The sequence below is a fragment of the Cimex lectularius genome, unplaced genomic scaffold (genome assembly GCF_000648675.2).
Source record: "Cimex lectularius strain Harlan isolate CLEC.00 unplaced genomic scaffold, Clec_2.1 scaffold14, whole genome shotgun sequence".
Classification (NCBI taxonomy): domain Eukaryota; kingdom Metazoa; phylum Arthropoda; class Insecta; order Hemiptera; family Cimicidae; genus Cimex; species Cimex lectularius.
In genome coordinates this window covers 1905117-2043374 of record NW_019392637.1, presented here as the reverse complement: position 1 = coordinate 2043374, position 138258 = coordinate 1905117, and the positions used below count along the sequence as shown (strand labels likewise).

General features: G+C 37.8%; 16 protein-coding genes across 43 annotated transcripts; 9 read left to right on the top strand and 7 right to left on the bottom strand.

The window, feature by feature from the left end:
* Positions 1–2909: 2909 nt before the first annotated feature.
* LOC106673279 (voltage-gated potassium channel subunit beta-2) lies at positions 2910–21229 on the top strand. Of its 2 annotated transcripts, XM_024227373.1 has the most exons (9): positions 2910–3256; positions 8523–8699; positions 17076–17215; positions 17656–17863; positions 19077–19204; positions 19268–19572; positions 19670–19738; positions 19801–20242; positions 21139–21229. In XM_024227373.1, exons 3-8 carry the CDS (start codon positions 17107–17109, stop codon positions 20101–20103), a joined length of 1122 nt encoding a protein of 373 aa, XP_024083141.1. In that variant the 5' UTR covers positions 2910–3256; positions 8523–8699; positions 17076–17106; the 3' UTR covers positions 20104–20242; positions 21139–21229. The 2 variants fall into 2 exon arrangements, with proteins under 2 accessions (XP_024083141.1, XP_024083139.1); XM_024227371.1 differs by lacking the exons at positions 2910–3256; positions 8523–8699 and adding an exon at positions 10684–11050.
* A 4877-nt stretch (positions 21230–26106) lies between these two features.
* Positions 26107–27503, top strand: LOC106673272 (coiled-coil domain-containing protein 34-like). The gene is made up of 6 exons (XM_014405346.2): positions 26107–26326; positions 26427–26658; positions 26742–26864; positions 26923–27061; positions 27114–27254; positions 27322–27503. Exons 2-6 carry the CDS (start codon positions 26575–26577, stop codon positions 27384–27386), a joined length of 552 nt encoding a protein of 183 aa, XP_014260832.1. The 5' UTR covers positions 26107–26326; positions 26427–26574; the 3' UTR covers positions 27387–27503.
* An 89-nt stretch (positions 27504–27592) lies between these two features.
* Positions 27593–31419, top strand: LOC112127062. The gene is made up of 2 exons (XM_024227365.1): positions 27593–28637; positions 29150–31419. The coding sequence occupies exon 2, from the start codon at positions 29152–29154 to the stop codon at positions 29473–29475; it is 324 nt and encodes a 107-aa protein (XP_024083133.1). The 5' UTR covers positions 27593–28637; positions 29150–29151; the 3' UTR covers positions 29476–31419.
* Positions 31420–31561: 142 nt separating this feature from the next.
* On the bottom strand, positions 31562–41367 carry LOC106673271 (elongation of very long chain fatty acids protein AAEL008004-like). 3 transcript variants are annotated; one of them, XM_014405344.2, is made up of 7 exons: positions 41142–41367; positions 37897–37967; positions 34057–34331; positions 33930–33986; positions 32102–32207; positions 31909–32045; positions 31562–31851 (listed from the first exon to the last, which is right to left on the bottom strand). In XM_014405344.2, exons 2-7 carry the CDS (start codon positions 37964–37966, stop codon positions 31684–31686), a joined length of 813 nt encoding a protein of 270 aa, XP_014260830.1. In that variant the 5' UTR covers position 37967; positions 41142–41367; the 3' UTR covers positions 31562–31683. The 3 variants fall into 3 exon arrangements, with proteins under 3 accessions (XP_014260830.1, XP_014260829.1, XP_014260831.1); XM_014405343.2 differs by lacking the exon at positions 41142–41367 and having other exon boundaries at positions 37897–38067; XM_014405345.2 differs by lacking the exons at positions 37897–37967; positions 41142–41367 and adding an exon at positions 34456–36315.
* A 4771-nt stretch (positions 41368–46138) lies between these two features.
* LOC106673273 lies at positions 46139–51975 on the bottom strand. 3 transcript variants are annotated; one of them, XM_014405349.2, is made up of 8 exons: positions 51756–51975; positions 49326–50002; positions 48866–49267; positions 48546–48781; positions 48344–48479; positions 47281–47545; positions 46661–47208; positions 46139–46530 (listed from the first exon to the last, which is right to left on the bottom strand). In XM_014405349.2, exons 2-7 carry the CDS (start codon positions 49985–49987, stop codon positions 46663–46665), a joined length of 2247 nt encoding a protein of 748 aa, XP_014260835.1. In that variant the 5' UTR covers positions 49988–50002; positions 51756–51975; the 3' UTR covers positions 46139–46530; positions 46661–46662. The 3 variants fall into 3 exon arrangements, with proteins under 3 accessions (XP_014260835.1, XP_014260833.1, XP_014260834.1); XM_014405347.2 differs by having other exon boundaries at positions 46284–46530; positions 46667–47208; XM_014405348.2 differs by lacking the exon at positions 51756–51975 and adding an exon at positions 50222–50244 and having other exon boundaries at positions 46284–46530; positions 46667–47208.
* Positions 51976–53055: 1080 nt separating this feature from the next.
* LOC106673274 (60S ribosomal protein L37) lies at positions 53056–57734 on the top strand. Its single transcript, XM_014405350.1, has 4 exons — positions 53056–53130; positions 53403–53538; positions 57467–57551; positions 57626–57734. The coding sequence occupies exons 1-4, from the start codon at positions 53128–53130 to the stop codon at positions 57672–57674; spliced, it is 273 nt and encodes a 90-aa protein (XP_014260836.1). The 5' UTR covers positions 53056–53127; the 3' UTR covers positions 57675–57734.
* Positions 57735–60962: 3228 nt separating this feature from the next.
* On the top strand, positions 60963–76107 carry LOC106673265 (elongation of very long chain fatty acids protein AAEL008004-like). Of its 4 annotated transcripts, none has more exons than XM_014405322.2 (8): positions 60963–61044; positions 73056–73108; positions 73173–73360; positions 73954–74043; positions 74326–74382; positions 75409–75514; positions 75591–75727; positions 75800–76107. In XM_014405322.2, exons 2-8 carry the CDS (start codon positions 73057–73059, stop codon positions 75968–75970), a joined length of 801 nt encoding a protein of 266 aa, XP_014260808.1. In that variant the 5' UTR covers positions 60963–61044; position 73056; the 3' UTR covers positions 75971–76107. The 4 variants fall into 4 exon arrangements, with proteins under 4 accessions (XP_014260808.1, XP_014260806.1, XP_014260809.1 ...); XM_014405320.2 differs by lacking the exon at positions 60963–61044 and adding an exon at positions 63090–63409; XM_014405323.2 differs by lacking the exon at positions 60963–61044 and adding an exon at positions 66965–67078.
* Positions 76108–76669: 562 nt separating this feature from the next.
* LOC106673262 (glycine--tRNA ligase) lies at positions 76670–81418 on the bottom strand. The gene is made up of 14 exons (XM_014405309.2): positions 81353–81418; positions 80779–81033; positions 79134–79477; positions 78916–79081; positions 78714–78859; positions 78499–78648; positions 78279–78441; positions 78054–78218; positions 77857–77983; positions 77656–77782; positions 77398–77593; positions 77244–77337; positions 76988–77172; positions 76670–76913 (listed from the first exon to the last, which is right to left on the bottom strand). Exons 1-14 carry the CDS (start codon positions 81401–81403, stop codon positions 76800–76802), a joined length of 2283 nt encoding a protein of 760 aa, XP_014260795.1. The 5' UTR covers positions 81404–81418; the 3' UTR covers positions 76670–76799.
* An 86-nt stretch (positions 81419–81504) lies between these two features.
* LOC106673263 (calcium homeostasis endoplasmic reticulum protein) lies at positions 81505–88674 on the top strand. Of its 6 annotated transcripts, none has more exons than XM_014405314.2 (16): positions 81505–81601; positions 83480–83650; positions 83726–83785; positions 84194–84369; positions 84436–84671; positions 85223–85297; positions 85356–85467; positions 85533–85748; positions 86141–86396; positions 86446–86594; positions 86652–86785; positions 86983–87027; positions 87157–87229; positions 87296–87396; positions 87993–88142; positions 88206–88674. In XM_014405314.2, exons 2-16 carry the CDS (start codon positions 83551–83553, stop codon positions 88480–88482), a joined length of 2160 nt encoding a protein of 719 aa, XP_014260800.1. In that variant the 5' UTR covers positions 81505–81601; positions 83480–83550; the 3' UTR covers positions 88483–88674. The 6 variants fall into 6 exon arrangements, with proteins under 6 accessions (XP_014260800.1, XP_014260797.1, XP_024083067.1 ...); XM_014405311.2 differs by lacking the exon at positions 81505–81601 and adding an exon at positions 82451–82660 and having other exon boundaries at positions 87999–88142; XM_014405312.2 differs by lacking the exon at positions 81505–81601 and adding an exon at positions 82452–82660 and having other exon boundaries at positions 86458–86594.
* Positions 88675–88921: 247 nt separating this feature from the next.
* On the bottom strand, positions 88922–96240 carry LOC106673264 (spermatogenesis-associated protein 6). 9 transcript variants are annotated; one of them, XM_024227309.1, is made up of 13 exons: positions 93392–93853; positions 93175–93312; positions 92877–93101; positions 92688–92801; positions 92552–92634; positions 92354–92497; positions 92155–92264; positions 91963–92090; positions 91246–91300; positions 91162–91186; positions 90002–90058; positions 89682–89894; positions 89452–89534 (listed from the first exon to the last, which is right to left on the bottom strand). In XM_024227309.1, coding segments are annotated over exons 1-13 (1341 nt in total). In that variant the 5' UTR covers positions 93440–93853; the 3' UTR covers positions 89452–89533. The 9 variants fall into 9 exon arrangements, with proteins under 9 accessions (XP_024083084.1, XP_024083077.1, XP_014260803.1 ...); XM_014405317.2 differs by lacking the exon at positions 89452–89534 and adding an exon at positions 95996–96240 and having other exon boundaries at positions 89634–89894; positions 92688–92791; positions 93392–93480; XM_024227305.1 differs by lacking the exon at positions 89452–89534 and adding an exon at positions 95996–96235 and having other exon boundaries at positions 89634–89894; positions 93392–93480.
* Positions 95595–97168, top strand: LOC106673281 (eukaryotic translation initiation factor 3 subunit G-like). The gene is made up of 4 exons (XM_014405361.2): positions 95595–95705; positions 95795–95935; positions 96298–96508; positions 96568–97168. The coding sequence occupies exons 2-4, from the start codon at positions 95795–95797 to the stop codon at positions 97065–97067; spliced, it is 852 nt and encodes a 283-aa protein (XP_014260847.1). The 5' UTR covers positions 95595–95705; the 3' UTR covers positions 97068–97168.
* Positions 97169–97184: 16 nt separating this feature from the next.
* On the bottom strand, positions 97185–99925 carry LOC106673282 (ATP synthase-coupling factor 6, mitochondrial-like). Its single transcript, XM_014405362.2, has 5 exons — positions 98608–99925; positions 98412–98536; positions 98094–98214; positions 97907–98040; positions 97185–97349 (listed from the first exon to the last, which is right to left on the bottom strand). Exons 3-5 carry the CDS (start codon positions 98204–98206, stop codon positions 97303–97305), a joined length of 294 nt encoding a protein of 97 aa, XP_014260848.1. The 5' UTR covers positions 98207–98214; positions 98412–98536; positions 98608–99925; the 3' UTR covers positions 97185–97302.
* A 498-nt stretch (positions 99926–100423) lies between these two features.
* Positions 100424–118034, bottom strand: LOC106673275 (Y-box factor homolog). 3 transcript variants are annotated; one of them, XM_024227323.1, is made up of 8 exons: positions 117779–118034; positions 114788–114851; positions 106009–106042; positions 105424–105765; positions 105138–105302; positions 104549–104692; positions 101722–101766; positions 100526–100958 (listed from the first exon to the last, which is right to left on the bottom strand). In XM_024227323.1, exons 1-8 carry the CDS (start codon positions 117876–117878, stop codon positions 100911–100913), a joined length of 942 nt encoding a protein of 313 aa, XP_024083091.1. In that variant the 5' UTR covers positions 117879–118034; the 3' UTR covers positions 100526–100910. The 3 variants fall into 3 exon arrangements, with proteins under 3 accessions (XP_014260839.1, XP_024083091.1, XP_014260838.1); XM_014405352.2 differs by having other exon boundaries at positions 101722–101769; positions 117779–118033; XM_014405353.2 differs by lacking the exon at positions 101722–101766 and having other exon boundaries at positions 100424–100958.
* Positions 118035–121591: 3557 nt separating this feature from the next.
* LOC106673277 (nuclear pore complex protein DDB_G0274915-like) lies at positions 121592–127141 on the top strand. Of its 3 annotated transcripts, none has more exons than XM_014405356.1 (8): positions 121592–121860; positions 123875–124264; positions 124320–124516; positions 124578–124778; positions 124837–126447; positions 126577–126612; positions 126829–126913; positions 126972–127141. In XM_014405356.1, exons 1-8 carry the CDS (start codon positions 121769–121771, stop codon positions 126973–126975), a joined length of 2616 nt encoding a protein of 871 aa, XP_014260842.1. In that variant the 5' UTR covers positions 121592–121768; the 3' UTR covers positions 126976–127141. The 3 variants fall into 3 exon arrangements, with proteins under 3 accessions (XP_014260842.1, XP_014260841.1, XP_014260843.1); XM_014405355.1 differs by having other exon boundaries at positions 124317–124516; XM_014405357.1 differs by lacking the exon at positions 126577–126612 and having other exon boundaries at positions 121593–121860; positions 124317–124516.
* A 634-nt stretch (positions 127142–127775) lies between these two features.
* LOC106673283 (NADH dehydrogenase [ubiquinone] 1 alpha subcomplex subunit 10, mitochondrial) lies at positions 127776–130702 on the bottom strand. The gene is made up of 6 exons (XM_014405364.2): positions 130604–130702; positions 130343–130528; positions 129969–130282; positions 129824–129910; positions 127952–128442; positions 127776–127893 (listed from the first exon to the last, which is right to left on the bottom strand). The coding sequence occupies exons 2-6, from the start codon at positions 130516–130518 to the stop codon at positions 127801–127803; spliced, it is 1161 nt and encodes a 386-aa protein (XP_014260850.1). The 5' UTR covers positions 130519–130528; positions 130604–130702; the 3' UTR covers positions 127776–127800.
* A 2424-nt stretch (positions 130703–133126) lies between these two features.
* On the top strand, positions 133127–135588 carry LOC106673286. 3 transcript variants are annotated; one of them, XM_014405369.1, is made up of 2 exons: positions 133127–133660; positions 134801–135055. In XM_014405369.1, the coding sequence occupies exons 1-2, from the start codon at positions 133532–133534 to the stop codon at positions 135026–135028; spliced, it is 357 nt and encodes a 118-aa protein (XP_014260855.1). In that variant the 5' UTR covers positions 133127–133531; the 3' UTR covers positions 135029–135055. The 3 variants fall into 3 exon arrangements, with proteins under 3 accessions (XP_014260855.1, XP_014260856.1, XP_014260854.1); XM_014405370.1 differs by having other exon boundaries at positions 133266–133660; positions 134810–135059; XM_014405368.2 differs by lacking the exon at positions 134801–135055 and adding an exon at positions 135195–135588 and having other exon boundaries at positions 133294–133660.
* Positions 135589–138258: the final 2670 nt, after the last annotated feature.

The window sequence follows — 138258 nt, the reverse complement described above, 5'->3', positions numbered from 1 at the left end:
TTTTTTTATGGGCTTCCAACATCTAGGCCATTTCAGCCCCCAACTAAGTTTATATTCTATTTACGCTTTCAAACACTACATTCAGAAATTTTGATCTGTATTTAGATCATCTTCAGGGCCTGGGATTTATATACATTGTGTAAATTATACAAATACATGTAAGATGTGAAAAAATGAATTTATACAATAAAATTTTAAACTCAAAGTATTTGTACTCACTCAAAGTGTTTGTTTTCTGTGTAGATGTGTCATTACTGTTTGTATTTAATTAATAAAAGGGAAGTACCAACCCTTAACCAATTTATTTCCTTTCTACAAAACAAAAATGAAAGTGTACCATAATAAAATATGATTTCAAACAGAATAAATCAAAAAATCTACATTTATTTAATCAAGTGGAAGATAAATTGTATTATAAAGAAATCTCATAAAATCTGTCTGTAGATTCTTTAGAGTATTATCTACATCTATAGGTTACAGGGGCGTCTAATTTAGAACTGCCTTAGAAAGCGCAAAAGCTCTATTTATAAATGCCGCAAATGGTCAATTGCATAAAGAAGAAGAAACTAAATTCAGTTTGCAAAAAGAATACCAAGGGAATTACTTTCCACAGCTGACATTCATATTGAGGATCAGAAAGGAAAAAAAATACTAGAATGTCGTGCTCTGTTGGATAGTTGTTCCCAATCCAATTTTATTACTTGTGCTGCAGCTGAAGGACTGTGCCTGTTATTATCAGCAGTTATTAATAATTAAATAAATTATGTGGACACTCTCCATGGAAACATAATTTTGTCATCTATAAATATTTGTTTCAACCAGAAGCAACAATTTGCTAATAAAGACTTTTCTTTTTTTTTTGAGAGGGAGGTCGGTAACATTGGATCACTATCTCAAAGGTAAGGCGAAACACATTCAATTTGTTAATGCATTTTTTTTTTAAAGTGATTGTCTTATAAAAAAATTTCTTCAATTTTTTTGTTTTTAAAACACTTAATGATCCTTGGAGGCCACCTTTTGTAATAGGAACCACCTCATCCATTAATTGAAATCCATTTGATTTAAATTTAAATTTGTTCCTTGGGTAAAGTACCTTTGAGATACAGGAAGGATGTTGTGATTGATCAACAGTCCTATTGGACCACTTCCCTGAACCACTCATACAATTAACTGTTGATATATTGACTCTGTATTAATGGAAGACAAAAGCTTGCAATATGTGGCCTTCCATAACTGGGATTCACTGATTCATTATATTATTTACTGGAATCCTTTTTCTATCCTTCCTTGACTCTCCTGCTTCTTTTCAAAATTGTATTTTCTGCCGTCCTNGGTTAGTGAGCATGTTAGTATTAATATTTTATTATTGCCCCAGCAGCTAATATAAGTATGATCTTATAAATAACATTTGCATGTAAGCAACATTTTGTTTATTCTCTGCACCTTGATTTATAGGCTACCTAGATTGTAAAATAAGATCATGATCTATGAATTGTACTTATGAATATTATTAGAAATAAAATAAAATATGTTTATTAATTTACACAATTGAAAAATTCTGGAGGTGCGCATCTTTTTCCTTCTAGTCCCATTTCTTTGTTTTTTTGATACATTATTCTGGGAATCATTTGTAATAAAATTATTGATTAATTCGAATAAAGCAGATTCTTTTACTTTTTTTATTATTTTCTGTTATAATATATTTTATTATATATTCTATTCTATTCATCTCTTTGATCGATCGCTCTTTACTAGCACTATTAAAGAGGCATAGATGACTAAAACTTGTCAAAGAGTTCTATCACGCTTAGAATAGGGAAGACTGGGACGGTTCAGACTCACCTTGGTCCCGTTTCCTGCAGAACAATTCGCAATCGGCCACATGCTGTAGGCCTTCTGCAAATAGAAGCAGCATCAGCATCAGTCCCCAGGTGACGGTTGCCATTTCGACGACTCCGGGCAAACGACTGATGACTGAACGCATGGAAAACCAATAAAAAAAGGCGGCTGGTTCTGAAACGCGCAACCAACTGTCAAAATGGTGCCAGCCCGATCGGCAGAGAAATTGACTAGCCGACCGGAAAAATGCCCCTTTTTCATCGAGATCCAGACGTAAAACATGGTGGAAGAAGAACGCTGTTATGATGACTCATGATCTCACGATTCACGTACGTCATGATCAGGAAAGTGCAAATCTCGGTATTTTTGGACGGCTGAACATGTGATATTATTCAGATCTGTATCTCATGATTCTAAATATTCTGATTCTTTCAATGATCTATAATCAATCAACTATCATTTTTGAGACCCCCTTCCATTTTTACGGGAAAAAATCATTCACTTAACGGCAAATTTATCGCTTGTTATGTCAATAATGACCTGGACAGTACTGTTTCCACATCTTATCATTTATATGAGTTTTTGATCATAATTTCATCTATGATGGCGAAAAGATTATGACAAATCATGGCTTGTTCAAATGGGAAAGCCACTGATAGTGTTTGGGTTGAAACCTAAACTTTATGTATACCAGATATAAGCCTTAATGTTGTTGTCTCATGATTTCCCCCATGATTACGATCATTGTATGATTTCGGAACTACACGGGCTACTTCATGATTCTAAGTGATCTGAATCTGTGCACGAACATATATGACGGTAATCTTTCTTGGATCATGATCTTTCTTACTAATATGTAAAAATCATGGCATGATCAAATGGCAGAACCGCTAGATCACTTTTGACCAGAGATGATCTGCGCTTTATCACACGTGACAGTGATTTGGGGTTTTGATCATGATTTCGTCCACTATGAATATAAATCATGGCATAATCAATCCCGGCGGGAAATGCCGCCCCCGGCCATGGTGTCAAGTTGGCACACCTGTCTGCCCTCCCCCCTACGCAACATGCGACCGGCGCGGATCAGTCCCGAGACGTCCACCCCCCGAACTGGTGAGGCGCGCCCTCGATTCGATCAACAACAACAACAACAACGCTGAGAGAAACTTTATATTCAACAAAAGAAAGAAAATCTACGCTTTTATTTTTGAATTTTTTTACGAACGCGCGCCGATTTCAGGAGAAAATTTTCTCGGGGGTGGAAAAAACTTTCGCCCTCCAAAAAGATAATAATAATTTTTTGTGAAAAATACTTTTTTTAAAAAGATTTTTGTTAGTTTTTCTAAATTAATTAATTTTTCTAACACAACTCACAAACACCTGAAATTCAATGGATTCAAAACAAAGCACTTAGGTGAGCACTTTTTTTTTTATTTTAAAACTTTTTATTTCTTAATTACTCCATTATTCCAATTAGAAATCCGTTGACAAAAAAAAGCTTGAAAAATAATAAACATCCTGCATTTTGAATCTGAAAAATTCTAAAATTCTTTTAGCATTTATAACCTTTTTGGCCCTCTCAGTTTTTTATATTTTTAATTGCCTTAATTTAAATTAAAAACAGATTACGTTTTATTAATAATCTTTTTAAAGATTTTTTCGTTAGTATAGTGTCTTGAGATATTGCTTTGATACATATTTTATTTTATTTTTATAAAGGGATAAAATTTTATAACAGGAAGGAAAACGTCCAACTTCTTGGAGGAGGGGAAACAGTTCTGCTATACCCTATATAATTGGTTTTTTAACTGTTATTTTTCTTATAAATATCATCTCTTACTTTCCAATTTTTGAAGTTTATAAAAAAATTTCGAAATTTTGCGCCCTCTCCAAAAATTGTAACAGGTGGTCCACGGCACAATCTTTTATATCGGGGACGTTGAGTAAATATGTCCATTTTATTCTGTTTATTATTTACTTGTATTTTTCATGTTGGTTTTTAAAGTGTACGAGGTTTATTTTAAAGATTTTAGAGGTGAAGATGTTTATCGACTAATTTCATTATCATTTGTGTATCGTTAACTTGTTTTTTGCTTAATTTTTGTAAAACGAATTTTAACATTTAACGTGTTTTTTTAGTAATATCTAGAAAGATTGAAATGATGTACAGTAGCCTTCCTAAAATTTTGCGTCCCTTCCTAAAATTCAATCGAAATTTCATCCAATATTAGTCGATTAACTCCGGGTCCATGCGAAAATTTATTCATTTGTTCTTTAAATTATTATTATTATTAAGAATTCGTAATCTTATCGTGTCCAAATCTTATTTATTGTTTAATTGATTTTTGCACTGAATTTTTGCATATTGTAAATTTTGCGCCCCTTCCCAAAATTGAAATGGCATTTTTTCATGGGATAACGTTAAACTCAGGTATGTTGCAGAAGTTTTAAGTTTATCGACTAGTTTCTGTCATTACCTTTTTCCGTTTAATGATGTTTTTTGTATGGTACTATAACGTTTACGATGTTTTTTTTGAATATTTAGAAAAAATTCGCTCCCCCCCCCAAAAAAAAAAAAATTGAAACAGGAGATTTGTCACCTTGGGTTTGTCTAATTATGTTTATTTTATTCAGTTTAATATCTATCAAACTGTTTATTTTTTCAAGTGTTTTTTAATTTTGCATTTCAATGTTTTTTGTATTTAGAAATATTTTAAAGGTGTATGTACCTTATTCACCCTCAATTTTTGCCCCCGCCCCCGTATTTAACGTAATTTTTCTATTTGGACGTTTGCGATGTTTTCTTTTAATATTTAGAAAAGAAACTGGAGGTGATAACAGTCTCCGAAATTTGCCCCTCTCAAATTTTACACCCCAAATCATACAAAAATTACCCCAAAATTTAAGTTCCTACATTTTTAAATCTTATTTTCTTTCACACAAAATTGTTATAAAATGTAATGTTAATTGTGTTTTTCGAACTCCGGTTTCCCTTGCATTTGTCATATTTCGTACAATTTTTTAGAAAAAAATCGAGAAAAGTTTTCTACAATTCGAGTTGATTTTTTTTTTTTTTTTTTTTTAATTGTATTGTCATATGAGTTTATATTGAAGTTCACTGGGTCAAAAGTTTGTCCCTATCCCCAAATTGAGCGCTCCCTCCCAAAATCGTGTACACATTTTTTTCTTTTTCAAGTCTTTTCAATTACCTCGGAGATCATTGGGCACAAAAATATACCCCAAAATTTAAACGTCCACATTTTGTTTATAAATCCTATTTCCTTTCACCCAAAATTATTGTAAGATGTAATGTTTCTTGTGATTCTCGAACCCCAAATGGTTTCCCTGACGCTTAACATATTTGGAAAGATAGCTTTTTTCTGATTTTTACTTTTTTTTTGTTTTGTGGTTATGTGTTTGTATTGAAGTTCAAAAGGTTCTCCCTAACCCCAAATTGAGCGCGCCCTCCCAAAATCAGATCCACATTTTTTTTCCTTTTCAAGTCTTTTTTCCTCTAGACCAAATGATATAAGAGATAATAGATATTATATAAGAGATAATTGGTCAAGCGGACCACGAAACTAGTGAATTGAATAAGATATAATGTTTACCAGTTTCTCGAACGGTTTTCTAGGTATCTGACTTCTAAAAATCGTATTCAGAATTATAAGCCCCTTCCAGAATTTGAGTCAATTTATTTCTTTATTCACGTTAGGTATGTTTTTGTTGGCTCTTATGCATTATCTTGCATATTTATGCATTCTTAGGTTTCATGTCTTCATTATCCCGTGCCTATTTTTAATTTAAGCTAATTTTTACTAGCCCCGGCCACAATTTATTTATTAATTTTCTCTTTTTAAACCTTTTCTGTTGTTTCTTGCGGGCCTTTTTTTAGCGTCTCAGTCGCACGCAGCGTAAATAAATAAATGGAATCAAAATAGGAGGCCCCCAGTGTCACTGGGCTGTTTTTAAACGTGGGGGCCACTGGCAGCCGTCCCGGCCAGTCGCAGCGATGCCACACGGACCCCCGGTCCCTCTTCCCTCCTGCTTTCCCTGGCCCAGGTCCAGGATCGATGTGAGCGTAGAGTACCGCGGTGCGGGTACTTCGCCCGTCTCGGGGACGTCCTATTTTCGACCCGGGTTCACCGGCATCAGCTGCCAAAGTGTCACTCAACGATGACAGTCAGGCTAAAATTAACTCCTCAGACGATCTATTGCAGGTTTTTTGTGCCTCACCCTTTCTCGCCCTTGAATTTTTGTATTATCATATATCAGCGTGAAAGTATGTAAAAAGGAAAATGCCTTTTCTTCCGTTTGTTCGAAAACCGCCTGGAAATCAATCAAACTTGGCTCTCCTATAAAATATTCAAAGGGGAATCGATCACCCACCAAACCGTACACACACAACCGACTACCTTTGGAATTCATGATTAGATCATGAAAATCATAGCTCATGATCAAAGAATTTGAATTTTCGGTTCGACGAATCCAGTCCCCCTCGGAAAAAATTGATTTCTGTAATGATGATTTTTTTAAAAGCTAGATTAAAATTATTGTAGTGTATAGTTACTGTGTATTAATTCAAAATTGTATATACATATTTATTAGTTTATGTTGTATTTTCAAGCGGTTGTTATTTATTCAGTTTTCTGTTATTTCTGGGCGGATTCGGTCGAAATTTTTTGTAATTGTTTAATATGTAGATTTTTTAAAAATCGTTATCGCGCGATCTTGTTCATCCTCCAGGCCTGCATCCCGAGAGATGCGTCGGAGGTGGAGGCTCCCTGGGTTGCCAATATTGATCCTGGATGAGGGGGGGCCCGTTTCCGAGGCGGGCCATGGGCTGCGCCACAGCACCGCCCGGCCACCCCCACGTCTCGGTCAACCATCAAATTTTCAAAAACCGGCCTATGGCGAAATGCCAAAGAACCCCGGAAGAATCCCAGAACACCGGAGGTGAAGGTCGAGGGCAATGTGATAAACAAGGGCGAAGAGGGAAATGGCTGGGTCGACAGGATACCCTGCGCGCTGAGTACTCCATTACCTGCCTCCCTACCTTATCCGGTTGGAGCGAGGCGAGAGAGGAAGAGAGAGAGAGAGAGAGAGAGAGAGAGAGAGAATGATAGAAAGAAGGAGGGAGAGAGTGAGTGAGCGAGTGAATGAGAGAAAGAAGACGAGAGAGGGTGAGTGAGTGAATGAGAAAAAGAAGGAGGGTGAGTGAGTGAGTAAGTGAGCGAGTGAATAAGAGGAAAAAAAAGGAGGGAGAGTGAATNAATGATAGAAAGAAGGGGGGAGAGAGTGAGTGAGCGAGTGAATGAGAGAAAGAAGAAGAGAGAGGGTGAGTGAGTGAGTGAGTGAATGAGATTGAGTGAATGAGTGAGTTAGAGAGTTAGTAAAAGGGTCGGAGAAAGAGATTTGAGAGGGAGAGAAACTGTGAGAGAACGAGAATGATAGTGGGTGGGAGGGAGATAATGAAAATACCGTTCTCTCAAAAAATATACATCTCTTCAATATTTTACTGTACATAAAAATATGTGTTATAAAAAATATTATATAAAATCATATATAAAATAATACATAAACTTTTTTAATGCCCTTATGTGCTTCCAATTAAACCAGAGTACATTTCGTTGATTATTTCATCATATATAGTTTGGTGCGATAGGGAGGTTGCGTAAAAAAAAAGGGCCAGCGGAGAAGGTGGGAATCGAACCCACGTCCATTCATATAATATAAATGTAACGTATATGTTTATGCAGTAGATTCATGAGGTTGCAATACTGTTGCAGTCCTAGGCAATGTTGGGACTGATTCGGTCTTCAAAGAAATTTGAAATCGTCTATTAAAATTTAAATTATATCAATTTGTAGACATATTTAAGATAGTTCTGTAAGATCTAGATAGTTATATTGATTCTTCAGTCAACTATAAAAATGTGTATTTATAATGTGTAATTAATGTAGGCTCTGATGATGACCTTAAAACAGGAAACAATTGAATTTGCTTTTTCATAAGGACATACCGTCATCTAGATTGTACGTGCGTAAAAAAGTGGTCGGTGCTTTATTTAAATTTATTTATTTAATTTCTTAAATAAATAACGGAAATTAAGAATTCCGTTAAAAATTTAATAATAAATAATTAATTATCTGAATTATTTATTTATCTGGGTTGAAATGATTGAGTCAATTGTCGGCCTGGTCGTCAGCGCTAGCGGGCTCAACCGGTTAGTGAGCCGCCTCCACCGAGAGGTGGCAGCAATCGGACCGTTCAGGCCCTTTGATTTTAAATTAAACAAATAGCCAAATGAAGAAAGAAGAAAAAAACCCTGGAAGAAGATAAAAACAAATCTAAAAAAGGAGCCCAAGAGCCGGTTTTTTTAAATTTAGACCTATCAGCCACGAAGGGAGGGGGGGCAAGGTTGTGTTTTTCTTTTTTAAACATATTTCTCCCACGGCCGTTCAAAAAAGTAAATAAACAAACCCCCCTTGGAAGTGCGAGATCGTGAAACACTCCAAAAGTGTAGAGAACGCGCTGGAATATTTTCCAGGCGGGTAAAGTGAAAGGTAAAAGTAGAAAAAACGTCAGGTAAACAGCGAGACGATTTGGCGGCACACGACCTATTATTTTTTTAAATTTGACTTTTATATAATATATTCCCTGACGTTTTTTGTTCGCAGTGCCGGCAAGCTGGCCCACCAATTCTGGTTCTCGTACCCGCCCGGGGGCGGCTCGGGGAGAGGCCAGACGGACGAGGAGAAGAAGGAGAAGGCGGCCGCGCAGGCTGTGGCTGCACAGCACGCGGCAGACCACCATGCTGCCGAAGCAAGGAGACTCCTCCTCGCCTCACAGTCCAGGTCAGGAGAAAACATACATTTATACATATTTCCATGTCATATTTTAGACCATCCAAGTATCGCGACGTATGGTGTAACTCGGCAGGTTTTAAACATCTAATACACAGATTTAACCTACGAGATAACAGTTACGTAGTTGTAAACATATCGATTTGACTTAGACTGATGTACCCTTTAAAGTTTCATTAGGTTATAAACATAAAGAAATAAAATAATGAATGCACTGATGTAACCCGTAAGGTAACAGTAAAGTAGGTTGGTTATACGCATGTGGTTATGTGTGAAAGTTTACGCAGTGGTTAATATCCGTGTTAAGATTTTTTTAACTTTGTCAGTAGTCATAACGAACGTAATAACTCATGATAAAACCACCTCCTACAAAAGTTAACTAGGTTATAAACATCTAGGTATGAGATACAATGATATAACCTCTAAGGTAACAGTTAAGTGAGTTATATGCATAGATGTGTAAAAGCTATTGAAGCGTTCAACTGGTGTGTTAAGATTTTTTAAAAATTATTTGTCTTGATATCTCGTGCTAACATAGCATAACCAAATTTTTCACCGAAGATGGCACAATGCCGAAACGCGTTGGAAAAACTCAAAACCCGCTTATGGAAACAGACCCAATAAGTGCGCCGGTTCAACATGAGCTCTCCGACTCGCAGACCCATCATCAACTATACCCTATAACGTTAAAGTTAAGTAGGTTATAAACACCTAGGGGGTGACATAAACCAATGTAGCTTGTAAGGTAACAGTCGAGTAGGTTACAAATATCTGGAAATTAGATACACTGATGTAACTTCTAGGTGACAGTTAAGTAGGTTATTTCATGGTTTGGGAGGATTCAACTTCTTCAGATTTACTTCTGCCACAATAAACTTAGCTACAATCGTAATTGTAAAACCTGTAAGGTAACCGTCAAGTAGATTATAACCATGTCCAGATGACTTAGAGTGATGTAACCTCTAACGTGAATGAAATCATACTAGGTCACGACATGTTTATAACCTATTTAACTGTTACCTGACAGGTTAAATTTGAGTATGTCATCCCAACATGTTTATAACCTACTTAATGTTGCCTTACATTTTATATCACGGTATATAACCCCTAGAAGTTTATAACCTGTTTAACATATAACCTGGTTATAAAGACATGATGGTCGTATTGCTATATTATGTCCACTATGAAAACGGATAAGTCAAAAAATGTCACCAAATATCTATAACCTACTGACAACTGTTATCTGACAATTTAAATTTGTTTATCGAAACTAGATGTCTATAACCTGCTTATCGGTTATTTTAAAAGTTACGTCAGTGCATTTATTGCTTACATGTTTATAACCTAGTTTACTGTGACCTAGAGGTTATCACGTGTCCGTGGTGATTTTAGCACGGTCTATCGTTTCAATTATGAAAACGGATAAATATTCAGATATCGTGAGATGCGGTCGGGTGTGATGTAGGTTTCAGAAAAACATTTTCTTTATCGTGCCAACGTTTCGATCTTTTATTGAGATCATCTTCAGGGCTCAAAGTGTTTGTCTTCTGTGTAATTGTGCCATCCTTGCGTGTCCTGTTGAGAGTGCCAGCATTGTGTTTAATTTATGTCTCAAGGATTTCTGGTAGTATGAATGACAATCGACCTTAATTTCGGGTTTGATGTTGTTATTTGGCCCATTTGTTTATTTTGTGTTGTTGCTTTTAAATGTCCTTTGTAAACAAGAACGGGATAGATCAAAAAGGCCGTCGTTAATTGTATTTAATTCGGGTTAATTCGAAATGGACCAGCCGGTTCGAACCGGGTTGAACAGCGGCTGAAAGGCGTATAAACTATAAAGCCAAAAACGTGGTGGGGGCAGCGGTCGGGGGCGAGTTAAAAGTATGTCGTGCCGTTCGGGGCCGCAATGGTTATCACGGACCGGCCCGGGTGGTGTTGGGGCGGGGGCGGGGACGGCGTGGGAACGGGTGCAAGAGAGGGGATCCGCATCGGGGGCGGCAGTCGCTCGGGGTTGCTCGCCGGTTGAGGACCGACCCGGCCCGCTCTCTCGTTCTCTCTCTTTTTTCTCTCTCTCACTCTCTCTCTCTTTCTGTCCTTTCTCTCTCACCCTCTCTCTCACTCGCACACACTCGCTCTCCCTCCCTCCCTCTCCCCCCGCGCCTTTGTTTTGCCCGTCCCCCGTCCCCGCCCCTCCCGACGCCGAACCCGGACATGTCTCAGATCGTGCTCTGCTCCCTAGGCGAGTCGGTTGCCCTCTACAACGCAAACAACAACAACAATAACAACTCAAATGACAGCAACAACAACCGGCCTGGATCCCCTGCACAACCCACCATCTACCGGTAAGGCGAAAAAAAAGAACTACCTGTCTGCTCGTAGTTCAAAACAAGAAAACCTAGTGTACGTGCCGTCTGTTTTAATAATTAAAATGACTCAAGCTGCCGTATCACAGGACGGTATCCATGACAAAATTGCATCGCGTGAATTTAAGGTATATTGACTTTCTCAAGAGACCACCTCTTTGTTTTTAGGCCGTGCACACAAATAAGTGGTTTTTTTTTTTTACGACCGAGCTCCTATGCAGACATGTATGTTTTCCATTGGGAGTCGCAATGTCATTAGACAATGAGGTTCTTTAGAGTGCACACTTGGTACATAGGCTTTATGACACGTTTAAATTCTCAAATTAGGAGCGACTCACCGCAGAACACATTCTATGTTTCTGTGAAGGTGTAGGTACGGGTTCTTGCAACTAGGAGAAGAAAAACGCAAGCAAGATCCTATACTAAGAAGCCTCTGGCAAAGCTATAGAGGCTTATTAACAGACCTGAAGCTAGCCAGTTAGTTATAAAAAAACAGGGGAGCACAATAGATCGATTCAGGTCGAGGTGCAGTAGGCCTTATGGCCGCTTCTTTTATCTCTAGGAGCGACTAACCTCCGCTCGTGGTAGATAGTGTGAACACCGTGAAGTTCGGTGTAGAAGCCACCACATCCCAGACTAATCATGCCGACTTCTCTCGCTTGCCTCTTCCGAAAGGTCAATATTGTGCACTTAACAGTGTGCCGCATGTAAAGGAATACCCGAAAGGGCTGAAATGCATCAATGCGCTCCGTAGAAAGAGGCAACTCTACCTTTCTGAGGGGCCTCGCCAGCGTCGAAAACTACTAAAGTGGAATTTCTAGCCACCCCCTAGAGGAACCTGCCTTCGGTAAAGGAAGCCCATAAGGGTACCAGCGAAAAACAGGCTCTTCTCTAAGGAGCCTCGCCACTAAGCCACTGGACACCATACAGTTGGACTGGACTTGGACCTTTCGCTGCCCCGTAGTTCAGATGGTTATGCACCCTCCCCCGTCTATGCAGACATGATCTGGTACTCTAACCCCGTGTGACTCTGATTCAGCAAGCCAACAACTCCCTTGCTGCATTTCGACGGACTTGGTAGGCGTAATCTTTGCATCCACGTGTGCTATACGCTTCCTTCGTCTTATCTTCCAAATGCACGCGGAGAGTCCAGGAAACACGAATACAGCTTGTATTTGTGTTTATGTTGTTATCCTATGCAGACAAGGATGTCATGCTGTACTTGCAACCTGAAGCAACTCTTTTTCCAAGCTCCTCAGGTATTAGGTCTTGTACGCCGCTGCACGATACAGTTCACCTCCGCTGCATAACTGTAAGCAGTTAAGCCATGTGGCTCTCATATATCTAAGATTCACCATGTCTAAATGGATTAATTGAGGAATCCCAATCGAATTGGTTCGATCTATCGGGGGTATGGGGGTCAATGAATCAATAACAGAGAGATTGATGCGATTCCTGCACTCTTGAGGCGATTACCGATTGAACTGGATCTATATGGATTGTAGCGATTTCCAATTGTATTGTTTCCCAATTAAATATTTGTATTCTTAGTTTAAAGCGATTCCAAATGGAAAATAGTTTCTACTCGCCGAAAGGAAAAAAAGGGAGTAAAGGAAAGATTCAATGAATTAAGAATCGTTTCAATCCCCAAGTTGGAATCGCTCCAACGAACAGAATGGCTCCATTGGTGAATCGCGTCAATGAGTTAAGAATCGATTCAATTTGGAATATCTTCCAGATTGAATCTTTTTTTAACATATTGAACCCCAAGCGATTCTCGATTGGATCGACTTGAGAGAACATCATAATCTAGACATACGCACATAACCTATACATTAATAACTTCCATGGGTTATACATCCATTTCTATTAACATAACCTAAACACTTTCAGCATATACATATACATATATATATATATATACAAACATTAGAAATAGTTCCATTAGCTTTCATGGTCCGATTGACCAAATTACATCTTTCAAGTAATTAATATTTTAGTAACGTATTGGTTGAGATAAAAAAGTCAGGGTCACGTGCGGGATTCAAACCCATGACCTTCGGTTAAATACGCCGCTGCTCTACCACTTGAGCTATCGTGACTTCGATCCACTTGGACACTAACTTCCCACCTCAACCCAATTATAAGTAGTATATATGTTATAAATAGTATAACTCAAACATAACCTCGTATGTAACCTATAAACTTTCGACCTTCTTTTCGTATAGAATGGCACCAAGTCAAACCTAACCTAAACTTGTAGAACCTCCATGCCATATCCATTAAGCCTTAACGGATTAGTTAGTACATAACCTATACATTTATAATCTTCATGGGTAATACATCTATTGTTTTAATTTGAACATAACCTAAAAACATTCAGCCTTCTTGGTGTATGGTCACATATATGCATGGTGCCAACTCAAACCTCCTTGCCATAGTTTGTACAGTATCAACTGGCACATAACCTATACAGTTAAAACAGTTTTGGCATGGATTTTGTATGAAGGAATTACAACACCTCGACATAACCCACTCTTCTATAATCTCATTGCCTTGTTAGGAAGGCATCAACCTACACTGCCTTAACCTCCTTGCCATATCTATCAAGTTTAAATGGCATCAAATCCTACCAAACCTACACACTTATAATCATGTAATATCATCCGTACATCATGTATTAACGATTATAACTCTGAAATAACTTACACACTTTCAACCTTTTCATACAGGCAACTTGTGTAAATAGTACCTCCTTGCCATATCGACCATGTTAGAAAGGCATCAACTCGTATATCACCTACACACTTTCAACCTTCTTTACATATATGATTAGCATCAACTCGAACTTAACGTACACTCCCTTAACCTACTACCCATATCAATCACGTTTAAATGGCATCAAATCCTACAAAACGTATCCACTTATAACTTCCATGGGTTATGCATCCATTATGTATTAACAGTTGTAACTCAAAAATAACTTTCAACCTTCTTTTATAAATCCAAGATATCTGAATGGTACCAACTCAATTACAGAAAACGATCAAACTTCGTTTACATGAAATTCAACAATTATTATCAAAAACTTATTTTTTTAAAAAGAGTAAAATATGTATGTTTGATCTTTTTTTTAAATAATAACTTGCGGTGATATGATAATTCAAGATCGCGTAAGAATGATAATGCGGAATCCGAGCAGTGCGTCGATACGGTTCTGGCTATGTTCCTAGGCAGAAAAAACGTGTCACGCCTAAAGGGAAAATCGATGCTAATCGTTTTTTAACGGGTTTTCTAAAAGGTTTGACGTTAAGTTCGCGGGGTTACTGTGTTGTGGGATGGTTTGAGTCCGGGCTTTATCGGGATAAAAAAAACCAACCCGCAGAGGGGAAGAATAATTAGTATGCGTTTTTGACGTGATTTCCGTGATTTAAATTAATATACGGTCGGTTTTCTTTTTGACTTTTTTCAAGTCAAAGCCGTTCTGCTCGCATACGGCGGCGATGGAGTCGATCTGTCTGTTGTGCTTGTCCAGCTCGTCACCCATGCTGACAGCCATCGCCTTGAGTCCAGAGACGATCCCGTTGACGAGGTCAATGTTGTCGTCCGTCTCTGTCCTCCTCGTTTTAAGCCTGTCCGGGGTGTCGCAGTGTGCCTGGGGTGCCGGTGGACGCTGAACGACGGGTAAAGGCTTCCCGGATTCGTCTTTTTCTTCTTTGGCTGGCTTCTTCCCCCACACCTTGCACGGTATGAACATGCAACACCACGCCATCTTCTGGAGCGACTCCTTCGCCTCTTCCAGGTCCTCCTTCATCTTCGCAGCACCGGCAGATATCCGCTGTATCTGCTCGCCCTGGGCGGCGAGGGCGTCCACCGTCTCAGCCCCTGCGCGCTCGCTCTCCTCGCACAAGGAGAGCATCCGCCTGCTGCTCTCAAGGCACTCATCCTCAGTGAGGTCGCACTTAAGCTTCAACTCCTCCAAATCCATGAAAGTCGAAACACTTTTACACAACAAAATCGTTTATAAGCAGCGACAAAAATAACACATGTTCAATCTCCCCCACATAGCCAGATATTACAAAATTCAAACAAGCATACATTTACAAGCATATAAACTGTACCGATAATATACTAGTAAGGGAGTATAGGTTATTTTCGAGTTTTAACCGTTAATACATGATGCATGGATAACCCATGGAGTTTGCAAGTGTGTGGGTTATGTACGAAAGGATGTGATTCAAACATCATGGATATATAAAAAGAAGTTATAAGTGAATAGGTTATGTAGGAATAGATGCCGTTCAAACTGGGTGGGTTTAACAGGGAGATTATAAAGGTGTAGGTTATATATGAGCCGATACCGTTCATAAATGTTAGATATATGTTGTTAAACTTGCATACAGTATTTTTGAGTTACAACCGTTAATACACGATGCGTTGATAACTCATGGAGTTTACAAGTGTAAGGTGATGTAGGCATTGATGTCGTGCAAACTTGACGGGTTTGGCAATGAGGTTATAAAGGTGTAGGTTATGTTTGAGTCGGTATCATTCATAAATATTAGATATATGATCTTGAACTTGTATAAATTATTTTTGAGTTGTAACCGATAATACATGATACGTGGATAACCCATGGAGTTTCCAAGTGTATAGGTTATGTAGGTTATAAAGGCATAGGTTATGTTTGAGTCGGTACTATTAATAAATGTTAGATATATGATGTTGAACTTGTATAGGTTATTTTTGAGGTAGGCTTTGAGATATATTAATACACGATTCGTAGATCACCCATGGAGTCTACAAGTGTACAGGTTATGTATGAACTGATGTCATTCATACTTGATGGAAAATGCAAGGAGATTATGGAGGTGTAGAGGTCATGCTCGAGTTGGTATTATTTATTAATCGAGCGAACGATTCCGTTAATGAGTCGATCTTTAAACGAACGAACCGTCAACAATATGGTTAATCTGTAAACGAAAGATCCTTTTACTAGGCGACTGGACCATTAACAAACGGCCGGTAAGAAATTTAGTGAATTACGGAGTGAATCATAGAATGAACGAGTGGGTCAGAGATTGAATATAATTGTATAGATTATGTTGGTACCTTCCGTATATGTTAGCTGTACGCTATGAAAGTTGACACTGTATCCTAATTTAACCGTTAATATATGATAGATGGATAACAGACGGTGTGGTTTGATAATGAGGATACTAGGAAGCGGCGTTTGTGCTCCCCAGGCACTGCACCCTTCTGGCTTATTGTACCATCCTAGTTCCTTAGTTCAGTTCAATAGACCCAATCCTTCTTCTTAGAAGTATCAGGTCTTTGACTGTTGCTACAGTTTCATTCCCTAGATTTTTTTCGTATTTTAGGATAAATCTCCATTGAGCTGTTGTTTTGCATTCGAAGATGATATGGGTGTCTGTTTCCTTCTCCTCATTACATAATCTGCAGTTGGGAAAATCGTTGTACATGCCAATGTTCTGTAGATGTTTTCTCAGATGCCACTAAGCGGTTAGTGGTCCTACCATTCCTCAGAGTCTAGCCTTTTCCAATTGGAGGATGAAGGTTAAAAGTGTATAGGTTATGTACGAATTGATGCAGTTCAAACTTGATGGATCTAGCAAGGAGGTTTTAGAACTGTAGGTCGTATTCTAGTAGGTTACATGGGAGTAGTTTATGTTCTCACCTTGTTATGTTCAGGTTTTTTATCTGTCTCAACTCACTGGACGTTGAAAGTGTTATACTCATTATCTTGTCTGATTTTAATTTGATATGTTGTGAATATTCAACTGCCACGCTATTTTGCGTTTGAGAAGTTATAAATTTGCAGGTTATATTTTTGACACTCGATCGGTATAGCCGGCTGATTTTTTGTTTACGGGTTATGTACTAGTTGTTGCTATCTTGTCCACGATAGTTTACGTATAAATAGGTTATGTCAACTACATTTTAGTTATGCTTTAACTAATCCAGGGTCTTTTTTGTTTTCCAGTTGCAGGGCACCGATAGCCAGCATCGAGTTTATGGAAGAGCTGTCTGAGAATATGGGCTCGAACTCGAGGCAGCTGACGCCTGGCCTCAGGTACAGGAACCTGGGGAAAAGCGGACTCCGGGTCTCGAACATCGGTCTCGGTTAGTCTTGGAGCTCTTTTTTTTCTTTTTTTGTTCCTGTGGTGCCCCAGGTGACGGGGGCGGCGGATCGATTGGGGGACGGGGGAGGCTCGGCGTTGTTCCGGTGTGCCGCGGCGGCAGGGAGGATCGATCCGCCTGCCCCGACCTCGGCACATTGACCTTCATCCGCCGGCTGACTCCCCCTTCTAAAAAGAAATTTTAAAAACCGTGGGATGTGTCAATTTTGTTCGTTTTTGTAACCCTTTCCACAGCCGCCTTCTTTACCCTTTTCACAATGCCCTGCCATATATGCGAAATCCGGCGAATCGCCAAAATTGGTGCATTATGCTTTCCGGCCCCCACCTCTTGCTGCTTCACCACCCCGTCATACAAAATCCAAGTGTGTTTTATGTCTGTCGTTACATCATTTGAGTTTATGGGTCATCGTCTTGTTCTTCCAGGGGCCTGGGTGACGTTCGGCGGCGGCGTGTCGGAGCTGGAGGCGGAGGCCGTCGTGGAGGCGGCCTACCTCGCGGGCATCAACCTGTTCGACCTGAGCGAGGCGCACACGGGACCGAGGGCGGAGCTTTTCCTCGGCCAGATCCTCAAGAGGAAGCCGTGGCCGAGGTCTTCCTACATAGTCACGACCAAGATCTACTTCAACTCGAAGTGAGTAGCAGGTGGAGTAATACTGTTTTTTTTTTTTTTTTTCAAAACACTTCTAAAAATCTATTAGGCCAGAATCGATATTCAAATGAGTCCAAATGGTAACGTAGGAATTACAAATGGCCGATCAAACCGCTAAAAATCGAATGGACTCGATTATCGTTTCTTGGACTGATCGATTATGATATCAACCCCATATTTAACTGAATTCAAAATTCACTAATTTCGTGGTCTGCTTGACCGATTAATACATTACAATTAATTAAGGTTTTTAGTTGAGATGAAAAAAAGCTAATGGCACGAGAGGGATCCGAACCCACGATCTTCGGCTAGATACGCCGCTGCTCTACCACCTGAGCTATCGTGACCTCGATCCACTTGGACATCAACTCCCCATCTCAACCCCACCTTATGAGTTTTCCCTCCTTTTGCCATTTTTCAAATGTCGTGTAATCGGTTTGGATTCTCGACGACAATTGAAATGGCGACGGAGAGCTTTAGTGAAGTGTACTTCATTTTAATTCATTAAATTCACTAACTTCGTGGTCCGCTTGACCAATTAATACATTACAATTAATTAAGGTTTTTAGTTGAGATGAAAAACCTTAATTAATTGTAATGAATTCAAAATTTGGAATGACCGATCAAACTGTCAAAAATCTATTAGGCCAAAATCGGTTCTTGAACTGATCGATACTCGAATGAAACATATCAAATATATCAAACAGCTAAAAATCTAATAGACAACAATTGATTCTTTAAATGATTGATTATCATGGATCAAATTTTGAATGAAAACCAAAATGGCGTCGTAGGAATTTGCAAATGGCGATCAAACTGATAGAAATCTAATTGAATCTAAAATCAGTTCTTGGTCTGATCGATTATCATATGTATCGATACTCTAATGAAATTCAAAATCCCCATTACGAATTAAGATTGGCTAATCAAAGTTCTAAAATTCTATTAGGCCAGAATCGATTCTAAAACTGATCGATTATCATATGAATCGATACTCGAATGAAACCCACAATGGCGTCGTAGGAATTGCAAATGGCCGACTAAACGATTAAAAATCGATTAGATTAGGATCGATTCTTCATATTGATAGATTATCATATGAATCTTTATTCAAAATGGAGACGTAGTAATCGATTTATCATTGTAAATAGAATCGATTCTAGGAGTATTATTTTTATGTGTTTTTTTAATTCAGATCCGATGAGAGAGGGTTGAGCAGAAAGCACATAATCGAAAGCGTGAAGGCTTCTCTCGTCCGCCTGAAGCTTGACTACATAGACGTCGTCATACTCCACAAGTGCGATCCGATGTGCCCGACCGAAGGTGAGACCTGACGCTGAAGTCTTCCGCCGCCTCGTTGTAATTTTTTGTTATTTAAATTTCAAGAAACGGTCCGGGCGATGAACCACGTTATATCCCAGGGCTGGGTTATGTACTGGGGCACTGCGAAGTGGTCACCAGTCGAGATCATGGAGGCGTACTCAAACTGCAGGCAGTTCAACTGCATCACGCCCATCATCGAACAGGCCGAGTACCACATGTTCTGCCGGGAGAAGACAGAGCTGTACATGGCCGAACTGTACAACAAGATCGGGGTCGGTCTCATGGCCTGGTCGCCAATCGGAATGGGGCTCGTCTCGCCCAAAGTCGACGACGCCAACGCACAAGTCCTGACGCGATCCGCGCTCAAGGTAAGGTTACACAAAGGTTCTACAGTTTGTCAAGTGATGGTCAAGGATTACATTGAAATGTACAACCATCGCGTATCTCACAACCGGTCTATTTCAGCACAACAAGTACACATCGTTTAGTTGGAGCGAAGATGAAACGTTGCCAAGCAGCAAGGAGTCCAAGGAAGTAAGGCCAAAAAAGAAGGAGTCGAGTTTTCTTAAACTTCCGCTTCTTTCTATTTTTTAAAGGGGTGTTGGGGGAAAGAGAAGTCAGAGAAGGTGGTTGGCCAGTCAGAGAAGCTGAAGCAGGTGGAACAGATCGCTGAACGTCTCGGCTGCTCCTTGACGCAGCTGAGCATCGCCTGGTGTTCGAAGAACGACTCTGTCCAATGCCTCCTCCTCGGGGCGACGACCGTCCAGCACCTCTACCACTGCATCCACAGCCTCCAGCTCGTGCCGAAGCTCAACTCGACCATTATGTCCGAGCTGGACAAAGTGCTCGGGAACAAGCCGGCGAGGGCGCCCATGGTCTCGACCCTTGCCCTCAGATGACAAACAATGCTGCCGCCCCCTGGGACGGCAGCGCCCGAATCCCCCAAGACGGACGAGTCGCCGACCGAATCGAAACAGCAGAAGATGCCGTTCTGCACGATACAGTGACAGTATGCCTCGTCACCTCCATAGCTCCACTGTAAGCATTCAATTTTCTGCCTCTTATATCTAAACAAAACCAATTAATTCTACTCTCATTGAAACGATTCTCTTTGAATAGTTCTAATTTAATCGATTTTGCACTCGTATCGATTATCATATGAATCGATGTTTAATTGAATCCAAAATGGCGACGTACAAATTGCAAAATGGCCGACCAAATTGCTAAAAATCGCATCCGCTTTAGATTCGATTCTTTAAACTGATCGATCAGCATATAAATCGACATTAATTGAATTCAAAATGGCGACGTAGCAATTGCAAATGACCGACCGATCGCTAAAATTCGATTCGGCTGGTATCGATTCTCGATGAGCACGATTATCGATATAATGAATTGATTATCGATATGCAGGAATTGTAAATGGTTGAGCGAAATATTGAGTATGCTAGAATCGATTTTTCAAACTGATCGATTATCATATGAATTAATACGTAATTAAGTCCAAAATAGCTACGAAGGAATTGCAAAATGGCCGACCAAATCGCTAAAAATAGAATTGGATCAAAATCGATTCTTGAACTGGTCAATGATGATGTAAATTGACACTCAATTGGATCGGAAATGTCGATCTAGGAATTCAAATGGCCAACAGAAAAAATTCTAGCATATTGACGATTCTTCAAACTGATCGATCATCATTGGAACGATTCTAAATGGAATCCAAGATGGCGACTTAGGAATCGCAAATGGCCGATCGAATTGGCTATCGGTCCAAGAACGGATCGATTATTGCTTCGATACTCAACTGAATCCAGAATTGGGACGTAGGAATTGGAAATGGCGGCAGGAGCCGAGAAAAATTTATATCTGCCTCATCTGTTTTTTCCTAATACCTAACGTGTTTACCTGTTTTGTTTATTTATTTTTTTCAGTCTGGTTGGTGTCTATATTCAAGGAGGTACGTTTCAAATGCCTCGTATCCTGCTTTGCAAACTGCCACAGCAAGCTGACAGACCACGGCTACAAGCGAAATATTTAGACATGTGAGACGAGTGCGGCCAATCCTCCACCAACACTCTAATGATTTCTTTTTTACAGGCGATTTTTTACTACTTCTTCATCACCGTCGATGGACGTGGCACAGTTGTTTTTCGCCAGAGCGATTTCATCACAATAAAAAGCAATCGTTTTTACTTATTAAAAAATATATATATAAAAATAATGTATAAAAAAAATATGCAACGTCTTCTTCCTCAGCGACGCGCACATTTTTTTCTCCCGATATGTATAATGTATATGTTTTTTTGTATTTTTTTACGCATAAAAATATATCATTTCTGATATAATTAAAAAAATACAGGAAATGTATAAATTGAAAACAAAAACATACGAAAAACATTAATAATACATTATTTATACATTAATAATATAATAAATTAATGAATTGTTACTAATTTTGGGGTGGGGGTTAAAGAATTAGTCTCGGTATTGAACCCCCCACCCTGGATCGTCCAAACGTTTTGGGTTGCGGTGGAAGGGGTTAGTTTTCTACCCAGCCCGTCCACACACCCGGGCACAAGGTCAATATTGATCAAAAAATTGACTATTGACTCGATAGTAATTTTTATTCTTCTTCTTATTTTTTTCTTCTCGAATCGATCTAGCCTCGACACGCTTATATTTAGTGAACCTCAAAAGTACGGACGCGGCCGTGGGTCCGCCAGGCCTCGCCTTGTCTCACCCGCCCGCGATTTAAAAAAAAAATTAATAATACAATAGAATGTAAAAAAAGGTTGTTAATTTACATATTTCACACGCAGAATATATTGATATTAAAATTAACAATAATATTAGATTGTAAATATTTCTACCGTACTATTTAATTGATTGATTGATTGATTATTAATATTGTAAAAAACATTTTTGACTAATAATTAATTAATTAAAATATAAAATTAACCATTGGGGCGATACCGTCCTTTTATTTTTCTCCCTCCTTCGATTTTATTGTAATCAATTAATTTTTTCTTCAAATAATTACAATAAATAAATAAATACCAATAATTGTAGCGCTAACTAATTAATTTTTTTAGGGGGTATTATAATTTAACAAAAAAATATTTAAATCTTTCAGACAGCATTAAGAGTAAGTGCTTTCGTAGTAGGGGTATGTTCAAACGGAATTTATAGCATTAAAAACATTAATTAAAAATAATTAATTTTTTCGGGTTTTCAAATATGACTTGGGGTAAGGAATGGTTATGTATAAAATGGAGAGAGGTTGTAAAACTGTTGTCGAAAAATTGGCTTTTTCCTATTCGGGGGGGGGGGCAAAAATTGAAAACAACTAAATAAATAATTAGACAAGAACTTACACAACAGCGAAATTAATTAATTATTGTTATTCAATATTGTACAATTGTAATTGAAGGCAAAGGAGTAATAAAAAAAGACAAATATTTAAAGATTTGGGTTTTCTTTTCACCCCGTCATCAATATCACTCGATCAATCGCACCTTTTCACTAGCCCTCGTTCATAAAAGCTCAATCCATCCTAGTCGTTCATCGCTCTCTTACACCCGCATAAATTATTGCCCATTAGTTCACACTCACTCGCACACGTTTCTCATTCATTCACACATACTCGCCGTTTTAACTTTGTCTAATACCTCTCCTTCACCCTTAAACATTAATTCCTCATTCACATTATTATTATTCCTGGTCGGATTATAACAAGTCTTATAGCCCGGCATTACAGTGAGCATTGTTATAACAGTAGTACAACCCGTCCTTAAAAAAGTGCCTTGTTATAACATTAATGTAACCTGTCATAACAGTTGGCTTTGTTATAACAGTTGTATAACTTGTGCTTTCTTATAACAGTAATTTAACCTGACAACGGTGGACCTTGTTATAACAATAGTATAACCTGTCATATCAAAGTGTCTTGTTATAACAGTGAAATAACGTAACCTTGTGCTTATTATCACAGTAATATAACCTGATATTGCAGTAAGATGGAGGTCACGATAGCTCAAGTGGTCGAGCAGCGGCGTATCTAGCCGAAAATCGTGGGTTCGAATCCCGCTCGTGACACTGACTTTTTTATCTCAACTAAAACCCTCAATTAATTGAAAGATATTAATTGGTCAAGCGGACCACGAAAACTAGTTAAGTTATATAAAGAAAGAAGACGGTAGAGGAATTCCCAAGGAGCATATTTAAAAAATGCATATGGGATTCTGTCTGGACCAGCCGCCTTATGATCTTTTAGTTTGTTTACAACTGTGAGCAGTTCTTTGAAAGAAATTGGACTATCTAGAGAAGAAACACCAGACTTAGGTTCCGCATAAAAATAATAAGATTGGGTTATGCTTATGGGATTCAGAAGCGCCTGAAAATGTTGGGCCCAAGAAGAAGCAGAAATCTGGTTACTAAAAATGAAATTCTTGCCCTTAAGTCTATGTATCAACGTCCAAAACTCTTTAGAGTCCTTTATGAGTGCAGTTTGAGAAAAATAATCCTTTTTCTTATTTTTACAAAGATTTTTATAGCAGACATTTGCTCTTACATAGGCTTTCCACACAATTTCTGAGTCTGTCACACGGATGAGTTTTAAAAGAGAAAACGATTTCCTCATTGAACTGAGACAATGATAATCAAACCATGCATTTCTATAGAACATTTAATAGGCTTAACAGTGCCATTTCCCGCTGCAGATTTAATTACTTGGTTATTCAGATATCGATTAACGGTCACTAATCTCTACACACTTTAATTACTTGCTTGAATAAATTTAATTGAGCATGAGGATCTTTTGGGAGAGGGTAAGGCAGATCATGTAGTGAGTTTAGTGTTTTCCGTTTGTATTCATCCTGGAAAACAGCATTCCACTTCATTTGGGGAACTACAGGAAGTAGGGACTCCACTTCATGGTTTCTTAAAGAGAATTGCAAAGAAATAGGAAGATGGTCTGAGAATATTTGAGATAGAACTTTGAAATCCTCAATCATAGTAGATAGAAGAACTCGAAGCACATCATAAATTCCCATTGAGACAATAAACGTAAAATCGCCATTTAAATCCCCAGGAGACCAACCATTCAATATTAATAAATCGTTTTCACCACAAAACTCCAAGAAGAGTCTGCCAGCGTATTTACTTCCTTATCTTTTGAAGATCGAGTCAACCTGAAGTTCGACGAAAATGGACCCTAATTCCTCAGGAAGGGACTGTGCAGTGCCCACTCTTTCATTAAGGTCACCTATGATTATTAAATTAAACAGAGGTTCTCTATAAACACGAGGGTAGACAGTAAAGTATCTCTGTTTTAAATCTATCGAGAGAACATCCTTGTAAAAAAGTCAGTGCCACGAGCGGGATTCGAACCCACGACCTTCGGCTTGATACGCCGCTACTCTACCACTTGAGCTATGACTTCGATCCCCTCGGGCACTAACTTCCCATCTCAACCGCACCTTTTGAATTTTCCCTCCTTTTTACCATTTTACAAATGTGTAATCTATTTGATTCTCGGCGACAAGTGAAATGGCCACGGAGAGCTTTAGTGAAGTGTACTTCATTTTAATTAATTAAATTCACCATTTTTCGTGGTACATTCCCATTCTCACCGGCGCAATTCTTATCACGATAGTGATCTAAAGTTGCATGGATCCTTCGACAAAACGAGAAAAAAAACGCACTTTTAAATTTACTCTCTCAGCTCTGAAAATAAATCACAAAATGACACGGAGAAACACAACAAATATTCTTTAGATCTTTGAAAAATCAACGAAGTAAGTTTTGAACCATAAAGAAAACAAATGACCAGTCAAAAAATTAAAAATTGTAGAGCCGATCTTCACTCTGTAGCAGCACGCAACCAACCAATTGTTAAAACAATATTATAACCTGCCATAACAAAATGTTTTGTTGTAACAGTAGTATAACCTGACATAACCGTGGGCCTTGTTATAACAGTAATATAACTTGGCATAACTTTGTGCCTAGTTATAACAGTAGTACAACCTATCATAACTTTGTAGCGTTTTATAACAGTATTAAAACCTGACACAAAATTTGCCCAGTTATAACAGTAGTATAACCTATCATAACAACGTGTTTTGTTATAACAGTGATATAAGCTAGATTAGCTGTGGGATTGTGATAACAGTAATATAACTTGGCATAAGCTTATGACTTGTTATAACACTAATATAACTTGACCTAAAAGTGGGCCTTGTTATAAACAGTACCTATCATAACAAATTGCCTTGTTATAACAGTACTATGACCTTACCTTGTGCCACGTTATAACAGTAATAATACCTGATATAACATTGCGCCTTGTTGTAACAGTAGTAGCGCCCTGTTATAACAGTCGTATACCGTGACAACATTGGCCCAGTTATAACAGTTTTATAACCTCATGCCTTGTTATGAAATAGTGTAACCTGTCATAACCATATGCCCTTCTTTCCTTTATCCCTTCCACGGAGTAAATGTACCACTGCTAATATCAAGGTCAGTTAATGGGTTCCTGTAATTATTATTTATTATAACAGTAGTATAACCTGACGACCTTATTCACTTTATTCTTCATTCCTACCAGTAAAATGGCCAGTTACGACTTTTATATATTGAATAAATCTTGTAATTGTTGTATTTATTATAACAGTGTTATAATCTGACTTGGCCTTATTCACCCCTCGTTTCTTTATTCCCTAGAGTAAAATCGCCAGTTCTGTCCGGTATTGCCCATATCTTCTTGTATTTATTTTTTTGTTTTATTTATTATAATAAAATAAATGTAAACTGACAAAACATTTTATGTATGTTGGATAAAATTTTGATAAAATAACGTGGACATTTTTTCCATTGGGGAAATGCAAATAAAACATTTTTTAACAAAACCGTCTCATGTGTGAACAATCTCTAAATTCTTGATCCATCATATGTTTTCGGGCCAGTAGCATTTTTTTAATACAGTAGTTGTCATATTTATATTTTTTCTTTACTTCATCGTCAGATTTAGTGGCAGCATAGAATTTAAGTTGTTGTTGTTGTTTCTTTAGAGAAGAATTTAGCAAGAGGCAAAGGATATGCTATCGTTATTGAAGGGTGAGTTGGTTTTGGTTTTTGGATTTTTTTTTTTTGGTTAAGTATTTTAATTGAAATTCGAATAGACGTTTTTTGACCCATGATTTTTTTTTCCGGCCAGGCGAGATTCGTAGCCGCTGCGAGAGAAGCACGAAAAGCTAATTTTGGAAATAAAGCGCGGGGTTTTTCTTTTTTTCTTTGGTGGTTGGTTTTTCGTTTTTCCCCTCCATTTTTTTTTCGTTTTTTTTTACCCCCTCCCCCAAGTTCAAATGTGCTCCGTCCAAAGATGCTTCGTCCAGGAGAACTTCACGGACGCGAGGGCAAACGGGCGGAAAAAGGAGCTCGACTCTTATGTAAAAAGAAAAATAATCGAATCATTTTTGCAAAAATAAATTGAAAATTTAATTAATTTTTATTTTGGGGGGTGGAAAAAAAGGCGAAAGACGATGGACCCACCAGGTGCAACAAGACGAACGGCCACGCTGATCCTGACGAGAAAGAGAGGAAGAAAAAGAACGAAGAGGCATTCGCCAGATGGGTCAAAAGCAAAGAGAAAAGGGTAAAAAAAAAATTTAGTTTTTTTAATGAATAAAAACTTTAAACTTTTTTCTACTTAGGAGTTGGAGAAGAAAAAAGAGAAGAAGCGCGAAGAGGAGAGGAGGAAGATGCAGAAGACGCAGAAGGAGGAGCAGGACAAGAGGATAATCGCCGCCAACAGGGAGATGTGGCTGCAGAAAAAGAAAGCTGCCATCGAAGGTAAAAAAAATATATTTAATCCTCAAAATAATAATAATTATAAAAAAAACAGCGGAAAAACAGAAGAAGAAAGATGAAGAGAAGAAACTCGAAGAGAAGGAGACACTCAAGAAGAACCTGTCGAAAGAGGTCGTCAAGGTCTGGATGGGTATCAGCCAGAGGAGGCCTAAGCCGACCCCGAGCAGCATATTCTGTAAGAAAAAAGACCACCCCCCCAAAAAAAACAAAAAACAACTAAACATTTCTTTGTTCTCCAACAGCCAATTCTCAGGTGAACGTCTCCTACAAGAACCCGGAACCGTGGAGGGGCGTCCTTGACGACTGAGGCCTCCGTGTACCATCTCCCAGTTAACACCCGGAGGGCGAGAGTAGTGTGTTAGAATCGAAAAACAAGAAGGACTCGTTAATAAAACGTGTTAAAATGATTAAAAGACAACAAAAACCGAAATTATTTAATTTTAAAAAAAATTAAAAAATTAATTTATTTGATCCTTGGGCAAGAAGGGGGTGCGCAGAAAGGAAATTGTACTGTTTTTTTCTATTGTAAAGGATGACAGGAAGGAGATCATGTAAAAAAGAGAATATTAAGTAGATTAATTTCGCGAACGATTCGGCTACTGAGTCGGTTCATTGATTCAACTCAGTGATTGTTCACCCCATGAAGAGTTCAGCTACTGAATCTAAACTTTGCCTCATCATATCTGTGCTTACTCTACTCCTGAACGATTCTACTGAGTCAGATCTCTGATTCAACTTAGTGATTGTTCAACTCGTGAACAGTTCATCATCTGACTCTAATCTTTGATTCAACTCTTTTTTCTTACTCAACTCGTGAACAATTCGATTAATTGAATCGGATCATTGATTCAACTCACTGATTGTTCAACTCATGAAGAGTTCAGCTACTGAATCTAATCCTTAAATCACCTCTTGGTTCTTACTGAACTCGTGACCGATTACTTAATCGAATCGGTGATTCAACTCAGTGATTGTTCAACTCGTGAACAGTTCATCATATGAATATAATCTTAGATTCATCTCTCGACTCTCGGTGCTTATTCAAGTCGTGAACGATTCTACTGAGTCAGATCATTGATTCATATGTCGATGCTTATTCAGCTCATCGACGGTCCGTCTACTGAATCTAACTTTGACTCATCATTTCGGTACTTACTCTACTCGTGAACGATTCTTCTGAGTCAGATGATTGTTTCATCTCAGTGATTGTTCAACTCGTGAACAGTTCAGCTTCTGAATCTAATCTTTGATGCATCTCTCGGTTCGTATTCAGCTCATCAACGATCCGACTGCTGAATCGAATCCATTGATTCATCTCTCGATTCCTTTTGTATAAGTCCTCTTTTCTATGATTCTCATGGATGGCCATAGGGTCAGAATCTCTTCAGGAAATCTCTTCAAATTCTCTTCTTCTCCTTCCCCACCAGGGGCTCCTCCGTCTCCCTGGCCGGAGTGGGGGCCAGTCCGACGCCAGACCCGGACCGCGAGGCCACGTCCGCGATGGGCCCCTCCGACACCACCAGGTGACAACAACAACCGCAACAACGTCCAAAAACAGGTAAGAAGTTTTCTTTCTTTTTGTCAATACTAAAGTAAATTTTCTCATTTTCTTTTTTTCCCCGTCCGTTCTATTCCATTTTTTCACGGAGGACGGTGAGAGGCTGTGTGAGAAAAATCTGGACCAAGGACATCCCACCGGATCACCTTTCTAATCCTCGTGAAAGTCTCTTGACATGCGGTCAGAGGGAAAATTAATCGAGAGAAAAAGAAAAATCTTTTGAATACAATTTAAACAAATAAAAGGACACAGCATCACGATCCTTCCTTCTCGCATCAATTTCTTTTTTCAAGTTCAAAAACGAAAACGAAAACAAAAACCTGGAGGCGGATCCCCCTCCACGCTCGATAGAATTTCCTACCTAAATCTGTTTGTCTCAATATATAAATTTTTTCTGGACTGGTCGAAAGGTTTTGACGGGTTGTTCAGTATAAAAAGAGTGTGATTGATTGATGTATCGATTGATTTGTAAATAACTTTTTTTTTAAATCTTTTTCACCCTTTTCCGCCAGGGATGTCGGAAAGGAGCATCCCCCACATCCGTGACATATTCGGATCCGAGCGGCACGAGACGACCGCGGGCGAAGAGGAGACTTCGGAAAAGGCGTGGCGGCGGAGGTGCAAGAAGAAGTCGGAAGAGGAGGCCAAACACCTCGAGAGACACCTCTCGATGAAGAAGACGATAAGGAAGAAGATGATGAGGGACCTGCAGCAGGCGCTCGCCGCCGAACAGGAGGAGGCCAAGGAGGCGGTGGAGTGCGAACAGCCGAAACAGGAGAAGGAAGAGGAGAAGAAAGGCTTCTGGAGGAGGTTCACCATGCGCAAGAACAAAAGCTGAAACCGTTTCTTTTATTTAAAAAAAATTGTTAAAGATCTTTCAAAATTAACTTGTTTTGCCGAAAATAGCCGAAGACTATTCACTAAAACCTTCAGTTGGCTCACTAATCGCTAACCAAATCTCTGACATTTCGATGCTATCTCTAATTCTATTTGCCACCTCCGAACCGATCAACCGTTCACAGACATAGAACGACTCAACCGTTCGTAGGTCCGCTCACTACTCAACAATTTGAATGTTCGTTGGACGACACAATCTTTCACTGATCCTCTCACTGTTTGGCTCGTTCCTTAATAGATCCGCTCACCGACTGGTCTATTGTAAGGTTCGTAGATCATTTCGCTGATCGACTCGTTCGTTCATAGATCTTCTCACTGATTAAACAATGTGAACTTTCATTGAAAGACACAATCATTCATATATCCTGTCACTGTTTGACTCGTTCGGTCCTAGGTCCTCTCATTGATTTAAGAATTTCAACATTCATGAGAGGGCTCGATCTCTCACAGATTGACTGACTGGTCCTTGTTAGGTTCATAGATTCAATCACTGGATTTATCTTTTTGAACTTACATCCTACGACTCGTTCGTTCATAGTTCCGCTCACTGACTTGTCGATTTGAGCTTTCATGGGATGATACAATCTTTCACAGATACTCTCACTGATTGACTCGTTCGTTCATAGATCCTCCCATTGATTTAACAATTTCAACATTCTCATAGATTCACTCACTGAATTTCACTGAACGACCCTTCGTTCAAAGATTTACTCGCTGGTTGACTCGTTCGGTCATAGATCTTACTCTGACTGGTCGATTCATTCATAGTTCATAGAACCGCTCATTGGATTTATCCATTTGAACTTTCATGCAACGGGTCAATCTTCCATAGACGCATTTGTTCATAGAGCAGCTCACTGACTGGTCAAATTTAAGGTTCATAGATCCGCTCACTGATCGAATCGTTCGTTCATATATCCTCTCATTGATTTAACAATTTGAAAATTCATGGGACGACTCAATCTTTCATAGATCCACTCACCGATTTATCCACTTGAACTTTCACTGAACGACTCGTTTGCAATCAACTCACCCAACTTAACTGACGTTCCGATCCAATCATTCACCTACTCACCGAATCGACTCACTGATCCAATCGCTTCTTTATAACCTTCTCACTGAATCGACTCACTGATCTCATCTCTATTTCAATAACCTTCCCACTGAATAGACTCATTGATCTAATTTCTATTTCAATAACCTTCCCACTGAATCGACTCACTGATCTAATCTCTATCTCAAAAACCTACCCACTGAATCGACTCAGCAAATTTATCGCTGTTTAATCAACTACATAACCTCTCACATTTTTAACCGACTTGACACTGCAATCATGATTATTATTTTTTGAAAGATCTTTTTGTATATAAGTTCCTACCCCTGGGGGGAAAAAACGAATCAATCGATTTTTTTTAATCGACAGCACCATGCTTCCTAATTAGCGTTAGTCCTAACCAAAGACGACTGTTTTTTTTTAATGATTATTATATAGATTCGTTGGAGGTGCGGTACCTATTATTTTTGTAATTGTTCTAGCCCCCCTCCCTAATTTTAATTTTTTAACCAATTGTGCCTTCTGATTAACAATTAGACATAAATATATTTAAAATGTAACAAACACAACGGCCCCTTGTAGATTTTTATTATCCCTGAATATATTATATAATATAAATATATATTTTTTATCGACTAATTGTAAAAAAAAGATAGATAATGTATTTCCGTGTATCCCCATCTTTTTTGTTTTCTTCCGTCCTCCAAAGCATCAAAAGCTTGACTTTGTGATAATATTAGATTTTTAAGGCTTCTAATAAAAAGAGGAGGGGAGACAGAAAAATGATATGTAATCCTATGTGTATTTTGTAAATATATGTTTTTAAATTGATTTATTTTTTATTTTTAATGTTTGTTTTTTCTAGAATTTTGGTGGAGGTGATTCTAAATTACAAAAAAAAGAAAAACTGATGAGGTGCTCACCATCAGACTGACCAAACGAACCAATGAGTCAATTAAAAAAAAAAAAAAAGTATAAAAAACTATATATTTACAACCAAATACAAAGACACTGTTTTAACATAAATAATCACAAGTAAATATTAAATATAATTTTTTTGTGTTAATTAAAATTTTTCTTATTCTAAGACATGTGCTAGTCGACCTTCTTCGCCTGCCCGGCGTAGCTCTTCTGGTAGAAGTTGAGGAAGAGGATGAGGAATGTGACTGTCGTCGCGCTCATGTAGATGGTCAGGCCTCGCGGCAGGTTGCAGTCGAACGCCAAGAGACTGCTGAGGTAGATCAGTATTACAACGAACTGGCCCTGTTCAAATTAATTAATTAGAACAACAAGAATCCAACGGTGAAATTCGGAACGTACGAGTTGCAGTTTCGTGATGTACTTCTTCCACCAGAGGTACTTCTGAACCGAAGGGCCCAAAGCGGCCAGGAGGTAGTAGCTGTACATAACCACATGCACGAAACTATTTATCAAGCCCGGAATAATCGCCTGCTCGCCTGAAAAAGTAAAAATAAATAAATAAAACTAAAAACTATTAAAATAAATAAAATACCTCGTATGAACTTGAGGTACGCCCAGGTGGAGACGAGCATGTTGGAATGGTGGTAGACGTGAAGGACGCTCACTTGGTTCTGCTTCTTCCTCAAGACGAAAAACACCTGGAAATCGGACGGAAACAATATATAACGATCGTATCGACTAAACGGGGGGCCAGTTGATTAGCCAGTCGCTCGAAGTGTCATTCGTCCACTCGTTCATTAAATGACCGAACGATGCTATCATGAAATCACGGAATTGTTCTCTCTCATCGTCAAAAGTTCATTAAGTGAACGAACAGTTCATTGATAGAACGATTATATCATGAAATCACGGAATTGTTCACTCTCACCGATCTGTTCAATTTTTGAACGATTCGTTCTTCGACTGACAGATTAGTTAAATCTCTTTTTGAATCATTAATTAAATGGCGAAAACAATCATTGATGAAACATTACATTAACTGACCAAACTGGAGTCGACCCATTCGTTGAATGAACGATTCTATCATGAAATCACTGAAATATTCACTCCAGCAATCAATAGTTCATTAAGTGAACGAACAGTCCATTGATAGAACGATTCTATCATGAAATCATAGATTTGTTCACTCTCAGGGGCGAATAGTTCATTAAGTGAACGAACAGTTCATTGATAGAACGATTCTATCACAAAATTACCGAAATGTTCACTCTCAGGGACGAATAGTTCATTAAGTGAACGTACAGTCCATTGATAGAACGATTCTATCATGAAATCACAGATTTGTTCACTCTCAGGGGCGAATAGTTCATTAAATGAACGTCCAGTCCATTGATAGAACGATTCTATCATGAAATCACTGAATTGTTCACTCTCAACGAACTGTTCAATTTTTGAACGATTCTTTCTTCGACTGACCAATCAATTCATTCTTTCTTTGAATCATTAATTGAATGGCCAAAATAATCAATGATTAAACATTACATTAACTGACCAAACTCTTATCGACCCGTTCGTTGAATGAACGATTCTTTTATCAACTGAACTCAATGAGCGAATCGTTCAGAGATTTATTCACCCATTAACAGAATCTTTCACCAAGCGATTCATCCATTTTTCTGCTCTCTCACTGAGAGATTCGTTAATTTTTTCTGCTCACTTACTGAGAAGCTTAATCATTCCACTGTCTCAGTGAGCGATTCACAACTCGTCCATCGTTTTGTTCACTCATTGAGCGACTCGTTCACCGGATCACTTATTGTGCAACACGTCCATTCTTTCGTTCACTCAGTTAGTAGTTCATTCGTTCATTCTTCTGCTCACTCCCCAAAACACGCGTTCATTCCTCTGCTCATTTACTAGAGACTCATACATTCTTCCGCACTCTCGCTGAGCGATTCACTACTAGCCCGTCCATTTCACTCATTGAGTGATCCGTTCATTCACCTGATCACTCGCTGAACAACTTGGCCAATCTTTTGTTCAGTCATTGAACGACTCGTTCATTCACTTGGTTATTCTCAGGATCACTCACTGAACAGCTTGTCCATTCTTTTGTTCACTCACTGAGTGACTCGTTCATTCACCGGATCACCGCCTCACACAACATTACTATTTCCACCCTACACTTCCACCTTCATGGGGGCTGACGACGAACCCACCTCCGCCTCCGCCTTTCCCCACCAACAACTTACACCTTTTCATCTTAACCCGCCTACACCACATCACCTTACCTCAGCCTACCTTTAACATCATTCATTAAATGGCCGAACAATCTGTACAGAGTGACCGTATCGTTCACCGATGTCTCTTTCGCTCTTTCGCACTCTCACTCCATCTTGCCCAGTTTTTAAGTCACTTACCGTGTCCAAAAGCTCGATCACCTTGGAGAAGAAGTACCACCACGACATGACGTTCATCTATAGGAGAACGGAAAAAAATGAATAAATTTTTTTATTTGCGTGTATTGTGGTAGCTCGTTTCCCTAACCAGTTCGATGTACTTGTTCAAGTGCCTCTCTTGTGGCACGCAAGCGAATTTGTACAGGTGTCGTATCGTGTCTAGGTCGAAAACCTGGCTCACGACCCAGGACGAGAAGACGACTTGGTAGAGGTTGTACCCGACGAGGACCATCTTCAGCTCGAACGGTTTCCGTTTCTCCATTATCTTGGGGCCGAGCTTAAGGACGAAGTACAAGTAGGCGCTGAGGATGACGACGATCGGGATCGGCGAACCCATCAGAAACCAATTGTCCACCTCTTTATCTGCAAAAATAGTAAATTTTTGATGAAGCCGGGGTGGTTAATTTGCAAAAAATAAAGTATATGCAGGGTACCGCCTCGACACGCAAGATAATAAATGAGGCATAAGAAGAAAAAATACACTTACACTGCATCGTATGCTCCTGTTATCCAGTCCGGGGTGCGATATGATGAGCAAGAGCTTTTGGGGGCGACTTTCACCCCTGCCCAGATGAATTTATTTCACCCTCTCCCCCCAAAGCACAACGTTCTCCGAAACTCGTCCGTGTTACCGTTATTGTTTTCCAAAATTGGGGAAAATCGTTCGAAAGGGGTTGCGATATTGAAACGAGGAGGGAATATGGAAAATAGAAAATACGCCGGGAGGAGGGGGATCGACTTTCATTTGAGCGGAAAAATGTTGTAACACGACCTGGACGGATTTAGAATAAGCTAGGGGAATGTTTATATTTCGATGGGAATATGTACTGAATAATTTTGGAGCTCAATCACACGACGGTTCGTTCAACTAGCGAGTCGTTCATTAACCGGCTCACTGATGCGCGGAATATTCGAAGAATAGTTGACGCACTCTTCGATTTGAACGTTTATAGATCCGCTCACTGATTGATCGACTCGTTCATTCATAGCTCACGGTTAGGTCGACTCTTCCGTTTGGAGGTACGCGAGCTGGTTGGTCGACTCGTTCATTCACAGATCCGCTCACTGATTGGACGACTCGTTAATTCATTGAACGGATCACGGTTTGGTAGAATCCTCTGTTTATTGGTTCGCGAGCTGGTTGGTCGACTCGTTCATTCATAGATCTGCAAAATGATTGTTCCAACCGTTCGTTCATAGATCTACGAACTGGTTGTTCTAATTGTTCGCACATAGATCCGCTCACTGATTGGACGACTCGTTCGTTCATAGAACGGCTCACGGTTTGGTCGACTCCTCCGTTTATAGATACGCCAGCTGGTGGGTCGACTCGTTCATTCATAAATCTGCAAAATGATTGTTCTAATCGTTCGCACATAGATCCGCTCACTAATTGATCGACTCGTACATTCATAAATCCGCTCTCTGATTGGACGACTCGTTCATTCATAGAACGGCTCACGGTTTGGTCGACTCGTTCGTTCATAGATCTGCTCATAGTTTGGTCGACTCTTCAGTTTATTGGTACGCGAGCTGGTTTGGCGAATCGTTCGTTCATAGATGCGCTCACTGAATGGTTGATTCGTTTATTCGCAGATCCTAGAACTGGTTAGTTGACTCGTATGTTGTTATCTTTTATAGATCCGCTCACTGACTTATCGATGCGAACTTTCAGTGATCGCCTCACTGGCGGATCGAATCAGGCGGTCATAGATTCGCTCACTGACACGACTGAGTCGACCAATCACTGAGATGATCAATGAATGAACTTGTGCACTTCCAAACCGGTCATCTTGAGTGTAAAAACTAAAAGGGAAATTCGAATCGATAAGTCAGTGAGAGAATCTATGTCCGATTGATACGATGTCAGTGAGGCGATCACTGAAAGTTCGAACAGATCAGTGAGTGAGTGAATCTATAAAAGAACGAGTCGATCAATCGAAGAAGGTATGAATCAATCTGCCGGTGAGTCGTCCTATGAACGATTCGATCTGCCTTTCAGTTTGAGTCAGTTAGGAGATCACTGACAGTTCGAATCGATATCACTGAGCGGTTCTATGAACGAACGAGTGGAGACCACGGTCAGATAAACAGACACGCTTTGCCCTTTTATCCACAAAGAGGAAAATTTCACCGACGTGGACCCCTTTAATCCGTCACGTGGACTTTCACTCCCTCGAGCTATTCTACCCATCTTCGGGTCGGGCGTTGGCGGAAATCTGGACAGGAGGAATTTTTCTCTTACTATCCAAGGACGAGAATAAAACATAAACACGTTCCACGGCCGGTCAAACTACAGCCTCTCCCCCCCACAACAGACGTCAAATTCCTGCAATTATTGGATTAAAAAAAAAAAAAAATCACCAAGTCCATTTCCATCCGGGTTCGGAATTTTCCCAACGTCACCCTCTGCTCAGCCACACCTTCCTTTTTAAGAACAAGCACATTTCTCGACCTATTTTATTATTTATTTTAATTTTTACCGTTGAGATTTGGTCAATAGGCTAGACCATAGGGCCAAAAAAAAACTTTTACCACAAGGTCATTTTGTTTTTATATATCTGGCAATCGAATTTCCTCGCCTTACTGTGCCGTACCGTTTCATTCCCCCATTTGACGCGCCTTACGACAGTTTGCCACCCCCCGCCAGTGGATCCATGGGAAGTGGACGATTTTCCCATAAGTGTGGGAAAAACGAAAAATCCATCCCCAAAGCAGTTTATCGTAATCGTTTATTTTTTCCTACACGGGTATCAATTATCGACTTAAAAAGACAATGGGTCGCGCGCTTCGCCGCTTAGTACACATGTTGTATGCACGCACAGGATTAACCGGGACAATTCGAAAAAATCCTCTCTATGATCTACTCGTTCATTATTTGAACCATTCATTGACAAATAGATTCATTTGTTAATATAACTGAACCCGCGGTATATTCATCTGATCATACATTCTCACGCTGTCTGGTCGGCCCGTTCGACACATTTCTTCACAAGTCCGATCACTGACTTATCGACTCGTTCTTACATCGGATCAGCTCGCTGATTAGTTGTTACGTTTATTCGTAGACCCGCTCACTGACTGATCGACTCGTTCTTTCGTAGATCCGCTCACTGACTGATCGACTCGTTCTTTCGTAGATTCGCTCATTGACTGATCTATTCGTTCATTTATAGATCCGCTCACTAACTTATCGATTCAGACTTTCAGTGAGCCCCTAACTGACGTGATCGTATCAGTCGGCATAGATTCGCTCACTGACTTATCGATTCGAACATTCAGCGAACCTCTCACTGAGAGATCGAATCCTTCGGTCAAACATCCGCTCACTGACATCGATTCAGGCTTTCAGTGAGCCCCTGACTGACGGTATCGAATCAGTCGGCTTAAATTCGCTCACTGACTGATCGACTCGTTCCTTTACAGATCCGCGCACTGAATGATTCGTTCGTTCATAGATCCACTCATCGTCTGATCTATTTTAACGTTCATTGATCCTTTCACTATTCATCGGGTGGCCGATCGATTCAATCGTTCATAGAGCTCCGAGCAGACCGACTCTTCCGCTCGATCCGTAAAGAAGAGAAAACGGAAGAAAGCCTTTTACTTTTTACCGTTCTCTCAACCGGGTCCCCGGAGTTTTTTTTTCAGCCTCTGTCCACCCTCCTCTCCACCGTTTGGTCCCATTCTTTAGGATCCGTAGCGGGCCGCCCCTTTGTCCCAATCGGCCGCGGCCCAGAAAAATATCACACCCAGTCTGGCCAACGGAACAACAGATAAAGATCCACACGAGAATTGGGATTATTGAACTTTATAGGAAAAAGAAACTCAAACAGATAAAAAGTCGGGATAAACTCGTTTTGAAATGTATACATGGTGCACCGGTCAAACGTGTCGTTTCTTTTTGATCACCACCACATTGACTTACCAGGTTCGTAGTATCCACTTTTGACGTCCTTGTCCAGCTCCTGGTACTTGAGCACTTCCAAACCGGCCATCCTGCGGGTTAAAAAAACAAAACAATTCGTTGAAACGACGGACAAGAAATGAAAAGTCACCGGGGAGCGCTCGTGGCACCGCCCGGTATCGGTCTTTTCCCCTTCACCGCACCATCCTATCCCCCGCGGCTTGGAACTGGTTTTTCTATGCAAAAAACAACTCGCGGCCGGTTTGTATACAAAAAAACACATTCGCGAGAACGATGAAAAAAAAAAAAAATAAATCGCCGCAAAATATAAATGAACCTGCACGACTGGCTCAAGAAGAGGCGTAAAATATCGAAAGACGAGTTTGGACACGGGAACGGCCAAGACCTCGGGAGGGTCATGGCCTTTGGGATGCTTTTCTAAACACGATCTCTGATTTAAAAGGCTAAAAGATCGACTCGATTAACGATTCAAATATTTAACAACACTGAACAATTAAAACTGACCGGGCGAACCAACAATTTAATGAACGATAAAAACTAATCGGTCTTGCCACCGAACATACCCAACAACCAAAGTGTCGCCTCATATCTCACCTGTCGATCAATGTTGCTATATAATACACCCAATGTATCGATCATTGTCGCCACATAACACTTTACGCAAATCAATCAGTCTGCCTCACAATACATTCAAAATACCAACCCGTGTTGCTACTCATCGTATTCGATCAGTGCTGCCACACAATACACCTACCTATCAATCAGGGTCGCTACATAACACTTTGGGCGTATCAATCAGTCTGGCCTCACAATACATTCAAAATACCAATCAGTGTTGCCACTCATCGTATTATATCTGTCAATCAGTGTTGCCACACAATACACCGAACGTATCAATCAGTTTCACCACATAGCCCATTGAGCACATCAATCAGTCTAGCCTCACAATACATTCTAAATACCTATCACTGTGGCCACTCAACACATCTAACCTATCGATCAGTTGCTACACAACACGTCCAATATATCAGTGTTGCCACATAGACATAACTGAATGTATCAATCAGTGACGCCACGTAACACGTCCTACTTTACGCATGTCAATGTTGCCACACAACACATTCTACACACGATCTAGTGTTGTGACCCAACACATCCCACTTATCAATCAGTGTAGCTACAACAAATTTGAACGCACCAATCTACTCAATGAACGAACAACCCAACCATTTCACTGATTATTAGAACCGATTCAATGCACGAATGAACAATTGACGAACTACCTGAACCATGGACCCGGACATTTAATAAAAAACTGAACCGATCAACTTAATGAACGAACAACCGAGTCACCGAGTATCTGTACCTATGGCCCCGGGCCGTCTTTTTTTTTTTTAAATAAATTAATTTATTTTTTTAAAGGTGGTGCGCTTAACTACGCAAAACGATGCCCTATCTTTCCCAAAGAAAAAAATTTACAAACCATTCACATTTCCCCTTTCACTTCCAGGGACACTTTAAACATTGTAATTATCACATTACCGTGTGTGAAACGGAGTTTGGCAACAAAGGTGTCCCTGCGACTGACCTCTGGCGCTGGACTTTTGTCGGGGGCGTTCCTGCGGTCCCGAGCCGACGGACGTGGTCGGGACAGCGAGACCGGGCGGGCCCCGCCTGGGACAATTACGACAAGTGTCGACTTTCGCCCCGTTTGGCAAAGTCATCTCGCCATATGAAGGAAGAGCCATAGAAAGCGCATCGTCGGTGACGAAATTTTACCGTTTATCTATTTATCCGTGTTGGGCAAGTGTTCGAGACGAGTGGCCTACGTACGCGCCCGATCGGGTCCGATTTATGATTAGGACACAAATTAACATAGAATAAGGGGCGCGACGGCCGGCTATAATCCAAACACTTGTCATCCGTGTATTGTACATGCCGACAATTTCGTGAAATCTCGATCAATTTTCATATTGGGTTGTTAAATAACGAAACCGTTTACCAATGAACGTATTTTAATTGGCCTTCACTGAATAAACAAATAGCATTAGGATTGAACGGTTCACTGGCAGAACGACCGGCTCATTGACATCTCAATCAGTCTGACAACACAACACATCCAACGTATCAATCAGTGTTGCCACATAGACATAACACACTCCATATATCAATCAGACTGGCCACACAACACGGCCAAGGTATCAATGATTGTTGCCACATAGACGTAACACACCGAATATATCAATCAGTCTGACAACACAACATATGTAACGTATCAATCAGTGATGACTCATAACACACCAAATTTGTCTATCTGCCTTATGTACACAACACAACTAACAGATCTAACAGTGTTGCCACACAACACATTCTACACAATTATCGGGGTTCCACACATCACGTCCAAGGTACCAATTAGTGTAGTGCCACTAACACTCTAAACATATCAATCTGTCTGGCCACACAACACAACCAACGAATTAATCAATGTTGCCACACAACACACCAAACATATCAATCTGCTGGCCACACAACCAACATATCAATCAGTGTTGCCACATACCACACCAAACATATCAATCTGCTGGCCACACAACCAACGTATCAATCAGTGTTGCCACATACCACACCAAACATATCAATCTGTCTGGCCACACAAACTAACGACTCAATTAGTGCTTCCACTCAACACATTACACTTGCGATCAGTGACACACTAAATACTCCAAGTATCAATCAGTGTTGCCATTTGACACCAAATTCTGCAAGTATCAATCAGTGTTGCCACATAACACACAAAATACTCTAAGTATCAATGCAGTCCAACTTATCAATCTGTCTTACGTACACAATACATCAAAAATGGTATAGTGTTCCCGTATAACACGTCCAACATATCAATATTAGAACGAACGACCGATAATCAAAATGCTGATCACTGAATCGCCGACTGGGTTCCTTAAACGATCCCCTCGGTCGATTTACACGATAACCAAATGAAAATAGTACCGAAAGGAAAATAATACAAAAACACTAAGGCAAAACTTTTGATTTTTTAAAATTCTGTTTGAATTTTGACAAAATATGGACGGCTGACGATGACGAAGGGTTTTGATTGAGCGAGGGAGGCTGGTGATATTTTCCCTTTGGCCATATTAAATTCCGATTTTCATGAATGATAACCATTTTCGCAAAATCGTTTAAAAAAAATTTTTTTAATGTTTAATATTGTTAAATAAGCTTACCTGTTTTTTTTCTTTTCTTGACTTGGTCTTGGGTTTTCCTTCTGTTTTCCAACTTCACCGGTCAAATGCCATAAGCTTAATTATTTAAACTTTTTTTTTAATTATATAATTTTTTAAAGAGATTTTTTGGGCCCAATTTTGACGACTTGCGTGTCGTCTCTTCCTCACTCTCTTCGGTCCTTTCTCCTGTTTCCCTTTTCTGGTCGGAGTTACGGTGAAGACTGGACCTTGGGGGCGGACGCCGGCTATGCCCTCCCACCTTCCTCTCCCACCATTCCCGAAGACCGCCACCGCCCGTACGTTTGTTGTAAATTTTTATTTATTTATTACTATTAATTTTTTGTAAGTTTTACGACGAGGTTAGAAGGCCAAATAAATTATTAGAGTCAGCCTTATTGGGCCTGACATACTAATAAGCAAATACGATTCTGATAGATTGAATGAAAAAAAGAACGATTGAAGGACCGAACTAATCAATTAAACATGGAATGCTGGAGTGAACTAATCAACAATTTAATGAACGATCAAGGAAAGGACAAAACGACACTCTGAACCAAGGAACTAGAAAGTGAACTAATCAACAATTCAATGAACTATCGAGTGAATTAATGAACGATCAAGGGATTAAACGAACTATTCACTGAACCAATGAACTATCGAGTGAACTAAAGAACGTTTAAGGGATTAAATGAACTACTCACTGAGCCAATAACCTGTCGAGTGAACTAAAGAACAATTCAATGAACTATCGAGTGAACTAAAGAACAATTCAATGATCTATCGAGTGAACTAACGAACGATCGAGAGATTAATCGAAATACTCACTGAACTAATGAACTATCGAGTGAACTAAAGAACAACTCAATGAACTATCAAATGAACTAAAGAACAATTTAATGAACTATCGAGTAAACTAAAGAACATCTCAATAAACTATTTAGTGAACTAAAGAACAATTAAATGAACTATCGAGTGAACTAATGAACGATCAAGTGATTAAAAGATGCGGACGTCTTTAAAACCATTAGCAAATTTCTAAACGAGTCGCAAAAACAAATCTAGTAAAAAAATAATAATAATAATAATAATAATAAAATAATACGAAATGTAAATGAAAATTTAATTATTACATTTAAAAATCATTAAAAACTGGCTGTGGCTAAATAGCTGATGAAAAAAAAAAGTGATTAAACGAACTACTCACTGAATCAAGGAACTATCGTGTGAACAAAGAACAATTCAATGAACAATCGAGTGAACTCATGAACGATCAAAGGGATTAAACGACCTGCTCATTGAACCACGGAACTGTTGAGTGAACGAAATGAACGATTCGTGGTTGATTATTTCGAATGTATTCCCGTAACGAGTTTTCCGGTTAAAAAAAGGAGCGTTCAGCAGCCTTTAACCTGGGCACAATTCAATGATTTATTAAGTGAGAAATCCTTCGGACAATTTTGATCGTTTATATGATACGTGTTGGAAGAAAAACAATCCGATGGACCTCGCCTGCGTACATTTTTAGATAATAGGTTGGTTGAAAAAAAGAGAAATTTTTTTTTACAAAGGACTGTAATTCTTAATCCCAAGGTTTTTCGAGCCAGCCCCCCCCCCCACGACGGCCGCGTACTTATCGTATATGTCTGTATCCATTTTGTCAGAAATTCAATTTTGCAATTTGTACATATCGATTTTTAAAAGCTTCTCGAGGCCGTATTGAAAAATTATTTTAAAACGGAGTTGGTTTTTTGTTTGTTTCTTGTAAGAAACGGCGAAAAACTTTAAAAGGCTAAGGGAGGGGGGCAAAACAACATCTTTCGCCTTGTGAGGACACACGCGGAGGTTGCATCGCCTAATGGCACCCGGAGGGGCTTAATTAAGCATTATGCTAAGACAATCCACGGTTTCCGACACGGGGTTTGCGACACATAATAATAAATTATTAAATTGTTAGCCCCACCTTGGACTAATACGAGTGGGAAACAGAAATAAATGAATTAACGCAAGAAACTCGTTGCAAAACAAGGATTAGCCACATAGCACTCAAATCTGGGTAATTATGAGTATAAGTTACCTATCCACAAGTGTTACAAATAATACATTTCTTACATATCAACTAGATTGGCCAAGCAACATAGGGATCATTGTTGCAGGATAAAACAATCAGTTTTGCCATAAACGCGTCAAATATATTAATCAGGGTTACAACAAAACTCATCCGACATAACAATCAGTGTTACTACAAAACGCATCCGATATATAGTCAGTATTGCCACACTACAGATCTGACACCATATCAATCAGTGTTATCACAAAACACATCCGACGTATCAATCATTGTTGTCACAAAACACATTCGACTTATCAATCAGGGTTATCACAAAACACATCCGACATAACAATCAGTGTTACCACAAAACACATCCGACATTATAAATCATAGTTGTCACAACAAATCCTGCGTATCAATTAGGGTTATGTTGGAGGGCAATCGGGGCCAATTAATCAGTGTTACAACAAAACACATCCGATATGCAGTCAGTATTGCCACACTACACATCCGACACCATATCAATCAGTGTTATCACAAAACACATCCAACATAACAATCAGTGTTGCAACACAACTCATTCGACTTATCAATCAGGGTTATCACAAAACACATCCGACATAAGTGTTACTACAAAACACATCCGACATAACAATCAGTGTTACCACAAAACACATTATAAATCATAGTTGTCACACAACAAATCCTGCGTATCGATCAGGGTTATGATACAACACGACAAGCATGTCAATCATGCTGTCATTCGACAAATCTCGTACTTCAGCAAAACAGACCAATTCGTTTAAAGGCAAATACAGAAATGCATCGTCCTTAATCCCCTGGATTATATCAGTGTGTTCAGGCACTGTTGTCAAAGTGGTTTCTTTTTTCTTGATTATTTGCAGTTTTCATTGCCGTTTGAAAATTAACGCGACTTTCTAGTCCGGCCGGCTGGTTTTCTAGTCGTTTTGACGCTTTTCCAATTTTTGTAAATTCCTCGAATTCCGCCTTTCCGAGGGGGGGGTCCGTCGATTCTCGCTGTGCCCCGAGGCCCGAATGCCCAACGGCGTGTGTACCCGGGAGGCGAGAAATTTTACGTGAACAAACGAAAATTAAAATTATAATTTTATGTTTTATGAAATCTGTTGAATGGAAAGGCGGTGACGACCTCCGCGTCTTTCTCACAAGGTGGGGGAGGGGAAGGCGGTTTATCGAAAATTGCTTTATTTATTTTTCTTTTCCTTCTCCAATTCAATGAGAGGAAATTGTTTAACCCGAGCCGGGCACGCAATTCGGGCTAATTTGTGCAAATTTTATTAAACAATGGGACAAGGAGAATAAGAAGACAATGTCGTGTGGGACCCCGAAAATTAAAAGGAGAAAAAACCTCCAATCATGTAAAATCGACAAAAGTAAGAAATATTTCAAAAAAATAATTAAATCGGATAAATTAAAAGGGAAGATATTTTTAAAAAGTACTTTAATTTTGCAGTGTATGCACTTCATGTTTATTTGATCACTCACTCAATCGTACAATGGTTCAGCAAATCGTTCGTTCAGTCAAAAGTACAATGGCCAAGTGAATCGTTCATTAAGTATTAATTTATCGTTTCGAGTCTTTAGTTCACTACATCAATCTTTAGTTCGGTGAATTGTTCGTTCACTATACCGTGTGTTATTTCTTTGAGTTCATCGTCAATCGGTTCTTCGAGTCGTCCTTTAATTTGTTTTCATTGTTTATTATTTCAGCGAGTCGTTCATTTCATAAGAAATTTGTTCAATAAATCGTGCGTTGGCGTGTTTTTCGTTCGTGCATCTATGATTCGTTCGTTCGTTAAAACAATCTTTAGGTTCAGTGAGTAGTCCGTTTGTTCATTATACCGTTCAGTGTTTCGTTAATCGTTGATGAATTAGAGAATCGTTCATTGGTTCAGTTCACTAAATCGTCCATTTTTTCTGTGAGTAGTTTGTCCGTTCAATCGATCATTGATTAGTTCTTGGAGTGGTCCGTTTTTTTTAGAAAGTTTTTGTTCGTTGTTTCTTTGAGTCATTCGTTCGTTCACTAATAAATCTTTAGTAGAGTCGATCGATCACTATATCAATTCTTTAGTAGAGTCGTTCGTTCATCAATCAATCTTTAATTCTGCAAGTCGTTTGTTCACTATACCAATCTTTAGTTGAGTCGTTCGATCACTATATCAATATTCAGTTCAGTGAGACGTTCGTTAATTATACCAACCTTTAGTTGAGTTGTTCGATCACTATTTCAATTTTTAATTCAGTGAGAATTCATCTAATAATCATCAGTCCAGTGAGTCGTTCGTTCACTATACTGTTCATCGGTTCAGTCTTTAATCAATTAAATTCTTGGATTCAGTTAATCGTTCATTCATCGTATCAATCTTAGTTCACTGAGTCGTTCGTTCACTATATCACATCATAAATCTGAGTCGTTCATCTAATAATCCATCGTCCAGAGAGTCGTTCGTTCGTTCACTATAAAGTTCATTGGTTCAGTGAGTTTTTAATTGAATAATTCTTTGATACAGACAATCGTTCGTTCATTGCATAAATCTTTGGTTCAGCGAGTCGTTTGTTCACGACGTCAATCTTTGATTCAACGAATCGTTCATTCAAATATGTTTTAGTTCGTTCCTGCGAGTCGTTCGTTCATTCGTATTTGTTAAATATACTGTTCATTGATCTAGTGAATCGTTCATTACTTAAAATTGTAGGTTACTATTTCTGCTAGTCATTCGTTCAAGCACTGTGTCGTACATGGGTGCAGTGAGTCGTTCGTTCATTCTTTTGTTTTAGTTCTTCCATCCATTTGTGCTACTTTAATGTGTACATTTGCATTTTTCAGCTTATTTCTTGTGTTTGTGAGTGCTTTGATGTTCTAATTTGCAAATAAGTAAACAAAAATTGTACACTAACATTATTTTTAAATGTTTTATTGTTTTTTAAAAATAAAATATACCTTCTTTCTTGTGCTTTTTTTCCTAAACAACAATTTACAAAATTTACACTTCATGAAAATAAAATATTTTTTAAACTTTGGAGGGGGGCAAGCAAGGCTGTTCCCTCAAGAGTCAAAACTTTTTTTTCCTTTAATCGTTCTATTTACACTTGATTGGGAAAAAATACGATGTAAAATAGAGGAAAAGACCTGTGCCTCACGCTTTTCCTTCAACGTCCGGTTCAAGTACGCACATGAAACTCTCCTTGCGCGCCAGGTCGAGTGTCTTTTTGAGTACGTGTAGACGGCGCTCGAGCCTCCTCTTTGACTGCTGGAGCACTTTGATCTTGGCTCCCTGTTTCTGTGCGCTGTTCTTGTACCTGCAAAATAAGTTTACATACTTTTATAAAATATAAAATTAAAGGTAATAATTGATAAATAATATTGTTTTATTGATTGTATTGAGAAGAGTAGTTATAAATGTATAAAATGAAATAAAAATCAAATTACCTTTACCTTTGAAGTTCGAAGGCCAGTTTGCACTTGGCCATCTCATCCTCCATTTTGGCAAGCTCTTCGGCACTGTTGAGGGCTCGTTTTTCTTTCTCCTCGTCTTGTTTGACAGCAGCATTAGACTTGGGCAGGATAGGCTTGTCGGCCGAGGCAGTCGTAGTCGTAGCAGTCGTCGTTGCCAGGGAGGATGTTGACGGACTCTTGTCCTGCGTCTTGACTAGTGGTGGCGCCTTGAGCAGCACCTGCTTCTGGAGGCCTTGGCCCTGGAGGAGGAGGAGCGGCTGCTGCTGCTGGCCCTGGACAATGAACGACTGCGGCAGCGAGATCTGGACCTGCTGGCCGCTTGGGTTCGGAACGCGGACGAATGCCTGGCCGTCTTGTGTCTTGACGACGGGCACTTTGAGAGTTGTGACCGGTGACATCGACCCCTGGTTTAAAGACGTGAGCACCGGCAACGACCCTTGGGGCTTCGGACCGCCGCCTGTCCCTGTCAAAACCACTCGAGATTCTTCGACATCTCCAGGCTTAAATTTAATTTCCTGCATCTTTACATTTATTAAAAAAAAAAATTAAATTAATACAAAAATTGATCAAAATTGGTCGCATCGAAGACTTACCCGAGTGATGTCGAGCCCTTCAATTATCTTCTTGACAAGTATCAGGCTGTTTTTGCAGTCCATGAGTAGGCCACGTTTTCTCTCGCCCTCCGGCCCTTTACGTTTGATCTTCTTGATAACAACTTTGTACGATTTCTTTATCGAACCGTCGTTCTCCTCGTCGAACTCGGCGATTATCTCAATTTTCTTACCAAGCTTCTTCGTCTTCTCTTCTTTCTGTTCGAGCCCTTTCCTTATTTCAGGCGGCAACTGGTCGAGATACGAACTAAAAATAAATTTTAAAAATTACAGAAGAGAACGTCGATTGAACATGGCAAGTCTGTGGGAGGAGTAAGTGAAACGATAAATCGACAGTTCAATTGATTTAACAAGACAATCTTCGGTCAGTGAGCTAGTGAGTGAACAGTTCAGTAAGCGAAGTGATCCTGTCAACAGTGCAGTAATTGACGGTAAAGGTCGATTGATGGTTCAGGGAGTGGGCAGGTAGGTTAAGTGATTGAGCTACGGGGAACTCAACAGGGACTAGTTAAGAGGTAGAAAGAGTTAACAAGTTAGTGAACAGTTCGGTGAGTGAAAAACAAAAATAAGTGAGTGAACGGATCAGTGAGAAATTTTAATGGTATATGGATCTAAGAAAAGTTAGTAGTAAACATTTAACAAAAAAAAAGTATAGCCAAACATTTAACAATTCAGTGAGTAGAAGGATCAGTGAGTGGAAAGATTAAAGAAAAGTTCAGTAAGTGAGAGGGTCAAAGTTCAGTGAGCAAACAGGTCATTTAACAGTTCAATGAGTGAAACAATTAAAGAAAAGTACAGTGAATGAACATATCAGTGAATAGTTCAGTGAGTAAATGTGTCAAGGTAAAGTTCAATGAGTGAACGGGTCATTTAACAGTTCAGTTGGTGAGCATCCATGTAAATAGTTTCAGTCAGTCAAAAAGTGAACAGTTAAAAAAAGGAATCATTGTCGGTAAATGAGGTCAATGAGTCGTTCAATTTGTCCATGATTTAGCCAAAGAGGGAATGAGTAAATAGTCGAAAAAATTTAAACAATGATACTTACTCAGGACCTTCGTCTTCAGAGGACGATTCTTTGAGTATTTTCCGTTTCCGAGTCGCTTTGAACTTCTTTGATTTGTCAGGTAGAAACTTAGAAGGTATCGTACCCCTTCGTAACCTAGTCGATGGAAGTACGGATCCTGGAGTTTCAATAAAAAATTACTATTATTATTACTTATTTAATATTTTAATAAGTGTTAACTGACCAGGCGTTGGGACAAAGTCTTTGGCCAAGAAGTGCCTCGAGCACACAGCCGTCGTTTCTGTCATCGGGCCTGAATACTTGGAAGCGACGAGCCAAGCAGCCCGTACGGGTTTTTCATTCGGGAACGGATAGAAATGAAGTCCGTCGCCCTGTTTCGTCAAACAGCCCTCAACGCAGCATTTAATGCCACTCAGCTTGGACGACTTTCTTGCTTTCTTTTCTTCCTCTGCAGTCTTTCTGAAATTAGATTAAGAATTTCTATTTAGGGTTCTGAGTCGAAAAAGGTTTTTATTGTTACTTCTATTTTAAAAAAAAAATTACTTTGGTGAAAATTTTGCCTTTTTGGCTTTTTTGGCTTCTTCGTCTTCTTCGGGCTCGGACTCCAACTCATGCCGTACGACATGAGTCGACTTAAGACGCGACCGGCCCTGCTTCTCGGGCGGCGCCTCTTCACGCATTCTCTCCTCACGTCGTGGCTTCTTGCTTGGCACGGCGTACGATTTCAGCTCAGTCTCGTTCTTTTCGTCAAAGTCGGCGAGCGTGAAGTGATCTGAGCATATGTAAATCGGGTCCATCCTCTTTGGGTGGACCTTCGTCCATTCGATCCACTTACGCCTAGCCTTTGAGTCCTTTGGGAACTCGTAGAACATGAGCGGCTTGCCTCGTATCCTAGTCGACTCCGTGTTCGGGCAATCCCCTACGCAACATTCCTTCTCCTCCTGTCTAAAATATCAATAAATATATTGTACATTTAACACACAAAAAGTTAAATAATAATTACAGTTTGTTTTCATTTTCTAAATACACAGTTGTCGTGTTCTCAGGGAGATCGCATTTAGATAGGAGAACGTAGGCTTCTGGCAGTGATGGATCGACCTCTTCGGTTTTCTCCTCCTCCCTGTGGCTCGGGGACGACAGGCATTCGAGCAACTCCTCTTCGGTTATTTTCTCGACTGACTCACTTTTCTCCACCGGCTCTACTTCGCTTTCCATCATCCTGCTGAACTCTTCCAGGTCGTCGTCGTCCTTCTTTCGCATCGGCTTTTTGAGTATGGGAGGGACAGTTGACTTCCGGGCGATAGGCTTTGTGCCCCTGGCCGGCATCGAGACAGGTTCCATGAGCATGACCTGCTCGACAACCACGTCTTCGGCGGTCTCGTTCTTCGGCAGGTTGAGAGTCGGTATCGAACCAGGCTGGAGTGATACACTCCTGTTCTCATGGTCGCGTACGAGCTGCTCCTCTTCAAAATGGAGCGAGCACACGTACTGGACTTGCGCCCGCCCACAGGCCTCAATCCATTTCATTTTCACAGCTTCGTCGCGGGGACATCGGAAATAATTGATGGCCTCATCACCGCTCAAGTGTCTCGTTATATGGTAACTGCTGTTGCAGTTCTTCACTGCACAAAACGTGCCTTTTTCTACATAAACCTTTCCCTCCATCTCTCAATACCATAACTGCAACAAAGCAAAAATAATACCTAATTGATAAATATTTCAGAAGTAATATAAAGTGACAAGCCTCCAACTGATTAAAAACTGGGACATCTCAATTGAGGCTGAAGGGACCAACAAACCTATAAAATATCCAACTTTAAAAAAAAAAAATTAATTGGCCAAATGAACACTTAATATTCCATTATTTTATATATAAACATAAATATTTGGGCTTGTTACCTTTCATTGCTAGATACGACCGTGACAGTCGACTGGTTATCAAACCAGCCCGACAAAAGCCACTCAAAATTAAAAAATACACGAAAAATTACTATTAAAGATTTATTTAGCAAATTGAAAGTTAATTATGAGTAAATTTAGCATAAATAATCGTATTGATTGAAACAAGCTGTCCGATCTAGACAGAAAGGTGGAAGGTTTCATCCGTGACTGGAGCAGCAACAGAAAAGAGATCTAAAATATTAACTATTCAACAAAAGGCTCATTTTAATCTTTAATCGAACAGTTTACCATTTGATAGTTGTTAATTTTACACAAATAATTGGATTTGTAGACAATGGTGAGCTGATACAAGTCATGGGGTCGACCGGTTATCTATCAGACCAGCGAAACTAATAAAAAAAACACAGGTATTATCAAATATTTAACAAAATACATTTTTTAATATTTAATACATCAAACTAGGAGTGTTTATGAGTAAATATAGCATAAATAATGGTAGTGGATGACATAGGCTGTCTGATCTGGTCAGAAAAGCTGAAGGTTTCATCCGAGACTGAATATTGACAGAAAAGAGACCTAAAATATTTTAAAAATTTAACAAAAGTGATTTTAATCGTTAATCAGCCAGTTTACTGTTTGAAAGTTATTAATTTACATTGGATTTGTAGACAATGGTGGGCCGACATAAGCCATGAGGTCGACCAGTTACCTGTCAGACCAACGAAAATAATAAAAAAACAGGTATTATAAAATATTCAACAAAATGCAGGTTTTAATATGTAATATATCAAACTACGAGCTATTTATGAGTAATTATAGCATAATGACACGAGCTCTCCAATGTAGAGGTACCGCAGCTAATTGGTCAAGAGCTTTCTGATAAAATAGGACGACCGATCTGTCCAGTAACAGCTCGAAATCTGCTAAATCTTCGATTTGCAATTTTTAATGGGTCAGTTAAGTAGTTGTGGCCAATATTAATGTTAAATGCAAGACAGGGATCATTCCGAAACATGGCCATTGCGGAGAGCAATGTTTCTTGCTGCTCGGATAAGACCCGGGGAAAAGGAAAAACAAAAGCGAGTCCATTACGTTCCCAATGGATAGGACATAAGAAAGAAAAACAGAAACTTGTTTCTTTTCTTTAGGAAAAACTGCATCAAAATAGAAATTTATTTGTTTTCCCGCCATTTTTTGTCACAATGCTACGGCGTGTCCGGCCGGTTCGTCGGAACGGGTCCCGATTGGAAAAGAAACAAACAAATTTACTTATTTTATTCTATTTTAAATATTTTTGATTATCATTTAAGTATTTTGAACGAGTTATGGATGAAATCGAAGGGGGAGGAGAAACAAATGACTGACGCCGGTATTTTTGTGGTTTTGAGATCTTTGACTGATATGTCGATTGGATTTTGAACAAAAGCCAAAAAAAAAAGTAATATTGATTTTTTTTCTCAGAACAAAAACCTTCGTCTGCATCTTACACAGAGTAATCGAGTTCGGTTAAAACGTATTAAAAATCGCTAACCTCGCCGTCGGGCTGGTGTCTGGGAAGGTCGCGGCGTGGCTCCGGCTCGTCCGGCCTCCGCTGGCCGTTCTTCGACGCTTTTCTGGGTCGGCGGACGCTCGAATCGGCGGCGTCGGCGGCAAGAGGCTTCGTTCGGAGGCTCGCTGGCGGACGGCGTCTCATGAAACACAGTCACCCCGAGGTGTGTGAAATCCAATATGGTGATTCGGTGAACCGGGCCGGCGGCGCGGAGGTGGCGCCACCACAGATCAAAAAGCTACCGACATATCAGAACGACAGATTATATTTATTGAAAAATAAAAAATCACCCCGAAAAATATTATTGTAATCGTTTTACGAATTTATGATTGAATAGTTAAGCAAGCGAGAAGGTCAATAAGTTGGTTCAGAGAGCGGATAAGTGAATATTTCATTGAGCTAAGGGGATTGAGTGAAAGTGATCACATTACACTAAGTTAATTACTCAGTGTTTGATTGATTTAATGAATTTGTCGGTGAATAGTTAAGTGAGTTGGGTGGGTCAGTTGATATTTAAGAAAGTCAGTGAATAATGTAGCTATTGATTAGATAATCAACTGGTCAGTCATTATTTCAGTTAGCGAGTTGATCATTGAATAGTTCATTGAATGAAGGAGATCAGTTGAAATTGATCATATTTCGGTAAGCGAATTACTCAGTGTTTGATTGAATTAATGAACTTGCCTGTGAATGGTTCATTCAGTCGAGTGGGTCAGTTGATATTTAAGACAGCCAATGATTAATATTACTATTGATTAGATAATAAACTGGTCAGTCATTTTATCAGTGAGCGAGCTGATCAGTGAATAGTTATTCAACAAAGGGGATAGGTTGAAATTGAGTGAATAGTTCAGTGAGTGAGTGGGTTAGATAATATTTCAATCAGCCAGTTAATCATTCCAAGTTTATTCCATATTCCAGTCATTAATTGAATCAATGATTCATTGAGTTATTGAATTGGTGGGTGAACGGTTCGGTAAGGATTTAAAAATTTCAGTTTCAATTAAAAATAAACTTTTTTTTAGTTTACCCCTTAAAAAATAAATATTTAAAAAAACTGGGAGAATCACATCGACACTGAAATAAAAAAGTCGTTAAAAGTCCTCTAGCTAAAAACAAATTAGGATTGGGCGCCCCTTCCACAATTTTTGTTTAATTTGTTAAATAAAATAAGTATGATAAAATATTGTAATTATTTTTATATCGTTTATTATTTTAGTTTTCATGTCGATTTACTTTCATTTTGTTTTTTGTGTATTTATTTATTTTTTTGTTGTTTTAGTGATAGAGTTAAGTTGGTCACATTGCACCATCCTACTTCGTCTCGTGTGTGCGTGCCTTTCTCGTTGGAGACATGGTAAGTTCATGTTTATTTTTTATCCATTTTAATCTCAATTTCCCTCGACGATCTTGTTAAATAAAAATTAATTAAACGTAAAAGTTTGCATTTTGAATGGAATTCAAAATTTGACGGGGTTTTTAAATTGTTTTTTTGAGAAAGACCGTCACGTCGGTCCGACTCTAACCCTTCGTCGTGGTCGTCCACTCTGCAGATTTTCTTTTCACTCCCCGTATTTTTCGTGTGTTTTTTAACCCAAAAACCTAACTTTTTGTTTTGAAATTTTACAGACGAAGGGTACATCGAGTTTTGGTAAGAGGCGTAACAAGACCCACACCCTATGCAGGAGGTGCGGGCGGTCTTCCTACCACATCCAAAAGTCGAAATGCTCCCAGTGTGGATACCCGAGCAAAAAACTGCGACACTGTAAGTTGATTTTATTTTTTTAAATTGGTATAATAATTATTTACTGATCCAAATTGTCTCGTCAATTTTATCCCTGATTTAAATACATTATCTCATTACACATTTGCGTTGTAAACTTGTCAGTACATTCGTCATTCACTTTGACGTTCGTGTTCGAGGCTTAATAACTATTGTTTACCTTCGTTGTGTTATTAAACGTTTTATATTCTTTAGATTAAAAATAAAGAAAAAAAACAGTTGCAGTCTGAACAGCCCAGGTCCTAGATTTGCCATGCTCTACTACCGTCCAGGGTAGTATCTCGCCACTGAAAGTCTTGATCAAAGAGAAGTTAGTGGTCGACAGCGATGTACATGGTAGAGACAATAGTTTTATTGCTTTTACCACGTTAAGGAACCGTCATTTAATGGCTTTCTTGATAGTAAAACCCAAATGGTCCGTAATGCGTAAAACAATCGTCAGAAAAGAACAGCCTAATCTCTAGACATCCTGCATCAGGTTCTCGCTTCTCTCCTACTTACTTTCTCTCTCTCTCTCTCTCTCTCTCTCTCTCTCTCTCTCTCTCTCTCATCACAAACTTCCATGGTGGCTCCAGACGTGTGGGATTCACCAAATGCCAAGTGAAGATTTGCCAAATCCCAACTACTGGGGCCAGGTGCTCGGTTATTCGCTGACCAACAATATTCAGTGCTCTCCTCGCTCAGATAATTGTCGGTTTTCTCATCCACTTCAAAGTGCACAAATATTCATGAAGTTGGTATCATCATCGTTTCGAGGTACACCTGTAGTGGAAGCTAACGTTATATTTGTATAGAAATAATAAAGAGGGTAAATAAACAGAAAGTTTAACTGAACACTATGGTTTCTAATTAATAAAAATAAAATCAGGGTAAAGAAAAAATAAAATGAAATTTGGGATTTAATAAATCAATATAATTAAAATAAAATGAAAATGTGCCTTTGAAAGAAATACCTGAATTACTCTTGCAATAATTGGCCAAATTAGAACAGTCCTTTCTCTATTCTCGGGTTCAGGTCGACACCTGAACACCAAGGCCCTTGATTGCCTGGACTCTACCATTTTACCCTCTCGAGGAGGCGGTGATTAGACCTAATTTCCCCACACTCCTCTATATTGCCTTGACAAAGTAGCCGAACTCAAAAGTAGCCAAACATTACTTATTAATCGAATCCCGCTCGTGCCATTAACTTTTTTTCATTTCAACTAAAAACCTTAATTAATTGTAATATATTAATTGGTCAAGCGGACCACGAAATTAGTGAATTACTTATTAAGTAACTATTAAGTACATTACTTAGTTACTTCTATTTATTTTTTAATAATAAACGATTCCTAACTAGTATAGATGTATTAATGAAAGAAAAATGTAGCTTTATTTCGGTTGGCCCAACTTAAGTCTTTGAGTTCCTCCACAGTTTGATCCAAAAATTGGTTGGAGGTTTTCGATGCATGGAAACTGATCGAAAGGTTCTCTCTCTCTATCTATCTATCTCTTCTTTTTTGTTTATTTTCTCCCAATTGATGATACCAGGGGAACTTGAGGAGTTCCCCCTGAGCACTGCAGCTTTAGTTTAGAGCTTATTGTACTTCCTTCCTGGCTCCATTTTTGGTGGCACATAACAGGTGTGGGATTTTGAGCCCCGGTGTTCTTCAATCGAAGAAACTAATTTTTGAAGGGGGTTTAAACCAAATTCAGGGTCGCTGGGATCCAATCCTGCCCCAGACCTTCTATTGATGAGTGCCGTGGGAATTTTTTCAGTTGCGGCCACCCTTACGCATCAAAAGTCTGGAGACAACGGTGGAACTCGATCGGACTAGCCGAGAATCTATCGCCCTAACCACTTGGCTACTGCGGCCCCCATACTTCTTTACTGCTATATATTTTTCAGTAATAAACTTTTCCTAAGTAGTATAGATGTATAAATGAGTGAACGACATAGCATTGTTTCTGTTTGTTAAGAATGGTTGGCCCGACATAACAGTCTTGGAAATCCAATAACCAATAATTTCAAAAAGTATAAATATCCATGTAATAAGCTTAACTAAGATCATTTTTGACCCAAATGTGCTTTCCTCCTGGAGTTGTCAGTGCTAATTAGTTATTTAAAATACAAAATTAAAAACTAAAACAATTCAGGAACAGTCTAGATCAAAGTATAGTCTTGAAGAAAAAAGCAAATTCATTTCTTACTGCCAAGTTTTCAACCACCTATTTTAAGGTCATAATCAGGGCCTACATTAATTTTACAATAAACTCTAAATCATGAATGTATCAATGCTCCAAATTGCGTTTATTGATCTCTTGACAAGCAGGAATATATTGAAAAGATGTGTCAGTTATTACAACAACAGTAATTTATAAATTACAGTAAACTTCCATTTGAATCTCTTGCAAAATTTTCTTTTGCTTGGTTGTCACTTATCGGTGTCATGTGATAAGCCGTCGGCTATTTAACCCGGCCACTTGATTTCACATGTCTTCTAAATTAAAATAATAATAATCCACTTATATGTATAATATTTAGTCTATATGTAAACAAAAGCCAAATTTAGTAAAAAAAAAACATTTGTGCAGCATACAGCATGTCTGGAGGTAATTCCTGTCATACAAGAGGACGGCTTTATGTCCCATCTAATCAATGGGTGTCACGGCCAAAACCATGAGTGTGTAAATGATTTAAAACAGACAATTTACCTCTGTACGATTTTAGTTCCTTAACATTTGTGAATATAGTCTGGCGAATAGGGATGGATATCGAACCCAAAAACATCAATGTTTGGTTTGGCTATCTCCCCCCACCCCATTAATTGTATTTATTATTATCCTAAAAGCCAGAGAATACTTTTTATTTCCTATGAGACTATAGGAATTGAAAAATAAATAATAAACTTAAAACAAAAGATAAACAATGAAAATTATGAATTAACACACTAGTATTAACCATCGAAAGGAGGAGCAACAACGAAACATTAAAATGAAAAACCTCCCTTTTTCATACTCGCTAGACAGTATTTCTTCCGTGGGCTTTCTTCTATTAATTTTAATGGTGGCATTGACTATCGATGAAGATTTGGATACATTTGTCTTGTTTTTCTGAGCGATATAAATTAGAAGTGGTCATAAAGTGCAATTATATTTAATATGATAAAACCACAGAATTTTTTTAAAGTCGTAATGATAATGTTTGATCGGGTCATCGATGGTTTGAGTTAAAATATAGATGTTATACAAAAATCGGATGGTTGGCCATCGATGTTTTATAAACATTGAGTACTCAATATCCATCCCTTGTGGCAATCCACCGCCAGCCATATTTAACCTAATTGCTTGATCTCATACATCATATTAAAGTTTTAAAAAACCTCATAATAATTTTTGGTATATAAACACTAGCTAATATTGGTTATCTAGATGAATAGTAATCTCTTATTTTTCTTCTTCTTCAATTTCCAAAACTTGTATCATTTGGATGGGATATCAACCTCTTTATTATCTGTTTAAATGTACAATTAAGTGACCCTAGGGGTTTAAACTTCAAAATCAGAACATTTTGTAATGTTCATCCGCTAAACCTGTACCTGTTTAGATACCTAAACCTACCTAACCTTTAAGGTTATTCTCTAGGTTTTCTATTCAGTTGTGAAGTTTTATAGTTTTTTCTATTTTTTTCCTGTTTTATACACTCTCCTGGGGTAAATACACTTGAATATTAGTCATTTATCTAATTATGGCAAAATTTAACTAACCCCTAAGGGTGCACAAATTTTATGTTTATCGTTTGTTTCATTAATTTGGCACTGAACCATGTTAATCCGTCCTAAATCTGAATATACTTGTTAAGCACATTTTAATAAAATTCACCTTGTAAACTGTTATATTTACAATCGTTTCATTTTGCACCTGACAGATAACTGGAGCGTCAAGGCTCAGAGGAGGAAGACGACCGGAACCGGTAGGATGAGGTACTTGAAGGTGGTTAGGAGGCGCTTCAGGTGAGCAAAGTTTTATTTTACCGACCCTTATTATTGGCGTTCGGTGTTTTTCTCACATCAGTTATTGTTCGCAGGAATGGTTTCAGGGAAGGCCCCCGTCCTACTAAGAAGGTTACCTCGTAGTATGTCTTTGTTTATTATTTCCCTTTTAAAACAAATAAAAAAACAGTTTTTTAAAACTAATTAGTTAAAATTGTATGTTTATTTCTGAGTTTCCTAATGCTGTTTTATTTCCCCTGAATATTCAAATTTTGAACAGATAAAATTGTAGATTTATATATGGTTGCACATATGCAGAATTGAACCTATTACCTCCCTTGGGTGGTCTGTCGTTTTATCCGTACCACCACCCAAGTTAGGCCCACCAAATGCATGCAATTTTCACCTAAAAACATTTTTTTTCTTATTTATATATCAATCAAATAGAAAGATTGGAGTACTCGATATTCCACTGTTTACCCTCTCACACTTTACATTCATGCTAATAAATTCATTAAATCTCTATGAATGCTCTTTTAAGTTGAATTCCTGCACACTTCGTGGAGCCACCCTTCAAATATGCGGGACGCATCAAGCATTCTTTGATCAAGAAGTAAGTGGCCATGTGTCACTATCGCATGTATTCCCCAATCGGGTGGCTATGATGCCTTTTTTTAAATTATTATTATTTATTTAGGTCCTTCAAGGGCCAGAATCAATTCTTGATCCAGCCCCACTGTGTTTTTTCTCCCTCCCCTCCTTGGGCCGCCAGTTTGTAACATTAAGATGCATACATGCTAAGCAAATCAAGCTGAACGAAAGACAATCAACTGATTCGATTCGATTATTTGCTTTAGAGTGTATGGGAAGTGCATCAGAGCCAACAGATAGGTTGGCCTTGGTCAAGGTTTGGATCTTCTAGTGGTAGCATCAAAATGGTCTACGTTTTGACTGCAATTCCACATGGCCGATATATCGGGGTCGAGTACTGCCTTTAAAGGAAGTCATAAAGAAAAAAAAGTTTTAAGATATAGTTTATTCTATCGATGCACTATGATTAATGAAAATTGCCGGTAATTAAAAAGAAAACATTAGATAGACAAGACTACAAGTCATTAAGGGGGAAATTTGTTTGGTATTCTAAGATGTATTTCCAAGAAAAGGCCCCAGGCACTGTGTAAAACTCTTGATTGTTATTATTATTTTAATTAATTAATTTTTTTGTAAACTTAATTTTTCATTAAGCATTTTAAATATGGGAAATATCAATTGACCCTTTTACGTGACAAGTCTATAGCATACTTACTTGGCTTTTCAGTTTTATAATTGACCAACTCTGATTTTTAAATTAAAACAAGACCTAACAACACAAAGTCAGATCAGCTATTGACAACTCGCTGTAGCCCCAGTATAACTTTCAACTTTGAATGGAAGTAGGGGATGATCTTATGTGGTGTAACCGATCTTAATTGACTTTAATAACGTCCCTTCAAAACATAAAATTACGGAATACAAATAAATTGTATGAGTGAGTGGATTTATTAGAGTGAATGGGTAGGGGCTGATGGTGGACCCCAAGCTGTATGGTCGATGGTGGAATATTTATAAAAGTACCCCGTCGACCCCAATTAGATCAGTTGTTTATTGTATGCAGGTCGATGAAGCACTATTGTGTACCCCATCTACCAAATAGAACTAATGAAATGTATATGGGTGTGAATGTGTGTTGTAATATTTCGCATGCGCTCGGGGCTGAAATGACTGAGCTGTCGGATGCCCCTTAAAAAAATAAATAAAGTGGACTGGGACAAACGCTTGATATGCATGATCAGCAATACACCCTGCTTAGATGGAAACAGTAAAGGTGGTCATTCACGATCGCTCCCAACAGTACAAACGGAGCGACGCCATTCCAAAAACACGTCAATGGCAAAACTGGACTGGCGTGCCGGGCTGCGCCGAATATTCGACCGGTCCAAACTTCATCGCGCCACTCCAAACATCTCCAGCGCGACGACGGCATGGCGCGTTTGTGAATGGGAAACCTGGCGTGAACGGTGGAATATTGGAGCGCTGGCTTTGGTCGTGAATGGGAAAACCCGCGTTTTTTGGCCCAGTCTCCGTCTTTCTGTCACTGAGCAAACTTCTCCGTCGTACATCCTCAAAAAGTCAAAAACGTTTATTCGTTATTGGCAATGACATCCAATCAAGAATTTATTGTTGAGGTGATTGAATTGTTTAAAAGTTTTATCATGTTTATGGAAAGTGGTGGACAATGATTACTACGATAGAAATAAAAGAAATTCGGTCCTCGACCAGACTTTTCAAAACATGGGATACAAATGCAACGAGAGATGCGGTATTGATAACGCCTAAGCGCTGAGCAGAAATCGTAGTAGAGAACTTAAGTTCTTCGTAGTTCATCCCTGTAGAAATCGTAATGTGGCTGCCAACCTTTCATGTGGAGTGATGATTTCCCTCATGTCTGTCTTTTGTTTTCTAATCAAGGGAGTAACAAGCTGGAGTAAATATAAATAAGACGTTTTATCCATCCTTCAATAGGTCCTCCAATCAGCGGGTTCAAAAGAAAGACTAATCAAATCGATGTGGGTATTAGGGGTTCTGTTCAGGAGCCAATTCTTACACCATTTCCTCATCGGTTTATTGCTTTTTATATATAAACAAATAGCAGCGTAGCACAAGAGATCGTCATACATTTTGAGGAAGTATTATTCACTAGTCGACGATCGGGGAGCGTCTGGCTGTGGAGCGAGCAGTCGGGAAGCCCCTCAAATTTCAGGCACTCCAAATGGAACTAACTATACGGCTCCGAGCGATCGTGAACGGACACCGTTAACCCATGCAGGTGAAAAAAGAGTATACCTAAGATTAGGATAGAAATAAACAAGTATTGTTACAAGAGTATCTAGTGGTATGAAAAAATCAGCGAATAAAATAAAAGAAAGTACTTTAATTTAATCCCTCATACGAAAATTATATTGGGCATGTGTGGAGGCTAAAACAAGTGTTTTTTTTTATTTTCTTTCTTTCTTTTTCCCCTCCCCTTGTCGTTATTAGTCACCCAACAAAATCTGTCAGACGGTTGAGGATTTTTCAAGGGATACTGCCTTAATTGCAACCCCTTTAATGGTGGGGGTGAGTTCTCCAGTTTCACTAGGGGTGGTGCAAGTGATATCAAGACGGCTACGATCGATGATGCAAACAGTGGAACAACACGGAATGAAAAAATATCCGGTGTGAAAGACGTGAAAATATAAGTACACTAACGCATGTATTAATTAAGTTCAGTTAATAAAGTTAGTTTAATCTTTTTTATATATATTTTCGCGGGGGGAATAATTTTAATATTTATGCGGATAATTTTAAGTTGGCAGCACTGGTCGCTGTTTAAAAAACAATCAGTTTGCAATCCGTTGTGAAATGCACACGGTCCGTTTTTTTAATATTTTCGTGCGCCGAATCGACAAAAAAACGGCCGTTATTTATGGAAAAGGTACGTAAAAATGTTTTTAATATACTAAAAAAAATTAAGTATACTCAAGGACAAAAAAACCGGACACTCGTATTTTATTATTTATTTCAAATTATGTATTTTTATCGTAAAATTACAACATACTTATTTTAAAAGTAAACCAAATAAACGAGATCAGTAATTCATGAGTTACAAGAGCAAAAAACAGGCGGAAAATCGTTTAGTTGCCTAATTAATTTTTAGTCATATTTTATTTCGACGCCGCCATGCTGCATGAATCACCCTGCCATAAGACACGGCCAATTAGTTAATTACCGTCTATAGCTATAGAACTTTTTTTTTGGAAAGTTCTTTTTCTGTTTATATGTAAATAGGAAAAAGAAAATTAACAATGTTTTAATTAAATTTTAATGTTATTTGAGACAGTTTACTGAATTTCACAAGATGGCGGCCAACATGAAAAATTAACTTGTTTTTTTCCCTTTCTTCTTCTTTTTAATTATATATCCATAAACTGTAGTATAAAAAACGAGTCATGCTATGGGCTGTATGAATGTATAAAATGAAGGTTTGTATAATGCAACTTGCCGAAGGGCATAAAATAAAGGTTTTGCAAGGGTTATCAAGTTCGATACAGAGTTCTTTCAATTAATTATTCTTTCTATGCAAGTTCTTGGTTGAGATAAAAGAATAATTAATTGAAAGAAGTAACTTGGTCAATTAAATGTAAATGGATTAACATGCAATACAAAGGTTATACAGGGGATGCTCAACCCTAAATATGAGTCCGTTTATGTTTAGCGATCTAATTGACCAAATTACTTATTTCAATTATTTATTCTTTTTATGTAAGGTCTTGGTTGAGATGAAAAATTAGTGTCACGAGCGGGACTCGAACCCACGAATTCCGGGGTATATGCCGCTGCTCTAACTACTTGAGCTCATCAACCATCTCAGCCGAAGGTCGTGGGTTCGAGTCCCGTCGGTGACACTAACTTTTTCATCTCAACCAAGACCTTACATAAAAAGGATAATTAACTAAAATATAAGCTTACAGGTTTAAGCCTAAAAACAATAAATATAAAAAGTTGGACGGGATTTTATTTGAATTTTATTAAATTATATTTCATTCAGATGTTTCTATTATAAAATTAAGGTTATAGAAGGATTATACGTCAAGGGTGAAGGTTATACAAAGGTTTTCTGTTTAAAAGGTAGGCTACACGAATTGATCATTCGATAACCAACTGAATCGGTCATTGAATGACCCCACTCCTTCGTTCACTTATTCATTTTTGATTCGTTTGGCTATCCGTGTTCACTGCTTGAGAAGCTCGTTCACACGATGATGATCTGTACACTGTCTGACTCATTCGTTCTCTGATCCTCTCTGAATCTCACTTACTTTCTTACCGAATCGTTTGCTTACCAGTTTATTCGTTAAGTTAAAGGATCGTTCTTTCACCAAACCGCTCTTTATTTGTTTGGTTCATTCTTTTACGATTCAATTTTCTCCCGGATGCGCTCTCCAGTTAGTCATCGTTCCATTGATCCATTCGCTCATTTGTTCACCGATACTCTCCATGACTCTCACTTTCGTACCAAGCCGTTGTTCACTGATCCATTCATTGATTCGCTCATGCTCTTTAGCTAAACGGTTCGTTTAGAACTACACACTTCATTGTATTTAATCTGTGAGGTTTTTATCTTAGCGTTTTGACCAAAATTGCACGTTTTTTAAAGTTTTGTTCATTATTAAAATGCCTTTAGGCTTATAGTTCAACATGACAGTATGGAATCTTTATTTTGAAAATATTCTGCCGGGTTGTTGAGGGCGTGGGTCCACTCAGTTTCGCTCTCAGCCGGTTGCAGTGACTTACGGTTTTTTCTCACAAGTCCTGGATAAGTCGGATCAATCTAAACAGGGCTTGCGTAGAGAGTGAAGTCGGTCTTGGCGTTTTCCCTCTGTCTTTCTCTCTCATGTTGTGTTTCTATGTATTTCGTTCGAAACACACTGGTTGGGGGGCGGGGGGCGAAGCAGATCGAACAGTTTCTAAATTAGGTCAAAACGGACCGGTGCGTGACTGGGTTCCGTTTCGCGGGGGGCGGAAACCTTGAGACCCGTACGATCTATAACGACGACGCGAGGGGCGGACGGTGAAATATACAGAGAGAGAGGCAGTGAGAGAGAGAGAGAGAAATAAAAAAAAATTAAAAAACAACCACCGTGGGGTGGGGAAGGTGAGAAAGCGTTGTGGTCGTCGCCAAGGGGAGGAACGTCTGACGTTGTATGGAGATTGCCGCAGTGCATTCGCCACTTTTCTCCCTCTCTCTCTCTTTACCAGTATTCGCCGTCGGTGATGGACGAGCCCAAAGAGAAGATCAGGTATGAAACTATCATAAATTTATATAACTTACATAAACTTATATACAAATATTGCCTAAGCTAATCCTTCAAATATGTTCAAACACATCATCCACCTCTACCATACCCAGCGATATTTAAAACATACTTTTTTACAGAAAGTTTTCTATTTTCAACAATCGGTAGTAAATTTTATGTCGTATAAGTATAAAATGTAAGCATTTTTTAAATCCGGTTTTTGTTTTAAAAGGAGGTTATGCTATGGTTTCCGTGATGAACCGTTTCAGCCTTGTAGGTTATACTATAGTTTCCCTTACAAAATGAAAGTTGTATTAGGATTTGTCAGCTTAGTAAGATCTATCTACCTAAGAAGGCTTCTTTGGTTTCATCAATCTAACATGAAGGTTATGCAAAAGTTGTATACATGAAAAATAAGAGAGTGGTTATACTGTTTGGTCAGGTTAGAAGGAAGGTTCTACGCGCTTTTATTACCCTAAAATGCACTTAAACTATGTAAAAGTTATATTCGTAAAAAGAAGAAAGAGAGGTTATACTATGGTCTATATTTTGAAAGGCTATTCAAGGTTTTGTCTTTTTATGCAATGTTTCGTCAGTTCAGAAAAAAAGATTATACAAGGTTTTTCAGTTTAAAAAGGTTATACAGGTGTTTGTCAGTTTAGAAAGAAGGTTTTACAGGTTATGTAAAGGTTATATATGCCAAAAGAAGAGGAGAGGTTATAGGTTTCCAGTTTGAAAAGTTATACAAGGTTTTTTTTTTTAGTTTAGGAAGAAGGTTCTACAAAGTTTTGCCAGTTTAAAAAAAAAGATTGTACAAACTTTTGTCAGTTTAGAAAGAAGGTTATACCGATTATGTAAAGGTTACGCATGTCAAAATAAGGTTATACTATATAGTATAAAAAAGTTTGTACAAAGTTTTGTCAGTTTAGAAAGAAGTTTGTACAGTTTTGCTAGTTTAGAAAGAAGTTTTTACAATGTTTTGTCAGTTTAGAAAGAAGTTTGTACAAAGTGTGGTCAGTTTAGAAAGAAGTTTGTACAGTTTTGTAAGTTTAGAAAGAAGGCTGTACAATGTTTTATCAGTGTATATGGATAACAATACATATAATAGAGTTTAACAAGCTAATCTCGGTAATGCATTTCACACATCCTTCGTCCTTCTTTTATATGCGGGGCTGATGGACAGACGTTAAACTTGAACAAAACAAAAAGAGTGAGAAAGAATGCTGTAAACACACAAAAAAATAGAGATTTGAAGCCGTTTGTATAGACAATAGAATTACACAGAGCGGAAGCACGCACATTCGGAAAATTAAGGAAATGACTATTCTGACAATTCACATAGTTTCGCATCACCTGAAGCCCCTTCCCCCAAAGAAACCCTCAAACGGAAAAAACCAAAATATTTTATTAGTAAGCCGAGTCAGCCTTTTTTTTAGCTTGCCGCAGTCAAATAATCTAAAGTCTATATAGAATGTATATAATCTAAACATACAATAGATTACTCATTCCTTCTCAGATCCACTCGCTGATACTCATTCGTTCACTGATTCGGTTACTTTCGTACCGACAGTTTTTTTTTTTTTTTAAATTATATTTTTTTACGAGGGTCTTTCAACTACGAGGTTATATGAACCCTTGGGGTGCTGATGTTTTTAAAAAAAAGCCCATTTGTAAGGATGTCGGGTTCGAATGCAGGGCTGCTGGATTCGAACCCGGAACCTTTACCTTACAGTGATGAGCGCCGTGTCAACGCCTAAACCGTTGCGGCCACCGACGCCCCCATCTCAGTTTGTTTACATATTCTCTCCAACGGAACGGATTGTTCGTTCGTTGTTCCATTCACTAACAGACTAATCGTTCGTTCACTTGGTGAACGGTTCATTTGTTTATTAATCCACTGACTCGTTCGTTCAATTAACCACTCACCCATACCTCTTTCACCAATCCAAATATATTAATTAACTCACTCATTCGTTGATTGATCCACTTTCTGACATTCGTTCGTTCAATGATTCTTTCACTAACTGAATCTTAATCGTACCATACACCGACTGACCGAATCGTTTGTTTCTCAAATCCTATCTAACTCAACACATCGTTCATTCACTTATCTACTGCCTGACTCTCGTTTGTTCACTGATTCACTCAACTATGTACCAAATCATTCGATCACTGAGCCGTTCACTTAATCGTTCGTTTCCATGATCCACTCACTAGCCGACTAGTAAGTTCACTCATTCTCGGTCTTTCAACCGAATCGTACGTTCACTGATTCTCGATTTCTTACCGAATCGTTCGTTCACTATCCAATCACTAAATAAACGTTAGTTCGTTCACGGATTCGTTCACAAAGTCACGCACCCACTAGATAAACGGTTTATTTGTTCGCTTATCCACTCTCCCTACGATTCAGTCATTAGTTCAGTGTTACACTCGCCAACTGACCGATTCCTCGTTCACCAGTCCAATCATTTTATGATCCATTAACTAATTCACTCATTCCTTGAACGATCTGCATTCGGCCATAAGTTCGTTCAATGATTCATTCCCTAACTGAATAAGTTTATTCACTGATCCAATCACTAAATAAACGGGTCGTTCACTGATCTATTCACAAAATCATGGATCCACTCACTAGAGAAACGGTCTTTTCTTTCAATGATAACTCGTCAACTGACCGATTCCTCGTTCGCCGGTCCATGTTATGGACTATGATTTCTATGTTCAACTCATTCGTCCGTTCAATGATCTCACTAACTTGCTCGTTCACTGAATCGTGCGCTCCCTGATCAACTCTGTAAAACGAACGATTCGTTCAAAAACCTCACTAATTTTCTTCATTCACAGTTCCACTCTCCTAATGGCTTATTCGTTCGTTCAATGATTCGTTAACTGACCGAATCGGTCGTTCACTGATCCACTCAATAACCGGATCGTCCTTATCTACTTCCTGGCTCACTCATTTTGTTACCGGACGTGCCGTAACTCCCATATCAAAAGGCCCGCTCATTCACAGATTAACTCATTTTCAATCATTAACTCATGTTCGACTCATTCGTTCGTTCAATGATCTCACTAACTTGCTCGTTCACTGAATCGTGCGTTCCCTGATCAACTCAGTAAAACGGCCGATTCGTTCGACCAAAGATCCTCTCATTAATCAAATTATTCGTTCCCTGATCTTCTCAAGCCACTCCCTGAAACGTTCGTTCACCGGTCGCTAACTTACGTCAATTCTTACCGAATATTTTCTGACGTTCGTTCGTTCACTGATCCATTCACACGAGATACACTTCTAATCGCCGAATGACCGTACTCTCCAATCTTTATTGCTCATATTTATCTTTAATTTGAATTTATAATTGTTTTGGACGTTTTTATGTAAGATTTGAGACCGGATAGAACGGTCGGGAAACGGACTTGTTCTCTCAAATCCAGGATTGGCACAGATTTACAATCGTCCGAGGGGAAATTTGACGCGAAAACAAATATTTTTTAAAATTTATTTTTTACTTGCCGCCCTCACCGTCCTTGACCCTCATCCCCCGGGACCTAGTTTTCTTTTTCGAACTGGAGGGAGGCCCCCGCTCCTCGTGAGCCGGCGGGTCCTCAGCTCCCTCGGAACGAAGACACACTCGCCGGCAAGGCATTGGACATACGACACACAACAAAGTGAGTAGGTCGTTTTTTTATTTATTTATTTTTTTTATTTTTATTTTTTTTTTTTGTACCGCTGTGTCACTGTTTTCCTTTAGTTAAACACACAGAATGTCACAATTATGTTAACCGTATTTTTTTTTCTCTCCGTGTAGTCTCGCTTCTTTTCCCCTATCCCAGAGATGACTCACGTCAACCCAACTGTCGGTCCGTAACGTCTCGCTATGTTATGCTGCCATCACAATATTAAAAGGCAAAAAAATTGGACTGGACGTATTATCTCTTTTTCATTCGATTTTTCGACATTTTCGTATAAGAATACGCTGTCCAATATTTGGCCCGCAGGGTCTCGCTTTTTCAGAAATATTTCCAGGATAACTTTTTTTAAAATCGAGGTTTATAAACACGGTGTTTTTTTTTTATTACGAAGGTCAGTTAGATAGAATTTTTTGGATGTTTGTTTTAATTATGTTATATGTAGGTGAGAAAAAAAATCCCACTGACACACTAGTCCACATAAAGGAGAGATAGGTGTTTTTTTAATCATTTTTTTTGTCCTTCCGTGCTCATAAGGAGACGGTAATTACAGAGATGAAAACGATGAAAAACCGGTCTGCCGATCATGACCCGATTTTTTCACAGATTTGACTTTTGCCAGATTTTTTTTGTAATTTTTTTCTGATTTTTTTTCCCTTCGGCATACCCCTTTTTCCTGTAACCCGCCCTTGAGCCGATTTTAACAATATCCTTGCTTTTCTTTTTTTGTATATTTATTTACTTTCGATGGCTTGCTATTTGGCACTTTGTCGATTGTGGATAGACTGAATAGTTCAGTCATTCATTGATCCGCTCACTAACTGAATCGTCCGTTCATTCAAACGCTCAGTATTGCTGGTTTACGTCGACGAGCCGAACTGATCGATTCCGCTGAAAAACTCACTAGCTGAATAGTTCGTTCACTTATCATTGACAACTAACTTAATCGTCCGACATTAACAGAGTAAGTTGTATATACTTACGGAAACTGAACTGACAAAATCGTCAAGATTTTTCACAATTCGCTCATTGATGAATTGAATCGTTGGATCAATGATTCAATCACTTACTGAATCGTTCGTTCGGTGATATGTTCATTAACTCACCGAAATGTTTGTTTACTGATTATTGACAGATTGATTCTTTCATTTTCTGAACAGCTCCTTAACTGAATCGTTCGTTCGGTGGTATGTTCATTAACTCACCGAAATGTTTGTTTACTGATTATTGACAGTCGGAATCGTTCGTTTACTGAGCCCCTTTCTAACTGGATCGTCGGTTCAATGATTCAATCACTTACTGAATCGTTCGTTCGGTGGTACGATCATAAACTCACCAAATTTTTTTTATTGATTATTAACAGTCGGAATCGATCGTTTACTGAGCCCTTTTCTAACTGGATCGTCGGTTCAATGATTCACTTAATGAATCGTTCAACGATACGCCCAGTAACTCACCGAAACACTTGTTTACTGATCATTGACCGCCTGAACCTTTCGTTTTCTTAAATGTTCACTAAAGTGAATCGTTGGTCCAGTGATTCAATCACTTCAAGAATCGTTCGCTCACTGATTCACACTGACGTACTCGTTTCTCCGATCCATTCGCTAAGTCACCCATTGGTTTACGGATTTACTCACAAGATAAACGATCCATTCGTTTGCCGGATTCTCCCTCTCACTCATCGAATCCATCCCTCCATAATTCACACACTGACTTCTTTCAGTAATTCCTTCGTTTACCGATCGTTAACTGAACTGAATCGTCCTTTCTCTCTCACTCGGCGTCTGACGAACCGTTCGTCCGACGATCACTCCGTGAAAATGGCTCATCTGTGCACGGGGACTCAGTACCAGATTTTAATTTTCGACGGGCGAATATTTTTTTTTATTCCTCCATTAAAAATTTCAAATCGTTAGGTCAAGAATTAGAAAAACAAGCCATAATCGGGCNTTGTCTTAAAAAAAAATAAATAAATAAATAATAATAATAATAATTTAAACAAGACTTGGGAAATTTCAGGTGAAATTATTTGTTTACGCCGTGTAATTGATATGCCACATTTTTCACCAGTTTTCCTGATGTCCTCTAACGAGAAATAAAATTAAAATTTTCATTAATTACTATTAAAGCATTACTAATTAATTCAAATTGAAGGACGACAGGATGATTAAATCGGGAATTTGTTGTGGAAAAGGAGGGGAAAATAAAAAAATAATGCCTATTTATCGAAGTCTGATCGAAATATGAAAGATAAGGCAACAAAAGTGGCAACTAGGCATCGAAGAAACGAACGATACACGAATAATTGAAGCCTGACGAAGCGAGGAGGTGCGGGCCCACGGGGAAAGTTCGAACGTATACGGACGCCCAAGGGGGTCATCGTGACGAAGGTCAGTGGGGCAGAGGTCATCTCCGAGACACCATCCGCGCCGATCTCCCTCGTTTTGTCCATCCGCGCTTTAATTCATCGCGGATTTAATTAAATCGTTAAATAGTTCAATTTGTCCCATTGTTACTTTTTTTGGTCGTGGCTCGATAAGCCTTCATATAAGTACGGACGGTATGGATTTGTGAAAGTCCGCCTCCCTAAAACAGAACGAAGTACAGTTAGAAAGTCCTGCCGGCAGTCAAGCTCTCATCCCCGGTTTTATGGTCTAGAAGTCTAGATGATAGGCACGATTCGACTAACAAATTGGATAAAGGATGTTCAAGCACTGCTGACAACGGGGTAATAGTGATTAAAACGCTGAGCCGACGCATGATACGTTCACAGATTCATTCACTAACTGAATGGTACTCTATTGATCCTCGTTGGAACACGCCACCTGATCCGCTCATTAAATGTCCAAATCGTTCATTAGTTGGTCCATTAACTGACAGAGCGAATCATTTGTTCGTTTTGGGAACCGTTCAATAACTGAATCGTTAGTTTAATGTTAATATCACTTACGGAAACGTTCAGCAGTACGCTCACTGGCTCACCGGAATACTTTTTTACTAATCAGCTCATTATATGGTCAAATCGTTCGTGCAGTATTACGCTCACAAGCTCACCAGAAAACTTGTTTACTAATCAGCTCATTATATGGTCAAATCGTTCGTTCAGTAGTAGGCTCACTGGCTCACCGGAATACTTATATACTAATCAGCTCATTATATGATCAAATCGTTCGTTCAGTAGTACGTTCACTGGCTCACCGGAGTAGTTGTTTACTAATCCGCCCATTATATGGTCAAATCGTTCGTTCAGTAGAACACGCACCCATTCAGTCGTTCGTTATTTGGTCTAGTTAACTGACCGGCCGAATCTTCCGTAGACCAAATCGATGGTTCAATGATTGGCTTATTGAATCTTTTAGTGATACGCTCAGTAAATGCCTAAACGCTCATTCACTGATGATACTGACAGAGTGAATCTTTCATTCTCTTCAGAAAAAGTCCAGAGGCGACGGTGGGGATCGAACCCACGACCGCGGGATCTACTAGCCGAGAGTCTGACGCCTTAACCACTCGGCTATCTCCAGTAGTAGTTTACAAAAGTAGAAACTGGCCAAGACGCACAGGCGGGATCGGTGTAGGAGGGAAGAAAAGGAGGCTGGGTAAAAAAAAAGAAAGAAGTTGGAACTGCCGGAAGTTACACAGCTTACTACGTGAATCGTTAGTCCACTGATCCAATCACTTAAAGAATCATTCAGTGAACGCTCACTCACCGAAATTATTGTTTATTACTCATTAACGGAGTTAATCTTTGTAGATACATCCGGTCACTAACTGAATCGTTGGCTCACTCATTCAATCACTTACTAATCGTTCAGTGATACGCTCAATGACTCAACGAAACGCTTCTTTACTGATCATTGCCAGACTGAATCATTCGTTGTTTCAACCTTTCCCTAACTGAATGGTTCAATGATTGAACCCCTTAATGAATTGTTCGTTCAGTAGTCCTAACTAGCCTAAATGCTTGTTTTTTGATCATTTACCGACTAATCTTGCCTTTACGGAACCTCTTAATAACTGAATCGTTCGTTCAGAGTTACGCCCTCTAACTGACTAATCCTCTACAGATCTGCGCCAATGGTCCAATGATCTCTGTGATGATAGTGATAGCCTCACTAACTCATTCAAAGTTCACTCTTCATGTGGTTCTGGATCGAAAAATATTTGCGTAAAATACCCGGGGATGGAAAAATAAATAAATAAAAATAAAACTGAAGGAAAAATACTCCAAGTCGTGATAGAACGGTAAACCACTCTCTTCCATCGACCTACAAATTCGACGTTGGACGTGAACTCGTCCTAGGCAACGGTACGCTGAAAAACCGATGTAATTTCCACGGCCCCCTTTTATATTTTTCCTCTTCCGGCAGTTCCAACTTCTTTCTTTTTTTTTACCCAGACTCCTTTTCTTCCCTCCTACACCGATCCCGTCTGTGCGTCTTGGCCAGTTTCCACTTTTGTAAACTACTACTGGAGGTAGCCGAGTAGTTAAGGCGTCAGACTCTCGGCTAGTAGATCCCGCGGTCGTGGGTTCGATCCCCACCGTCGCCTCTGGACTTTTTCTGACGCCTAAGGGGACCGGTGGCCGCAATTAAAAGAAATTGGCACGGCACTCATCAATGGAAGGGGCGGGATCGGATCTCAGCGAACCTGAATTTGGTCCCAACCCCCCTTCAAAAATGAGTTTCTTCGATGGAAGAACACCGGTTCATATTTGTGTTGTGAGCCCTCCCCCAAAAAATATGGAGCGAGAGGATAAAGTACAATAAGCTGTACAGCTCAGCTGCAGTGCTCAGGAGGGAACTCCTCCAATCCCTGGTTCCAAAAAAAAAGTTAAATTATTCAATGACATTGAATCGTTCGTTCAGTGATTCGCTCAGTAACTCACCGAAATGCTTCTTTACCGATAATAAACGACTAAATCGTTCGTTCACTCATTTTCACACTGATTGGTGGACTCGTCCTTCCACTGATCCAATCGCTAACTCATTCGTTCACGGATCCATTCTTCCAATGGCTCACTCGTTCGTTCAATAAACCACTCATTGATCCACATGCTAAACATTTCAATTGTCCTCTGATCCATGCACTTAACAGCCGGCTCGTTCCGTTCACCCGTTCACTAGCTCTCTCATCCGTGCCCTGATGACTCGTTCGTTCGTTCAGTAAACATCATGCGTTTGTCGAAACGGCCGAATTCATCAACAAAAGCCAATTTAGTATTGAAAAATAAAAAATAAAAACCCATCGTGATAAAAGGGGCCATAAATAAAGACGAAAAATGTTTAACTTGAGACGGTTAGTTCAGCGGTCCACAGTGAACCGTGCGGCAAAGAAATTAACAAGGAAAAGAAGGAACACAGTGCCAAAAGAACGATCAATCAAAGTGTAATAAATATTTTAAGGCAACAAAACCTTTGAAACGATTTAGTTTTACTTTTTGGGAGGAAATTTAACTGAATTTAAAAAAAACAGCTGGCTGACCATCACAGACGTTGGGAAAAACAAAAACACACAAAAAAACACCGGACTATCAAGGTGGGCAAATGTAGTTTGGGCAAAAAAGTAGTTAGATAGTTAGTTAGTTTTTCCAATTTTTTAAATAATATATTTTGGTGTGTGTGCGCGCGCGAGTTTGAAAATACCGCGTCGGAAGAGGAAAAAAGAAAGGAGGAAATTTAAAAAAAAGGACTTTGTTTTTCTCCGAGACGACGATGGCTCTGGGTGGCAGTGGAAACGAGCGGACATCCTCCGCCTTCAGACGATGAAGTAGAGTAGCCCCTTTTTTTCTTTCCTTTTCTCTCACAACCTGAATACAAAAATAAGTAATAAATAAAAATTAAAAAATTTTGACCAAAACCCAAAAACTGCCAATTTTTCATTTTTCTCCCTCTCTCTCTCTCCCTTGCCCCTTTCGCCAAGTCTGAATTTAGACGCGACGTTTCTGTTCCAGGATGGAATTCGAAAGGTTGCCCGACTTGACCAACAACTCGACAATGAGCACAGGTTCGTAGTCTCAAACGAAACAAAATTCCAAATATTTGCGATTTTTTTTCGGTTATCGTTTCAGGTGAGGTGGACAATTGGTTCATGATGGAGTCGCCGTTCCCGGTGTTGACCCTGACCTCGGTCTACCTCTACTTCGTCCTTTGGCTGGGGCCGGCGATGATGTCGAAGAAGCAGCCGCTCAGCCTACAGCCTCTCATCGTACTCTACAACGCGGCGCAGGTGGCCTTCTCGTCCTGGTGGGTCTACAAGGTGAGGAGTGTTGAGGCAGTTGGGAAAATGAGAGAGAACGAGTGTGACTAAGAGAGAGAGAGAGAGAGAGAGAGAGAGAGAGAGAGAGAGAGAGAGAGAGAGAGTGCCTGAGAGAGGAAGAGAGTCAGAAGGTGAGTAAGTGAGAGTCAGTAAGTGAGTGAGAGAGAGCGAGAGGGAGAGAGAGAGAGAGTGAGTGCCTGAGTGAGGGAGAGAAAAGGTGAGTGAGTGAGAATCAGTAAGTGAGTGAGAGAGGGAGTGCCTGAGTGTGGGAGAGTCAGTGAGTGACTGAGTGAGAGTAATGCCTGAGTGAGTGAGTTAGAGAGGGAGAAGGAGAGTTAGTAGATGGTGAACGGTAGATAAATTGAGAGAAGGGGAGAGTGAGTGAGGGGAAGTGAGAATTAGTGAGAGTGAGAGGGTGAGCAATAGATGAGAATATGTGAGTGAGAGGGAGGGGGTGAGAGTGTGAGGGTGAACAATAGATAGATAGGTAGAGAGAGAGAGAGAGAGAGAGAGAGAGAGTGAGAGAGACGGAAATTTTAGTGATGACAATGTTTGATAAAAATTTTGAACATCTAAAAAAAATTTGTTTTCAGGTTGCTGGCATTTTTAGCGTTTTGAAAGCGAGCGAAGTCATCAATGCTGCTTGCAGGCCTAGCCTCCTTCCTTCGGCGATTGCAAACCAGGTGGGATTTTATTTATTTATTTTTTCCATCCACAAAAAAAAAGTTTTATCTTAAGTAAAAGCTTCTAAGCGACGATCCTGCCAAGGGTGAACAGATAAACGGGAATTTTATCTTCCAAAATTGGGCGTTTAGGGAAATCACTCGTCCTCCAGATTGGAATTTTGAGATTTAAACTGGCACAAAAAAAAATCCTTAATGCATTTGGCCTCTTACCACAACAGTGTTCAAAACATCAGATGACATAAAAATGAAACGTATATTTATGTATTTTTTATTTTTCAGTTCGATGTCATGGGCTGGTGGTATCTTATGTCAAAGTTTGTCGAACTACTTGATACGGTAAGATGATAGCTACCTTTCTGTTGCCATAAAACACATTCACCATAACAGTCATTATTTCTACTCAACATATCAAACATTTCTATCAATGATGCCACACAGCATATCGAAGTGTTGCCACACACCACCACACGAACAACAGGCAACATTTATGTATCGAAAGTGTTCCCACCTTATACATTTCACGTATCAAACTGAGTTGCCACATTTCCATTCACGTGTCGAACAGTGTTGCCACATTACACATTTCACGTACCGAACATTCTTGCCAAGCAACACATTTGACTTAACGAACAACAGGCAACATTTATGTATCGAACGGTGCTGCCACCTTATACATTTCACGTACTGAACATTCTTGCCAGGCAACACATTTCACGTATCGAACTGAGTTGCCTCAAAACACATTTCTCGTATCGAACAGTGTTGCCACATAATTCCGTTCACGTGTTGAACAGTGCTGCCACAATACACATTTCACGTACTGAACATTCTGGCCAGGCAACACTTTTGACGTATCGAACAGTGTTGCCTCATAACACATTTCACGTATCGAACAGTGTTGCCACATAATTCCATTCACGTGTCGAACAGTGTTGCCACAATACACATTTCACGTACTGAACATTCTTGCCACAATACACATTTCACGTACTGAACATTCTTGCTAGGCAACACATTTGACGTATCGAACGGTGTTGCCTCATAACACATTTCACGTATCGAACTGAGTTGCCACATAATTCCATTCACGTGTCGAACAGTGCTGCCACAATACACATTTCACGTACTGAACATTCTTGCCAGGCAACACATTTCACATATTGAACTGAGTTGCCACATAATTCCATTCACGTGTCGAATTGTGTTGTTACAATACACATTTCACGTACCGAACATTCTTGCCAAGCAACACATTTCACGTATCGAACAGTGTTGCCTCATAACACATTTCATATAACGAACAGTGTTGCCAAAAAAACGATCTATTTGTGTTTTTTATCGTTTTTCTTATATTTTGCCAAGATTTTCTTCGTGTTGAGGCGGAAGCAGAACCAGGTGACGTTTCTCCACGTCTACCACCACACGAACATGGCCGTTTCGACTTGGGCGTTCATCAAATACGTCAAAGGTCATCCACGACACGAATCCTTTTTTTTTGGCATGATTTTACAGTTTTTACGACGTCGAAAATCCTTTTTTTCCAGGCAGTCAGACGATGATGATCGGTTTCTGCAACACGCTGGTCCACGTCGTCATGTACGCCTATTACCTCCTCTCAGCCCTGGGGCCCAAAATCCAGAAGTACCTCTGGTGGAAGAGGTACATCACGAGGCTACAAATTGTAAGAGGGGACAGTGGAAATATTTGTCCATCATGCTGCGTTATTTGTTTCATTTGGTGTTGTTGTGAATAGGTCCAGTTCCTCATAATAATCAGCTATTTGGTGTCAGTGATGATCGCTCCGTGCCAGGTCCCGTCTGCGTTCATCACTTTCGCCGTCGGCAACACGGCCTCCTTCCTCCTCTTGTTCTACAACTTCTACATCCGCGCCTACCCGAAGAAGGCTCCAGCGAAAGGGGAATAACGCTGAACGCCCGGCAGAGCCGATGCCCGACGCCGTTCCTCCTCCTTCTCCTCCTCCTCCTCCTCCTGCTGCGTTGTCAACGGAGTCGACGACACTTAAAACACAAAGGAATTGGAAATAAAAAAGTGTACATAGTACTTGTAAATATTTTAATAATAAAACAAACAAAAAAGCAACAAATCGGCTATGTATATTTCAGTCAATTGTTTGTACAGTGTATTATTTCTTTTCTGTAACAAGTCCCAAAACATACACCCCACTCCTACTGGCCACTACATCGTCCTCCTACATATATCTCTTACGAGTCCATCCAACATATATACCTACCAACCAACATTTCTCACATCTCGAACAATGACACCACGAAACACAGCAGTGTTGCTACAAAACACATCAAACAGTGCGGACATTAAACACATCAGACAGCATTGCCACAGAACACATAACCATGTTGCCACAAAACACATCACAAACAGTGTTGCCAGAAATCACATCAATGTTGCCACAAAACACATCAAACAGTGTTGCCACAAACACATCAAACCATGATGCCATAAAACATCAGTGTTGCCACAAACACATCAAACCATCATGCCACAAAAGACACAAAACTTGATGACTGTCCATCATGTGTACAATGCATCTTATGAGGAGATTATGAAAAGATAGGAACTAATCTAAGGTAGAAGAAAACAAAACCAATTGTGATCATTTTATTTATAAATCATCTTCTTATAAACTAATTTTACAAAAGCAGTTTTTTCTCAAATAAATAATTATTACTTGGCGTTCCCAAAAAATGAACTATAGGAATTTTTAAAAAATTCAGTTATTTTTCTTTTGTTGACTCTTGCTGTTCGAACTTTGGGTACTTGCCCTGGACTTCGGGCCAGCTGGTTTCACCTAACGAAAGACCTTGGACGACAGCAGGGACTTCGTTCAACTGGTTGTACATGAAAAACAAAGAAAATTAAAAATCAAATTTAAAAAAAAAAAAAAAAAACTAAAGAAACTTACGGGAATTCTGACTTGGGACATAGAGTCACGCTCACGCAGGGTTACCGTTGAGTCTTTCACTGTGTCGAAATCAATGGTCACACCATAGGGGACTGCGATCTCGTCCGTCCTGGCGTAACGACGTCCAATGGAGCCACCCGAGTCATCCACCTTGTGGCTGACGTTCTTCACTTTTAATGCAGATGCTTCGGGATTAAAAAAAATAATTTAAAACAAAATAATTTATTGCCTTATATTTGTATATTTTTGTTTTTACCGAGCTGCCGGATGAACGGCTGAAATTCGGCGTTAGAGCTGAGTGGAAAAACGGCACACTTGAGCGGCGCGACACTCGCCGGAATTTTGAAATACTGCAAGGGAAAAATCTTTGCTAGATTTCTTGTACTTAAAAAAGAAAGAAAAAAAGATACCGTTCTCTGCTCGTCTGACTCCCTCACGGCGAATGTGTGCTCAAGCAAGGCGTAGAGTATACGTCCGATGCCAAAAGCAGGTTCCACGACGCTCGGCGTGAACTCTTCGACATGCATTGTCTTCTCGTACACCTTGAGCGACGCCATGTCTCTCGTAATCCGGCGCACCTCACCATCCACCGTCAAGTCATAGGACCTGGAGGGAAAGTGAGCATCGTTATGGGTATATATATGCTTTTTAGAAAAACTATATGCTACCCAGTAGTCGATAGTGCATCTTCCATCGTGTTCAGTACGTCGGAGGATGCGTTGACCAGTGCTTCCGACACCGCCTTAGCATCCTTTTTAAACACCTTACCCACAATGCCTTTATTCACTTGTGCTTCTATAAAAAAATTAATTAATATAATTAAATTTAAAACAAAACTGAACAAATAAAAAATTGAAATAATTACTGACCAGTCACGGTCACAGTTTTCGGCTCGGGGAGTTTCTTCTCTGCAGACAGCCTGACCCCCGTAGCTTTAGTGTGCTGAGTCAGGTCATACGCCGAACGATCAGCACAGCCTACACACTCGACCCATCCCTAAGAAAACAAAAAAAAACTGTCCAGTGATTACTTATAAATAATCATTGAGATCGTTAAGATCCAGTACATAGGATGTGAGTGCTTCTGCATCCCAGCAGTCACAAGCGTAATGAGCCATCTCTTGGTTCATATGCTGGCGGAAACGCAGTCGTTCTTTGTCTATGCCTACATTGAGCAGGTATGCGTGGATCCTCGCCATGTAGTAGCCAAGAGTCTCGTTGTTCACCAGCCCCTGGTTTATTTATAAACGTCAAAAAAAAAAAAAAAAATGCATATATACGACATCAATCACCGTTTTTACAGCATCTCCGATTTTGACATTTTTCGCTGGTTTGCCGTCCATCTGGTCGCACGCCGAATAGAGCATAAGCTCAGATTCGGCCACGGCATCGAAATTCGGGTGCGACTTGTCGCTCGGGTCGCAGAAGTGTTCGATCTCAGCCAGTGTGAACTCCCTGATTGATTAAAATTAATTAATTGAAGGGAAAAAAAAGGAAGATGAGCAGACTCACCGTACCCTCAGCAGGCCAGACCTGGGCGAGATCTCATTACGGAAAGCATTTCCGATTTGTGCCGCAGCGAACGGCAGCCGGCCTTGGTTGAACTCAAGCAAGCGTTTAAAATTGACAAATATACCCTGAGCCGTCTCCGGCCTCAGGAAACTATAATAAAAATTGATAATTATCTGAATACAGTGGATTATGTGATTACGACTGCTGTGTCTTACCCCTTGACGAGCCCCGTGGGGCCTATTTGTGTTGAGAACATCAGGTTGAAGTCAATCGGCTCTGTCAGATCATTCCCGGTGAGCGGTGATTTGATCTTGAAATCGGTGAGTACGTCTGACATTTCCTCTTTTGTCATCCCGTCAAGCTAAAACGGCTTAAGTCATCACTAAAACAAAAAAATCTTACGAATGACTTTTTTACCTTGACGAGAATATCGGCGATTTTTTCCTTGACGTCCTGCGCTGTTCCTTTCGACCCTGCTAACTTCTCGAGGCTCGCCTTGATGATGTGATCGAGCCGGAAACACTCGCCCGTTTTGACGTCCTTGACCATCAAATCTGCAAATCGTTCCACATGCCCTGATGCCCTACAATACAAAAAATATTTATATTTTATAATTTTTTTTCTTCTCAACTTACTTGAGGACAGGCTCAGGTGTCAGTATGGAGCACTCAACTTCACTCATGTTCTCCTCAATAACGAAGAAGCTCCTCCAATGGTTGAGCAGGTTGGTCTTGAGCGCGCAGCCCATCGGGCCGTAGTCGAACTGGCCCGTGATCCCGCCATATATGGCGAACGACTGGTCAAAGAAGAAACGGCGTTTCAAGACATCCTCCATCTTGGCCCTGTCGAATGAGACCTGCGGCGAAAGGGTGAGCTCACGGTCATCGAGCGCCTTCTTCCGAAGTTTCAACTCGGCTACGGCCTTCTTCACGTCAATTTCGGAGGCGCCTTCGCTCTTCAACTTACGAACTAAATCACCCTTAGTGGAAAAAAAAATCTTTAAAATATGCAAGGTTCTACAACTGCCAACAATTTGGGAAGGTTATAGTCTTTCAAGTAAGATTATATTGTGTTTAAAGGTTATACTAGATCCTTACACGGGGGGGGGGAAGATAAATGAAAAATTCCATAAAACCCTCCAATCCGCAACACTATTCAACCCAACCATCCCTAACCAAACCTCGAAGATCGTCAGATGAGACAGTTTGGAAGATCATCAGATTTGACAATTAAGATGATTGTCAGACCTGATGGATGGAAATGTTGTCAGATCTGATGAATGGAAATATCATCAAAACTGCCGGTTTGGAAGATCATCAGACTTGACTGTTTAAAAAAAAATTGTCAGGCCTGATGGACAGAAATATTGTCAGATCCGATGAGTGGATATATCTTCATAATTGACGGCTTGGAAGTTCATCAGACTTCACTGTTTGAAAAAAAATTGTCAGGCCTGATGGATGGAAATAATGTCAGATCCAATGGCTTGATGGATTGTCAGATCCAACGGTTTAGTACTATCGTGTCACATCCGATTGTTTAGGAGGTTGTCAGACCTGATGGATGGAATTATCATCAGATGTGACAGTTTGGAAGATCGTCAGACTTGATGACCTAAAAAAAATTGTCAGATTTGATGGTTTCAAAGATTGAAAGGCCTGGGAAAGCATACGCATTTAGTGTGACCAGGATGCAAGTATGTATCTGTGCACCTTTCATATATTTTTTTTATTAACTCCTATACAGAATTGTATCGGATGAACCTCAGCTTGGAACATTGTTGGAGTTGAAACAGCCACCTGGCGTACAAAGAAGTCCCAGGAAAATTTTTTTTGATTTCAGGAAGAACAGCGAACGACCTTAATACTTCTCGAGAGAACGACTCGATTGAGCTGAACTAAAAGAACCAGGAAATTATTAGCCAGAAGGGAGCACAAAACTCCCTCTTTCTAATCAACATAATCATCATGATCACCATTAATCACTATTTGACCAATGATGAAATAAACGCACGGCAAGGGTAATGGGGAAAAAAGGCAGATGTCCTAGGGAGAGAAAAAAAATGGATCCTAGGAACGATACATTTTATGGCGTAAACTATGGTTTCGTAAAATAAAGAGCTGAATGACAGAGAACGGTGTAAGATGGAACTGTCAGATGAGCAATGTTACTATGTAATCTGAATATAACTAAACAAGAGAAGAAGATTACCTGACATAAAATTTTGATTTGTTAGGATCAATCTGGATCGATTTATCGTTCGTTTTTGTCGGGTCTTACCTGTTCTTTGACTGAGGCGCGGAGAGGCGCCAACACCTGTTCGTTGGCCGAGTCGCCCATTGCTGTCTTCTTTATAGGCACGTCCCTGTGCTTTTTTTTCGAACCCCAGACGCAGCGAAGTAGTGACGAGAATGAGAAAGATCTGACAGGTCGCATGTAACGGTATCGACGGACCCACAACGTGGACCAGTCGGAAAAGGGGAGGTTCCGACCGAATTGGGAGTTTGGGACAAGATGGCCCTTCAACTGCAAAACCTAATCAAAATAAACAATTCAATTTAACTATTTTATAAATTATGAAAAACTATTATTGATTTATAAATTATGGTCTCATTGTGTATGTACATTATATTTAAAAAAAAAAAAAANATATATATACACATATATACCGATTTGAAAACCTACGATAATTTCAACGGAGGGGGCGCTATTCCAAGAATGACAAATTTTAATAAAATAGATATTTCCCGTACAGATTTATTAAAGAACGATTAATTATCTATCGACAAAAACACTGATTTATAAATCAATAATATTGTAGCTATGAAAAATTTGAACTTTTTTTTTGTCATACCGAACCAAAGACACATAGAGCGTTGATTTTATCCGGAAACGAGTTCACCATAATGGACAAAAATCCTACTTGATTCATTTTTCCTAATTAAATTTTATGGAATGCAAACATTTTCTTTTTAGAATTCTTCATTTTCAAGTTTGCAATCTCTGGAAAAATTTAAGGATTTTCTTGATTATTTGGAAAATTCACCGGAATAGTGCGGCCGAAGATGCTCAGTTCTGCCTTAACCAGAAGTTCAAAAAAAAGGTGAAAATTGTAAAAGTTACTTACCTAATCGCATTTTAATCAGTTTATCCTTCTCCTATGGCGTTTTTTTTTTTTATCATACTTTATGCTTAATTTATACGTATAAATTGTTTAAACTTCCCGTAGTTCGTCTGGAATAATCGGTGCTGTCAACGTGTTTATAATTATAAAAAGTATTTAAACTAATTTAAAAACAAAAATGATTTAATTTTTAATTAAAATATGAAATAAAACGTTAGATTAAATAATAATTTACAGAAATGGGATTTTGTTTATTGAATCGTTACGTTTTGGTATGAGATTTGATTGACTTACGGATGAAAATTTTTTAAAAAATTTAAAAAGTGAAAATTGTTCAATTTATTTACCGAATAGCATTTAAATCAGTTTATCCTTCTCCTACGGCGTTTTTATCATCTTTTATGATTAATTTATACGTATAAATTGTTGAAATAATAAAATTAATATTTGATTCCACTTTGGAGATGGCTCTGGAAAACGATTGTTCGACTGGGATAATCAGTGCTACCAACGACTATACCTATACAAAAAATAGTATTTAAATTAATTAAAAAACAAAAATTATATAATTTTTAATTAAAAAATCAAGTAAAACGTTAGATTAAATAATAATATATAAAAATGGGATTTTTTATTGAATCGTTACGTTTTCGAATGAGATTTGATTGATTTACGGATGAAAATTTTTGAAAAAGTTTAAAAAGTGATTCGTGAACTATCGAGTATTTAACATTGTGTCAATACGGTATTTGTGATGTTTTTTTTTTTTTTTTTTTTTAAGTATTAGTAAATTTTTTTTTAAATTTACAAGTCAACACTGTCCATGAAGCGGTCTCGTCGTAAACTCGGAAGCCGGCCATGAGGTTATTGATGTTTGTACTGCTGTAAAGTGGTAAAGGCCGGTCCTGTTATTTTCCCCCCTTTGCAGACGTTTTTCCTCCCCGATTTGCACGATTTCACCCTTTCGGGGGTCGGTTTTCATCAGTGATCAACGTACCGGACGGGCACCGAAGATGGACCTGCCCAAGGCTCCTCAGGGTGAGTAAACAAACAGGATTTTTCAGGTTTTTTCTTTTTTTTCACCCTCCTCCTAAAAAAAGTTATCACAAGAAAAATAGAAAATTATTGCTCATTCTGAAACAAAAGACAAAACTGTATTTATTAAATTTTTAAATTCTATAAATTGCCTATGGATTTGCCCTACGAACAGGGAACAGTGGAACATGGTAGGATTTATCTAGGTTACGATATACTGGTATTCTTTTACCACCACCATAAGATTTCATATTTATATATTTTATCAACTTAAACAGGCCAGATAGAAAATAAAATAAAACAATATAAGTTTTGACTTACTGCGACAAGCCTTCATTGTTTCATACAGATCTGCCTTGCGTAGGTTCATAGAAAGTTTCATTACTGTTACCAGTCTTGGGGAAGGAGGCCTTTATTGCGAGATCTCGCTTTCAATCATACAGTGTACCCATTGAAATACTATTACAGAATGCCAGGATGACACTGGCCGATTTTACCTTAGGGCCTGTCTGTCATCCCCTACATAGCTAAGTTTGTGGAATTGAGGTACACTGGTTTTCGCCTTCAGAGAGTCCAAAGCGCACTCCACGTGATTCGAGCCGACTGGAGTGCAGCCCCCAGGTCCCACGTGAACCCTCTCGTCAGATTCTTGCTGGAAAATGGAGAAATATTCTGAAATGCAGAAAGAATAGGCTAGGTCGACACTTAGTATGTGTCCATGAAGAATGTATTTATGATGAACGTGCGGTGCGAGAGGACGATGGTGGAGCATAGAATACCACCTCCTAATATGCCCTAATTTATTTGGTTTTGCTTTTTCAGACATAGAATTGAGGAACATAATCGACAAGCTGGCTCAGTTTGTCGCGAGGAATGGCCCAGAGTTTGAGCAGATGACAAAAAACAAGCAGAAGGGTAATCCAAAGTTTGGCTTTCTCTTCGGCGGAGAGTATTTCAACTATTACCAGTATAAAGTCACTACAGAACAAGCTAGTTAGTTTATTACCCATGATTAATTTTAATTTTGATTGAATTTTTTTCTTAATTTTGCTTGGTTCTTTTTTGAAGGGATTCATCAACAGCAGCAGCAGCAGCCACCACAGAACCTCTCGCTGAATAGCCCTCAAGGTTTGACAACAGTTCTTGGAATACTGTTAAAATATTCACCTTTTTTAACATATACATTAGGCCAGGTCAAGGATTTTCACCATCGGATCTGATGATGAGAGCAACATTCAAACTGTTGAATCGACCCATCAGATCTTACAATCTATCCAAATGTTGGATTTGACATTCATACTGTTGGATCTGATGATTTTTGAAATCGTCAGATCTGATGATCTTTGAAACCGTTGGATCTGATAAATTTTGAAACCATCAGATCTGATCACTTTTGAAAACGTCGGATCTGATGATCTTTGAAACCATCGGATCTGATGTTCTTTTAAACTGTCGGATCTGACAATCATTCAAACTGTCAGGTCTGATGATTTTTCAAATCCACTCTTTTTTTCTTTTTTTTTTCTAAATACGTAGGCCAGGTGAATTTTGTGGCGCAGTGGTTAGTCCAGCAGCAGCAGCAGCAGCAGAATGTCGGCCCGGCCATGGGTAGTTTCATGCCGCCATTGACGGTCGAGGCTATCACGCAGCAACAGCAGGCATTACACGAACAGACAACGCAATCCGAGCAGAACCTCAATGCCCAGCACATGGTATCATACTGATGTTGGAATTAAAAAAAAAAAAATCATACTTATCTTTTTTTTTTCTACCCCAAGGTTTTGATGCAGCAGCAGGAGGCACAGGTTGAAGAGGCAATACGTAAAAGGGAGGTGGACATCGTCAACAGGGAGGCCGACGAGCTCGGTGTCAACCTGAAAGACTTTGATGCGATACTCCAACCTATAATCGACTCCTGCACCAAAGACTCAATTTCGACGGGCAAAGCGTGGATCCTCCAGAGGGCGACTTCAAAAAGCATCAATGACCTTTTGACGCGTTACTTGCTTTACAAGTGAGATTATTATCCTCAACTTGTTAATAATTCTTGTTATACTTTTATTGTGCAAGAGCTGGCTAGGTGACATTTATGAGGATTGTCAGCAACAAGTTTTAGAAAACAATAGAGGGATAACAATACAATCTAGTCACATGGGTCATCCTAATTTTTTTTTTTTTTAATAAACAAATTATCCAATCTTTGCACTTAAAACAAATAAACTTAAAAAACAAGCTATCAGAACTAACAACCATTCAAGCCGTCAGATCTGACGATATTTCCATCCATCAGGATTTATAATCTTTCTAAACTGCTGGATTTAAGAATTTAGCAATTTAGCAAATCATAGGATGTCAATCTTTAAAACCGTTCTTCATTGACTCCTTCGACCAGTGAAAAAAGGAAAAAAAAGTCTAAGATTTTGTGCATTTGCCCAAAAAAGCATTTACTGTACTTTCGACAAAACAAAAGTCCAAAGCCTAACAGTGCATGAACTAAAATAAAAATTATCTCAAAGGAAAATGTAAGAAGATAAAACTCATTCCTGTTATTTTATTTCTTTTCAGGGTGCTCGAGCCAGATCGAAAGTTCAGCCATAAACTACATCTCATCTACCTAGTCAATGACATACTCCACCATTGGTAATAAAAGTCACAATTAACAAAAAAAAAAAGTTTGATTTTTGCATTTATTTGCCAGCGTTAGGAAGCATATTGAAGATTTCAAGCTCGCCCTTGAACAAGTCGTCATACCCATGTTCTGCAACGCTTCCTTATCAGTCACTGACGAACAGCAGATGAAACTCAGCAAGGTTTTTTAAATTATTATTAAAACATTTTAATTATTTTATTATTATTACTTTTTCGTTTTAATCAGCTTTTGACGATTTGGGAGTCAAAGAATCATTATTTCAACGAGGAGATAGTGTCGCAGTTGAAAGACCCGACAAACAGCTGGGCGAAGTACAAACAGCAACGGCTGACGGACAATGCTGAAATCGTCGAGGCGATTGCGTCGCAGACGAAAGTCGCACTCACCACTTTCCAGTCGCAGCACCTTGCCTTCATCTCGCATGCCCACCGTCAGATACAAGTACTATAATTGTTCACAATTGTAAAATTTTATTTTATTTATTGTTTGTCTGGCGTCCTATTCATGTTTTCCATGTTAACGAATTTCTGGAGTATCCAACGGCTTTATAATCAATCGTAATATGGAAAAAATATTGTATTAGAATGTATTTCGACCCCTTGTCAACCATCCATAGGATCTGATGTTTTGCACCGTCGGATCTGATGATGTTCTCCACTGTCAGATCTGATGATGTTTCTAACCATCAGATCTGAAGATGTTTTGCACAGTCGGATGTGATGATGTTTCAAACTGTCAGATCTGATGATCTTGCAAACTGTTAACAGCTAAATCTTATGATATTACAACCACCAGTTCAAATAATATTGTATTTATTTTAATTGTTTTTTAAGACTTTAGAGCAGCAAAAGCAGCAGCTGGAAGCGCAGAAGCAGCAGGAGGCAGTCGCCGCAGCAATCAACTCGCAGGACTTCAAAGTGGACGAATTCAACACGACTGCCGCCAACGTCCTTCCCCCATTGCCAGCCCAGGAGAGTGAAAGGGAACTAATGAATCCTCAGCCTCCACAGCCGCCATCAAGCCAGCCGCCACCGTTCGACATAGTCATCAACATAAACCAGCCTCCACCCGGTTTCCACTTCCCTCCTCGTAAGTTGTGTCATAAATTTCGTAAATTGTATTCCGCCCGTTTAATCAGAACCGTCTGCAGGTGATATTGAACTGCCGGATCTGACACGGCCACCTCCTGGTTTCCCACCAGTCCAGCCAGAGATCCAGCCTGAAGACCTGCTCCCGTCGCTGCCGTATTACGACCTCCCCGCTGGCCTAATGGTCCCATTGATAAAGGTAAATTTTAAATTTTAAGTTTATTTAAATAAATTAACTTTTTTTTATTGTTTGAAGCTTGAGGATTTCAATTATAAACCGCTCGACCCAGATGCGATACGGCTCCCACCCCCAGTACCACCAAGCGACAGGCTTCTCGCTGCCGTCAAGGCATTCTACTCACCGCCAGGGCACGAACAACCACGTGATGGGTGAGTAATCAAATCCTTTCACCTTTGCACCCCTCAACCTTTTTCAAGTCCGAGAATCGGCCTTTTTTCTCTCTCTCTCTCTCTCTCTCTCTCTCTCTCTCTCTCTCTCTCTCTCTCTCTTTTCCCTCCCCAAGCCAATAATTTTTGTTCTCCTCTTTTAAAACTTTTGTAAAATATTTTCTCTGTTTGGACGACAGCTCAAACCAGTCAAGGACAATCTGTAGGGGCGAAAATGTTGATTGGTAAGTTCGCTTTCGAAAAATTCTCGGCCATTTTTTTTTTCTTTTCAATCCTTCCTCATTCACACCTGTCATAAGCAGGAAATGGAAATTATAATCGCAAACTTTCTTTTTTTTCCCAAAACTTTACAGTGACGGCTGGGAGAAGTTAGGCCTTTATGAGTACTTCAGGGCAAAAGCTGCGGCCAAGAAGCAAAAAGAACTGGTAAAATAAAAAAATTAAAAAAATGTCAAATTGCATTTAATAATAATAAATTTAAAAAAATTTTAGGATATAGAAAGCGGCCATAGGCAGCCTTCGAGGTCGCCGAGCCCGGTGAAAAGCTTCCAGGAGAATGCAAGGACACCGCCGCCCAAAAAACGCTACAGCAGGTATGTTAAACGATATTGATGGTAATATGCTGGATACTTGTAGCGATCTATTAAATTGTCAGATCTGACCATTTTCCAAACCGTTGCATCTGATGTTCTTTCACCATCAGATCTGATAATCTTAAACCATCGGATCGGATAATATTTCCATCTTTTAGGTCTGACAATCTTTCAAACTCACTAATATGACAGTGAAACAAATCATTGTATTTGAAACAACTTCCAAACATATTGTCTATAGTAAATTTACCACATTTTTACAAAAAATTTACTATTAACCAACTATGTCGCAAGAATTAGTTAACATTACTTCAACTTCCGGCAAAAGCACCTTTGATAATTTTATTTTCTTAAATTATATAAAAGCTATATAATACATGTTTTACTTACTTTTTATGATTTATATTACTATTTAATAGTAATATGCTGTAAAGAGATATAAGTTGTCAATGAAGGTCTTGAGGCAGTACCTGAATTAAGGGTGCTGCCTACGTTTTGCAGCGAGGGGTTTCTAATTGGTATTACTTTACACTTACACACAATTACACTTATACAATTTAAAATTTGTCCGTAACCGTAATTATAAACTTATAAAGCCGTAGTCGGAGTCGTTCGAAGGAGAGGGAACGCACCAAGCCAAGGAGGTCAAGGAGAGAGCGTTCACGTTCACCACACCAGAGGAATGAGCGTAACGATGAAAACACACCGGTGCGTGACAACAGGAGCCCGACGCCACCTTCTTTCCTGTAATAGAAATTTTATTTAAAACAAAAAACAACAGGATATTCATCTTTTTTTTTCTTTTTTAGCGGTATTGGTTCTTATCAGGCACCGGTACTTGAAGATAGGCTGTCTGAGGCGAACAAGGGCCACCAAATGCTTAAGAAGATGGGCTGGTCAGGCGCCGGACTCGGCGTTAAGGAGCAAGGGATTGAACAGCCAATATCCGGTGGGGATGTGCGCGACCGCTCCGACCAGTACAAAGGAGTCGGAGTCAACCTCAACGACCCATACGAGAATTTCAGGAAGAGCAAGGGGAAAGCGTTTATCACAAGGATGAAGGCACGGGCCGAGGAAAGGTCTTAGCAAAAGGCCGACGAATCGCATTCGCCCGATCCGAAAAAATAAGGGATTTTTTGACAAATTGAGATGTTTCTTTTCTCATTTTCTTTTTTTTTTACGGATCAATTGCAACATAAAACCATGATTGTAAATAAAGAAATAACCCTCATAGTTATGATTATTATTATTATTATTTAAATAAATTTTTTAAAATTATTTTCTTTCATTATTATTATTAATATTATTATCATTAATCATTTCAATCCATGCTGGTTAAAATGGGCGACATACAATATATGTATTAATTAATTAACAAATGAGGTGCAAATTATGTTGAGAACCTCTTACGATGATCTTCCAAACTGTGTCAGATCTGACGGTCTTCCAAATGCCAGATCTCATGATTATATTAAACCTTCAGACCTAACTATGACACTGTTGCATTTGATACAAACTGTCGAATTTGACGATATTATTAAAGCATCGGACCTGACAATTATCAAACTGTCAGATCTGATGATCTTGCAAACTGTCGGATCTGAGGTTTTTATTAAACCGTGAGACCTGACAATCTATCAAACTGTTACATCTGATGATCTTCAAAACTGTCATATAGTTATCTTATATAATGTAGTTTGGGTTGAGTCTGGAAGGCCGAGTACTTTTTTCATTTAAAAAAAACAAACTTGTTTCTTGTATCAAAATCGCCATACTTGACATGTGGAGCAAAGAATTGATCAGCAAACATCATTAAAGAGGAACTATTTAGCTGCATAAGGGATCAAATTATTTCCAACAAAATTGCTACAGATCTTGTCGAATATAAACTAAATTTTTGCAAATAATAAATTATCTTGATCCAATTTTCAAAAGTGGGAAAGAAATAGGGGGCGGAAAAAATTGTCTGGATTTTTTAGAAGAATATAATTTCATTTTAATAATAACGGTTAATAAGTTTCCTGTTTTGCACTAGCCTGCTGTTGAAGCTGTCGAGGGCCGCTTCCAGCTCGAGCCTCGGATCACCACCGTCAAGGCAGAAAACGGAGCAACACTTTCTGGACTTTTTATGACGGAATCTGCAGAAAAAAAGAAGAAATTTTTCTTTTTTTTTTTGTCACTGTCCTTTTTGTTATCTTTGTCTAATTTAAAACAAATAGTAATGAAATAAAAGATTCTTTTTTTTTTAAATAAATTGCTGTATTCATTGAAGCGTCTTGACTCCCCATTTGCCCAGTTTGCTGTTCTTCTCGACGAGGAGGGTCACGTGGCCGCGCCGACTGGGCTGCTTTTTCTTGTCCGGCTTCGCCTTCTTCTCACGCTCTTGCTCCTGGAACTTCATGAAACGCCGGCACTCGTCCTGGCCCCCTTTCGATGTCGGGTCCGAATCGCCCTCATCTATCGTGTAACCGCTCGCCGTACGGCCCTTACCCAATGATCTGTAAAGTGCAAAAAAACCCCCTCGGCCTTTTTAATCCCTGCCAACGGTCTGAAAACATGAGAAACATCCCCACCCAAAACTGAAAGAAGGTAAAAAAAATCCTACCTGTGACAATGACAGTAAAACACGACATCGTCATCGCTACTGGAAATGCTTCCAATGCTACAAAGAAAATTAATTTACAATAAAAATACGTTTTTACATATATATTATTATCAAAAGCTATTAAAAGCTGGTCTAGTATAACCTACAAACAGTATAACCTTATTTGTAAGTTTATAACCTTTTAAAAATTTGTTTACATTGTCAAAATATGAATACTTATGAATTTATTTCTTATTTGAGATAAATAAATAATAATAAAAAATTTACACATAGCCAGCGATGGAAGCTACAACTGTTAGCTTTTTTGGGTGTGGAAATCAACTAATGAATCTAGTGTAAACAATAAACAGTATAACCTTACTTGAAAGGTTAAAACCTTTTTAATTTTACATTGTCAAAATATCATTACTTAAGCATTTATTGTCTTATTTGATATGGATAAATAATAATAATCAAAAATCCACACAAAGAGTAATGAAACCTACAACTGTTAGCTTTTTTGTGTGTGGAAATCAATTAATGAATCTAGTACAAACAATAAACACTGTTACTTGTAAGGTTATAACATTTTTTAATTGGTTTACATCGTCAAAATATCAATACTTATGTATTTATTGTCTTATTTGATATAATCATTACTTATGTATTTATTGTCTTATTTGATATAATCATTACTATGGATTTATTGTATTATTTGATATAATCATTATTTATAAATTTATTATCTTATTTGATAAATAATAATATTTGATATAGATAAATAATAATGACAAATTCACACTTGATCAGCAATGAAAGTTACAACAAGTAGCGTTTTGTGGGTGGTTGTCAAGTAAAGAATCTAGTGTAAACAATAAGCACAGTATAACCTTGCTGGTAAGTTTGTGGTCTTTATTGATCGTTAAAATGTTATAACCTTACTGGTAAAAAAAATGTTATAACCTTACTGGTAAAAAAATGTTATAACCTTACTGACCTTATTTCAACCAAAACGTTAATTTAATTTAAAAGAATTCATTTGGTCAAGCGGACCACTAAACCTAATAAACCTTATAATTAAATAATAATAATAACCTCAATGACAATGGGCACAGATAATACCTACTTAATAACCAAACAAATCGGGAAAGTTGCATTATAAAACAAATATAAAAACATACCTGACAGGGCTGTGACACTCGTGATCTGTAATTATCATAAAAATATAAATATATTTTGTTGTTTTAACGAGCTTTTTCACTTACCACCGCTCCTGCTCCTGGCCATCTTGGGATTTGACAGGGCGCTCTCCGAGGAAGGCTGCATCAAGGAGAAGAGGGTAAAAAAATAAAAACGCTTTAATTTATTTTTAAAAGGACAAGTTTTCATTAAATTACATACTTATATATTTATTTTGATAAATAATAATAAATCCACACATAGGCAGCTTAAAAAGCTGCAAATTCAAGTAAGGGGAACTGCAATAGAATGACACGGTATAACCTTAATTGGAAGGTTATAACCGCAACGAATATTATTTCGCAATGACAAAATATCAAATTACCTGTAAATTTATTATGTACAGATAAATAATAATATATCGACATTACTCAGGGATATAATGGTACGATTTACATTTTTTGAGCCGGGAGGGGTCCAGATCGGGATCTAGTACAGTGCCCTCTCCCTGACCGGAACTTCGGTACTCCAAAAATTATGTGTGTGTGTGTGTTTTAGTGAACTAGTGAGAGTTTGTGATTGAATACCCTTCATAATCCGAATTTTTCACTAATTGGAACAGCAACAATTACTGTTACTGAGAGAGCACAATATAACCAATAAACATAGTATAACCTTATTTGAAAGTCATAACTTTACCTAAAAGGATATAACCTTATATAATTTGTTAATTTTTCTTGTGTATCATTTTTATGTGTGTGAAGACTAGTTTTGATTTTTTTTTTAATCTTAAAAAAGCTCACCTGGTTGCAGGCGCATTTGCAACAGCTGCGCCTCCCGTCGTCCGTCCGCTCCCTGAAATAAAGCTCGTACCTCTTGCAAAGCTGGCAGTCGCATATGCTGTCCAACTCCGGCCCGGATACGACGGGAACTTACAAACATTTGAATATTTTTATTTATGAAGCAAAAATTTAAAAAAAAAAAGGTTCTAATACCTTTGTTGGTACGAGTGGCGTAGTGGTGGGCGACTATGTACTCACGTACGCTGCCCTTCTGGGACGGCGACTTCTCTAAGGACCTGCTCTCAAATGGGAATATTGACGAGCTGTAGAAAAAAATGCCTAAATTTGTTTGTTTTTCTGTGTGTGAGAGAGAGCGTATGTAAGCGAACGAGTTTTTGCTTTTGTTTCATACCAAGAAGAACAGTCGTCGCACCTCTTCTTCGACATGGGAGAAGATCCGCCGGATTTGATGAGCCGCCTGCTCTTCTCGGACTTTTTCGAGTCTCCTCCTGAGAAGAGTTTCATTGATGAAGACACACGAGGTCCGTTCAAACACCTACAAGAAGAAAAAAAAAATTGATTGGGAAAAAATTGATAAAACGAGCCTTACTTGCAGTATACGTTGTTTTTCGTGTGGCAGACCGGGTGCTGCCTGATTATCTTCGCGTCCGTCTTTTTTCTCATCGTGCAGCTCTTTAAAAGAAAAAAAAATTAAGAAAAAAAATTTCACCTTTCAAAAATTTTACCCTGGATGAGACGGTCGCAGGTATCATGGAGTGTTTACCATCGGCTGATACTTTTTCAGTCGTCTCCACGATGGCCAGTTTGGTCGAGACTTCCGCCTTAGGTGCTATTATCCCCTTTTTTGGGTTAAAAATTGATTTAAAAAAAATATATATATAGAAGTAAAGACTTAAGGTGGGTGGTGTACTCACCGGGAAGATGGAACAAGGACAGAATAGCAAGTCTAAGTCTGCAGAGGTCTCCTTCGACTTGTATCCCGTCAGAGGAGTGTAGAGGATGTCGGCCAGAGTCGAGGAGAAGATGGCGAGCCGGATAGGGTCGTTTTTCGCCGCCGGGAACTGGAGTAGTTCCATGGATATCCTGGAAGTCTCCAGCTCCCTGTGTAAATTGCCGAGCGAGGCGAGCTGCTTGAACGCCTGGAAGGAAGAGGTTTTATTATTATTATTATTGAAAAAAAAAATTATATATATCAAAATATAAAAACCGGACCTTGTGAAAAGTGAAACGTTCGTTGAAGACGAGAGGGAACGTCGGCCCGACCTCCTTCGTCACGTCGGACACGCCGAACATGGTCACCTTTATGAAGACCGTACCTTTGGGACAAAGCCATACCCCTGGGCAGTTTACCTGTAGCATAAAAAAAATTGACAAATTTTCTACAAATTCATCTCATAGCTGCCAGGTCGTAACAGCTAACAATACTCACGGATAGTAAATCGAAGAAAACGGACACGTTGTACACCTTACTGAACATTGCTGGCCATTTCCCAGTCCGTTATGGGGAAGAACTCGGAACTAATTACAAAAAAAACAACTTCGATGGTACGCGCAAGAGATAAAAGAAACCTAGGCTCTTGGAGGAAGAAGAAGAAGAAGGAGGTGAAAAGGGGAAAAAGCTTTAACGATCAAACTTTTACAGCTGTTTTTTTCCTGTTAATTTATTTATCACCATCACGCCAGGCCTTTTTTTATTAATCGATCGACCCTGGAGAATCACCTGACGGCCTCCTTCTCCTTCTCCTGCCCCACGCCAGTTTTGATTCTAAAAGCCCAAACTTCGAAGTTTCCAACAAAAACACATAAAAACAATGAATTTTATTATCACCGTTAACACAATTCAGGTGAACTTCAAACTAAAAAAACATTAAATAACGCCTTAATTGCCAGTTGCCATCAGCAACCATTTGAAACAACAAGAGTTTATCCAGGGGCTCGAGTTGACTATGACAGGATATCGAATGGAAAATAAAATACAGAGGAGAACAAATGAATAAGAGCATAAAGAAATCAATAATTTATTGGTAAAGTTAAATCGAGATAAGGTCTAATAACAGCAGCTCAAAAAGAATGAAATCCCGTTTGTCGTAGGTGTTGATTTGAGGTGAGAACTTGTGAAGTTTAGCGATGTTACCAACAACCTCAACATATTAGCCTGCTTGAGGTGGTAGCAATGTTACCAACTTACAACCTCAGCATAGTTGCCAACCTGAGCTCCGTAGTAATGTTGCTAACTTACACTTCATAACATTTGCCTACATGAGGTTGTAGTAATGTTGCCAAGTTACTCTCAGCACAGTTGCCTACTTGAGGTGGTAGCAATATTGCCAACTTACAACCTCAGCATAGTTGCCAACCTGAGGTGGGTAGTAATGTTGCCAACTTACACCTCAGCATATGCTCGAACCTGAGCTGGGTAGTAATGTTACCAACTTACAACTTCAGCATAGTTTTGTTGCCATCTATACCTTAGAATAATTGACCACATTTAGGTGGCACCAATGTTAACGATCTCAGCGTGAACTGCCTTAGGGATCCAATTCAGTTAGGATTCGAAGTCTCTTCATGTTTCTTTTGATTGTTTATTGTTTCTATCTTTTACCAGGAGGTTTGAGAATTGTCTCTAGTGAGAGAATTTCATCGTTTCATTTAGTCTTGTTGATAGTGTGGATCATTATACTACAAAAGCGTTCATGTATCATAGTAGATACTTTCCTTACTAGGGCATTTTCTATTAAATCTTGAATGTCATGGGGTCAATGTTTTGCGCACCTAATCCGTTTTGATTTGAAATTCAGCACCAAATTGAATTCGTTACTTTCTCGTAAGGTAAAAACGATTTTGACACGCCTAAGAGTGGGACATAGTAGGCTTACCCAAACAAGGAAACCTCCAAAGCTGTCATGAACGGTCAAGACATCCTGTTTTACATATTTTTTACTTTGGAACGTATAGAATTCCTTATGATCATTTATGAAAAATAACAATTATATGAGTGAGTTGGCTGACGCGGGGACTACACGTTTAAGCTAGTTAAAACTTAAAGAGCCCCGATCAAAACTTGAAGGACATGTACGGTGGCACTTAACCGAGGGTTGTTGTGACTGATGGTGTTATCTCGACCTTTTCTGTCAGTTTCTGTATTTCTATAACACCATAACATTGGCCTTAAAGGCACATTATAAACAATATTTGCTGCCTGACTGCAAATTTATTAAAAAAATAAATTATAATTTCCCGGGAAGGGGATACACAGGCTATCAAGTAGAATCAATAATAGACAAATAATAGCCATGTATCAATAAAGTTTTCTTTCATGAGAGTTAATTAATTAGACTGAGTAAAATTAGAAATGTTAACGTGTAAAATAAATGAATTTATGAATTATTTAAATGACAACTTACTTTTTATTAATGGTAATAAAAAGTGCAATTTTTTGTTGTATCGATGTTGATGTACTAATCGATTAGCTTGGCCGATCATCTAGTATGAAAGAATGTATAAAAATTTTGTTCTTATTAATTACAATTTATTGTTTTAACATTAAATATATGAATAAAATCTTTGAATTTGATAAATTTATTAAGTGAATTGACTTATTTAATTTATATTGCTGATTGTGGTGTAGGGAAGAGGGGCGGATCGATTATCGATAGTTTTGGGCAGAGGTTCAGGACACGTTTTACTGTTAACCCTGTTTCACGACTTCTGTTCTGAAAAGGACCGACCTTTTGATTTAAGAAGTAAATTCATTTTATTATTCAAAAGGGGTTCGGTTTGAGTTTGTGGTGGAAAAATAAATAGTTTTTGGGTTTTTTAATTATTTTTTCAGATGCCGGGCGCGGATGAGGTCAAGTCGAGCTGGGCGGACGAGGTTGAGGAGAACGTCGAGGACATCCCTCGGACGAGCGAGGTGGTCGAAAACGGTCTCAAAATCGTCACAGAGTACAAAAAGAACGAAGAGAACAAAAAGGTACGTTTTAAAATTTTGATTAAGGTGGTAAAAATTTTGGAGAAAAAATATGCTTCATACCTTGGTAAAGCTAGGATCATCATCCTCCATGTGTATCCTGGGAAGTTTAATGATCTGTGTTCAATTTGAACTATTTGCCATAAAAAATGTTCCACTGTTTACAGTGGATAACTGTATATCTAAACATAAGTAACTTCATTTTAACCATTTTTTTAATTGTAATAAAAAACAAAATTGACATTGCACCATTATCAGTACGTATTGTAATGCACCATTGATCCTTCATTGCCATCTTGATCGTAGATAATCATAGATAAATGAAATTTTTATTAATTTGCGTCAAATTATTTTTTTCCTTATAGATTAAAATAGTAAGTACTTACAAGCGTGAGAGTCGTATGGTATCGAAGTCAATCGCAAAGAGAAAGACTTGGAAGAAGTTTGGAGCGTCAGCCGACGACAAGCCCGGACCCAATCCAGCAACTACAATAGCGACTGAGGAGATATTCATGCAATTCATTACGAGTAGGGAAGAGGATAAAACAGATGATGATGCGCTCGAGAAGCTCAGAAGTGAGTAGTCTTGTTTTATCCTAATGTATTTCAATGTTACTAATAATTTTTATTTATAGCGATGGTGGATAAGACAGTGAAGTGTCGTATGTGCAATGGAGACCATTGGACACTCCAGTGCCCTTTCAGGGACACGAATTACATGCCTGCAAAGGCCGTAACACCGACTGTGAACGTCGAGAAGAAGCTTACGACTCAGGTGGACGACAAGAGCAAGAACAAGTATGTTCCACCAGGGCTGAGAGATGGAGCTGGGAACAAGAGAGGCGAGTCGATGGGCCACCTACGACACCGAGACGACGCTAGTGCCATTCGTATATCAAATCTGTCAGAGTCGACGCAAGAGGTCGACCTCGAAGAGCTGGTCAAGCCGTTTGGTGACTACAACAAGATCTTCCTTGCCAAGGACAAGACGACCGGGCTGTGCAAAGGCTTTGCGTACATACACTTCAGGAGCAGGCAGGCTGCAGCGAACGCCATCAACACACTCAATGGGCACGGATACGATCACCTCATCCTCGGCGCGGACTGGTCCAAACCCCAAGCCCATCACCAATAGTTTCATTACAACTAACATTAAAATACTTCAATTTAAAATCCCGTATCAATTTTTCTTTAAGAAATGGTTTATTGATGAAAAAATGTTATTGTCCTTAAGAAAAAAAAAATATAATAAAACTTTTTAAATAACTTTAATAACAGTTTTAACTGAGTTGCTTTCATTGCTTCCTTCCAAGGCCTTCGCCTTTCTACTTAACACCATACACATACAATTAATTTTAAATAAAGTCCAATCAATTCTTTTTACTTGGTTCCATGTTGATATCGTCAAGAGGCCTGTCTGGAAATGGGGGGAAAAATTGAGAGATCTGTGTTAATGGTAGGTAGTAAGTGCAGTGTGAATTACTGACTTAGGTGAGTTTCTTGTGAGTGAGTGAATTAAGCACTGAATGTGGGCAATTTCAGCATGAATGCGATTTCAGTGTGAATAACTAGTTGTGTGAGTTCTGTATAAATGACTGTTGTATGAGTTCAGTGTGAATGACAAGTTCTGTGTTGGTGAGTGAATCAGACTGAGTTAGCGAATGACTGTTACAGGACTGCCATGACCGTGGTTAGGGCGTCCAAATATTTGCCACTAGCAGTTCTGGGTTCGAATTCCGACAGAACCCATGGTTTTTTAATTGAGAATAGTATTAAAAAAATTATTGTAAAGGGCTTAACTCTCCGTATGACTGATTGTGAATTTAGTGTGAATGATTTGAGTAATGTGAACTAGTTCAGTGCGAATGACTCGATAATAAATAAATACAAAATGTGATCGATCGTTTAAAAATAATGATGCATAAAAGATAATCAATTGAGAATGAAGATTAACGAATCATTGCCGGAGCTCACCTTCGAATCTGAACTCCGGGAATTGGGTCAGGTTCTCCGGATTTGAATCTTTAAAGAGTTGCCTCTTGAGCATCAGGTATTGGTTCGACCGTTCCCTTTCGAGCTCGGGTGTCGGATCGAAGAGGGCGCCTCCACTGTAAATTTTCGTTTTAAACATTTATAAATCTTAACTCGTCTGAATCTATACTTCGCCTTGAGCTTCTGGTCATACTCGCGTATCTTGTCGACAAATAGCTGCTGTATCGGGTCAACCGCCTTCGAATAAGACCGAACCGAAATGCGTACAATACTGGACGACATTTCTTCTACTTTATTTATCCATTGACAAATAATGAAAAAACATGTGTTATTTTTGACATGAAAATGAGCCAAAAGGCTGATTTTTCATATTAACTTTATTTAAAAATATTACTTTTGTTAACAATTTATTTCTGTAAACTCAAGCAATAGATAAAGTAATTGTAAAAATTAATTATTTATGTTTATATAAGTGGTACGGCCTTACCATATTTTAAATTCTCCAGTTTTCCTTTCAAAAATTAAGGTTTGTTGAATAAGAGTAGTGATGGCTCAAATCTTCCATATGCTGATCTTGCAGTAGTCAATAATAAATGTTTTTGCAATTATTGACTTTAAAATATATTTAAATGGTTCATTCACCGACCTGATTGTGTACAAATTTTCTACTCGATAATACAAACCTGTTTTTCATCCCAAAGATAATTTTTTTAGGGTGTAGACCAGCCCGTTTACAAATTATTACATTTCTTGTAGAGTGAGAACGTACAGTTGACAACGTAAGAAAACACCTAAACTATTTAAGTGTTCCCTAAGACTTTTTTTTTTTTTCTCTCGATATCTTAAAAGCAGTATATCTTATTGCATACTGACAATTTGAATTTTTTTTTACATTTGTATTAAGCCTAGCTTGATATATAGTTCATTTCTTTCATTTTATCGTGAGAGGGGGGGAATTGATGCCTAAAATAACAAAAATCACTTTATATTTTACATCAACCTCATCGACGATGAGTCTTACTTCGACATCTTTTGGCCACCTGCTGCACTTGAACGCTTCTGCGTACCTCCAAATTTGTTAACTTTAAACCTTAAATTTATTATGTGTTGAACCTCATGTACTTACCTGCCGTAGATGATATGGACTTGACAGGGCAATGGAGTAAGGGTAGTAGTAGTAATTATTAAAAGAAAAAAAAACCAAGAATTTTTTTTACTTTTTTTTTGGTTTGTTTATTCAAAATGCAAATGTTACGTGAAAAATTAGTAATTTTGGTATTTTTGTACATTGCGTTGACTTGTTTTTTTAAGGGTTTTTTGTTTTTAATTTTTTTAAATTTTTATCTTTTTTTTGCTTTTTTTTTGTTTTAAAGTTACTTCAGTTTTATGCAGTCGTGGAGTGTTTTTTTTTAGATCGATTTTACATACATTTTTTTAAATATATTGAAGTGTATTTAGCGACTGCTTCACAAGGAGTTGAAAAAAAAACTTTTTTCCCCGTTCTTTTGATTTTTTCTTCGTGTTCCAATTATTTTTTTCCCTCATTGTTTTTCAGTTTGCAATAATAAAAACCGCGATTTTGTTTAAAAAAATTGGCCTGCGGCCTGGTGTTTTTATTTATTTGTTTTAAAATAAATATTTGCTGTTTATATATTTTTTTTTTGTTTACCCAAATATCACCTAAGGCGTCCGCGGTTCAGAGCTGTCAAAAATTAAACAAATAGGGCCGGAGAGAAAACAGACAAAAGCAAGTGCTTTTGGGTGTTTCTTACCATATTCCCAACCATAATAATTTAAAAAAAAAATTGCTGACTCATCCCTTCGTCCGTATAAGCCGTATGCGATGACTGCAGTGCGTCTTTGATCCTGGTTGTTTTTATTTTCTTTTTAATGTTATTTTTTTAACAAACATTTTATTTATTTAACTTTTTTTTGCTTTTCCTTTAATAATAAAACATCTGAGATCAAAATTGTTAATATTTTTGTACGTACATCTGCATTTCTGTGGTAACAAAACCATTCAAAAAATCTACATTTTACAACCATTCATACAAATTGTTTGTATTATTTACTTAATTATTTTTTGTATTTTTTTAATGTTTTATATCCACTCACTTCTTTGCTCTTATTTTTTATTTTCTATCGTCAATAAAAATGATTAGTGAATTCCTTTTTTTTGTGGTTTTTTAAAAATTTATTTTAAATTACTTTTTTTGTTTTTTGTTTAAAGGAGAAAAAACACTAAGTTTTAATTACAACCAAATCGGGTACGTTTTCCCCATCTTTTACAGGCTCACAACTTAAAATAAAACAAAAAATTAATATATAAATAAATAAAAAAATTTGTACATAAAATTGGGTTTTCAAATTAAAAATAAAATAAATAATCCATAATAAAATTAAACAATTCTTCAAATGGAATTGGAGGAAAAAAATCAAATAATGACCAAAATCAATTTTAAAAAATAAATAACCGTTCACACAAAATACAAAATGAGATTTTTCAATAAATCAAGTTATTTATTGATGCAACGCGAAATAAAAAAAAAATAAATAAATAAATAAAAATGTATACCCGATTGAATGTGTTAAAAAATAAAAATGATAGGCATGCACTAGTTATAAAATAAAATGTAAAAGGGGAATAGTAAAGATTAAATTCTTCGATAGTCCCTTCCTAGAGCGGCGATCTTCGGCTTTGCACCGTTCTTTTAAACTCGAATCCCCGTTATATTATTTTATTTTTAAATAATCACACACATATATATAAAAAGAACAAAACAAGCCTCGAGAAAGGGATTCTTTTTCAAAGAATTCGCGTGCTTATATTTTTTTCTTCTTTATATATATATAAACATATATATAAAGTTACTTCATTCAGCAGTTTTCATAATGAAATTTTTTAAAATCATAATAGAGAGATAAGAAAAAAAGGGGAAAAAACAATGAACATATTTCTGTTGTAATAATTAAAGATGATGATGACTTAAGCGGCACTCTCATCGGTCGTGTTCTGCACTGCTTGGCTTATTTCCTAGAAAAAAAAGAGAAAAAATGGGGCAAACGGGAAAAAAGTCTTATCAAAAAATTTGAAAAAAAATTAAAACAAAATAAAAACCAACAAAGCCATGCATATCATGCTATACACCAAGGAGAAAAAAAGCTTAGTAATGGGTGCACAGAGTTCACTGAAACTTTTTTTTTACCCAGTGGTCCCTAGGAGGAAAAATATTAGACACGTGTTACAGCATCGTTTGCCAATCGGATCTTTAAGAGCAGAGAAAAAATAAATAAATATATATTTCTATTGATCCACACGAAACTTTACAGTCTTAGAATATAAAGCCTGGACCCCACATGACTGCACCGTGTGACATCCAACATCTGCCAACTTGCAGTTCCATACCATGTTGGACATTTTAATGTGTTTATATATATATATATATATATATATACACACACACACACACACACACACACACACACACACACACATATATATATATGTGTATATATATATACACACACACACACACACAAGAAAAAAGTGACATTTTGCACGTTCAAGCGCACAAATATTATGAAACAAAATAAGCCGACCCAATAAATACTGTTATTTGTTCTTAAATTAAAATAATTAAATCCACACCTTTTGATAGATTAGTTTATTAAAATATAATTCGAAACAAAAAAGAAGAAAAAACCGGATTGGTTAGTCAGGCCAAAATTTTTTTTATTATTCAACAGAAAAATTGCCCCTTTGGCACATTGACTTCGAAATTCAAAAAACTACTTACTTTCGCCGGCTCGGCTTTTGCTTCTGGCTTCGCAGCATCATCGGACTGCTTTAATACATAGAAAAAGAAAAGAAAAAAACACAAAATGAAGAGATAGGAAAAAAAACAGAGAAAAATCAGTACAGTGCACTCAGTGAAATGAGGAATTGAGGTAACAAAAGGAATTCTCAAAAAGATGTATAATCTAAGCTGGTCTTTGCCTTTTCTACGACTCTTCCCCCCTCTCTCACTGTTACTCACTCACTCTCTTATCTCTTGCTCACTCGCTTTCTCTAAATCTCTCTCTCTTGCTCTCTCATTCATTTTTCACTTCTTTTTTTATGCAAGACTTTTATAAGAAGCACTTGAACTTAAATAAGCTGGAAACACATACATAAACCAAAAGAAGAAGAAAAAAAAAACACCAGGGGAACCTGCAAAGGAAGACCCCAAAACTAACTTGGGAGTTTAAGAGGCCTTCGAAGCCTCTTTAACCCACATAAACCGAGAATTGGAGGTCAATCACCTCGCATCGCCTCCTGCAGATGTGGGAGGTTTTCAGGAAACTACTAAACCAGACGATGAAACCATTCAAATGGAGGAGGTGGATATTGAAAAACTGCACCTCAAACCCAAGAAAATCTCAGGGGCTTAAGAGGTTAAAATGGCAATCGAACGAGCCTAAAAAAGGAGGAGCCAATTCTGAAAAAAAATCAAGGAACAGAACCAAAACCATAATGTTCAATTCCCGACTCGAGCATTGAAGCTGACCGCAAAGTACAATTTGATGAAATGAAGCTGCTGTTGGCCAATAATCGAACCACCAGTACACAGTTTGGCGCATTAGTCAATTTGCTGACTATGATCCCCGTTATCAATCTGGTTTTACATACATTTTTTTAAATATATTGAAGTGTATTTAGCGACTGCTTCACAAGGAGTTGAAAAAAAAACTTTTTTCCCCGTTCTTTTGATTTTTTCTTCGTGTTCCAATTATTTTTTTCCCTCATTGTTTTTCAGTTTGCAATAATAAAAACCGCGATTTTGTTTAAAAAAATTGGCCTGCGGCCTGGTGTTTTTATTTATTTGTTTTAAAATAAATATTTGCTGTTTATATATTTTTTTTTTGTTTACCCAAATATCACCTAAGGCGTCCGCGGTTCAGAGCTGTCAAAAATTAAACAAATAGGGCCGGAGAGAAAACAGACAAAAGCAAGTGCTTTTGGGTGTTTCTTACCATATTCCCAACCATAATAATTTAAAAAAAAAATTGCTGACTCATCCCTTCGTCCGTATAAGCCGTATGCGATGACTGCAGTGCGTCTTTGATCCTGGTTGTTTTTATTTTCTTTTTAATGTTATTTTTTTAACAAACATTTTATTTATTTAACTTTTTTTTGCTTTTCCTTTAATAATAAAACATCTGAGATCAAAATTGTTAATATTTTTGTACGTACATCTGCATTTCTGTGGTAACAAAACCATTCAAAAAATCTACATTTTACAACCATTCATACAAATTGTTTGTATTATTTACTTAATTATTTTTTGTATTTTTTTAATGTTTTATATCCACTCACTTCTTTGCTCTTATTTTTTATTTTCTATCGTCAATAAAAATGATTAGTGAATTCCTTTTTTTTGTGGTTTTTTAAAAATTTATTTTAAATTACTTTTTTTGTTTTTTGTTTAAAGGAGAAAAAACACTAAGTTTTAATTACAACCAAATCGGGTACGTTTTCCCCATCTTTTACAGGCTCACAACTTAAAATAAAACAAAAAATTAATATATAAATAAATAAAAAAATTGTACATAAAATTGGGTTTTCAAATTAAAAATAAAATAAATAATCCATAATAAAATTAAACAATTCTTCAAATGGAAAAAAAATGGAAAAACTGCACCTCAAACCCAAGAAAATCTCAGGGGCTTAAGAGGTTAAAATGGCAATCGAACGAGCTTAAAAAAGGAGGAGCCAATTCTGAAAAAAAAATCAAGGAACAGAACCAAAACCATAATGTTCAATTCCCGACTCGAGCATTGAAGCTGACCGCAAAGTAAAATTTGATGAAATGAAGCTGCTGTGGCCAATAATCGAACCACCAGTATACAGTTTGGCGCATTAGTCAATTTGCTGACTATGATCCCCGTTATCAATCTGGTTATCTGTCAGTTGCTATCTGCAGGGCAACAACAATATGGATCGAACTGTGTCATAAGCGATACCAGGCACTAATTTTAATGCTGAAGTTAACTAAGCTCTTCTTACGGTACCTTCAGTATTATCAGATATCAAGAATAATCATTAAACTGATTGCTACATATTCGACATACGCAACTACTATCAGTACCAAAATTAAGCATGTTTTAGTAAAAAATTTGCTTCTAGTTATTACAAAAAAATGGGTAAATATCAGTTAATAAAATCAATCAATTAAACAATAAGCCTGTAGCACAAGCACCACTTTCTAGTATCCATCATACATATCTCTCTCTCCTCTCTCTCTCTCTCTCTCTCACTCTCTCTCTCTCTCTCTAATTAAAGATGTCTAATTAAAGATTAAAGATGTCAGAATTGTAAAGGAAACAAATGAATATATATATCCCATTCACATCCTCTGCCAAATAATCTTTCATTTGTTTCCTTTAAAATTCTGACATCTTTAATTTTTTCCCCATTCTAATTACCGTAAAGATTGGAATACCTAAGTTCAGATTAGGGAGAGAGCACTGTACAAAAAGAAAAAAGTAAAAGAGAGCTTTTATACAAAACTGTACAGGGCGAATCATGCGTAAAGCCGTGCTCATGAGTAAATAATGGCTTAAGTTTGTCAAATTTGAGCCTACCTTAGGTTGTTTGTCCGCCGAAGAAAGAGATCTGTTGGGCCGCCTGTACCTCGGTCTACCGCGGCCGCGTCCACCCCTTCCACCGCGTTCTCCTCTCTCCTGGTTGTTTTCACCACTAATATCTTTGCTGGGATCTCCGTCGCTCTGTTTATATAAAATTAAAATCAATAAATTCACTAATTTCGTAGTCCGCTTGACCAATTAATATATAACAATTAATTAAGGTTTTTAGTTGAGATAAAAAAGTCAATGGCACGATTAAAATCAATAATTAAAAAGAAAAAGGAGGAATTAAAACTCGGCGCAAGATCTTAAAATCAATACATAATTAAGAAACAAGGGATGTGATAAAAAATATGCTTGCGTTCATAGAAATCTTGACCCAAATTCAATTTAATCAATGACCTTTTATAACACAGAAATTTGCTGGATGAGCAGAAAACAGGTCACCACTTTTTCACCCCTATTTTTATATATATAATACACTTTTTTAATCAACTTTTAATTCTTTTACAAATCCCCCAAATTGTATGAGCTTAAAACGAACTGGAGGATGCAGAATGTATAAACTGAAGGCTTTACTACGTACCTGGGCGTTGTTCTTGCCCCCTCCTCTCCCTCCGCGAAAGCCGGGGTATCTTGATCTACGACCCCGGCCGCCGCGACCGCGACCTCCGCTGCCACCACCCCCTGCACCTCCTTCAGCACCGACCTCATCACCGCCGGCCTCTCCTTTCTCACCATTTTTGTCGTTCTGAAAATTTAATTTTACAAAAAATCAATTATTGAAATTGTGGCACTGTGCAGGTCGATATAAAAACAGTACACACTTCAGCTAAAATAATTATTAAAAAAGAAAAAAAAATTTGACTTACAACTCCTGGGCGTCCACGATAGTAGCCGGCACCGCCGCTGAGGAACCGTTTGTTCCTGAACTTGCGCTGCTTGTTGTCGCGGTTGGCATCGTCTTCTTCGCCGCCTTCGTCACCGTCCTTCTGGCTGCGAACCGGCCTGGTGCGTGGGCTACGGTAGTACCACTGGCGGTGATAGCCACGCCTGTTGGCTGCATACGGGCTCCCTTTGACTGCCTCGCCCCCCGGGCCAGTCACATTGGCTGCCTCGTTGCCCTTTTCACCGGCTACAACGTCAAACTCGACTGTCTCGCCATCTCCGACTGAACGGACGACTTTTTTTGGGTTGTTTTTGGCAATTGCCGACTGAAATAGGGAAGGCACAAGATTAAATAATAAGATCAAAAAGACAATAATCATTCCTCCACTCCAGGACTTAACTATAAAAAACTAAAATAATTATTATTATTAAAAAAAGGACTTCTTATCAATTTAACAACCAAGATTCAATACCAGTATGCATACCATTGAGTAGTTAAACCCTTTGGTTTCTCATTTTTGTATTTACACTAGGGATAAAAATATTTTGTTTTTCAAAAAGTTGCTTACTTGATGGACAAATACGTCATCTCCAGTGTCATTCCTGCAACAAAAGAAGAAAAAAATGAAATGTGTAAATCCTACTATGTATATTGTAAGATCAATAATTAATTAAACATGAAAGCTTTAAAAATTGAGAAATAATGTGTCGTATGTAGCATAATTTCGCATCACACCCTACTAAAAGTATGACACGGGGAAGGGTATTCAAGCTGGGCAACTGGCTGACTGTGCTCTGGATCCTTCTGGCCGTACTCATCCGGGACATTCTTGTGACCAAGTTATCTATTTCACTTACCTCTACTGAGCTAAGCGCTTGCAACTTAGATCTAAGTATGCCGGTTTTCTGCTCACCTTGGTCTATAAGGCAAAGTTGACACAGAGCAGTTTTGGTCAATTGGACATCATTCCAAACTTTGAATATTTTGCACAGTTGTCGATTCGATGGTCGAGCTCTGTGTGAACTTATCCTGAAGTCTAGCAGTGCCGTGTTTTGCGAGGGTGCATCCATTTCACGATCGCTCCTGCCTCATTCAAGTTTACGTGGCAGAATTAGAATGGCCTTAGGGTGATTCAAGACATAGTGACTCTCCCTATCTAGCCTGCACCCTCAGACACATTTTTGGGCCAAAGCCCACGTATGTGTCCAGCACATTGAGACAATTGGCTTGAAGTGTTCCACTTAATTAAAGGGTGCCACTGACAGTGTGTAGGAATGCCACATGGAATGAGAATTGTGCGAGTATCCGGATACCCCGATTTTTCCCCGGAGGAAAAGGGTCATTAAATTGTATATAGTAATGATATTTTGTGCCTCCTAGTGTATTTATTGGTGACAATGTGTAATTTGAGAGGGTCGATGAAGTACTCAATATTCAATGAAATGTAAATAAGAAAAAATTTATTTAAGAGTGAGTGAAAATGAATGGATTTGCTTTTATGGACTGATTGTGATGGGGCCAAAATGACCTAGCTGTTGATTGCTCCCAGAGACAAACCAAGCCTGGAAGAGGATATGATTGACGTCTGATTCCTGTGGTGGTGATTCTTGTTGTCTTTCGGTAATTTATTGACCGGAATTGCCGGTGAGCTAGAAGAGATAGGCTTAGCTCTGCACCCATGTGTATGTGCATAAATACATGTATGTGAAGATTTGGCCTTATAATCTATAATCTAATCACTAGGAGTGTCGGTGTCTTTGTAAAACAAAAATTGTTCACTTGATTCAAACCGGGGACCTTTACCTTACAGTGATGAATGCCGACACTTGTATTTGTATTTTCTTATTTTCCATAATAACTGGGTATAAAGATCAATATTTGACTGAAAACGTAAACACAGCAGTAATAACTAGTTGTTTACCTTTCTAGTTGTTATTAAACCTTTTATATTCTTTAGATTAAAAATAAAGAAAATCAGTTACTGTCCTTACAGCCCCATGAATTAATGAGAACAACATAGCATTATTTCTGTTGGCCCAACATTACAGTCTTGGAGATCCTCGATTTAGACCAAAAATTTGGAAGCTTCTCTTCCAAATTACAAAAATTGGATGAGGTTTTCTATGCGTGGAAACAGATCGAAAGTATATATTTCTATTACTGCTATTTATTTTTCAATATATCGAGATATATCATTCTCCAGTTCTTCTCCAAGCCCTATCGGCTGTCAGAAGACCTCACTCAACAAAACCTTGATTCATCCAAAAACAACATCTTAGTCCCATTTTGCTCAGCCAATTGATTCCTTGCAAAACTTAATCGAGCTGTTTGGTGCCTTATCAGAAGTTCTGGACCAGCGGCAGGTCTTTTCGCACCTAATCCAGCTTTTGAAAGTCTATGACTTACAGTGAATTTGAAACAATAAAACGATCATCTCTCATGGTGATGATCTGAACCATGCCTTTCAGGTGGCTCCAGACATACAGTATATGCCAAAAGCCAAAGAAAGGTTCGCCGAATCCCAACTAGTGGGGAAGGGTACTTAGTTATTCACCGAGCAACTTAGGTGCTTGACTAGCTCAACTAATTGTCGTTGCCTTGTTTGCTTCTAAGTGCATAAATATTTGTGAAGTAACCAAACACAAAGCATCCACTTATTCGGGAACAGTACTGTATGTATGTCAACTTGATGTGATCATCGATAAATAGTAATTATTTTTCGATAATAGACAATTTCTAATTAATATAGATGTGTTAACGAAAGAACGTCACGTTATTTCTGTTGGTTAAGAACGGATTAGCCCAACATAACCGTCTACAATTCAGGGTTCTTCGATCAAGCTGAACCAATAATTGGGAACACTTCTCTTCCGAATCACAAAAATCATAGTTTTTTGATGCGTGGGAATAGGTCAAAGGTAAGATGGGGCACTTTGTCCATTTCACTGCATCCGAACATTTTACTGTTGTTATGCTCCCAATATTTAAGTTCAAATTGTTTACCGTGTTTTATGAGTTTGGTAGAAGTTACTATTTTCGTTATTATTTTATTTCGGCCGAGTGTCCTGGAGATGAGAAGGCCTCATTCAGTTGATTTAACTAGTTGAAGGGTGTCAAGTAGAGTAACCAGGTAAGCAAAATGATCGTGAATCGCCCCAACCCTTTCACATGCAGTCAACTCGTCCGCTCAGGCTGGTACAAGTGCCACTAACATTCTCATCCCCTCTGGTTGACTCAACACAAAAGATTCGGCATTCGTCCTTCACACCAGTCGCCTAGTTGAGACAACTGAGTTCACCATGGAAAGCATTGCAATTCCAAGTTTCATTGTGAAGCAGTTCATTGAAGAAATTCGTATTAGTCCCGCGAAACGGGAAATGAGGTGTGGGGACAAAATTAAAAGAAAGCATGGAGGGACGTAGCACAACAGTATTTGAGAGAATGCGCCCGTTTCCCAATTTTATAACAACGGATAAACCCACACTTTTCTTTACTGGGTTTCCTCTTTTTTTGCTTCTCTTTTTGCAAGAAGTGCTCCTGCTTCCCCGAGTTCTAATATTGTACTGACCTTCCGTTGGAAAGAGACTCCAGAGTTGCTGGTGTGAAACCAGCAAAGTAAGTCTTCACACGGCAGTAAACTAACCAGTTGGCAGTCATCCGTACAACTTATTTGAATCAACCCAACCGCCTTGTCTGAAAGAGGCCTAAGTTCACCGGGCGAGTCAACTACATCTATCCAGTTTCAGACACCCAGCAAGGTTAGGGGCCTGAACCAATGAACTTTATTTTGAATTCCAAATCACGAACTTTATCTGGCTACTAGATTTAGGGCGGGTTTTGGGCTTCAACAGGGTTTAAGGGTAGTCTGGAAAGAGTATGTGCTTGTCACCCCGCATACAAGTAAATTATAATTTAATTTTAACTTCCTTTTCTTATTTTTACTTATTCTTTTTTTCATCTGTAATTTTCTTGCTTACGACCAGTGGCCCTAACATATCCGTTTTGTCTGTACGTTGTTTTAACCTAGGGTGTATTTTAATTAAGCGTGGGCGTGTTTTATTTTTGTAATACTCTTTATAGCAACAACAACGACAATATATAAGTCCGACTTTTCTTTTGCCGACTTCTGCCAAGTCTGCGCGTCAATATTAAAAGGTCGTATTTTCTAAGTTTTCTTCGAAATAGGAAAATATCGATTTTCCAGGACGAGGTCTAGACGTGGGCTTTAGTGGGGATGGTGTCGGGGGGATGAACCAACCCCCTTTGTCCAACACACAACGGGCAAGAGACAGTTTATTTTTTAACTACAACTGTAAAGTAATTTATGATTGTGGCATTACGGGCGTTATAGAGAAAGCTACTACCGGCAACTGGTCTGGATTAATAAAATGATCCATATCCTTTGCAGTCGCTTACGTGGTAATTGATTGATAATTTTGTAATTTACTATGAAAACTTATATGTTTCGATGATGAAACAACTACCGGCATGTCAAGATCTCCTTTAAGTGTTTTATTTATTATTTTATAGACCAAAAAAGGGGCAGAAACAATTAGTCTTAAAAAACTTTGTGACTTTCAATATTGGAATATTCGGCCGATCCATAAACTTCGACACGCATACATCCAAATAGGTTTGGATAAGTGTATGTCCAAAGTTTTGATTTTAACGGTAATTTTTATTGTAGGTTAAGTACGTAGTAAAACATTTTAAATCGTTCGTTGGGGTTTTTTTTTTTTTTTTTGTTTAACGTGTGTGTAGATTTCAAGTTAGCCTTCTATCAAATGTATGTTTTAATTACATGATAGGGCAATTCCGCCCAATTGATTTTTTTTTTCATTTTTTCGTTAAAAGAAAATTCTACCCTTAATTTGTCTCATTGTTTTTACCTATAAACATTTGTTTACGCTATTTTAAATGGGGTTTTGGGAATATCAATTAGAAGTAAATACTCTTAATCCTTAATCCAAAACAAGTATGAAGGATTTGTTTACTTTTTAAGGAATTTAAAATGTTTATTCAGTCTGGTTTGAATTCTGAAGCAATAAACTAAAATTTAATTTGCATCTTTGTTTTCATAATTCCAATTTTTAAACATAAAAATGGCACTTAGTGCTGAGGATGTTGGGCGTGGTATGGCACCTATTGATGATGGATGTTCCATCGGGTATGCGGCTATTGCTATCGTAGTTCCCTACGAACCTCTGCACTTAACAACGTAACAACACTTAGGTTCTAGACAAGGTAACAACCACAAGATGAGTTTTTTTACTTTGAGAATTTTGCGAAACAGGCACCTTGTTGTTCAAGCGATTCATCAGCTCCAGGAAGTTTGAGGTGTCCAAATTTCTGAACGCAATGCTCGAAGATTAAATCAGTATGGACTGATGGCTTTTCGCCCAGTAAGAGGATCAGAATTGACCAGAACACACAGAATTGCAAGGCTCGCATTTGCTCGAGAACACAGCCATTGGTCTTTGGACGATTGGTCTTTTTACAGTTGAGTGCAGATTTGCTCTACTATCTCGATGGGCGTGGAAAGAGTGTGGAGAAGGTGCAATGAAAGGTACGAAGCCTGTGATTTTCCCAGAGCCAACCTTTTCAACGTAGCTCAGTGATGGTGTGGGCTATGATCTCAATGGAGAGTCTCACAGAGTTGGTTGTTGTTCGTGGAGGGCCACTCGTTATGTGGATGAAAATTTGGAACATCATGCCGACAATCCTATTGTAATCACGTTTGCTCGCATAGTACAAACCTTCAATAGCATAACGTCGGGGTCTTAGCCTGGCCAGCCCGTTCTCCAGACTAGAACCCCGTCGAACGTTTATGGAATAACTTCAAAAGACGAACAAGAGCACGTCTTGATACACTCCACGATCTTGAAAGGACTCTTCGTGAAGAATGGGCTCACCTCCGGCAAAGAGACATTTCCAGACTGGTAGAAAATGCCGAGGCTTCTTCGAGATGTGATTAAAGCAAGAGGAGGAAATACGCGATATTTAAATTCCAATTAAAAATCTAATTAAAACAAATTTTATTTGTCCGTCATTTTTTAAATTTTCCTTAGGAATTTACATTTTTTATGCTTTTTTGGACAAAGGCTCAATTATTAAACGTAAAAAACGCAAAACTTTGATTAATATATAAAAACATGTACAAATCAAGTTATGTTACAAATGGGCGGAATTTTTTGCCTGTCAGTATAGTTAATTTTATCTGATTGAGGAATTATTTTAAGGAATCAATGTATATCTCACTAAAGAATATAGAAGTGATATGTTGTGACTTTGAGGTGTTAAACTTTATTTTCCAACGATTGCTCCATTTTTCAATTTTTTTAAATTTGTTTTTTGTTTATAGTCCTTTGTATACCAATGGTTTATTGGAAATTATGGAAATTTATATAAGGTTATAGAGATTTCTCATTAGACTTTCGAAGACCTGATCAATTTTTTCTGATAATTCCCTAACATTTTCTTTATGATCCAGAGGGTTTTGGGGTAATGAGCCCATCTCAGACAAAAGGGAGAGGGCGCAAGTATGTGTAATACATTTATCACCACAAAGGCATGTTGGTATAGATATTTCCATGAGGTGCTTGTGGTTCCTATTCGTGTGTCCTATAAATAATCGACATAGTACGACCTCATCACGCCTGGAAGTTTGGAAGGATGTTTCCCAACGTATAACAATCTCTTTTATGTTTGTTAATTTGTTGGAAGGAGTTTGTTTACACCCATTTTCCCCAATTTTCAATTAATTTAAGTATGAAAGCAGACTATATACCTTCAGTATTTATTAAAACTAAGATGATGGAATTGTTCTGTGCAGCTTTTGGTGCGCTGTCAGCCAGCTCATTTCACTTAATCCCGACATGAGTTGGAATCCAAATGAAGGAAACGGAAGAGCCGTTCAGAGATTTTTTTTTAAGTTTTGCCAAATGTTCCGAATTATTGGATTTTTGGAGTATGGGTTCTGTATTGCTTGAAATGTACTATAAGAAACAGAAAATATAATTATTTTATGGTGACAGATAGAGGGATCATCTAAAACATTTAAAATGGCAAATATTTCTGCATTATACGAACTGAAAAGTGAGTGTAAAAGAAAAATAGAAGGGTGACCCCTCAATTACATAAGAACATATGTGATTTTTCGGAACCATCAGTGTATATGATTAAAGCATCATTGTTACATTTGTTAATTCAAGGGATCTTTGTCTGAACTCTGTAGGGTTTGTTTCCTCTTTTTTCATATTTGTAAGAGAAAAATCAAATTAAACTTCTGGAAGTAGTCAGGGAGGGGTTGGGGCTGGGTTATTTTTCGGGTTTGATCTGGATCTATATTTGATTGTGTAAAATATTTAGTGGCCCGATATATAAATGTTGTAGGCAGTTTAGAGTGGTTTTCATAGAATAATTTAACGTTAGGATCAGTTTTTCAATTTTTCGTATGTGATTTTGTAGCATAAGTGAAGCTACTATAGAGACTTGTTAATATTGCTTATGTGGCATTCTCATTTGTGGGCATAACGGAAAAATTGCGTACAACAGCGGAGCGAGTATTGACCCTTGTGGCACACCTTCGAGCATTTCTTCCATCTCAGATGTCTCCGTACCGTGGTTTACTGCGAAAAATCACTCTTTAAGATATGAACGTAGACAGACAATAGGCCTGGGGTAAAAATAATTTTTATATAATAATCCCTGATGTCGTACTTTGTATAAGGCCTAAGAAACTTCTGGAAACATTCCAGTACGGTTTCCGCTCGAAACATCAAATAAAAAAATCTTGTAACTTTGTGAAGTTGATGAGTAACGGAATGATGGCCAAATTGATGGTCTGATAAGATGTATGAAGTAGCAATTATGATAATCCTTTTGTAAATTAATTTAGAAGGAACGGTAACAAACTAATATGACGATAGGATGATAATAGGGAGCTTACATTTTTATGAGGCTTTGGGATCATTTTAACGTAAGAAAGTTTCCATCGTATGGGGAAGTGTGTAGTTCTCAAAATTGCTTTAAATAAAGAAGTCGGAAAGACAATTAAAAAACAGTTTAAAAAAATAGTACGAGAAAAGTGCAAAACGACAGATTTTAATCTCCGAGATGATATTCGGATCTAATCGCGGTTTTTGTGGTGTTTTTTTTTACCACCGTGCAGAATTTTTGACCCGTACACGTCCCGTAAACGATTTCCTTGTAAAACATTTCTTCGACTACAAAACAGGGGGAAAATGGATAATTATCTGCGATATGGAATTGTCAATATTTTCATCTATTATTATAAGAGGTTTTCAAATCTAAAAGTTGAAAAGAATCTGCTGGAATGTTAATTTTAATCCAAAGATAATGGTTTTTATTTTTGTTTTTTGCCCCCCCCCCTCACAAACATTCACAAAAATACCCACCACTTAAAAAAAAACTTCCCGTTTACTTTTAAACCCTTAATTTGGGGGGAAAAAACATTTTTAATTTACGTCTTTTTTTTTTAATTAAAAAGGGTAATGATCTCTTTTGTTTTTCTTTTTTTAGTAAGAATTCGCAGGCGAACTTGGCTAGGGCCATGCCTCCCGAAATAGACCCAACCCTCCTGCCATCGGCTTCCTGCCAGGGGAGATTCCGATTTAAAACGGGAAGAAATCAAAAATTAGGAGAGAATTTTTTTTTCAAATAAGGAGGAGGGAGAATATTTTTTAAAGTACCAGGGTGATTATCACGCAAAGAAAAAAACAATCGTTCGAATCGAAACGGGTGCCATTGTCTACTTCCAACATGTTTCGCTAGTCTATCCAACAAAATTCTGATTGAAAAATACTTAAATTAAATTGTTAATGTTAAAAATTGGAAAGAAGGTGGGAAATAATCAAAACCAACCTGGAAATAAACAAGTTATGTTCCAGGGAAAAATTTACGGCGATTTTAAATCGGGACTTTGGAGTTTCAACTGGGTGAGGGGGTCCGCGAGTCTTCGCTTGTTTCACACCACCTAGATCCTTTCCCAGACGGATTGCCGGGTATAAAAATAATCTAGACCTTTTTTTTCTGGCACGGCCCCCGACAATGGACTTCCTAGACGGCAACCAACCCCGCTTGGCTGTCCGACGTAAAGCGGGTCTCGCTCTGGCAACGCGAAAGACAAAAATAAATTAAGAAAACTAAAAAAAACTGCAAATTGATTTCTTTTGATACCGGCTTTTAAAAACAAAAACCCTAAACATTTTCCACACGTATTCACATATAAAATCCGCCTTCCGAAACGAAACCTCGGCCGACGACATTGTGGGCTAAAAAGGATTTTAAAAAAAATCTTTGCAAATTTTTCATTTTTCCCCACTCACCTGTTGATAAATCCGTATCCGCTCTTTACGTTGAACCATTTTACTGTTCCCGTCACTTTAAGAGCTGAAATAAACAAAAAAAAAAATTTAATACGTCACAAATTGCTATCGATAAAAGTTATGGGCGGGCTTAGGGGAGAAAACAATGTCGGAACCAGTGTCTCCAGTATCGATGCATTTTATTATTTTTTTATGAAGTTAGAAACAATTATTTATCAACATTTATCCTAATTTAATTAAAAAACGCAATACTGATAATTAAAATTTGCAAAAAAATTTATATCTGGTATTTTCAGCCGTAGTTTAAATGACACGGGGTTGAAGCACAAATTTGCAGAGGGGGATGGTAAATTCCCCAACCCTGCCAAACTGTATAATCTTAACAATATGCACATTTTCAATTAAATTTATAGCATAACTAATAACATTTTTTTTCAATTGCATTTTTAAGTTGGACAATTATTACATAACGACTTCTACGAATTGCATGCCGAATTCTTGTCTTATCTGAATTTAGTGCTAATGTGTTATTAACCCCCCCCCCCAGTCAAAGAACCAACTGTTGATAAATTTTGGAAAGGACAATAAGGATAATAATAAAAACAAAATAGAAGGAAACGATTCTGCACGATTCGAGACACAAGGAAAGTCGAACTATGCCAAATTAACTCAAAGGATTTAAAATGGACCGGTTAACCGACGTCAAATGATACCATAACCATAACTAACAAGATCATGTTCGTACAACTGATAATGAAATCCGTCCTAGTGGGCTAATTACAATCTTAAAAACAGAAACTGTGACTATAAATCAACACGATGATCATAAACTGACCATTGACAAAATCATGTGGCAATTATAGAAAAATATCATAGCATTACATGAACTGGCTGTCTGAAGCTCATAGTAATCAACAATATATTTTTTCACGTTCACTTGAAAGAGATGCCATTGATTATGAATAAAGCATTCATTGCACGTTAATTATTGTCAAAGCCTTTTTTCTGACTTATTGTAGGGCATAGTAAATAAATAAATTAATTTGTCAAAGCTGGCAGGAAATAGCATGGTGACATGATCATTACATCCATAAGACGGGTGTTTATCAACAATTGATTTTTTAACATATTGACCTGTGAAAAAACTGCGATTGATTATTGATAATTATCGCTGTTTACTGTTTTAAATGTTAATTTTTTTGTCAATGTAGGACATATTTAATCAAATGATTTTGATCAACTTGAAAAATATCATGGCTGAAATGATCATTTTTGTCCAAGGCATTGGTGATTAATCAACAATTGATTTTTTTATCACATTAAATTGGAAAAAATATTATTGTTATTTATCGTCAGCGGTTTTTACCCTTTGAATCTTTTTGTCAATAAATTGATTTGTTCAACTTGAAAAAAATATCACAGGTGACATGATCGTTACCGTCCATGTGATGAGTGTTTATCAAAAATTAGATTTTTTATATTAACCTGAGAAAAAAATGAGCTCGATTATTGATCATTACCACTACATATTTAGTGTTTTAAATGGTAAATTATCACAATCGTCCAAGGCATTGGTGATTAATCGACAATTGACTTTTTTATCACTTTAAATTGTGAAAAAAATGTGCTTGATTATTCATCATTATCAGTTTTTATCCTTTAATTTTTTGTCATCGTCAATTTTTGTCAATAAATTGATTTATTTAACTTGAGAAAATATCATCGATGACATGATCGTTATCGCCAAAGAGATGAATGTTCATCAAAAATTGATTTTGTTTTTAATCATATTGACCTGTGAAAAATGTGACTGATTATTGATCATTATCGGTTTTTACCCTTTAAATTTTTTGTCCGTTAATTTTTGTCAATAAACTGATTGGTTCAACTTGAAAAAATTGCATTGTCCATGAGATTGGCGCTTATCAAATATTGATTTTTTTTATCTTATTGACCTGTGAAAAAAAAAACCCGATTGATTATTGATCATTATAGGTTTTTACAATTTGAATTTTTTTGTCAATAAATTGATTTAAATTGAAAAAATGGCAAGGGTTACATGATCGTCATCGCCCACGAGATTGGTGTTTACCAAAAATTGATTTTTTTTATCATATTAACCTGTGAAAAAAAAACGCGATTGATTACTGATCATTATCGGTTTTTACTATTTGAAATTGTACATGTAAATCTTTTATGGTAGTTTACTGAGTTTAATAGGAGAGAAAATAAAATAAAAGTAAATGACTGATATGCCAATTATAATATAGAATTGATTATCACATTGACTTGGAGATGATCATGATTAACAGTATAATGCAATTTTTTTCAAGTAGTGTATGGCTATTAATAGGTTTTTTAAAGTTAAAAAATAATAGAAAAACCATCATAGATGAAAAAAGAAGAGAACAATCATGGCTGATATGATTGTATGGTGTTAACGTGGTCAGATGGTGTTTTGCTCTGTGTGAAGTTCGATCTAATAGTTGCGAATTGATCTTAATCACATTGACTTTGGAAAAATGCTATTGATTATTGAACAATGCCGGTGTTTCATTGTTTGAAAAGAAAGCTTTTTTTTTTTTTTTTTTTTTTGTCAGTGTTTCAAGGTAGGTAAACCTATCAGGATTTTAAGATTTTTTTCCAACCGTTTTGTTATATTAAAGGTGATTTTAAAAAAGGACTGAGGGGAGGAAGAAAAAACTACACGGTTGGATCGATGTGGGGAAGACAAAATCGGGCGTGTTGAGAACGGCCTGCCGAGCGGGGGACGCGAGGTTTACGAAAAAAAAAACTTAAAGACGAACTGGCGAAAAAGTCAAAATAAAATTATTGGTTCTTTTTTTTTATAAAATGAAAAAAAAAAGAAAAACAGAAAAGGGAGAAAGGGAAAATGTATAAATGGAGGGAAAAGGGGATCCGCAATTTTTTTGGTGGGAAATCCGTGTATGGGGACGGGGGCCGGGGCGATGGCGGAATGGCGACACTCACCCATGAACGGCTTGACCTGGCCCTTGTTCTCGGCGGCGGCTGGTGTCTTGTCGGTCTGGCCTCCCGAATTTTCCTCGCTCTGGATGTTGACGACCACCATGATGGTAAATGAAAAACGGGAAAGGCCTCAAGCTGAGGTGGTGTGCTGCTCCTCGTTATTTAGATGTTCTCCCCTCTGATTCTCACGCACTTCTGCTGATCGCCGGCTGCCGGGGACGCCCTCAACAGCCCCACCGCTAACGATCAGTGCGTCGTACTATAAAAAAGAAAAAAAACACGAAACTAAATATAAAAAAACCAACAGAAAAATCGACTTTTAAAACCGTTCCTTCAAACTAGAAAATATTTATTTATTACAAAAAATACAACAGGAGAAGTATAAATAACGACTTGCAACTACAGAAATAGAGGACGCAGCGAACGCGGATTGTAAGGGCGGGAGTTATGAAAATTCGACGCACGATTTTCAAAAATAAACCACACCAACAAAACCTCTACTCTTTAACAGATATAAAAAAACTTAAAAAATATAAACACACACACAATATGACAACGCATAAAAATTAAATTTACTAGGAAAAAACAGGCTATATAAATGCAAATAAAAACGAAAAAAATTACTGTCGCCATTGTACTTTTAGGCGGCATCTATGAAAACTTTATCGAAATTTAAAAAAAAAAAATCGACCATAAACTAACCAATTTATAATAAAAACAATTTAAAAAAAGGTTAAAAGTACAAAAAAACAATATTTTATAATTTCATTAAATATTATTTGTTAAATAGGTCTCAAACAACGAATATAATTCAAACTTTTAACAATTCCAATTGCATTAATTGTGGGGGTCCTCAGGGAAGTGTTTTAGAGCAGTACTATTTCTGAGACTAATTTGTTACTATTTTTTAATATATGAGAATAATTTGCGATAATAAATTAAACTTTGTTTTATATTGATGCTTTGGTAAAGAAATTTAGAAAATTATTTTATAAATTTACAATTTATAAAATACGACCTACTACTAATATATAAATATAATATATAACAACCTTATATATCATTAAAATACTGTATAATACTATATACTACTAATACTATATAATTTCATCAACAATCATTTGTTAAATAGGTCTCAAACAACGAAAATAAGTCAAACTTTTAACAATTCCAATTACATTAATTGGGGTGTTCCACAGATAAGTGTATTAGGGCCTGTACTATTTTTGTAATTTACATTAACGACTTCCTTATTAAAAACCTTACTATACCTAAACTCTCCGGTAAAGTATTGTGAGTTGCTGATGATACAGCTATACTTCTTACTGGCAAGAGTTATTACGATAAAATAAAAAATATTATCAATGAAATTATAGTAATTAAAAATGGTTAGATAGTAATTTCTTACTTTTAAATGCACATAAAACTAAAATCATTAAATTTAGTCTCTCAAATCAAAATCTACCCGAAAATATAGTATTACATTCCTGTGTAAATTCATTTGACTCTAATTGCCTGATTGTACCATTTTCTAAACAAGTGAAATATTAGGGAATAACTTTTGATAGTAAACTTTAAGTTTCATATTGATTACCTTGATAAAAAAGTTTAGAAAATTATTTTATAAATTTAAAATTTTAAGAAATATTATTGAGCCAGATTTAACGAGATCTGATTAGTTTGCATTAGTACAATCGTTGATAACATATGGGATTTTAGTTTGGGTGGTACCACAAAATCTACAATTTCTTATAATAATTGCTAAAAATTGTTTAATAGAAATATTGCTAAAATAGAAGGTACAACACAAAACAACTCGAAATTGATTTTAAGATGCTAAAAGTGAAACAATTATTTTTGATGTATTCATGTATTCATATTTATAAGCATAAACATTAACTCATTATGGACATCAATTACACTACAAGAACAAATGCGTCAATAAAATTTATTTTTTCTAAAGTAAGCAGTTCCATGCATTATAACAATGCAAATAATGAAGGATTAAGATTAATATACCAAAACTAAATTGATATAAATTACTTTCTTTCTTATGATCAATTTAATTTTTTTTATACATATATAATTAAAGAAGAGAAATTTTTAAAAGTAGTGTACTAATAAAAATTATTTAATATTATCTAATTATATAATCAATATTCAAATAAATTGAATGTATACTGCTACCTCTTTTTTTTTGTTGTTGTAATGTATAAAACTATTTGTGAGCTCACAACTCCTGCTCTCAAGCACAATGTTTTTAATTTTATTTTTTGAATTCACTAGTTTCGTGGTCCACTTGACCAATTAATATCTTTCAATTAATTAAGGTTTTTAGTTGAGATAAAAAAGGCAGCTTCACAAGTCAGATTCGAACCCACGATCTTTGGCTAGATAGGCCGCTGCTCTACCACTTGAGCTATCGTGACCTCCATCCACTCGGACACTAAATTCCCATCTCAACCTCACCTTTTGAATTTTCCCTCCTTTTTGCCATTTTTCAATTATTTTTTGATTTTTAAAGTTTTTTGTTTTCGTTTGCCTTGGACAAATGAAAGACAATATTGATGGATCAAGATTGTTTTTATTGCCAACAACCATAATTGCAAGTACACATAAGTGTGTGATATTTAGTGACAGTTAATTAATGATTACTTGTAGATCTTGAGATGCAGTCTGGTGTGACGTAGGTTTAACAAAACATTTTCTTTATCGTGCCAATGTTTTGATCCGTATTGAGATCATCTTCAGGGCCTGGGATTTATAAACATTGTTTAAATTATACAAATATATGTAAGATGTGAAAAAATGAATTTATACAATGATATAAATTTATCTTTTTGTGTGTACGTGTCACACAGTAATGACATATTTACACAGAAAACCAACACTTTGAGTGAGTACAAATACTATGATTGAGTTTAAAAATTAAGATTTTAAAATTTAGAAACCTACGTCACACCAGACTGCATTTCAGAATCTCCAAATAATTAATAAAAATAATCTTTTTTATCACATCCTACATGAATTTGTAAAATTTAAACAATATTTATAAATGCAAGGCCCTGAAGATGATCTCAATAAAGGTCGAAACATTGACATGATAAAGAAAATGTTTTTCTAAAACCTGCATCACACCAGACCGCATCTCACGATCTCCGAATAATCATAATTAATACATAAGTAAAAAACAAAGGAACAAACTTTTTTTTTAGGGATGGTTAGTGGATACATGGTGGTGGGACTTGTGTCACTTTCCTTATGGGTATGCAATAAGTGAATCTTTTTACTTTTTTCTTTAAAACATGAAAGTTTTGTTATTTAATTATATTTAATTTGTATAAAATGACTATTGAAACATTATATAGATCTAAACAGACCTCTGTATCAAATTATAAAAATACAGTAAATAAAAATCTACCCCCTTGGGATGAGGCACCTTTCATTATCCTCACATGCATGGACCTGCAAGAAACTTAACTTATTAACTTTTATTACCTTAACTTTTATTTCCTTTAGTGTAAATTACACAACGGTATATTTCTTTCGTCGTTTTTTTTAAATTATTTACATTAGTTTTCTTCATGAATCTTTTTCTGTTAGATAAGAACAAAAATGTCCGGGCTCTCAGTGGAACTGGCAAAATGCTCCACGGCTGCCTTGAAATTTTTGTTTTTAAAAATTTAATTTATTTTTGTTTTAATTTGTTGGATAAATGATGATAAAAATTTAATTTAGAAATTAAAATATTTTGGCAAATAGGTGGAAATATTATTTTATTTATTTATTTATTTTTGGATTGGAGGGAAAATTTGTCGGTAATATGCAATGTAACCTACCGAGGGGTTATAATGGCGGCACGAGGCCGGCCGCACCCCGTTATCTCATGAACGAGTCGATTTAGTCGATCCCGCTTTGCGAACGGGCTTCACGAGTTGTCCGACAATTCTTCACATCTGCGACACACGCGTTTAAAGAGAACCAGGAGAGACGATGTCCTGGCCGTTCCAGGCGAGCGCGAGCGGCCTCTTCGCCGGCTACGACTCCAGGAGGTCGAACAAGACGTCTCAGGACAATTTGGACGAGTGAGTTTTATCAATGTTCTATTATTAAATATAAAATAAAAACCACGACCCTTTTCTTACCGAACATATCCACAAAATTACTTCTGTATACAAAAATGAAATCCACCTGTACCCTATATTTTTATCTGTTTAAATCAAAAAATATATTTAGTTTCACCCTCTGAGCAAAACTGCAAGATGGACGACACTGTCAACCCTCAAAACCTTTCGCAATATTAACAAACAATAAAATTGTTTAATAAAATGAAATAAACAAATGATTAAATATCTGTAGTAAATGTGTAATATTTAGTGACCGTTAATTAATGATTATTTAGAGTTTGAGGTGCGGTTTAATGAGATGTAGTTTTAGAAAAACATTTTCCCTATCGTGCCAACGTTTCATCCTTTATTGAGATCCTCTTCGAGGCTGTTGTTTATAGACATTGTTTAAATTAAACAAATACACGTAAGTTGTGAAAATGAATTTATTTAATGATGTACACAAGATAGAATAGGCTTAATCAATGTGTTCACTCAAAGTGTGTTTTCTGATAAGATGTGTCATTGTTGTGAGTGTTAGAGAGTGTTAGTGTTTGATTTTGAATCAGTGGTGAAGGAACACATTGATCACAGATTGCTGTAAAAACAAACACAGATCACTACATCAAATTTACATCACAACGTACCCTTCATACAGTAATAAACATGGCTGAAGGGCTACTTCACAGAGTTATTACCCAGAGCCATTATGACAAGAGCATACATAATACATATACTATATAATAATAACTACCCATTGTACAACGTACAACAATGACACAACTTATCAGAAAACACATACTTAGAGAGAATACAAACACTTAGATTAAACCTATTCTAAATTGTTTACATTTCAATTCACTTTCACATCTTACATGTATTTGTATAACTTGAACAATGTTTATCTCAATAAAGATCCAAACATCGGCACCGTAAAGAAAATGTTTTTTCTAAACCTACATCACACAAGACTGCATCTCATGATCACCAAATAATTATTAATTAATGGTCATTAAATACTACACATAATTCAGGAAAATATAGAGAACAACCCCAGCAGTACTCCAAACCTTTTTAGGGTGCAGATTTGGTTACATGAAATGTTTTGGCGCTTCATCCTTGCCCAACCTGTCTCCTGTTATTGTACAGAATCCATTTATCATCGCACGTGTTGATTCGATCTAAGACATGGGCACGAGATAAGAGACGTGCAAATTTCAAAGTGTCGATTTCTTTCGGCCTCGGTCAGTTTGCATGTAATCACTTTTCGATTGATTGAGATTGAGCGATTGAAAAGAGCTGCTTTTCTTTACCAATTTCCTTCAGATGGCGAATGGTTGATTGGTCAATACAAATTTTCTTCAATCAACGTTTTGAGTCTGTCATCGCCCATAACGGAAGGCCTACCTTGACCTTCCCTGTCTTTGAGATTGAAATCTATGAAACCATTGCTGCACCGAGCATCAAGGCTAATGCTTCCTTAGGTTGGATCTTCATATCAGCACAAATAAATTAGACGAGAATCTAGTTAGTTATAATAAAAAATCTACTTATAATAAAAAGGAGAGAATCTAGTGTGTACATATTTAATTTGGCAGGTCCTCACTCTTCTAAAATTTAATATAAATTAAAATGTTTTGCAGAAAAGGTAACAGTTAAAAGTATTATTATAATACATAAATTAGATTTGACTTGACAAGCACCTGCGAATATGTTTTTTTTTTCTCCCCCCCCACCAAAACCTGCATTAATTAAAGAATCAACCCAATAAACACATGAAATGTATGTTGGCATTTATTTTTTCCATTTGCTCATTAATATTATCTACATTTGCATTGATGTGAGCAGACATGTACAATTACTGATTTTTTAAATATTTATTATGCTAATATGTATTTATATGATTGTATATAGTATTATATATATATGGTATAGTATAGAGAGTATATGATGGGTCAAAATAATTTATAAAAGAGATATCTTGATCTTACAGTTCATTGAGCAATGAGGGTGGTAAGCGTTGGGTGCACAACAGCGACAGCGACCGGCTCGGCGTAGGCCAGTTCCCGTGGTTTGGCGACCAACAAGAGGCGTCCGTCAGGAACCCCATGACGCCTAAACAGGTGAAGATACGCTTGTCAAAGCCCGGGAGCCGGTTCACTGGCCTGTCCGACTCTTCGATTGATGAATCGCGGGAAGAAGCGAGCCAGAAAGGCGAATCGTCTCGCAACGTGGTCCAAGCACTCAAGGAAATATGGAGGAAGCGTGCTTCCGGGCGGGTCGATGAAAGTGAAGATTCGTTCAAAAGGAGCAAATCAGAGCATCATCACAACCTTTATATGTCTCAACTTGAGAACGACAGTTTCATCGATGCTGATCAGAAGTAAGACAATTCCAAATTATATATTATACAAAAATAATAATAAATTATATAGTAGGAGCGGTAATGAAAGAAATACAAATAACAGAGAGGATGTACCGAATGGGGAGGAGAATCGCAACGGTAAGAGGTCGCGTTTACCGAACGACACAGCCGGTCCTCAGCCAAAACGTAGGAACAACGAAATACTCAGCTCGCTCAGCTCAAGCGTCGGTCTGCTCGGGCTTTACCACCTCGTCCCCGTCCGTCGCAAACGTAACTTTTATAATAATTCCCCCTCGTATTTTTTTATTTTTTTAAATATAATAATTTGCAGGTGTGAAGATGAGCAGAAAGAGAGAAAAGAGTATGGATAAGGTCAAGGAGGAGATGCGAGTGAAGATGACGGACACAATGGAAGACAAGTGCATTGGTACGGATAAAGTTGAAGATATTCCGAAACCGGCTCCTGTCCAGGCGAAAGTCATCGTCCAACCTCCTGCTGTACCCCCTCAAGAAGAAACCTACAGGAGACGCTGTGAGTTGTGTAATATAAGTGTCAATTGCAAGTAATTTTTTATTTTTTTATTGTTTAGCTCCTATTAGAGAAAGGAATGTGACCGATGCAGCGGCGAAGACCATTTTGTTGTCGGCGCTGAGTAAGTTTGCACATGTTTATCCAGAAATGACGCCAGTTCCGAAGCCAGGGCTGATGGGTCCGGAAGAACCGCCATCGGCTGCGCCACCGCCAAAGCAGGAGTCACCAGGCTTGTCTGGATTCCAGCTCAGCACAATTGCCCAGCTCGCCAAGAAAGCCGAACAGACAAGTATGAAACCGTCTGACTCTACAACGCCATTTGCCATTTCCACCAGTGCTGCCAGTTCTTCGTTTTCATTTATGGCGACCTCAGCTGCAACATCTGCCTCCAAGCCTGAGGTAAATTTAAACTTCATCAAACCTCCGGAGCCGAGTAAATTTAAAGATGATTCGACCAAGACAGTCACGCCAATGTCTCCTACAACGCCGGTTGATGTCAGCAAGTTCAATTTAACACCGACGAGTTCGACTTCAACAACGCAAGTCGCTCCTGTCGGATTTTCATTTGGTACGACGACTTCTTCGGATTCTACACCAAAAATGTCGAGTTTTGTTTTCGGTGCTAAGGAAGACAAGGAAACAAAAGAGCCGGAGAAAAAAGAAGCACCTAAATTGATTGGAATCACTGCTCCAGTGCAGAAAGATCCTGTAGAAACACCAAAGTTTGTTTTTTCATCAACTACAACAGAAGCACCGAAATTTGGTGCAACCATGGCAATGACAAAGTCGATTTTTACTGCTACCCAGTCAAATTCATTCACAAGTCCAGCCGTGGAGAAAATTCCGGAAAAAGAACCTGATAAAACATCTTTTTCCACAGCAGGTGGTTTTACATTTAACAAGAGTACAACACTGGCCGTGCCAAATTTTCCATTCGGCAGTGGTAAAACAGACAAGCCGCAGTTTCAGTTTGGTACTACAAGTACGAAGCCTGGAGAATCAGGAGGTTTTGGTAATCTATTTTCTGCGACAACATCCAGTTCTTCTCTTTTCAATGCTACCCCAACGACCACGACGACGGGTCAGTCTTTCACCCAGCCCTCTTCGAGTTTCAACTTCAGCGCACAGAAGCCTGAAGAGAAAGGCGGCTTCAAGTTTCAGTTCGGAAAACCTTCAGAGCCAGCTAAGTCAACGGCTTTCAATTTCACAGCAGCGTCGACATCCTCGTTCAGCAGCACACCGTCAGCCCCCACAGCGACTTTCGGCACAGCAGCTGCGACGCCGTCAACGACTGTGTCTACATTTAACAGTAGTATGTTCACACCGAGCTTCAGCACGCCAGGGACATCAACAACGGGGGCATTCGGATCGACTTCGATGCCTACTTTCGGTGCGGCGCAGCCAGCCTCTTCAGCCCCGCAGTTTGGTACTACGCAAACGGCGCCAACATTTGGAACTCCGACGTCCAATTTTGCGACACAGAGTTTTGGCTCATCATTCAACCAGTCAACGCCGTTCACATTCGGTGCCCAGTCAACGCCCAAGCCTGCTTTCAACTTCACGGCGAGCACGCCACAACAGCCCCAACAACCTCCCGGTATGTTCCAGTTTGGCGCGCAACAGAACCAGACGACTAACGCTGCTCAACCATTCTCGTTTAACGCTGGAGGTTAGCCAAAAACAAAATAGCTTCTACTGTTTTTTTAAATTTATATATAATTTTTTTTAAATCTGATTAAGGTTTGTTTTCTTATTAATTAAGAAGTGGATAAGGTATAAAGTACTAAATAAATTTCAGGTTTTAGCTTTCCTACTGGAGGATTTGTACCGGGTGGTGAGTTGTACATCGAACACGCCAAATCCCTTCCCCCAATGAATAATTAATTAAACTAACCATTGAGTAATAAAATCCATGTCTATTATTCCCTCCAGCTTTTATTGTCAATTAACCACCAAAATTAATTAATAAACAAACTTCTTTTTTGTTCATTTTTTACTTCATAAGTTTATTTTTTTAAAACAATTTATCACTTATTTATTTCTGTCGCAGTTGGAGGGCAAATGTTCAACATGGGAAGTGGTAGCGTGACAGCAAGGAGCCGTCACATGCGCAATCGTAAGAAAACATTCACCAGGTAAATCCCTCCTTCCGTTAAAACCGTAACCTGTGATTAATACAATTGTCCTTCACAGGTGAAATACCAGCGCTAAGGTGAGATCGTAGAGGACGTTGTAAAAAGTAACAAAATCCAATTTGTATTTATTTTTTGTTTTTCCTATGCTGGACTTTGTTTTCAAGGGTTGCACTTAATAAGCGTCAACATTGAATTTTTTTAAAAATATATATAAGTTTTTTTTCTCACCATCTTTTATTTTCTTTCTTTCTTTTTTTAAACTTTTTATTTGTTTTTATTATCTCTTTGAAATACATTAATAAATTAAATAAAAAGGTTTAAAAAAATTATACTTTAAAATAATGTAAATAGTGAATAAAGTATATTTTGCATTTTACGCCTTGAAATTTGTTTAAATTTATTCAACATTTGGTTCCATTTCAGCGTTCCAGGCGATTAAAAGTATAAAATACAGAGATAAGTTTTTTATGGAAAGCATTCATGACTTACAGCATAATATGCTTTGTACGATAGTGTTGTAATTTTTTTCTTACCTTTGTCGAAAATTAAAGGTACATTGTAATATTGTATTTTTAATTATGTAAATAGAAACACTTGTCTTTATTTAATTTATTCTCAAGACAGGAAAGAAATAGCTTGTGTTCTGTTATATAAAAGGAAAAAAATCTACTTTGAATTTATGGAATGATTATTGAAGTTTATGATTTCAATGACATGGATGATATTAGACCAAGGGCCTGAGCGAGGAATAGATTTCTGGAATGACCGGTATGATATATTTAATTTTTTTATTATAATTACCATGGATCAGCTTGATAATAATCTATTTATTTTTTATTATTAAACAAGTTTATTTTTTATTGGCTATTTACATTTTATTTTATAAATTAATATGGTACATATTTATCTTCTCTGGTATTAAACAATATGCTTTCCCCTTTATGTATGTTGTAGCCTTGTTTATATTCCATCCCAGGTGCCTTGAAAAATAACAATATTAAATATTAACAGTACGTAAATTTGAAATTTAAGACTTACCGAATACCATACTTCGGTCCAAACTTTGACGTCCTCTCCCGGTGCGAGTAGTTCAGGAGCGTCGAAAAGTGGTATGTCGAACTGTTCCATGAGCTCGTCCTTCTGGTCGGCGTACCTGCGCCTGAACTCGGCCCATATGTTCTCCTTGGGCTTTTTCCAGTCGATAAGCTTTTTGTCGTACTTGGTGTAACGGTCGAAATCAATTCGCTCTATGTCTTCAACGACTGCCTCGACGTCACCGCCTTCCGACCAGTCGTATACTAACAACTCGGCATGGGTCGAGATCTCGGGAAGGTAAGTACACTTGTACTCTTGTTCGATGTCGAGGAGGTAATCATCAGTCAACGCCTTCGAATTCACCTCGTGATCCCGGCCCCTCATAACAATATTCTCTTTCACCTTGCTCACTGGCATGTCGAGATAGATCACAAGGTGAGGCATCATCAACTGAATGATTGTACTCTTCTTTACTACATTATAAACACTTTTCGCTAATAAAAGACAAAAAAAAATTAATTTATTTTAAAAAAGGAATAAAGATTAATTTTCTTACATATGGAGTACAATGTTAACAATTTACCTGATTTTTCCTGGAAAATGAACTCAAAACGTAAATTTAATATTAACATAACCGTAATTTATTTGAAATTAGTAACCTGAAAGAGCGAGGTCAGGTGTGGTAGAACCACAGAAACCAAATTTAATCCTTTAATTCCTTAAATTTGATGATAAGAAAGGGTTCTGACACTATTAAAATCTCTAATGCTAATGTTACAATTGGATGTGAATTCTTTTGAAATTTTGTTCTGACAAGTATGTCCGAAATCCTCAGAACAACCTGGTTACACCACATATTTTCTGTTAATGTCGGAAATTATTTAATTTTTTGTCTACCTTTTAAAAGTAATTTTTCATTTAATCGTTTGTAAAACCTTCCGCTCAGTACGCCCCTTCTCTAAACACTTGTCACGATAGCTGAAGGTGAAGGGTAAGAATCCCGCTCATGACACTAACTTTTTCATCTTAACTGAGACCTTACATAAAAAGAATAATTGATTGAATATTAAAAAAAAAAAAAAACATTTAAAACAATCATCACACTCCACATAGCCTAATTCATCAACAATTTATCTCTTCTTTCCCAAATAATCCCAGTCTACAATAATCCTGAAAGGCTAATAACTAGACCCGAACGACAAACCATTACCCATTTTTTTTAATTGTCAGTCCCTTTCACCCAAAGAAGCCATCGCATAGAAAAATGGATTTCTTTCCCTACTTCGTTCCACCCACTCCTTTTAATCAAACATACAAATAAAAAAACAATCTCACTAACACGACACAACAATGACACAGAAAACACACACTGAGTGAGTACAAATTGATTCACTTGATTGACCCTAAAATTTGTATATTGCGTACATCATTGTATAAATTCATTTTTGCGTCTCACATGTATTAGCATAATTTAAACAATGTTTATAAATCCTAAGCCCAGAAGATAATCTAAATAAAGATATTGGCACACTAAAGAAAATGTTTTTCTAAACCTACATCACACCAGACCACATCTCACAATCTCTAAATAATCTGTTGTGATAGTTTTTGCCTTTCACTTCCAACAAAAACCGATTCTTAATATTATAAGAATATATAATTTTTATAATTATTTTGAAATAAACCAAACCCCTCTAAATACAATGTCAGAACCCACAAAAAACCAAATTCTGTGTTCTGACATGCACTTCGCTGCCAAAATAAACACTTTCATTGGATCTCGTCAGAATTTACATTCACAGGAACCTTATTCGCCATATCAGCCTTAATTGTACTTGTTATTTTATAAAAATTAGTATGATAGATGAAATGTACCTTCTTTACTCATGTAGCCATTTTTAGTCATGGCCTCGACGAAAACCATATCACTCCACGGCGACCTCTCAATGATGACACCTTGCCCTTAAAACGATACAAAAATTTACACCTGGAAATTATTATATAGTATAATGCGCGTTACCTGTGCTCAAGACATGGGCGAGCGCGTCGACATACAACGAATAGCGCAGCCTGTACATCCAAAACTGGTAAGCCGCAGCGTTCATATGAAAAGGGTCCCTGCAGAAGTTTTTGTCGTCGTAAGACCGGACAGACTCGGGCAGCTGGGGGTCAAGCTGTCTCATATCATACCCGTACGGGTTGATATACCTCAAATCCATGTGGGCGTCTTCTATATGGTACATATCGAGCTCTTCGGCGAGTTTTTTTGCGAATTCCGTCTTACCTGACGCAACGGGTCCGTCGACCACGATAAGCTTGGTGTTCTCGTCGAACCTGGCACAAAAAAAGAAAACACTACAAATACAAAATCCTTCTTTAAACCTTTCTACATACCTTGATGTAGTGCTATCGAACAGCATGCTATACCATAACGGGTAAGTTTTGTTCTTATAATCGTAATAATCCTTTTTCTTGTCCATGTCGCGGTACGCCTTTCCGTATACCGTCCTAGCCAGGGCGACCATGGGCCCGGGCCGGCTCAACCGCATCGCCAAACCAATCAACGACATACTGTTAACACTAAAATTATTTTTTTAATAAGGAAATTCGATTTTTTTTGTGTTTTTCCACGGGAAAAAAATATAAATAAAATACCCCCTATTGAAAAATCCTGATCAGCTGTACAAAAGAGGTTACGCCGAACCTTCATATAATAAATCAGCTGTTTATACTTTCCCGCCTGAATTGCAAAATACAATCCCAAATAAATTTTAACGTATAAAATCATCCTACGTTTTTAAAAAAAATGTTTAAATTGTATAAAAGGCAATAAATTATAAAAGTGTTTAATCTGGATTTAATATAAGTAAGGTATATTAATTATAACGTCCTGTTTTGTTTTTGTGTTGTCCTTTGTTCGATATAGTCGATTTCCAATTGGCTATTCCAATTTCGAGACACCAATAAAATTTTAACCTTTCTATCAAGTTATTGATATTTACCGCCCTGAAACCCCGATTAGTCTGCAATTGCAGATACTTATGAGTCTTTGGTTTTTGAGGGTGAAGTTTAAAACTTGAGGATATCACAGGCCATTTCGGATGCGATTTAATGGTATTTATGTCCTCGCTGCTACTGTATCTTTTTCTATTCGTATGTTGTAATATTTGTTGGAGTATGAAAAGTTTTTTTTTTTCATTTTCTGACTGTTCTAAGTGAACTGTTAGCAAGAACTGTCATGGCGAAGAGTCTTTTTTTTATTCACGTTTGATTTTTTTTATATCATTTAATGCGTCCGACCGTCAGGAGACATGTACTGAAACAATGAATACTAGGTATAATGATACCCTAAAACGGCTGGATTATTTAAAAAGTATGGGGTACAATATTGTCCACCTATGGGAGTATGAATTTCGTGAATTGCTCAAATCAAGCATCTCTGAATGTTCCCTCTCAGTTATATGACATGCTTATAAATTCCAACTACATTGTGAATTATATTCAGGAAATCAATGATAATGTCACCTGTGTCAACTGGGAGAATAAGGAAGATACCCTTCTCAAATTGTGAATGTAGCAATTGCTGCTTATACTACCACTCAAGCCCGCCTAATACTGTACAACTACCTCTAAAAATTAGATGATAGTTTTGTACTATGATACGGACTCGATTGTATATAAAAAGAACTCAGTCTATAGAATAGGAACCACCTGTGGGGAATTATTTAGAGGATCTTACTAACGAGCTCCTAGAGTACGGCAAAGGGAGTTTTATCATCGAATTTGCTTCGGGTGGTCCAAAAAATTACGGTTACTCCGCCAAAAGTACAAAATTGAACAAAATAGTAAATGTCTGCAAAATAAAGGGAATTAAATTAAATTGGGAGAATCTGCAACTAATAAATTTTGTTGCAATTAGAAATATGATTTTGACAGACGAAGAGTCTCAGAATAAAACATTTTTAAAAAGTAAAAACATTAAAATTACACAACAACATAATTTTGCATCAATGCAGGAAAATAAACTTAGAATAAATTTAATGAAAAGAGTTAAGTATGAGGACTATAACTCCTTACCTTATGGACATGTCAAAATACGTCGGCTAGACAATTAGATTTTTATTTTACTGGAAGTTTATTGCGTTAATTTATTTAGGAGAATTTTTTATGTTTTTGTTTTTCGTTATTTATTTTGAGAGGGTTATTTTATTAGTCTAGAAATATATTGCGTTAATTTATTTAGAAGTATTTCATTATGTTTTTGTTTCTCATTATTTATTATGAGAGGGTTATTTTATTTGACTGAAAGTTTATTGGATTAATTTACTTAGAAGAAGTTCTATATGTTTAAAGATGTTATTAATTATGAGAGGGTAATTTGACTGGAAGTTTCAACCCGATTTGAAAAAAGAGGAGGAGAAAATGAATTTAAAATGAACATAATACTCTAAATTACGGCGACTGATAAAATGGGGTCTAATTTAATGTCATCTTTATCAAATTAAAAATAAGATAAATTAAAAAATACAATATACAAAGAACGGTCTATAATACTTTGTGTGCGAGGCATGCTCAATGATGCAGGCGTGGTCAGATTAACGGCATGGTGACGAAAGAGACATGCACAAACATGTTCGCCAAGTAGAAAGGGTGGGCAAAGCATGCAAGAACATATAGGCGCGGTCAGATTACCGGCGTGGTGACGTCACAAGGTAAAAATAAGGGTGGAAACAACCATCGTCAAACCCCCATGGTGTTTTTAAAAAAGTGACGTCACAAGGAAAAAAATAAGGGTGAAAACAACCCTCGTCAACCCCCCCCCGTTGAATTTAACAAAAGTGACGTCAATTGTAAGCCCCATCAGACCCGACGACTATGTTGGGGATGCCTGGAAGGAGGAAAAGAGGGGGTAAAAACTGTCTTTTTCGCCAGACGCCAAGGAAGGTGGAGGGGTAAAACCTGTCTGCCCCAAGTGTCCTATACATTACTAGATCTGTTTTGTTTTTTGTGTTGTCAGCAATGGTTTTGCCTCCTCTTGGTCCATTTCAAACACGGATTCAAAGTGACCAACATCTCAAGACATTTCAATAATTAAAATTATATTAAACATCGTAAGTTAAAAGAAAATCATATTTCAATGTATCATCGTTTTCATGATTTTTTTAAATGTAATTGTATTTATTTTGGTAAAACGGGGAAAAAGTATTTCTTTTTTACTTTCCGACAGTTCTAAGTGAACCGTTAGAAAGAGCTGTCATAACGGAGTCTTTTTTTTATTCACGTTTGATTTTTTTTAATATATATATCAATTAATGCGTCCGACCGTCAGGAGAGATTTTTCTTAAAAAAAAGCTAAATTAAAAAAAAATAAAAAACGACCGTCCCATATGGTCGGCTGATGGTTAATTAAATTCAACAAGCACACATGTAGCGAGGAAAAAAACCGTTGGTGGGTAGGAGACGAAAAAAAAAGAAAAGAAAAGAAAAGCGCGTGGCTCTTTGGTTCAAAAAGGCGTGAGAGGCGCGGATGGAGTGAAGCCGGGGGCCAGGCCGGTATATAAAAAAAAGCAGTTCGAAGACAAAATGGGTAAGGGAAAGATGCCGCGTTGCTCCTGCAACAAGTACAAATACGATTTCAACGACGGCAGGGGACGATATCCGGCCGGCATCCAGAAGGAGGACCTCCTTTGGGCCTACTTCGTCATGAGAATGGTAACATTTTGATTTATATTATAATTAAAACATAAAATTGAAAAATTAAAAAAAGCAATCACAGTTTCTTTAAATGAATTTGATAAATCTAGCTTATTTTGTGCTCTAGTTTAATTTCCGTTCCCCCTCCATACCCTGCAAAAAAAAAAAAAAAACCCAAAGAAGCATGATCAGTAAACACAAGATCATATTTTAAAAATGTATAATTACACGAATAATTACATTTAATGTTAAATAAAGCATGATAAAAGTTTTAAACTTTATTCAAAAATTTCACTGAAAATAATTTCGTAAGGTTATTTCTAGGGTTAGGTTACAAATGTGCTAGGTTCTTGGTGGGAGGGGTCATTAAATTTTATTCTACAATGAAATATCAATCGTCTACTTCTAGAGTTGAAAATTGGAAAAAAATAGAGCATTTTGTGCTCTGCTCTTATTTATTTTGTTTATCTTTAACAAACAGAATAAGTACATTGTTCTGAACTAATCATTGCTGGGGGTGGGGGTATTCTGATTTCCAGAGGGTTTCAAATCATTTTTTTTTCTTTTTTTTTTAGATTTAATTAATGTTTTATTCCAACTTTTCACTGATTTTTATCCAGTGGTTATATTATACTAAATACTAAAGAAAAATATAGATTGATCTAAAATTCCATTTTTATTAGTGAAAGAAGGTGAAAGATTCCTGAACAAAAGAAATTCTCGACAATTTGTAAAGTCTAAGTTGGTCTTGGTATTTTGTGTGGCTCTCATCCTCATTTACTCTCTCTCTCTCTCTCGCTCTCTCTCTCTCTCTCTCTCTCTCTCTCTCTCTCTCTCTNCACACACACACACACACACACACACACACACACACACACTATCTTTCACTCTTACTCACTCACTATCTCTTTCTCTCTCACACTCCATATTTTTCACTCACTCACTCTATCTCTCTCATTCAATCAATATCTCTCTTTTTTAGTTGGGGAGGAAGTTAAAAAAAAAAAATTTTTTTAAATAAAAATTGGTTGGATTTTTTTTAACTTGAAATGTTGGCGACACTGGTATATACTGGGTCTAAGTCAAAGATGGTCTTGCTTAAAACAACAAATTGTCTATTGTCACTGTTCTTTTGGCCTTCGGGTAACCAGTTGAAAGGTGTTGCAGATCTGCGAGGTGCTCAGCGACCCAGAACTCCTCAAGAGGATTCAGGACAGGCAGAAGACCGGTCCAGCGACCATGTTCGACCTGGCAATGATGTGCTGCGCTACGAAAAACCCTGGAGCGTTCCAGGATGCCGCCAATGCAGCCAGAGCACAGAACGCCGCCAACGCCAACAAACCACCTGGCGAATCCATGCCAGAAGACCAGGGCAAAAAACAATAAATTAAAAAAATTCACTATTTAAAACAATTTTTTTTTTAATTCATTCTTAAACTAGACTTTATAGGGAGCACAAAATAACGCTAGCGAATTAAAATTAATTAAGGAAAAAAACATATTTTAAGGAACGACAAATGCTTGTTTAAAACAGCTTAAAGGAAATTTATAGATCTGTGATGTACTCGGCGAGCCATCGCTCCTAAAAAAGATCCAGGCACCATCTCCGTCTAACAACATGACGCCTTTCGACCTAGCGATGCTATGTTGCGCCGCTAAAAACCCTGGTGCGTTAGACAAGGCACTCTCAGCCGCAAGGGAGGCAGAGCAAAAGGCGAAGGAGGAACAGACGAAGGAGAAAGTGGAAAAGTCAGAGAGGACAGAGCATCACACCGCATATGAGCAGACGACCAAAGTGATGACCACTCAGAATACGCGGCAACCATCCACCAGGCAGCAGGGCAACAGATAACTCATTTCATAAAAAACAAAAAAACAAAAAAACCTTAAATAAACTGCTGATTAAAAATGAATAAATAATAAATTAAAAAAATGAAAAAGAAAAAGTTGTCTGATATGTGTTTAGCACATGTGCAAATTACTTAAGGGTCATAAATGTCATAAAGCTTATAACTAGCATGTAGAATTATTAAAAATAGATGATCGGTGATATGAGGCGGAGAAGCTCTTGAGCATATTTACGTGGATCCTGCAGATTCTGGACTAGGAATAGGCCATATTATATATACACGAGGAAAGGACGTGTGATTTGAAAGAAATATGGGCCAGTTAATCACTTCTTGGAAATTTTTACCTTGTATATTAAGCATTGTTGATGTGTACGATCTGTCCTTTCTACAAACGAACATTGTAGAAATAAACAATTAACTTTTCTTTACATGAAAACTTAACAATTATCCTAAAAACTTGCCATTTGGTTTATAATCAAATTTGTTAAGTAAGGAGTAACTTTATTATTAATTTATCTTTTTACCTAATTCTGGGTCAGAAGAGACAACGATAGGGATAGGGATAAAAGAGGCAGCCACAAGGCCTACTGAACCTCAACTTGAATAGGTCTATTGTGCTCCCCTGTTTTTTGTAACTCACTTGCCAGCTTCAGGTTGTTAATCAGCCTCCATAGTGGATCCTTAGTGCAGTTTTTCCTGTCCTAGTAGGACCTGCATCTACTCCTTCACAGAAACATAAAATGTGCAGTCTCCTTCTCTTCCTGTCAGTATCTGCACAGTGTTTCTTCTGTCTATACTTCTATCCGGCGCATGTTCTTATGTGGCAGTGTCTTGTCAGGAGTCGAACTAGAATCCTGGTTCGGTGTTCCAGTAGGAGTTTGCCTGACAAAGATAAGTAAAGATTTGCATTTAGAATCCACATTTACTCTACACCTCCATTTTAAAACTTCACATTCTCCTGAAATTAAGTATCACATAGATTTTTTTTTGGGGGGGGGAGGTTATGAGTTTGCGCCGCAGGAGGCCCAACAACAAGAACCCAACCCTGACAGCCCCAAGTTTAGAGGGAGAGTACTCCTTTTCCATTTAGTACATTTTTTTGAATCTTGTCAGAGGTAGATAAAAATTATTTACATCTAGATATAACAGAAAAGTTCATGTCTCAAGGTAACTGGGGCTACTATGCCTACTCCCCTCTGTCAGTCACACCTGCCATAACCTGACCCTTCAAAAAACATTCGCCTCTTTCTTTTATATTCCAGACACAACATTAGAATGTAATCCTAAATGAATAGGGTTAAAGGTTCATTTATTCCTTAAATCCTGTTTCAGTTATCTCTATTCCATATGATGGACTTTTTTTCTAAAATAATTTCCTTGAAAACTCTCTTGCTGGTATGTATGTTGCCATTCCTGTGATACTTCTGTAAATAAAACCGTTTAATCTTCTCGGTCTTCCCTACATACCATTTAATCAATCCCTGTCTCAACATACCTACATTCTTCCCATAGCTGGCAATAAATCCAATGTATGTAATTATAGACCCATTTTTATCCAATCCATTTTTTCCAAAAATATTTTAATCTTTGGTTTGCAAAAAGTTAAATCATGATCTAAAAAAGGTTATTATTCCACAACAACTGGCAGATCAACGGTTACTGATTTGCTAATATATCAAAATTACATTTTAAACCCTATAGCCGGTGATTGTCAGGTTGATTCTGTAAGTGTAGATTTTTCCAAGGCCTTTAGAGTCAAAATTGATCATAACGTACTTATTTAGAAGCTAGAAGTGAATAGAATATCAGGAAATCTAAAGCTTTGGCTGCACTTTTATTTATCTGAATGCACCCTAATAGTGAAAATCGCGTCTTTTAGAGTCCCTTTTCTGTTTCATCTGTGTGCCACAAGGTTCTCATCTTTGTACTTTTCTCTTTCCCCTTTTTATTAATGATATTCACCTTTCTCTATATATGTAGTTATAATGCTTTATTATATTATTTTTATATAGACAGGGTGTTTAATTAAATCTTTATAATGTTTATTTATAAGCATGTTATTGGCAACGCCATTGCAGGGCCTCGGGTCCATCTTGGGCTAGATTGAGGGGTGCTTCCCCTGACTCTGAGATCAAGGAATCTTCAGTGAGCTTGGAGGAGGTGTCTAACTGAGCCCTCCTCGATAAAGCCCTGCATCAGTTGCGAGAGATCCATGAGGTTCTGTCTTTTCTAAGCCTGGGAATGCCACCAGGGTTTGCAGGGGCTTTGCTCTGATCGGGCCGAGCTGCACCTTTGACTTGTATAGACTAAAGGATTAATGATCAATAACCTTTATTTATGAAAAAAAGAAGGGTGGAAAAGGATTTTATTGTCTTATTCATAGATGTATAGTATAGTGTGTTTTATTCTTCATTAATGTTGAATTAGTTATAAGCATTGTACATTCTTTGTATTTTTTTTCATCTTACTTTCGTATACTTTTTTATTTAAAGAAATAAGTTTTTGACCCATAAAAAATAAAAGTAATAATAAAAAAACTAAATAAAGTATCTAAACTTATCTTACAAAGATGTAAGAACAAATAGAAGATGTAGATCTATTAGTCGGGGTGTAATATACTAAGCCCTTTAAGAACTATTCCACCATACTGTGCCTATAGCACACCGGTGAGTCCTATTTCATCAAGGAACTTGATTAGTAGGCCCGGTTTAAGTGGTTGAATTTCTTCTACAGTCACATTGTACATCCAAAAACACTTCCTCCTGA

Coding starts and splice junctions, on each gene's coding strand:
- LOC106673279 (XM_024227371.1), top strand. CDS start 10,920: ATGTCTCAGATCGTGCTCTGCTCCCTAGGCGAGTCGGTTGCCCTCTAC. Junction 19,205..19,267: donor TCCGATGTGCCCGACCGAAG/GTGAGACCTGAC, acceptor TTAAATTTCAAG/AAACGGTCCGGGCGATGAAC. Junction 19,739..19,800: donor GCAGCAAGGAGTCCAAGGAA/GTAAGGCCAAAA, acceptor TATTTTTTAAAG/GGGTGTTGGGGGAAAGAGAA.
- LOC106673272 (XM_014405346.2), top strand. CDS start 26,575: ATGTGCTCCGTCCAAAGATGCTTCGTCCAGGAGAACTTCACGGACGCG. Junction 26,659..26,741: donor AAAAGGAGCTCGACTCTTAT/GTAAAAAGAAAA, acceptor GTGGAAAAAAAG/GCGAAAGACGATGGACCCAC. Junction 26,865..26,922: donor TCAAAAGCAAAGAGAAAAGG/GTAAAAAAAAAA, acceptor TTTTCTACTTAG/GAGTTGGAGAAGAAAAAAGA.
- LOC106673277 (XM_014405355.1), top strand. CDS start 121,769: ATGTCCTGGCCGTTCCAGGCGAGCGCGAGCGGCCTCTTCGCCGGCTAC. Junction 124,265..124,316: donor TTCATCGATGCTGATCAGAA/GTAAGACAATTC, acceptor TAAATTATATAG/TAGGAGCGGTAATGAAAGAA. Junction 124,779..124,836: donor AGAAACCTACAGGAGACGCT/GTGAGTTGTGTA, acceptor TTTATTGTTTAG/CTCCTATTAGAGAAAGGAAT.
- LOC106673263 (XM_014405310.2), top strand. CDS start 82,636: ATGGACCTGCCCAAGGCTCCTCAGG. Junction 85,749..86,140: donor ATGCCCACCGTCAGATACAA/GTACTATAATTG, acceptor TTGTTTTTTAAG/ACTTTAGAGCAGCAAAAGCA. Junction 86,397..86,445: donor CGGTTTCCACTTCCCTCCTC/GTAAGTTGTGTC, acceptor CCGTTTAATCAG/AACCGTCTGCAGGTGATATT.
- LOC106673271 (XM_014405344.2), bottom strand. CDS start 37,966: ATGGCCGGTTTGGAAGTGCTCAAGTACCAGGAGCTGGACAAGGACGTC. Junction 32,208..33,929: donor TGATCGAGCTTTTGGACACG/GTAAGTGACTTA, acceptor TCCGATTTCCAG/GTGTTTTTCGTCTTGAGGAA. Junction 32,046..32,101: donor GTACCTCAAGTTCATACGAG/GTATTTTATTTA, acceptor TTACTTTTTCAG/GCGAGCAGGCGATTATTCCG.
- LOC106673275 (XM_014405352.2), bottom strand. CDS start 117,878: ATGGTGGTCGTCAACATCCAGAGCGAGGAAAATTCGGGAGGCCAGACC. Junction 114,852..117,778: donor CCAGGTCAAGCCGTTCATGG/GTGAGTGTCGCC, acceptor TGTTTATTTCAG/CTCTTAAAGTGACGGGAACA. Junction 100,959..101,721: donor CAAAAGCCGAGCCGGCGAAA/GTAAGTAGTTTT, acceptor TTTTTTTTCTAG/GAAATAAGCCAAGCAGTGCA.
- LOC106673265 (XM_014405320.2), top strand. CDS start 63,384: ATGGACGAGCCCAAAGAGAAGATCAG. Junction 63,410..73,055: donor GAGCCCAAAGAGAAGATCAG/GTATGAAACTAT, acceptor TTTCTGTTCCAG/GATGGAATTCGAAAGGTTGC. Junction 74,044..74,325: donor CTTCGGCGATTGCAAACCAG/GTGGGATTTTAT, acceptor TTTATTTTTCAG/TTCGATGTCATGGGCTGGTG.
- LOC106673281 (XM_014405361.2), top strand. CDS start 95,795: ATGCCGGGCGCGGATGAGGTCAAGTCGAGCTGGGCGGACGAGGTTGAG. Junction 95,936..96,297: donor AGAACGAAGAGAACAAAAAG/GTACGTTTTAAA, acceptor TTTTCCTTATAG/ATTAAAATAGTAAGTACTTA. Junction 96,509..96,567: donor TGCGCTCGAGAAGCTCAGAA/GTGAGTAGTCTT, acceptor TTTTATTTATAG/CGATGGTGGATAAGACAGTG.
- LOC106673283 (XM_014405364.2), bottom strand. CDS start 130,518: ATGTCGTTGATTGGTTTGGCGATGCGGTTGAGCCGGCCCGGGCCCATG. Junction 130,283..130,342: donor TTCGATAGCACTACATCAAG/GTATGTAGAAAG, acceptor TTTTTGTGCCAG/GTTCGACGAGAACACCAAGC. Junction 127,894..127,951: donor GGACCGAAGTATGGTATTCG/GTAAGTCTTAAA, acceptor TTATTTTTCAAG/GCACCTGGGATGGAATATAA.
- LOC106673282 (XM_014405362.2), bottom strand. CDS start 98,206: ATGTCGTCCAGTATTGTACGCATTTCGGTTCGGTCTTATTCGAAGGCG. Junction 98,041..98,093: donor GACCAGAAGCTCAAGGCGAA/GTATAGATTCAG, acceptor GAAAATTTACAG/TGGAGGCGCCCTCTTCGATC. Junction 97,350..97,906: donor CCCGGAGTTCAGATTCGAAG/GTGAGCTCCGGC, acceptor CCCCATTTCCAG/ACAGGCCTCTTGACGATATC.
- LOC112127062 (XM_024227365.1), top strand. CDS start 29,152: ATGTCGGAAAGGAGCATCCCCCACATCCGTGACATATTCGGATCCGAG.
- LOC106673273 (XM_014405347.2), bottom strand. CDS start 49,987: ATGGAGGGAAAGGTTTATGTAGAAAAAGGCACGTTTTGTGCAGTGAAG. Junction 48,480..48,545: donor AGACTTTGTCCCAACGCCTG/GTCAGTTAACAC, acceptor TTGAAACTCCAG/GATCCGTACTTCCATCGACT. Junction 47,546..48,343: donor TCTGAAGACGAAGGTCCTGA/GTAAGTATCATT, acceptor ATTTATTTTTAG/TTCGTATCTCGACCAGTTGC.
- LOC106673264 (XM_024227305.1), bottom strand. CDS start 93,439: ATGTTCAGTAAGGTGTACAACGTGTCCGTTTTCTTCGATTTACTATCC. Junction 92,802..92,876: donor GTCCTTGTTCCATCTTCCCG/GTGAGTACACCA, acceptor AACCCAAAAAAG/GGGATAATAGCACCTAAGGC. Junction 90,059..91,161: donor GAGTGTCACAGCCCTGTCAG/GTATGTTTTTAT, acceptor TTTTCTTTGTAG/CATTGGAAGCATTTCCAGTA.
- LOC106673262 (XM_014405309.2), bottom strand. CDS start 81,403: ATGGTGAACTCGTTTCCGGATAAAATCAACGCTCTATGTGTCTTTGGT. Junction 77,338..77,397: donor AGTCAGACGAGCAGAGAACG/GTATCTTTTTTT, acceptor TTTCCCTTGCAG/TATTTCAAAATTCCGGCGAG. Junction 76,914..76,987: donor TGTCCCAAGTCAGAATTCCC/GTAAGTTTCTTT, acceptor ATGTACAACCAG/TTGAACGAAGTCCCTGCTGT.
- LOC106673286 (XM_014405368.2), top strand. CDS start 133,532: ATGGGTAAGGGAAAGATGCCGCGTTGCTCCTGCAACAAGTACAAATAC. Junction 133,661..135,194: donor CCTACTTCGTCATGAGAATG/GTAACATTTTGA, acceptor GGAAATTTATAG/ATCTGTGATGTACTCGGCGA.
- LOC106673274 (XM_014405350.1), top strand. Junction 53,539..57,466: donor GAGCAAAAAACTGCGACACT/GTAAGTTGATTT, acceptor TGCACCTGACAG/ATAACTGGAGCGTCAAGGCT. Junction 57,552..57,625: donor GTGGTTAGGAGGCGCTTCAG/GTGAGCAAAGTT, acceptor TATTGTTCGCAG/GAATGGTTTCAGGGAAGGCC.